This window comes from Arvicanthis niloticus, chromosome 24 (assembly GCF_011762505.2).
Source record: "Arvicanthis niloticus isolate mArvNil1 chromosome 24, mArvNil1.pat.X, whole genome shotgun sequence".
Classification (NCBI taxonomy): domain Eukaryota; kingdom Metazoa; phylum Chordata; class Mammalia; order Rodentia; family Muridae; genus Arvicanthis; species Arvicanthis niloticus.
Genome location: NC_133432.1, coordinates 4,665,301 through 4,806,223, shown reverse-complemented (window position 1 = coordinate 4,806,223; position 140,923 = coordinate 4,665,301). Strand labels below are relative to the sequence as shown.

General features: G+C 50.4%; 3 protein-coding genes and 1 long non-coding RNA gene across 6 annotated transcripts in view; 2 read left to right on the top strand and 2 right to left on the bottom strand.

The window, feature by feature from the left end:
* Svop (SV2 related protein) overlaps positions 1–50,720 on the top strand; it is a 64,359-nt gene extending 13,639 nt beyond the window's left edge. Inside the window, exons 2-16 of the mRNA XM_076922453.1 lie at positions 11,689–11,849; positions 12,200–12,285; positions 14,365–14,463; positions 17,471–17,542; positions 20,743–20,867; positions 29,346–29,409; positions 32,975–33,100; positions 33,695–33,823; positions 34,379–34,452; positions 37,189–37,265; positions 40,808–40,915; positions 43,667–43,778; positions 44,929–45,010; positions 46,487–46,576; positions 49,194–50,720. Coding sequence (XP_076778568.1) covers positions 11,689–11,849; positions 12,200–12,285; positions 14,365–14,463; positions 17,471–17,542; positions 20,743–20,867; positions 29,346–29,409; positions 32,975–33,100; positions 33,695–33,823; positions 34,379–34,452; positions 37,189–37,265; positions 40,808–40,915; positions 43,667–43,778; positions 44,929–45,010; positions 46,487–46,576; positions 49,194–49,400 — 1,612 coding nt within the window. The 3' untranslated portion in view covers positions 49,401–50,720. The remainder of the gene's footprint in view (positions 1–11,688; positions 11,850–12,199; positions 12,286–14,364; positions 14,464–17,470; positions 17,543–20,742; positions 20,868–29,345; positions 29,410–32,974; positions 33,101–33,694; positions 33,824–34,378; positions 34,453–37,188; positions 37,266–40,807; positions 40,916–43,666; positions 43,779–44,928; positions 45,011–46,486; positions 46,577–49,193) is intronic.
* A 2,226-nt stretch (positions 50,721–52,946) lies between these two features.
* Dao (D-amino acid oxidase) lies at positions 52,947–73,218 on the bottom strand. Its single transcript, XM_076922454.1, has 11 exons — positions 73,098–73,218; positions 67,362–67,561; positions 65,273–65,387; positions 63,787–63,863; positions 62,453–62,518; positions 60,484–60,538; positions 58,907–59,011; positions 58,019–58,101; positions 56,372–56,489; positions 54,505–54,603; positions 52,947–53,606 (listed from the first exon to the last, which is right to left on the bottom strand). The coding sequence occupies exons 2-11, from the start codon at positions 67,550–67,552 to the stop codon at positions 53,475–53,477; spliced, it is 1,041 nt and encodes a 346-aa protein (XP_076778569.1). The 5' UTR covers positions 67,553–67,561; positions 73,098–73,218; the 3' UTR covers positions 52,947–53,474.
* A 4,205-nt stretch (positions 73,219–77,423) lies between these two features.
* Positions 77,424–82,503, bottom strand: LOC143437583 (uncharacterized). Its single transcript, XR_013106976.1, has 3 exons — positions 81,948–82,503; positions 80,620–80,681; positions 77,424–77,863 (listed from the first exon to the last, which is right to left on the bottom strand). It is a non-coding gene; the product is annotated as an uncharacterized LOC143437583 (long non-coding RNA).
* A 135-nt stretch (positions 82,504–82,638) lies between these two features.
* On the top strand, positions 82,639–139,777 carry Ssh1 (slingshot protein phosphatase 1). Of its 3 annotated transcripts, XR_013106975.1 has the most exons (16): positions 82,639–82,787; positions 86,942–86,982; positions 106,738–106,841; positions 110,840–110,904; positions 111,325–111,446; positions 116,239–116,307; positions 116,982–117,047; positions 119,782–119,976; positions 120,390–120,483; positions 122,007–122,135; positions 124,113–124,159; positions 125,336–125,482; positions 126,897–127,097; positions 130,197–130,758; positions 133,272–137,880; positions 137,981–139,777. XR_013106975.1 is itself a non-coding variant. In XM_076922451.1 (15 exons), exons 1-15 carry the CDS (start codon positions 82,719–82,721, stop codon positions 134,487–134,489), a joined length of 3,129 nt encoding a protein of 1,042 aa, XP_076778566.1. In that variant the 5' UTR covers positions 82,639–82,718; the 3' UTR covers positions 134,490–139,777. The 3 variants fall into 3 exon arrangements, 2 of the variants coding, with proteins under 2 accessions (XP_076778566.1, XP_076778567.1); XM_076922451.1 differs by having other exon boundaries at positions 133,272–139,777; XM_076922452.1 differs by lacking the exons at positions 82,639–82,787; positions 86,942–86,982 and adding an exon at positions 103,772–104,091 and having other exon boundaries at positions 133,272–139,777.
* The last annotated feature ends 1,146 nt before the right edge of the window (positions 139,778–140,923 follow it).

Genomic DNA, 140,923 nt, shown 5'->3' with positions numbered 1-140,923 from the left:
CGTCTCTTGTCACCTCCCTATTCTGCCCGTCAGTGTGTGGAGCAACCCACCTGCTCCCCCACGATCTCCACTTCTGTAAGTAGAACACATCCCCTCAATGGGCCTCCTAACCTGTCCATCTCTAAATGAGAACACGCCTGTGGTGTTGCATATCTGTGCATGCGTGTGTGCACCAGAGACAACATGGCTCTTCTGCCTCAAGTATCTTCGCCTTTTCTTTAAGACGGAGTCTCTCATTGGCCAAGAACTTGCCAAGTAGGTTAGACTGCTTGTTGGGATTTGCCTGTCTCTGACTCCCGGGACCCGGGATTACAAGTGTGTGCCCCTACACCTGGCTTTGTAAAACGTCGGTTTAGGATCTCAAATGCAGGTCCCCCCTCCTATCCGCCGGGTATGCATTTCACTGAAGGCCACCTCTACTGTGAGCGCACAGTCCCCTTGTGAGAGAAGGGATTCCAGTGACCTCATTACCACGGGGTGGGGGGGGGGGGGAGGCGGGGTGAGAGCCATGTGAACTTTGTCCCACTCTGTAACCAGCACTGAGCACACCTAACACTCACTGAAAACACCGGTCTTTCCAAGACACTGTCTCCACAGTGGTATCTTCGGTCCCCATGACAACCCTGAGAGGTAGTAACTACCATCTCCATGTAAAGCCATGAAACCGACTCAGGGTGGTAAAGCGACCCGCCCAGGGTCACACAGCCCCTGGATGGCATGGTTAGGGAGAGTGAAAGCCAAGGCAGTCCATGGTGGCACTGAGGACTCTCTTCTGAGGTGGACCCCTCTCTCTGGGGGACCCTAAATGCTGCTCTGTAAAGATCACAAATTGATTAGAGCTTCATTATTTCCTCCTCTATTCAAGGAATGAGGGCCAGAGGCTCGGATGAGTGGATTGAAGGGATGGACTCTTTTTTCTTTCTTTCTTTCTTTTTTTTTTTGGTTTTTGGTTTTTTTGAGACAGGGTTTCTTTGTGTAGCTCTAGTTGTCCTGGAACTCACTCTGTAGACCAGGCTAGCCTCGAACTCAGAAATCCGCCTGTCTCTGCCTCCCAAGTGCTGGGATTAAAGGTGTGTGCCACCACCGCCCGGCAAGAGATGGACTCTTAATCGGGCACCTCCAGAGTCCACGGACCCTCACTTAAGGTTCCTCATAAAACAGATCACACAGCTGTTTCCGCAAGTTCTTCCCTTCTTAAGTAGCAAACTTAGACAAAACAAAAAACAAAAACAAAACCAGTCTCTGGCTATTTTGGTAAATTATTATATATATATGCTGTTTAAATGCCAAGAAATAGGAGTGGCGGGAGCCAACCTTGTCTTGACGCCCCATAACTCAGCACACGCTGCTTCTCTTTGATTTTCTTTTACATTCCCTTCCTCAGGAAAGCTTGGCTCGCACAGCTGATAAACATTTTTTTTTTTTTTGAGCCCGACAGATTTGAAATATAACCTGGCTGACTTCATCTAACTTAATATCTTAAGGCTTCTCTAGCCAGGAGGTGGTGGCACACGCCTTTGATCCCAGCACTTGAGAGGCAGAGACAGGCGGATTTCTGAGTTCAAGGCCAGCCTGGTCTACAGAGTGAGTTCCAGGACAGCCAGGGCTACACAGAGAAACCCTGTCTCAAAAAACAAAAACGAAAACAAAAAAAAAAAAAAAAAAAAACAAAAAAAGGCTTCTCTTTCATATCTGCCCAAAGACCATGAGCAAAGTCTCTTCTCCAAGGGAGCAACTGTGAGCAGAGCCTGCAGGGCGGGGTCATTCCCACCCGTGGGGCCTGCGCACACTCACATCAGTCCCACCAGTGCAGTGCTCCCATTTCACGGACAAGGTCATCATGAACACACACACAGCTTTGCCACGAGCATGCACCGCACAAAGCTGACCTGACTTGGCTCTCAGGAAGTTCACGGGACAGAAGCAATCTGACATCCCAGTTAAAAAATGGCAAAAACTCATGAAACTAAAGGGAAAACACATGGTTTTCTCCACTCAGGAGCTGCCGCTTCCTTCCACATCGGGGCAAACCTTGTTAAACTGCAAATGCTGATTCTGTAGGGTGGGGCCAAGACCTGACATTCTCTTTATAGGGGTGCTAGGGGCTTGAACCCATGACCCAGCTACCCCTAGGCAGGCGACAGGTCACTGAAGTGCAGCTCAACCTAGGTTCTGCAGGTGCCTAAGAGAGTCAGGAAGCCTGGCTCAGGAACACAGGGAAGAGTCTGCGTCTCAGGGATCAGGTCTCAGAGATTTGTTCTAACACGACCAACAAGAAAGCCCCACTGGCCAGTGCAGACCCGCTTGTGAGAAGGCGCAGGATACATGTCTACTGAAAGAAAGTGTGCTAAATGGGAGGGCGTGTCTATAGCAGGAAAATGTACATAAAAGTATTTTGGCATCTTGGAGGACCGAGTGGCAGTAAGTACTCTGGATAACAGGCGGCCAATACCACATCCTCCCCCAAAGCTTTGTGTCTCTCCTCATCTGACACTCTTTACCCATCAAACACTGGTCCTTGAGCTACAGGTGACACACACCTGTAGTGCCAGGCGACAGGAGCCTGAGGCGGGAGCACAGTGAGTTCAAAGCCAGCCTGAGCTATTTAATGAACCTTGCTCACAAAGACAAAACAAAAGAGCAAACAGAAAAACAAATGATAAAACCACCCTTTCTCATTCCGGTCCCTGCCAACCACTGCTCAACATTTGACCTCTGAAGTCGCCTGTCCTGGATCCCTTCATGAAAACAGAATCATGACGTGCTTGTCCTATGTCTAGCACATTCTCCTACTGTGATGCTTCTAAGATTGTTCTAAGGTGTATGGAGCAGGGGCGTGGTGGTAACGGCGGCAGGGGTGCACACCTTTAATCCCAGCACTCAGGAGGCAGAGGCCAGGTAGATCACTTAGTTTGAGGCCAGCCTGGTCTACAGAGTGAGTTGCAAGACATCCAAGGCTACACAGAGAAATCTTGTCTCAAAAAAACAAAAACAGCCGGGTGGTGGTGGCACACGCCTTTAATCCCAGCACTTGGGAGGCAGAGGCAGGCGGATTTCTGAGTTCGAGGCCAGCCTGGTCTTCAGAGTGAGTTCCAGGACAGCCAGGGCTACACAGAGAAACCCTGTCTCGAAAAAACATAAACAAAACAAAACAAAAACAAAAAAACAAACAAACAAAACAAAAAACCCAAACAAACAAAACCTAATATCCCATTGTATGAATGTGCTACAGTTTATCTATCCACTCCCAGCATGCACTTGGGTTGTTCTGCCTTTGACTAGTCTGTTTACCACGTGCATGTCTGGTGCCTAAGGAAGTGGTGAGCCTCCGTGTAAGTTCTGGGCATTGAACCCCGGTCCTTTGTAAGAACAAGTGCTCTTAACCACTGAGCCGACTCCGCAGCCCGTGACACATATTCTTAAGTGGACACCCACACATACATCAGCCCCTCCCCTCCTGGAGAACGTTTCCAATTTTAGACAAACACAAGGTACAGAGCCAACAGCATACTATCCCAGAAGAGACATGTCCGGGAGTAGAAATTCAGACGAAGGCCAAACTGAAACCTAGGCCAGTCACTTCCTGTGTGACATGGGGTGAGCTGCCAGCTCTGAGTGTGTCTCCCTCTGTGAAAAAGAAGGTTAAATAACTCACACAACCCTGGGTCTGACACATGACGAGCCTTGTCGGCCCACATCAGAGTTGTCATAGCAACCATTGTTTGCACATGTATGGATTCGTATGATGAACTGTCAACAGAATGACTCCATGCGGCTACAGTCCCCCAAAGTTTCACCCGTCAGTGTTGTCACTCACAGAGCTAGGGAGCCACTGACAGCCCTAAGGATAGGATGTGCAAAGAGTTATGACACCCCAAAATACAGATTCAGGGGTGGTCTGCTGATCTTCCCTTTATCTCTAAAATGAACTGATTAATAAGTGCATATGCACATTTATTTACAAGGTTCCTTTTCCCCTCCCTGAAGTGGTCAGCTGTAATTGTGAATTTGACATAACCTATAGTCACCAGGGAAAAGTCTTAATGACGGGTTGTCTACACTGGATTGGCATGTTTGTGGGGGACTGTCATGTTCATTAGTGTGTGAAGACCATGCCCACTGTGGGTGGTGCCATTCCCTAGGCAGGGGAACCTGAGCTGTGTTAAGAGAGGAGCAATGGAGCGTGCATGCATTTATCCCTGTGTGCTCCTGACTGTGGGTATGGTATGCACTAGCTGTCTGGAGTTCCTTCCTGGATACCCCCAAATCCTGGACCATAGCCTGAAACTGTGATCTGAAATAAACCCCCTTCTCTCCAAGAGATGCTTTTTGTCAGTTTTGCTTTTTTTTTTTTTTTTTTTTTTTTTTTTTTTTTTTTTTTTTTTATCACAGCAACAGAAATGAAACCGGACCTGCCTCTGACAAATTGCATTTTGATTTTCTGTGAATACTATAGCACATAACATACACACACGTGTGCACACATACACACACATGCACACATACACAGATGAACATGCGGGGTTGGGGGTGAATTTGCTTTGGTTTTGAGATGGGGGTCTCACTGTTCTATCCGGTTGCTCTGCTACTTCCTAAATGGCTGGTACTTCAGGTGCAGTCCTGCACCAGGCCAGCTATCAGCTTTGTGATGTGAGTCCCCTCCTCGGGCAGAGTGACTATGATTAGACAGGTCTTCCATTTCTCCTTCACCTTTGTAAAGCCAGAAGCACCCTTTGGGCTGGTGCGGTCGGTAAATATTTGTCAAATAAATGAACAGATGTTCTCCAGCCATGTCCACGTGGTGTAAGAGTTGAGAGTTTAGGTGGACTGTGTTTAGCATAATAAATATAACTCAAAATTTATTGTTTCAACTATTTTAAAGTGTAAAACTTAGTGCCATTCGAGGTCCCACAAAGCTTTGTCCTTGTCTCTCTTACCCTAAACAGAAGCCTGGTCCCCACTTAGAAGTCACTCCCTGTTGCTTGGCAACTGCCTGGCTCCTAGCAACCAGCAACCTGCCCTCCGTCTCTCTGGATAACCCCAGCTCTGGACACGGCATACATGTGCCAGATTCTCAAGTCCTCTTCGATTGGCTTCATCTCGGTGGGGAGATCCCGTGTGTTCCGTAACCTGTGTTAGTAACTGGAGGGCCTTCTTAGTTCACAGACATGGTGGACTGGAGCCTGTTCAGGCCAGCTGTCCAGGGGCACACTGGCTCCTAGACACTCAAGCCTTTTCAGAGCCTGTTGTATACCCACTACCCACTGGTGGCCTGAACTTGGCCACCCATCACCGTGTACTTGGTCCATGGGAACTGAGAAACGCTCCCAACAAGACAGGATGCATGAAAGCCACTTGTCAGTATGGTCCTCACTTCAAAGGCCTCTGTGGTCTGTATCAGCATCTTTCCCCAAGTTCTCCCACAAACACTCTCTCTGCTGTGTCCCCGTCGGATATCTGCTATCTAGTTGCATGGGGCACTCCAGCTCCAGACTGGTGGGACACTGGTCAGAGGCCTGTGTCCTTGGCCTCCTGGGTAGAGGATGAGCCAGAGACAACCTGCTCAACCATAGGGGAACTGGAAGTTCTTTGGCTCTGCGTCTCCCTGGCAACCCTGCTTCATGGTAAAGGGTTCTAGAAATGTCAGAAACACTTGTCGGATTCCAAGAAGCTCTCAAGAACTTCAAAATGAAAATTCTCAGTCCCCAGGGGAGACCTTTGGGCCTAGGCATTTATGTTGTAAACAGCTTGAGGTTTCTGGTGAGCCCTGTACCATGGTGACAGACTGGGGAGGTCACATAGGACTGAGCTGTGTGCCTCGATTCTGACTGTAGAGTGCATGGCTCTCTGTGTCTGGGTGGCCTGCCCCCCTAAAGCAGCTCAGCTCAGACCTCAGTACCTGTAGATGCTCAGGGTGATACTGACCGGGGGTCAAGTGACTCCAACCAAAGAAAGCCAGACTGGAAGCTCAGCTCCTTTAAACTGTGTGGCCCAGGGCAAGCCCCTCATCCCTCAGAGCTCCCTATTCACATCAGTAAACTAGAACCAAACTCATAGGTTGCTTCTCAAGACAACAGAAGTTGACTTTTCTAGAAATTAGGGTTATCAGAGGCTGGGGGTGGGGAGGAAATGGCTCACTCTGTAAAGTGCTTGCTGCAGCCCCCTATATCCTGTGCATCTTAATCCTAGCACCTGGAGGTGGAGTCTGGCAGACAAACACCAGAAAAGAAGGTAGAAGGGTAGGAGAGGTGGCTCGGTGGTTAGAGCACTGGCTTCTCTTCCAGAGTACCCAGGTTCAGTTCCCAGCACCCACATGGAGGCTCACAACCATCTGTAACTCCAGTTCCAGGAGCTCTGGTGCCCTCTTCTGGCCTCTACAGGTACTGCATGTATGTGACATACATGCAAGGGAAAACACCCACATATATAGAGTAAAAATAAATTAAGATCCCCAAAAGGCATTGAAAGCAATAATGTGAAAAACAATACAGAAAGATATCTGATGTGGCACTCTCATTTCTATATGCATGCACAAGCATGTGTACACATACATGAACGTGTGCCCATGACACACACATACATGTAAGCACACACATGTGTGCACACACACAGGTATGCACACACATGCACATGCATATACATGTGCACACATGTGCATAGAAACAGCACATGAGCACATGCACACACATGCACACACATGCATACATGTGCACACACATACACACATACATGTGCACACACACACACAATGCAGGAGCATGCACACACCAGCGAGGCCTTGTGCAGCTCCCGGCTTTCAGCAAGCTTTGATTTATCACTAGCTCTGTGACTTGGTGCTGAGTCAGGTGTGCTACTGACAACTCTTCACTTTTGTGCAATGCCTCAGAATCACCTCATTTGTAGGGGATGCACATCCCTCTCTTGGTCTAGCATCTGCCCAGCTGTTTCCAGTGCTGGTCGCTTAGAGAGTCCCTCCCATAAAGGACCACCCATGGTCAGAGCCCACCATCTAGCTTGGAAGTTATGGGCTTTGAACCTGAGGTGCCGTAGCCAAAGACTGATCCATGTATGGGTCCCCATGCTTCTGGGTGGGGACTGTCCATGCTGCAGTCTCCCTAGATACCCTGTGGAGTCTTTCTACCACTTCCCTCGATGTCTCCCAGTCCCCAGTTTGCAGCGGGTGTTCTCTGAAGGGCACTTTCTCAATAAATCACTGGCCCCAGAAATCTACTTTGCATATTTTCCAGAAATGAGAAAAATCCATCTCAGAATTCACAAGGAGACTCGGAAGACACCAGAACACAAAACACACAGATGCCCCAAGGGTCCTGATTATCAAAATTAGTTTGTAAAAATAATTTTAAAAAATAGTTGCTACAAAACTATGCAGGTCAAACCTGCATGACACTTGCCTCAACATACAGTTTGGCTTAGTACAAAGCCAGCAGAGGCCTGGAAATGGGTTATTTTCCACACAGCGTACAACTGCCTAACAAAGAAGGGGCAGAGAGGAACAGAGTCAACCCTAAGCTTACACCATCTGCAAAAATCAACTCAAGCTCATCAAAGACAAAACCCATAAACCTTTAGAAGAGGGGCTGGCAATATGGCTCAGAGGGTAAAGGTGCTTGCTGCCAAGCCTGATGACATGAGTTCAATCTTAGGGACTCACAAGGTGAAAAGACAGAAGTGACTCCTGCAAGTTGTCTTCTGACCTCCACAGGTATGCCGTGGTATGCATATTCGAACATGAGCACGCACACCTGTACACACACACATATGCACTTATGCATGCACGTGTACACATACTCATATATGCACACATACTCATGTGCACACTCATACACACACACACACACATGCACTCATGCATGCACATGTACACATACTCATATATGCACACATACGTGCACACTCATACACACACACACACACACACACACACACACGGACATAAAAGAAACAGAAGAAAACAGAAGATCACTTCATGACCTTGGGTCCAGTGGTGACTGTTCTGGACTCGACAAAGACACAAACAATAAAAGCAAAACCAGATGTTAGGCCACAACAACAAAAAAACTTCCTTGTGTCTAACGATCACATTTAGATAGCAAAGACCGGTTGTTGACTCCAGAACGAGGAAGAGCATCAGAAAGCACGTTGACAGGGAACTCAGAACCCCGTACACCAGAGGCTGAGGCAGCAGGCTGGTGAGTTTAAGGCCAGCACAGGCAACATGAGAGAACCTGAACAGATCATTTAAAGCACGTGCATAGACATCGTTCCAAAGTTGGCATCTGAGGCACCCTGGGAAGCTCAATGCCTGCAGATGAAGGCCTGAGAGGCAGCTCGGTGGGAAGGCTCCTGCCACAGTCCTGACGACCTGAGTTTGATGCCCGGGTCCTACGTGGTAGAAGGAGAGATAGGAGTCCTGGGATCTGTCCTCTGACCTCCAAGCGTGTGATGTGGAGTGTGCACGCCAGTGTCAGCGCACACACAGGTGCGATTTTAAATCTAAAAGTTATACTTAAAACTACAAATGAAAGCCCCAGCGAGCTGGCTGCTACAGCACACTCCGCAATCAAATGGGACCGAGCAATGACTGGCAAGTGCCCGCAGAAACAGGAACCCGTGGGAACATTAGGTGGCGTGCGAGTCGCTCTGGTGGTTCCTCAAGATTTTAAACATTTATCAGTTTTTAGCCCCAAAGAGGTAAAATCAAGGACTCAGAAATCTGTAAGGCCGTGTTTGTCACAGCTTTCTTCACAATGAACAAAAGATGGGAGCAGCCTAAGACTCTGTCACCCGGTAAACGGAAAAACTGCGGAAAAAACTGCGGTATGTCCATACAATGGAATATTATTCAGCCTTTACAAAGGAATGGGCTTGGAAGTGGTTCAGGCCAATAAACCTTAGCCATTCGGGAAGCTGAGGCAGGAGGATCACAAACTCAAGGATAGCCTTGGCTATCGAGTGAGTTTAGGGCTAGCCTGGGTATCTTAGTGAAACTGACAATTTCAAAAGTAAAAAGAGCGATAGGTATATCTCAGTGATCCAATATTTGCTTCTTATGCACAAGGCCCTAGATTCGATTCTAAGGACTGAAAAAAAGCAGGACTAACATCTTACTGGTTCACGTCCTCTCTTGGGCACCCAGCTTTGCAGAGACAGAGAATGACATCTGTTAGGTGTAGAAGCAATGGAGAGTTGGGGCTCGAGGGGACAGAGTTTGAGATGTAAAGATGAACCAGGTCCAGAGATGGGGGCATCGGCTGCAAGTACTCTTTATGTGCTGCTGTACGGGACACTTAACTGTACGGGTGGCCAGGACGGGCATCTTACACCATTGAAAATAAACAGAGTGGGGACGAGAATGTTCTGGAAAAGTTACCACAGCCCTCACGTTATGATGTAAACAGTCTCAGGGGTGGGGAGCAGTGACAGGCCCCCTTTCTCCGGGGTTAAAACTGAATATCAAGGCATGTGTGACCGAGGAAGAGTCGCCCGTGAATGGGGGGTGGGGGGGTAGTCTGCAGCATCAGCTGAACGACCCCCAGAGCTGGCGGTATCTCAAGATTCGGCCCTCGAGAAGTGTTGAGAGGAAAGGAGAAAGGGGATTTCTGCATATTTTATATGCTTGAAATAGTTCTGTGCAAAGAATTTTCTGCAAAGGTTTGGAGTCCATGGCAGACCCGGGGGGGTGGGGGGGTGGAGAGCCAGGCTTCTTGTGTGCCTGGACCAGGAGACTTTGAACCACACAGATCTGGGCTGGAACCCTGGTTCCCTGACTCTGGAGTTGTGTGTCCATGGGCATGTCACATGACATCAGGGCCTCACTGTTCCTGTCTGTAAAATGGTGATAACAACAACCTCACCAATTGGCCGTGCAAACTGAGCAGGCAGAAAATGCCAGCCAGGCTGCACAAAGCGCATGGTCCCACACCATCCACGGAGTGCCGGAGACAGAACTGTTAGCCTCAGGCTTCACACTCAGCCACCCCATGCTGCCCTTGTCCCCCCTTCCAAGCACAGCGTAGCTAAGGATGCAGATTCTGGCTATCCTCAGGTCCCTGTAATCCCGCATGTGTGTATTCAGAGGCTTCCCAGGTGGGACAACTTCCCTCCGCTTCTAAAAGAAAACAGTCCATGCCTGAGCTCCGTGCGCCTCAAGAGCTGAGAGTTCAAGACTTGAACGCCACAAGACCTTCAACTGGGAGAGCACTCACCTAGCGTGTGAGAGCCCCAGGTTAGAGTCTCAGCACAGACAGAGCATGCTGTCACATGCAAAGCATCCCAGAGCTCAGGAGGTAGAGGTTAGGAAATCTGAAGTTCAGAGTTATCCTCAGATGTATGACGAATTCGGGGCCAGCCTGGGCTACATGAGACTATATCAATAGCAATAATAATAATAACAATAAATCATCATCATGTTTGTTCTGAGCTTGCCCCCACCCTCTGCCTCTTTAAACCACAGGTCTGTTTGCTCTTCAGTTGCTCTCCTGGCCCCTCTGCTGTTTGTGATTTTTCAGTCTCAGGCGGGAGCCTCTCACTCTGCTCTCTCCCCCGGAGCTGGGAGGTAGAGCTCAGGACGGTTGGTGCTGTGACCTCTGACCTGGGCTAGCTGACAGCAGAGGCTGTAAGGAGACTCTGCTCTGCTCTGAGCTTCAGATGAAGAAACAGCGTCTCAGAGAAGCCACATCTCTCCACCCAGAGAGACAAGAGATAGCCTAGGCTGGACCAGGGGTGGTGAGGCACAGATGTGACGCACATAGAGGTGGGGGTGGGATCTGAAGTTCAAGTCCAGCCTGGGCTACATAGTGAGACCCTGTCTTTATAAGAACGGAGGGAGGAAGGGCGGGAGGGAGGAGGTGAGACAGGGACGATGGATAGTTTGAGGAGTGAGTGGCACAGCGTGGAGTTCTGTGGAGTCTCAAATGCCTTCATGGGCCAGACGAATGGGCAAAGTGGGGAGTGAGGAGAAGCCCAGGAACATGGAGACGAGAGCTGGAGGTAACTTCAGAGAAAAGGAGAGTAAGGTCAGGACACAGTTATGTCCCCTCCACAGTCGAGAGACCCGGGTACGTGGATTTTAGTGTGAATTCTCCCAGTTTAAAGTTTTGGGTCCCCTTAGATCAATGCTGAGGCCAAACACAGCGACTTCCCTGCAGCAGCCCCAGGTGTGACCCAGTCCTTACCCGTGTCACAGACAGGGGTTAAAGACCCAAACAAGTAGCCTCACACTGCCAAGACACACCTCCCGGTGACTCTCTGAGACACATAGGGCAGTTGACCCGAGAGGCTGGGTGACCTCGTCACAGTCTGTCTGTGTAAATACGCACTCTGACGACCCCGCCGCTAGGAAACGGCCAACCGATGCATTCTGGGAACCGTAAGGCAATGGGTGACCCTGTGTCACAACAGAACCCAGGCTTAGAACAAAGGCACAGCCGTGCCCGTGAGAATCCTGGCTCCCAGTTCTGCGCAGAGCCCAACTGTCCAACTGTCAACTGATCAGAACACCAACACCCCATCCCCCACCGACCAAATTCAACATAAATGCCAGGTCTACCTGCCCAGAGCTCCGGACGGTGAGAAAAGCCCATTACCTGCCTCAGGTGGGAAAGTCCTGCAGCCAGGCCATCGGGAGGACACCCCGGTCATCCTGATCACATTTGCTTCTGTCTCCAGGGTGGTGAAATTCCGCCGCACAGGAGAAAGCGCTCGGTCAGAGGACGATGCAGCTTCCGGGGAGCATGATGTCCAGATCGAGGGGGTCCGAGTGGGCCTAGAAGCCGTCGAGCTGGATGATGGAGCAGCTGTCCCCAAGGAGTTTGCCAATCCCACTGATGGTGAGAAAGCCCGGTGGCCCAGGCATAGATCGGCCTTGGTTTGCAGGCCTCTGGTGCTGGTCGGAGAAAGTTCTTGAGAAGGGGCGGTTGGGAAGGCTCAGAGTACCGGAAGGGGACACGCAAGTGGAGGCTGGAACTTCAGAAGGTCCAGTGACATCACAATCCGTGACAGTTGCATCAGTGAACACTTGGCTGAGAAGGGCAACAGCAATGCTGATGGGGATAGTGGTGAGGATGGTGAGGATGGTGGTAGTGGTGGTGGTGGTGATGATGATGAGTGTCATGGCCACACTATGACAAATACCAGATGTGCTATTGATCCCTCCTCTCCTTCCCCTTTTCCTCCCCAGACACTTTCATGGTGGAAGATGCGGTGGAAGCCATTGGGTTTGGAAGATTTCAATGGAAACTCTCCGTCCTCACCGGCTTGGCTTGGGTAAATAAATATCTGGGTGCAACACCTTGTGTACCCCCAAGGACACCCCTGCTGCTGAGATGGGTCCCACAGACACACGGGTAACACAGTTATTCCTCCACATCTAACTTCTGCCTGAATGCCAGTCAGCAAAGCTGATGTGTGGTGGTGGCCCAGGTGCATGCTGGGAAGAAAGGTAGACATAGCTGGCTGATCCCCCAGGAAACATCCCGCTATGGAAGTGGATTGGGGACTCATGGCTCCTGTGAGGTCAGGGCTTCAAGTGCAGATCCCCACCCAGGGAAACAGACACAGGAAACATTTGCCATCTGGGCCCAGCGTGTAATTCCACGTGTTTGTCTAGCTGTGTGCAAGGCCCTGGGCTCCACCCCCAGCATTGAAAAAAGTAAAATAAAATAATGTGTCCTGATCCAAGGTGTTCACCGCCCTTGCTAATGACCCCTCAGCCATGATCCGAAGCACACGGACCTTTAATCCAGCTTCAGCTGCTTCTCTGAGCGGGATGGGAGACGTGAGCTAAGCACGTGCTTCTCTAAAGGGACCACACTTTCGCCACCATTATTTTCACCAGGGAGAAGCAGACCTTCACTGGGTGCCAGGCTCCACAACCCGTGTGTGGAGCTGTTTCTAACTTCCCAGGATTCTGTCTAGGTATAAAGTAGTATCGAGGCATTTAGTAACTGGGGCTCTTTAATATGTGCTAATATATTCAGACATTGTGTTCGTAAGTGCCATTAAATATGCAGACAATTCGCCACGAACACATGACGAGCCATCCAAAGACAAAGGACCACGCCGTCCTGCCTCTGGGAAAAAAACGTGTGCTCAGGTTTTAGACACGCGATGCTCTCTCATTTCATTGGGGGGGGGGGGCACATCTACACTGTCTGTGTGCACTCGTGTGTGTATGTGTGCGCATTGTGTGTGTATGTGTGTGTTCATGTGGTGTGTGAATGTGTGTTTGCATGTGTGTATATGTACATGTGAGTGTGTACATGTTGTATATGCATGTGTGTGTATGTGTGTATGTGTGGACCAGTATGTGTGTGTGAATGTGAACGTGTATGTTGTATGTGAGCATGTGTGTATGAGTAGGTTATAGCTGTGTGTGTTTCTGTGTGTGTGTCTGCATATATGTATGTGCATGCATGTGTATGTGTATATATAAGTGTATGAATATGCGTGTGCTTGTGTGTACATGTGTATGTGAGTGTGCGTGTGTGGGGGTTTATGTATCTGCGTGTTTCTGTATGGATGTGTGTGTATGTGTGTTTGTGTATGCATGATTGCGTGTGTGTGTGTGTGTGTGTGTTCACTGTGGTGGACATGTGTGTGATGGTCAGAAGACAACTTGCAGGGACAGGAAGTGGTTCATTCCTTCTAACATGTGGTTACCCACTGAGCTAGCTCACTGACCCAAGGACTTGCATTTTTAAAATCATGAGCAAATAACACTGGTGGTAAATGTCTGTGATCCCAGTGTCTGGGAGGCAGAAACAAGAAGATTGCCTTTCCAGCCAGTCTGGGATACAATATGAGACCCTGTCTCACAAAACAAGCAACCAAACACATAAAGGGGCCAATGAGAGGGTACACACGTGTGTGCGTATATACACACACTCACACACACAAATAAATAAATAAGTAAACGTAATCTTTAAAAAATGAACAGAGAAGTGGCTCCGTGGTTAAGAGTACTGGTTGCTCATCTGGAGGACCCAGGTTCAAATCCCACAACTCCCAGCACCCACAACGTCCTGTAACTGCAATCCCAGGGATCCAACATGCTCTGACCTGAGCAGGCACTGCAGGCACTGCATGCACATGGTACGCAGACATACACGCAGACAAAACATCCATACACATAAGAGAAATAACTACAAAATTTACAACTAAAGTTTGAAAGCAAGCAGACACACGATGCAGGGAAACATACCCCGGCACATCAGCTGTCTCCTGGGTCCCTGTGCGAGAGCTCACTTGTTTCTGCCCCAGAGGATGTCTGGGCAGGTTCCAGCAGGAAGCAGCGGGGTCGGGGCGGGGTGCACAGCGGCCTGACACTCTCCCCTCCTCCCACAGATGGCCGACGCCATGGAGATGATGATTCTAAGCATCCTGGCCCCTCAGCTGCACTGCGAGTGGCGACTCCCCAGCTGGCAGGTGGCGCTGCTGACTTCGGTAGGTGGCCGGGCAACCCACAGATTTCCCGCGGTGTCCTGTGGGACTTTGCCCATCTCCTGCCCCAGGGATAAGCAGAAAAGAACCAAACTGCCCCAGTTGGCTTTCTACTGGTCTGATGCCCACCATGACATAATGCAACCCCGGGGAGGACAGGGCTTACTTCAGCTTACAATCACTGAAGGAAGTCAGGACAGGGACTCCGAGCAGGAACCTGGAGGCAGGACCTGAAGCAGAGGCCATGGAGGGGTGCCGCTTCTTGTCTTGTTCCTCACGTCACCCGGCAGTGGTTACCCACAGTGGGCCAGCATCTCCCACATTAGTCATCAGTCAAGAAAATGTACCACAAAGCCAGGCAGTGGTGGCGCATGCCTTTAATCTTAGCACTTGGGAGGCAGAGGTGTGCAGATCTCTGTGAGTTCAAGGCCAGCCTGGTCTACAGAGCTAATTCCAGGACAGCCAGAGCTACATAAAGAAAAACTCTCTTGAAACATCAACATAAATAATTGAAAGGAAAAAAGAAAAGAAACAAAGAAAAGGAAAGGAAGAAATGAACTAAGAAAGGAAGGAAGAAGAACCACAGGCTTGCCCACAGGTCAATCTGGTAGGGTCATTTTCTCAACTGAGATTCCCTCTCCGGAAATGACTGTAGCTTGTGTCAGGCTGGCATAAAACCTGCCAGCACAGTCGCCCTGGGTGGAAATGCTGGTGTCCGCTTCCCTTAGCCCTGCCCCCTTCCTCTGTGAGACCCCAGCAGGTTAGCAGCCAGCTCTACCCACCCAGTGCTTGAGCTCCTTGGTGACCTCAGAAAGTCTGGCTCTTACCAGCGCGTGTCACATGCACCGTACAAGCCTCACCTTTCCCATCTGCGGGCAGGAGGTGCCATCCTCCCCCAAGGAGTGTGACGTGAAGGCTGGAAACGTGGCCCCTAACGGGTAGTAGATGTTCAGTAAGTGGGAAGTGATGTGCTCTCTGGAGCAAGGCTGTGAAGGAGAGAGAGGCAGAACCCTCCATTTCGGGCTTTGATAATTCAGAGGGGATCGAAGGGCCCAGAGAGGGGGCAGCAGCCACTACCACAACAGCTAACGCTCCCTGAGCCCTTAATGTGCCGAGGGAGGGAGCCATGTTGGATAGAGCGCACACACATCTTAGCTACTTGTCTGCTATGGCTGTAACCCTGACAAGGAGCCACTTATGGGACACAGGGTTGATGTAGCTGATGGTCTGGAGAGATGCAGTCCAGCCTGCAGGAGAGCAGGCAGCTGGTCACACGGCATTCCCACAGGAAGCAGAGAGATGATTTCGGGTACCCGGGTCTCTCTCCTCTTTATTCAGTGTCACTTGCGTTAGGAAGCGTCTTCCTACTGCCATCAGCCCGGTGTACAAACCTTCACAGTCACGACCACAGGCTTATCTCCATGGCAGTTCTAGACCCATCTGGTTGGCAATCGGCACCAACCACCATGGCACAGCTTTATACGACTGGGCCCTTTAACCCTCATAACTGTGCTGGAATGGCTACTCACAGTGGGAAACTAAGCACAGAGAGGTTGAGCTACTCACTCCAGGCCACACAGCCCAGCTGTGACCAGGAGCAGTTGCTATAGAATGATAGAGCCCAGAACACAGCGAGTTCGCTCATTATCCAGTTTCAGCTGACTGTCCAGGAGCGTCATCTAAGGCAGAGAGAGCTTAAATGGCTGATTTGATCTATGAGGTTACAGCTCAGCGGGAGACTGAGACCCAGCAGCCTGAGTGAAAAATGACAGGGGAGGGGGGTCTGAGGAAATGGGAGACTCTCCACCCCCACACCCGCCGCCGCTCTCCCTGGGGAGTAGCACACAGCTGCCTTTTCCTACTGGTCTCTCTCATGAGGTTGTCAGCTCATAACCAAGACTCAGAAACCCCTTGCTGGGCCAGGTCCGGTGCAGAGGGGTTTGCACACATTGTTTCCTTGATCCTCTCTGTCCTGTGAGGACGGTTCTGCCGTTATGTGATTCCTCTCAGTTCTGTGGGGAAGGAAGCCGAGGGTGAGAGAAGTCAGTAAGAAGTCCTACACAGAAAGAAGGAGGAAGAGAGGGGAGGAGAAAGAGGAAGCTTGGCAGGAGAAGAGGAGGGGGGAGGAGGGAGAGGAGGGGGAGGAAGAAGGGGAGGAGAGGGAGGGGGAAGAGAAGGAGGAAGAGGAGGAGGAAGAGGGAGGAGGAGGAAGAGGAGGAGGGAGGGAGGAGGAGGAAGAAGAGGAGGTGGGATGGGGAAGAGGGGCAGAAAGAGGGAGGGGGAGGGGGAAGAAAAGGAGTTGGGGAGGATTATGATAGAGAAGTTATACACAGCGCTGCACTCTGGAAAACTGTGACCAGAGAGTTGCAAGTTCAAGACCAGCTAGCTGGGGCTCTACAGTCCAAGCCCATCACAAAATGAAAAGCAAATACTCACCTTTACTCCAGCACACAGGGGGCAGAGGCAGGTGGATCTCTGAGTCTGAGGATAGCCTGGTGAGTTCCCAGACAGCCAGAGCTATAAAGAGAGGCCTCGCTGTTTTAAAAAACAAACAGACAGACAGACAGACAAACACCCTCGTGGGTGCTGTAACTACCATCCCTGTAATTCTGCTCTAAGAAAGCTGTAGAACCCCAGGTCCTGAGCCATCATGTCCGTCACAATCCAGTCACCAACAGCAATGGAAGCCCTGTCATGTGACTTTCCTTAACTCAGCCTCAGCATCCTCAGCTGAGATATGGACATAAGAGTGGCACACCCCTCCCCGGTATGATTGTTGGAGATCTGTGGTGATCCCCATCTGTAATCCTAGCTCTCAGGAGGCTGAGGCAGGAGGATTGAGAGTTTGAAGCCAGCCCAGACTACACAAACAGGTGCTGTCTCAAAAAGAAAGGGATGTCAGCGCGTCGGCAGGTTTATCTGCTCTGTGGCACTCTGGGGGTGACGTCAGAGGTAGTCGCCGGTCCCTTCTGTCCCGTGCTGCTCACAGAAACCATGTGTCTGCCCACAGGTGGTCTTCATCGGCATGATGTCCAGTTCCACACTCTGGGGAAACATCTCGGATCAGTATGGCAGGAAAACGGTAAGTTTCCTCTTGTCAATTCGAGCACTGAGGTACAGCCACCATGGTGCAGTCCTGTAGAAAACAGAAAAGGCTGTCTTAGGGTTTTACTGCTGTGAACAGACACCATGACCAAGGCAACTCTTATAAGGACAACATTTAATTGGGCTGCCTTACAGGTTCAGAGGTTCAGTCCATTATCATCAAGGCAGGAACATGGCAGCATCCAGGCAGGCGTGGTGCAGGAGGAGCTGAGAGTTCTACATCTTCATCTGAAGGCTGCTAGTGGAAGACTGACTTCCAGACAGCTAGGAGGAGGGTCTCAATCCCATGCCCACAGTGACACACCTCCTCCAACAAGGTCACACTTCCTAATAGTGCCACTCCCTGGGCCAAGCATGTATAGACCATCACAAAGGCTATGAAATTTGGTCTCAATCTTATTTTAAATTTAGTGTTTGTGTGTACGTATGTGTTTGTGTGTGTATGTATGTATATATGTGTGTGTATGTATCTGTGTGTATGTGTGTGTATGTATGTATGTATGTATGTATGTGTGTGTATGTATGTATGTATCTGTGTATGTATGTGTGTGTATATATGTATATATATACATATGTATATATGTATATGTGTGTGTGTGTGTGTGTGTGTGTGCACACTCCTGTGCCACAGCGCATGTGTAGAGGTCAAAAGGTAATATCTTGGGAGTCCACTCTGGCAGGAACTTTTACCTGCTGAGCCGTCTCACCGACCCAAGAGTTTGTTTAGATTTTAAAAATTCACAGATGGGTTTTCAATAGTGACATTTACTAAATCTATGAATCATAACTCATTCTGCACCTCCTAGAAGACTGCTTCTCAATACAGGGGAGAGGTGCATCTGACAGACCAATTTGTCCCAAACTGAGGGAAGGTGATAATCTCCCCGGCATCTCACAGTTAGAAGCCAGGATTCCTGTCCAGATGCCACCGTGCATATGGCCCCTGTACCACAAAGAATAATTCTAACATATAAGTGGCGCTGAGAGATCTGGTCTGGAGACAAGATGGCGGCCTCCCAACCCTGCTGTCACTTGCAGTTAATTCCAAACCACCTTTCTCCACCACCTGAGACCACTAGTGCCCCGTCCAATTCCCACGTGCTCGGTTCATTTTGGCAAAGGAGAAAAAAGCATCTCTGTGGAAAGCATGGCCCAGAGCCAGGCTGCCTGGGGTCAGGTGCAGCTGCTGCTCCCTGTACAGAGTCCTTGACCCTTGGGTCCTCAGGCATCCGTGAGCCAGCTCTAACATGCCACAGAGCGATTTCAAAGAGAAGGGGCTTAAACACAAGGTCTTGGCATGGACAAATCACTTCATAAATGTCTATTATGTTCTTACAGCTGGCCTTTGCCCGTTCTCGGCGGCCATAGCGGCCAGCACCCCCACCCCGTGCCTGCCTCCCGAGAGCCCGCATCCTTCACCATGACCTTAGCTTCGGGCAGGCAGACTGATTTCTCCCCCCCAAAAAGCCAGGAGATCAGTCGCACGGAAATGAGTCTGTGTAGAGGGCTGGCCCTTAACGTGTTCTGCGGGCTCTGCTCCCAGGCGAGCTAAGCTTCACACCAAAAACATGCGGCTGGTGTGACCAGCTGGAAATTCTGGAGAGGTGTTTCCCCAATGGCAGGGCTTTGTCTTCCAAGATGGAGTTTCTATCTGAACACAGGAAGCTAGGAGCCGGCTGTGTTAGGAAGGCCCCTCCTCCACCCTCTCCCATTCCCCATCCCTCCCCCACATCCCCTACCCCACCCCCTGTTCATCCAGGGGCCTGGGCACACCCGGCAGCAGCAACCTACCATAGTGATCAACCAGAGAGTGGCTTCTTATCGTCCTGGTCTAGGGGTTGTTTTCCATGTCCACGTGGGTATCTGCGTGCAGTGAAACGCTTTGGTTCTAAGGAAGTTCCTATGGCCTGGGGGCTATTGTTAGTTATGGAAAGGTGAGAGAGAGAGACAGAGAGACAGAGAGACAGAGAGACAGAGAGAGAGAGAGAGAGAGAGAGAGAGAGAGAGAGAGAGAGACAGAGAGAGAGACAGAGAGAGAGAGACAGAGAGAGAGAGAGAGAGAGAGAGAGATGTATGTGTGTGTATGTGTGTGTGTGAATGTGTGCACGCACGTGTGTGTGTGTGTGTGTGTGTCCCTCTCCCCACCCCACATTCCCACCCTTGTGGAGCAAGGCAGCCTCCAGGAAGTTGATTTACCTCTCTGAGCCTGTTTCCCTGCAAAATAAAGGTGGCAAAGGAAAGACAAAGAGTAAAGAGTGACTTGGGGTCAGGGTTCAACCAGAAAATGTGTGTCGGGCTAGGTGAGCTGCGGCACAGCTCAGTGGGCAGAGCGCTTGTCCCACACAGAGCGGGCCAGCTTCTAGGTCAGCACTGGATAAAACTGGGCGTGGCTGGCGAGTGCTTGTAACCTAGCACATAGGAGGGAACAGGAGATTCGGCCGTTCAAGGGCACCCCTAGCACACAGTGAGACCAAGGCTGGCCTGGGCTACCTGAGACTGTCTCGAAAAGCAAAATGAAGCCTGTGTAACACGCACAGGTGTTTGCCGATCTCCTGGGATTGTAGTTACAGACAATTGAGTTTGCCATTTGAATGCTGAGAACTGAACCCAGGTCCACTAGAAGAACAGCCAGCACTTTTAACTGTAGAACCATCTCTCCAGCCCCGCTAGTAACTTTTTAATTTAAAAAGAAAAGGGTGTGTGGGTGTGTGTGGAAAGATGGTTCAGCATTTAAAAGCACTGACTGCTCTTCCAAAGGTCCTGAGTTCAAATCCCAGCAACCACATGGTGGCTCACAACCATCTGTAACGGGATCCAATGTCCTCTTATGGTGTCTCTGAAGACGGCAACGGTGTACTCACATACATGAAATAAATAAATCGTTTTTAAAAATGGCACCAGGCAGTGATGGTGCATGCCTTTAATCCCAGTACTCTGGAGGCAGAGGCCAGCCTGGTCTACAGAGTGAGTTGCAGAACAGCCAGAGCTATGCAAACCCTGTCTGCAAAACAATCAAACAAACAAACAAGCAAACAAGCGTGATGGCTGGGCTAGAACCCAGAGCAGGTGCCCCAGCCTGGGCTGCACCATCCTTCATTGGTAGCTCTCGCTGCCTGCAGACACGTGCTACCTGGAGGTGCTCAAGGCTCCTGTGATTTTGTGTCTCCTCCTCCACAGGGGCTGAAGATCAGCGTGCTCTGGACCCTGTACTACGGCATCCTCAGCGCCTTCGCGCCCGTGTATAGCTGGATCCTGGTGCTCCGAGGCCTGGTGGGCTTTGGGATTGGAGGGGTGCCCCAGTCGTAAGTAAATACCCAGCACTGGCATAGCTATCTTCTGCATGCACGGGTTCAGCAACGTCCGGATTTAAAAACACTCAGCAGAGAAGTGAGCATGTAGCCCCACCCCCCTGGTCATTAGTCAGTCAATAATACAGAAGAGCAGACACCTGGCTAGCACCTGTACCTCGCTCCTGTGCTATCAGTCATCCAGAGGTAATTTATAACACACGGAGGCGTGAGCATGGCTGTCTCTATCAAATGCTACATCACTTCGTAGGAGGGAGGCGAACAGCCTCAGGTTTAGGTACCAGTGCCTTGGAGATAAGGGGAAGATGGATGACTGTGTCCTCGCTGCCTTGGAGTGTGGGGATGGCTGTGCAGGGCTTCTAGAACCTGGAGCCACACAGGAGAGGGCACCACTAGCATCTGTATCCTTCAGATGACATCAGCACCAGCAGTGTCCAAAGGCCCTAAAAGAGAAGCCGGAACAAACCAGACCCAACTTCGATGGCATGTTGAACACACACACAGCATGACTACCGGCAGTTACTAAGTGGTAGCGGTTGATTGTGGGACTTTTGGCCAGATGTGGTGGCACACGCCTTTCATGCCAACACTTGGGAGGCAAAGGCAGATGGAGCTCTAAGAATATGAGGATACCCTGGTCTACATAGTAAGTGCTAGGCTAGCCAGAGCAACAGAATGAGATCCTGTCTCAAAAACAAAAACAAACAAACAAAAATCTTACTGGCTGGGCTTGAAAGGTACCTCAGTGGTTAAGAGCACTGACTGCTCTTCCAGAGATCCTGAGTTTAATTCCCAGCAACCACATGGTGGCTCACAACCATCTGTAATGGGATCTGATGCCCTCTTCTGGTGTGTCTGAAGACAGCAATAATATACTCATATACTAAATAAATAAATAAATAAATAAATATTTTTTAAAAAATCTTACGGAATTCTTGAATGGTCCCACTATGAAAGCCTTCTGTCTATGAGTCAAGACCTCTGGAAGGTGCTAACATCAAGTCCACAGGAATCTACCCCCACAGACTCTATGATGCTAACAAAGACCACTCCAGCTTCAACGCCTTCTCGACTTCTAGAACCATCTGTCCTTTTTAACGGGAATGTTGGTTTAAAACCATCTTCAGCACGCTTCATTCCTACAGAGCACATGTCCAAGCTGGAGCCTACCCATTGCTCAGAATATCAGTGCCGGGGTGGGGCAGCACGTGGTTATGTATAGACCATGAACTCCCTGCTGGGGCTGCTTCAGGGACAGTCTGGAGAGACAATCTAGGAAGGGCAGGTTTGCCCTGAGTCAATATGGTGGCACCACAGGACCTGCAGACCAGAAGGCCTGGATTTGGACCCTGATTCTGCGCTGTGATCTCAGACAAGACCCTGATCCGTTCTCCACATCAGTTTGGTTGGCGTCCACACCTCCTGGGTCCCTCAGAGTATTATGACCCCCACATGTGAAGAGCCCAGGACAATGCCTGGGAGAATACAGTTTCACACTATTCTGGAATTAAAAAAACCACTGGAGCTCTAAGCAGAGGCCATTAACAGAGACACAGCCATAAATCTGGGTTGGCAGCAGCTGGTAACCCGTGGCACAACTGTAGCCCAGCGCCCAGGATTCTCGCACATGAACCACTGGTCAAAGAGCAGCGCCCCCTGGTGGCTGGAGGAACCATAGCGGCTCCTCCTCTAGGGATGCTCAGGAATGCCACAGCCATGTGAGCTTCAGCTCACAAATCTCCCGGAAATGAGGCAGAGGTGAGCGGACGAAGCTCATAGCAAAGAAAAGATGCTGTCACACAAGCAGAAATGTTGACAAACTTCTGGATGCTGATGAGTAAATGAAGACTTATAAGTAACTAGAAGAAAGAAAGATTATACCCCAAACCGACTGCAGGGCGCCTCATGACTAAAGGGTTCTTCCCCAAAGGCTGGGAAACGTGTCATTCCCAGAGTCCCCGGTACAGGCGGGGAGGTGAGCACACCAGGCGTGGTGTGACAGAACTTGTCCTGGAGACCCAGCACACGTGTCTACGCACCCCAGACTGGGTGGGATCCCACTATGGACGAAAGTACAGCTATCACCTGAAGGAGACCTCTGCACGCCGGGGTTCCCTTTCGGGGTCCCTGATTAGGCAGGAAGCACACCAGAAAACCTGTTTTCACAAGAAACGTTAAAGTGGCTGCTCTCTGACTCAGACAGAAAAACAGCAGCAAATGACCTTGCGGGTGTACCTTTTAAGAGAAAAAGGGAGGGCTCTGTTAGAATGGGCTACGGTGCAGTGGGATGTTTTGATTGGGCATGTTGATTAGGTGAGCCAAAAGGGGCTTTTGATTGCCGACTTCAATACTTTGATAGCTGGACCTTGGTAGTCAGCCTCCAGAGGAGGAAGTGCCCAAATAAGGGAATAGACCGTCGGGGCTAGTTTAGGAATGTAATCTATTTTTGGCAAGACAGAGGGAATGGGGGAGAAGGGCGAGGCTTGCCCTAGCCATGTTCACCACGTTCAAGCTGGCCAGAGTCCCTTCATCACCCAACTCCAACTTGGTGAACCAATGAGTTTTACTGGGGTTACTTATAGGAATAGGGGTGAGGGGTTACTTACAGGTACAGAAATGACTCAAAGATAGTTGCATCATCAAGGCTACCCCAGGTAGGGTGACAGCTCACAAAGCTGGGAACCTGGGGCATACTGCACAACCTGCAGGCAGCTCAACAGGTTGGAAAGTGTCCTTTTCAGGTGCTCCGGTTGGCTTGAGCCTCTTCTGGGCAGTTCAGAGGGTCTCTGATTCTTCACTCCTCTGGGAGTAACTCAGATTTTACCATTTATTCCAGCAGGGAGCAGTCTAGTGAGTCCTGTAAGTTTCAGGGACTTCCTGAAGCTACACTGAGTTGTATACCTTCCTGCTTAAGCAGCTTCCCTGCAGCATGGAATGTTTCAATCTTCGAGGGAACTGTTACACAACACTCCACCGGTTCCTCCATCTCTTAAATTCTTTCTGCCTGGTCTTCTCCAGTGATCCCCGAGCCTTGGAAAGGAGTGACTATAGATGTCCACCTACGGCTAAGAAACAGGCCAGCATGCCATAGTAACAGTCACTTGATCTTGGGAGCTTTGCTATCGGTTGAGTTAAGGCAGGTAATAGTAAGGGTCTATGGGTGTAAACATACACATAGAAGGCAGTTGGACAGGCATATCACGTTCATCTAGAAAAACCAGGATCTATGGGTATAAACACATGTATAGAAGGCAGTTTGACAGGCACATCACGTTCATCTAGAAAAACCATAGAAGTTGTTTCCCCATTGGGTCCTATGACCTTCTCACCAATGGGTTTTTGTCCTGGATTACAGTGCCACATATGAACTCCCCTTGTGGAGCGGGCCTTAAATCCAACGGGAGGGTGGTTGGTCTTACCCATGACAGCTGAGCCACTACTGCACAAGCAGGCACGCTATGACCGGCATGTCAATATTTCAGCACGAAAGGCCCTAAGCAAGCAGGAATGTTGGTGACAATTCTCCACCCGCAGCCTGCCTTGCCCCTCTGGCACCATGAAAGGCGGCCAGCAGAGTGGGAGGTTCAGCTCACCCCAAGGTTAATTTCTGCATGAGCATGCGCGTGTGGTGTCTTCAGCAGTAAGGTCTTACTATCTAGTTCTTGCATACAGCCAACAGCAGTAGCAAGAACCTTTCCGGTTTGAGGGGCCTTAGGGGCTTCTCTGGTCCTCAGCTCACAGGGAGGTAGCCCACCATTAAGGTTGCCATTCAGTAATCTTACGGCTTTTGGAGTGTCCTTTTTCATCCTTGTAGGGTACCTTTTGGACTCGAACTTCATGGTTATCTTATAACAACCTTTCTTTCTTCTTTCAATTAACCGAGTCCCGGGGTAGCATCATAAGGTAGACAGAAGGAAGTGCCACTGTACCTGTTTGTCTCTTCTTTGGCTTTCCAAATCTGTGGAACACTCAGAAGTTACCATTACATCATCTACATAACAAACCTTTTCCAGAGTTTAGGCAGGACAAGGCAAAGTCCCACAAAGATGACCTGAATGTCTGTTGACTTCTATTCTCAGCAGGTGTCAACAGAGCCCATGCTCCAGCCCTTTGTATCCATATATCCACTGCTTCCTCCCGAGGTGCAGGTTGAGTACAAGGAGATGCTAATTAATTAGCTCACTGTAACCCTTGGTCATTCTCTCTGCGATACTATGTTTCCATATCCCCCCAGCTCTTCCACCAAGCCTCCCTACTCTTCTCTATGTCTGACTATCCAGTGAGCCTGACTTAATTTGCTCAGACCTATCCAGGGACAAGGGCGACAAGGCTCTGCTCTCTGAAGCTGCACCTGCTGGCTCAGTGGGTCAGGGAGGCCCTGGGTTGGCAATGTGGTTGTAGCTGGCTGAGTCTCCATCTACCATACCTGGTTGTCGGGGGAGTTTCTGGCTGGGCAAACCATCTCCACCACTAGCATAACCTTCTGATGGAAGTAAATATACCCTCCTTAGTCTAGGGAGATAATCACCCACCCTGGGCGGGGCTTGATCCTCTTCACCTGCACTGCCCAGTCACAGACATCTTCTGTGAATCGCTCCTCACACTGCAGAATCTTCCAGAAGTCTCAGCACACGATTTAACTTCCTGTCAGTTCTCTCCTTAGGAACTCCAACTGGACACAAATCTCATCACATGTGTCTTTGAGCAACCCAGACAGACTTCTTCCTCTGTTTTACCATTTAAACGAAGTCTCCGTTACGTTGTTCTCTCACCTTACGGACACTCAGTCTTTACATCCTGGTTCTAAATCACCAAGATCTGCCAAAGCCTTCCCTACTTTGGAACAATCTCGCCCCACCCTAGGGCTCAGCGAAGCCACCAGTGCTCCATACACACGTGCCTTAAAGTGATGTACGTCCCTCTCTCCTGTCCCTCAGCCAGTTAATGGCCACTGTGAGATTTAAAACATCGCCCAGCCCCTCCTCGATGGCTCTCTCACGTGTGTAACTAGATAGCTGTTTTATCTGTGAGGACGGGGGGAAAAACCCACAGGCAAATTACAGGAGAAATACGAAGCCCCAAGAGGGTCTCTGCTCCTAAGCACTTCGGATGTAGTCATTTCCATAAGCCTAATTATGTCATAATTAGACGGTGCTCTGATCTAGTGAGAAAGATGGCTCCCCTAAGTGCTTTATTGAGAGATATTCAGGTGACAAAATTTTTAGGTAGTTAGGTAATATTAAAAGTTTCCATTCATTTAGATTAACTTTACCCAGCCAAGTTCCTCAGAAAATCAGAACAATGGCATCTTGGGATACTGTTTTAAAATAAGTCAACAGCCAGAATGTAACGGTAACAGCTGTTCGGAGAACACGACGCCACAGGCAGGGTAGGTTATAAAGAAAGGAGGTTTACCACAGCTCACAGTCCAGGCTCAAGGCTGGGGTGTGCATCTGAAGTGGCTGCCTTAGTAACAGCCACGGAGCTGGCTCAGACCTAACCTGGCAAACCAACCAAGACTTAAAAGAGAATGTGTTGGCTCTCCTCCCTAACTCCAGCACTGAGGGGGTGGAGCCAAGGATGATCACTATGGGTGTGAGGCCAGTGTGAGCCACACAGTGAGTTCCAGGTGAGCGAGACTCTCCCCGGCCCCTCACCCCCAGATTCAACCTTGGGACTGACCCTAATGGTATCATCTAACCCTGATCACCCCCCCCCACACACACACACACCCCAACCCTGAGTCCCCACCCCTAGATACCAAAACTGGATCAAATTTAGTACTGCAGGATGGGAATGAAGTGTCACCATCTAAAACCCTGGGCCTGTAGTGCCAGGCACCCAAACCACGATGGGAAGACAGATCGAATCACTCTTCTCTGCCCCTGTCCCCCTTCATCTCTCCCTTTCCCATCACATCAATAACAATCAATGTTGAGAGTTACAGTGTCCACGGTATCCATTGCCAACAATGACCGCACCTGGCTGCTTGCCCATGGCACAGCTATGCTATGCGCCTTCAAGCGATATGTAGCCCAACTCTATCCCCATTTGTCTGGTTAGAAAACCCAGCCCCTGGGAGGCTTGATCAAAGTCAGGTGCTCATTAAGTCAAGGAGAGAGTCAGCGGTTGCGGGTCACAAACCACCCAGCACTCAGGGTTTAAGACAGTGACTTACTCAACTCTGTTGGGCAGTCAGGCGGTACTGCTGTGCCAGGGGCTTCCGAGAGTTTTCAGTCACCAGGTGCGTTAATGATCTGATGACCCTAAAAGACCCATCTGGCTTCACCCAGGCACAGCCAGCCGCCTGGGATCCGAGGCGGGAAGCCAGTGCCATAAAGTCTCCTGTAGCCTAAGCCTGCAGCCAGCTGTGCCAGGGATCACACCCAGGGCTGATCAAACCCATAGCCCTGAAACCGGGGAGGAGGATGCCAGAGGTGTGGAGCTGTCCCCTCCTGGCTGGTTTCTGTCCTTTTAAGGACTGGACGGAGAAGTCACAGCACGATGCTGAGTAATCACACTTCACGTCTGTGGAGAAGCATACAAAAGGGTTTGGTTTGGGGCTGGAGGGATGGCTCCGTGGTTACACGTGCTTACTGCTCTTGGAGAGAAACCAAGTTTAATTCTCAGCCCCTCTGTTGAATAACTAATGATGGATGGAGCTCTAGCTCCCTCTTCTGGTCAGCAAGGGCACTGCACACACAATAAAATTATTTTAAAATAATTTCAAAAATAATTCGATTTAGTAGCTTAGAAAATAGCCCAGTGGGAGAACAGTTGCCTAGCTTGAATATAGCTCTGAGCTCACTCTCTAGTATCAAAGGGAAAATTGGACTAAAAGATTTGGCCAGGCAGTGGTGGCACATGCCTTTAAACCCAGCACTTGAGAGGCAGGCGGGTTTCTGAGTTCGAGGCCAGCCTGGTCTACAGAGTGAGTTCCAGGACAGCCTGGTCTACAGAGTGAGTTCCAGGACAGCCAGGGCTACACAGAGAAACCTTGTCTTGAGAAACAAAAAAAAAGTTTTATGTATATATGTGTTTTGCTTGAGTGTGTGCGTGCGTGTGTGCATGTGCGTGTGCGTGTGTGTGTGCGCGTGCACGCGTGCAAACACACCTTGTGCATGCAGTACTTGTAGAGGTCAGAAGGGGATGTCCAATCCCCTAGAACTGGAGTTGCAGGTGGTTGCTTCGAGCTGCCATGTAGGTGCTGGGAATCTAACCCTGTTCCTCCAAGCTCTTAACCACTGAGGAATCTCCAGCCCCAAAATTTGGATTCTAATTTGTAAAAGGGAGTTAAACAACGTCCTAACTCTATCTTGTTACAAGTGACATTTTGGTTATAAAAGGCAAAGAAAAGAACAAAAATCTCACTAAAGCTTCAAGTATCTTCATGAGAATAAGCAGATTACAGGAGGCAGTGAAGGTCAATAGCTTCTTGTGTGCAGTAGGGGGCGCTGTGAGCATCATCAGAGCATCACTCAGGCAGAGAGGCAGGTGGAGAAAAAAAAAAAAAAAAAAAACCTGCAGGTCCAGGGTACCTTCCCGGTGACTTCCTACACAACCATGCTTATGGAGGTCAGAGGACCATTTGTGGGAGTCGCTTCTCTCCTTCTGCCAATGTGGAGTCGTAAGGACCAACAGGGACCAAACTCAGCTCACTGAGCCTGGCAGCAGGGACCTTTATCCACCGAGCTATCTCACCAGCCCCAGAGAAGCTTGCTTATAATTAGGATGTGATTACTAAATGTAAAAAGAAAGACAAATTTAAATTTAAAATGCCATTTGTCATCAACGCAGTAGAAATAGCCAGAGGCTACAGCTGGTGGGTAGAGGTTCTGTATTGGCCAATCTGACTATGTCCTGGCAAACTACCAGTGTCAGACACCAACTCCACCCATCAATGAATAGTAACATACCAGCAAGGGAGCAGGCTGGCTTGGCACATCCAGGATGCAACGGCTGGGAGCAACTTGATGTGATCCCCGTGGCTGTCCTCAGGGATGCACAGACAGACACCGGGAACTGAGGACAAGGGTGTCCCCCAGGACAAAAGGCCATATAAAACACAGCCATATCAACTTGCCAACACAGCTGCCCATAAACCCACAGCCAGAGTTTCTCCAGACTCCATGGTCACAGCCAACCTCAATGGAACCGTCGGAACCTGAGGGTGTTGGCTAAAAATGCAGGAGCCAGGGCCCCACCCTTCGAGAATCAGCTTCCCACCCTGGCAGAGCAAGATGGTGCATGCTGGCAACCTGGCTCCTGGGACGCAGAGACAGGAGGATAGTGAGTTTGAAGTCAGCCATGAGCTACAGTAAGAACCTGTTTGTTGAATTTCTGACTTTAGCCATGATACCAGGAAGTTCTGACTTAGGAATCCGTGGATCTTTATTGGAGGGAGGGAATTCAGAATCTGCCATCTTCCACCATCTTCCCACTCTCTTACCCCCTGTCTCTTCACTCGCCTAGGGTGACGCTGTATGCCGAGTTCCTTCCCATGAAGGCCAGAGCCAAGTGTATTTTGCTGATTGAGGTAAGGAGATGGTTATGGGCCCCCCAGGAATGCTGACTGACTGGCAAGCAGGTCCCAAATGTATGTAGCCACAGGATTGCAAAGGGGAGTTGAAGATAGAACAGACTCAATTGACAAATGCGCACATGGATATACAATATAAATGCGTTTACCTCCTTCCCTCTTTCTCCCCCACTTTCTCTTTTTTTTTTTTTTCCCTAATTTATCTATTTAATGCATGTGAGAACACTTGCTGTCTCCAGACACACCAGAAGAGGGTATCAGATCTCATTACAGATGGTTGTGAGCCACCCTGTGGTTGCTGGGAATTGAACTCAGGACCTCTGGAAGAGCAGTTAGTGCTCTTAACCACTGAGCCATCTCTCCAGCCCCTCCTAGGGGGGGCCTTAAACTTTCCATGATCCAGCAAGTGATGGTTCACACCTGTGATCTCCAAACTCAGGAGGCAGAGGCAGGAGGATCCCTGAAAGTCCCATGCCAGCCTAGTCTACATAGCAAGTTCCAGGCCAGTCAGAACCACGTAGCAAGACCCTGTCTCAAAAAAAAAAAAAAAAAAAAAAAAAAAAAAGTTCATACCTGGTTGAGTTGGATGACTAATGTTTGTCCTAACTGACCAACCTCGTTAACACACCCATCAGTAAACATTTTAGTGGTCACCCATGATGGTCAGCAAAAGAAATCCTTTAAGTAAAGAAGGGGGGTTTTTGGTTTAGGAAGGCACTGGGGACTGAAGTACCACAGACTGTGGCTTTAACATAGGCAGTGCTTGCAGATCGAGCCCAGCCAGGAATGACAGATTCAGTCTGGGGAGGACTTAGCAAAGTCACTACTATAAGGTCCCTGCTGAGCCTGGTGAACCAAGCGTCTCATCTGCCTTTCTGGGGAGGCTGAGGAGAGTGGTCATAACTTCCAGGCCTGCTGAGGCAACTGTCTTTGTTAGGGTCCACATTGCTGTGAACAGACGCCATGACCAAGGCAACTCTTATAAGGACAACATTTAATTGGGGCTGGCTTACAGGTTCAGAGGTTCAGTCCATTATCATCAAGGCAGGAACATGGCAGCATCCAGGCAGGCATGGTGCAGGAGGAGCTGAGAGTCCTACATCTTGAGCCTCAGGCAGTTGAAGAAGACTGTCCCAACAACAGGCAGAGCTTAAGCATGCATATATATATATATATATATATATATATATATATATATATATATATATATATCAAGGCCCACCCCCACGGTGACACACCTCCTCCAGCAGGGCCACACCCACTCCAACAAGGCCACACCTCCTACTAGCACCAGTCCCCATGGGCCAAGCATTCAAACACATGAGTCTATAGGGGCCAAACCTATTCAAAGCACCACAGCAACTTAGTGAGACCTGCTTCAGAATGAAAAGTGAGAAGAGGGGTTGGGGGCACAGCCCAGTTGCTAGAGTGCTTGACTCCAGTGTACAAGGCCCTGGCTTCAATCCCCAGAACCCATGTTATGTAAGGAGAGAACTGACTCCCCTAAAAAAATTTTCTAACTGGGATTCCCACCACCCTCTCAGCAAACAAAGAAATAATTGTGATTTAAAAACAATAACAACAATAAAGTTTCTCCATGAATATGTTACCAAGCCCAGTCCTGAAGGACCAGGAGAGACATAGAGCAGATCGGACAGATGGATGGTGGAGCCTCTGCAGAGAGCATCAGCTGGGCCAGCCTGTGACCACCCTGGAGAGGAGGAGCCGGGGGAGTGAATCACCCCTAGTTTCTCCTCCACCCTGGCTTCCCTCTCATCCCCTGAACTCTCTATTAGCAGTACACAGTGGGAAACCACAGGCAGGGAGCCTGGTCTGTATGAGGGGAGGGGGCTCCTTTTAAAAGTGGGAAAAGGAGAATGACTTGGGACATAAGGAGAGACGACCCCAAGGATGGACACTGAGCCCGTGTAAAAAAGACATGACCCGCCAGGCAGTGGTGGCACACGCCTTTAATCCCAGCACTTGGGAGGCAGAGGCAGGCGGATTTCTGAGTTTGAGGCCAGCCTGGTCTACAGAGTGAGTTCCAGGACAGCCAGGGCTACACAGAGAAACCCTGTCTCGAATCTCAAAAAACCAAAAAAAAAAAAAAAAAAAAAAAAAAAAGGATGGACACTGAGTCTGTGTAAGGAAGAGATGACCCCAAGGACAGATTCTGAGCCTGTGGAGGAAGGAAAGATGTCAGTAGACAAAAGTAGACAATATGTATGTAGTCACATGCAGCGACAATGGAAGTATAAGCATGGGCTCTCCACTCACGCCCAAGTTCCTGAAAATAATGACTCTGAGACTGCTTACATATGAATAAATGCCTAGGCCAAAAGCCTTGGATCGTCCCCTGACTGGCTCATGACTGAACCATCGCTCTGTTCTAAGTTCTGCCAGGTGATGGGCCACCTGGCCTCAGTTTCATACACCAGTCTTCCTGTGTTTCTGGGGGGGGGTGGGGGGAGGGAATCATCTGCACCTATTTCCCAGAATGCTCTCTGCCAGATGTCTCACCTTCTAATTCTGTCTCAGCTCATTGGCCAAAAACTTTCTTTATTGACAGGTGAAACTTCCATATACCGTACAAAAGATTTCCCTCTCCACGGAAGCCCTCCAGTGTCCATCAGTCCAGACAGGCATACAGAAGATGTGATATATCCATATATAATGGTAGCATCAAGCCTTCAAAAGGCAGGAAACATGACATGCTGTACCATTAGTGAGCCACCAGGACATTACGCTCGGTGAAGTAATTCAGACCTAAAAGATGAATGTCATGTGATTCTGCCACACAGGTGGTCAGAATAATCAAGATCAAAACGACAGGACAGGCATCTTTGAACATGCCTGTCATCCCAACACTTGGGAGGCTGAGGCCGGAGGACCTCAAGTTCAAATCTAGGCTGGGCCACATAGCCAGACCCCGTCTCGAAAGCTTTTTAAAAATGACAACGAGAAAAATAAACACGCCGGGCAGTGGTGGCGCACGCCTTTAATCCCAGCACTTGGGAGGCAGAGGCAGGCAGATTTCTGAGTTCGAGGCCAGCCTGGTCTACAGAGTGAGTTCCACGACAGCCAGGGCTACACAGAGAAACCCTGTCTCGGAAAACCAAAAAAAAAAAAAAAAAGAAAGAAAGAAAGAAAAATAAACACAGCGATTTCCAGGGAGTGATGGCCAGGCAGAGTGCTGACTATCGTGGAGACAGTTTCGTTTCACAGAACGACCTCCAGAGGTCCACGGCATAGACAGCCGTAGGACAGGCGGGACGTGTTCGGTACCAGTGCATACCTAGAATAGTTAGGGGAAAAATTGCAAATAATTCAAAGTCCCCTGAATGCCCCCTGCCATACCTGTATCACAGAACACTGAATCTTCCATCCGGCTTCAATGTGGTGTCTTGTGCGGTCCGGCCAGCACTGCGTGAGTTATTACGCAGCGTGGGAGGGGCCACAGCAGAAGGCGCCGATCTGATGTTCACTCCGGTCCACAGTACCCCACAGTCGGCGCTGTATGGACCACACTGCCCTGCTACTGACTCTCACTCTCCCGTGCCAGGTCTTCTGGGCCATCGGGACTGTGTTCGAGGTGCTTCTGGCTGTGTTCGTGATGCCCAGCCTGGGCTGGCGCTGGCTGCTGCTGCTCTCGGCCGCTCCACTGCTCGTCTTTGCTGTTTTGTGTTTCGTAAGTATGTTTATAGCCATCTCCTCGATGGTCCAGGCTTTGTATTTTTGGATTTTTTTTGTTTTGGTTTGGGGTTTTGGTTGGTTGGTTGGTTGGTTGGTTTTGTTTTTTTGGAGACAGGGTTTTTCTGTGTAGCCCTGGCTGTCCTGGGACTCACTCTGTAGACCAGGCTGGCTTCGAACTCATAGAGATCCACCTGCCTCTGCCTCCCGAGTGAGTACTGGGCTAAAGGCTTGCGCCACCACCCCATGGCTTATGGGGGATATTTTTTGATGGTGATTTTCATTTACTCCACCTGACCCCAGATCTCTAAAAGCAACTATGGTGGTAATGACAGTTTCATGCTTACATTGCCCCGTTTAACCCTGTAAACTCCTGAGCGAGGCATCAGAGTCACAGGGAAGCGAAGTCCTTGCACTGGGTCCTATAACCGTGTAACCTACAGAGGACCCAGCATTTGAAGCCAGGTCTCTGACTCCAGAGACCTATCTCTTAAAGACGCCCACACAGATGAGAGAAGGTGTCTGAGAGGAAGTGCTCTGTCCTATACTGATACTGACCTGCCACACCTGGGTCTCCTGTCCCCCACCCCAGTGGCTGCCAGAGAGTGCTAGGTACGATGTGCTGTCCGGGAACCAGGAAAAGGCAATTGCTACCTTAAAGCGGATCGCAACAGAAAATGGCGCCCCCATGCCTCTGGGAAAGCTCATTATCTCCAGACAGGTCAGTGTGTGTGTGTGTATGTGTGTGTATGAGTGTGTACACAAGTGTGTGCAAGTGTGTATGAGTGTGTCAGAGTCTGTGTGTGTCAGTATGTGTGGGTTGTTTGTGTATATGAGTGTGTGCATAAGTATCTGCAAGTGTGTATGAGTGTGTCAGAGTCAGTGCATGGGTGTGTCTGTGTGTGTGAGTGTATGAGTGTAGTGTGTGAGTGTGTGTCTATATATGTCTCTGTGTGTGTCTGTGTGTGTGTATAGCTGTGTGTCTGTATGTCTATGAATGTCTGTGTCGGTATCTGTATGTCTCTGTGTCTGTGTGTCTTGTGTGTTTCTCTGTGTGTATGTGTGTGTCTGAGTGTGTGTGTGTATGTGTCTATGTATCTGTATGTCTATGTCTGTGTATGTTTATGTCTGTATGTCTCTGTGAATGTGTATTTGTGTGTCTCTGTGTGTTACTTATGCAAGTGTGTGTTTGTGTGTGTGCGTACACCAGGCTCCAGTGGAGGTCCCTGTGCACTGGAGGCTAGCCAATAACCCATATGTCCTTGTCTTGAAACAGGAAGACCGAGGCAAAATGAGGGACCTTTTCACACCCCACTTTCGTTGGACAACTCTGCTGCTGTGGTTTATATGGTGAGAGCTGCTGGTTGGCCACTGTGAGCCCCTCCCACCGAGAGCCCCTCCCACTGTGAGCCCCTCCCACCGAGAGCCCCTCCCACTGCTCACTGTTAACCACTAGGGCTGCTCTCCCTGCACATGGTCAGGACTTGAGATTTACTTATTTATCTTGTGTGTTTGTGTGTATGTGTATGTAGCATGAATGTTTGGACATGTGTGTATGCATATGTGTACATGGGAGGGGCAAAGATGACATCAGGTCTCTGTCCCAGTCTCTCCCAACCTTACAAATCGAGGCAGGGTCTCTCACTTGAAGCTAGGCAGCTTGCTGTGGAGATCTGGTCTCCGCTTCTGGAATGTTGGAATTAGGCTGGCCACCATGTGTGCTGTCAGTACCACACAACTGGTCCATCTGATCTGTTCACTTCTTCATGTTTTGAACTTGACCTGAGCCACTCAGATAAGTAGCTTTTAAAGGAGACACTTCTATCTCTGGTTTTCGAGAAAATGCTTGCCTTGCTAGCCATCCCTAAGGATGCTCTCTAAGGTAGATACAGCAAAGATACAGGGAGGCTGCACAGAACCTGTGTACCAGAGAGACAGGGCACCTGGGGCTCCAAGGCAGTGAGCCTGAGTTGTGGCGAGCGAGGGCCTGGGAGTCTAGAAGAAACTTCCAAGGGGCCTTTCTACAGGAGGTCACTGTTTACTCCAGCCAAGGGCCTTCCTCTCTGCACCTGTTGCCTCGGCTACCACTGGTGGTACACAGCCCATCCTTGAAAACCAAGCTGTGGCCAACAGGACCATTCTTGGGATCCCCCAGTTGCAACACTGTTTAATTTTTCTTAAGTGACAGCCAAGGGTGGAGACTGGAAGGGAGACAGACACGGAAAGTGATTGTTTTTCTCTTTGCAGCAAGTCCAAAGTCCGATTTCAGCCTTTCTTCCTTCTCTCTCTCTACCCCCCCCCCTTCCTCCCATTCCCTCTCCCTCCCTCCTTCCCTCCCACTCCCACCAGATCTAGCCCGCAGCGTTGTGCTGAGTGGCTGGGAGGATTTGTGTTCTATTTTTAACCTGCATCTAAGCTTTCCTTTCACCTTTGAACAGAGGCATTGATTAGAAGAGAGGTGTTCCCAGCATGGTCAATTACAGGGAACAGGGCAGAAAGCCTTTGATAGCACAGAGGCAGGCTTGAGTTCCTAAGAGCTGAATCCATTCACCAAGCACTTATTAAACACCTGCTGTGTGTCCTGTACAAAGTGGCATCCGTACGGTTTTTAGAAAGGGGGCATTAGACGGAACTAAAATACCCTCCTTTAAGAACCTATAATTCAAAAGAAATTAAATAATTTTAAAAGAATCTGACTGATTTCAAATCCCAAAAGCTGTTTGTGAAAGGCTAATTTTAATCCTGTCTGTAAAACCAAGTTCTTACCTCAAAGAAAATACAGTTTATTCAGAAGCAAATATAATGAATCGCCTTGTAGAAATGGTTAAATAAAGAAATACAGTCACAAAAATAGGAAAGCCGTAAATCAAGGTATTTGCCAAGTCTCCATTCCCCAGTACGGTTACTGCAACCTGATGGCATTCTTAGCTTTTTTCCATCTATCTATCTATCTATCTATCTATCTATCTATCTATCTATCTATCTTCTACCTATCACATATCCATCTATAATTATCTATATCTATTTACCATCTACCATCCATCTATCATCTATCTATCATCTATCATCTGTCTGTCTGTCTGTCTAATCTACCTTCCTATCTACTTCCTGGTAGAAGCGAGTGGTCCCCTAAGTTAATACATTCCAGCGGTTTTCCTTGATGGTTGAGTAGGTCAGACACAGACGGTGGGCAAACGCGTGGCTCTCCAGATGGCCCAGGGCAATTCTGGCTTTTCATATCAATCCATCAGCCTTGTAAGTCTCAGCACAGTAGTTTGTTTGCTTCTGGCAATTCTGCTTTATGGTTCCCCAAGTTGAGCCGGTGCTGAGTGTTGGTTTACATCCCAGGGCACTAGGGGGCTCATTCCTCAGATCTGATCAAATGAGCTCACACAGGAGAGCAACTGTCAGGCGATTGTGCTGTGCCGCAGTTAGGCCACGGCAGAAGAACATACATGTTACTGCCATGAACCAAGCGAGGATTCCTCCTACCTTCTGTGTCTGACACTCACATGTAACATACTACAGCAATGTTGTGCTTGAAGTTACAGTGGCCAAGAACGCAGGCTGGGCTAACAAAATAGACGTAGAAGATGAAGGAAATGTTTTAGCTAATCAAAACAGCTCTGCTTTATTTAGTCAGGCTGACCGACCCCAAGAAGCTGCTGCTGGCGGCCATCACTGTTACTGCGAGGGAGACTCACCTCCCGCCTCTGGTTGTGTCTGAGTCCCTGCGTGGCTGTCTTATGGATATGCAGGATCTGTGCACCCTGAATTTAGATTCCATGCAGGAATGAAGATGTGACGCCACACTCTGAAGTTCAAAAAATCATGTTTAGTCCCCCGTGCCAGCCTAGAAGGCCCTGGGTGTGCCATTGGGAATGTCACCCTGCCTGTCTTGGTTCTTCCAAGAACGCAGAATCATGTCCCTCTGTTCTATCAGGATGCTACATAGCCCCTTCCTGCTCAAGGTCCCTGAGAGACAAGGCTCTAAGATCCTACAGAGACTGGGGAAGGAGTAGACCCTCCGGGGCTGGGAGGGGCCTTGACCTCCCTGACGTCTCTGTGCTCACTTGCCCTCTGCAGGTTCTCCAATGCCTTCTCTTATTATGGCTTGGTTCTGCTCACCACCGAACTCTTCCAGGCGGGAGATGTCTGCAGCAGTAAGTACCTCTTCCCTCCACCTTTACCCTAACCCCACCCCACCCCTGCAAGGTCATGCCATGAGTTCCAGGTTCCCAAGACTCTGGGCAACTCTGTGATGCCAGAGTTGGCATGTGCCCTGCTTGTTAGGGCCCCAGCTCTGAAGTTAGCAGAGAACCCACTCTCAAGAGCAAAGGGGGCGCCTCCATTTAGCATGAGTGAGGCCCTGGGTTCATTCCCCACCACAAAAATAACTAACTAAATAAAACACCAAATTTGTTTTGCTTTTAAGGCAGAGGCTGGCCTCAAACTCCTCAGGCTCCTGCCTGAGCCTCCTCAGTGCTGGGATTACAGGCATGGACGCCATGCTTAGGCAATGCTGGGTGACAGAAATGAACCACCAACATGCCTAGCTCCCCAATAGGCTTTTTATGTTTTTAGATAAGGCCTATGTAGCCCTGGCTAGCCCAGAACTCTCTAGGTAGACCAGGCTGGCTTCGAACACACAAAAGCTACCATACCCAGCCTTCTATTGGGCATTTTAAGAGCAGTTGTAGGACCAGGCAGTGGTGGTGCACACCATTAATCCCAGCACTTGGGAGGCAGAGGCAGGCGGATCTCTGTGAGTTTGAGGCCAGCCTGGTCTACAAAGTAAGTACCAAGACTGCCAAAGCTACACAGAGAAATGCTGTCTCAAAAATATACATACATACAGGAAGGAAGGAAGGAAGGAAGGAAGGAAGGAAGGAAGGAAGGAAGGAAGAGAGGGAGGGAGGGAGGAAGGAAGGAAGGGCGAGCAGTTGTAGAAGTGGAGAAATCTCATTCTACCAAATGGAATGCATTGTTTGCATAAACCTCCCAGGTTAGATTCAGTCTCCTATCCCTGGAGCCAGGCTGGAGCTCAGACAGGAGCCCAGTTCCCAGGAACATAACCAACAACTTCACACACAAGTGTGACAAGGAAGAGATCCTAGCTTAGACAGGTGGAGTATCCTGGAGCCCCTTCCAGGAGCTATGGCTTCTGGGTGGGCAGAAACTCAGCAGTTTGGAGCTTGTCTACAGAAGATCCCCAAACACTGGGCTATCTTAGCCTTGGGGTCTCCTGATTCAGTTTTCTTTCTGTCTTTCTTTCCGTCTGTCTGTCTTTCTTTCTTTCTCTTTTGTTTTTGTTTTTTTTTTCAAGACACAGTTTCTCTGTGTAGCCCTGGCTGTCCTGGAACTCACTCTGTAGACCAGGCTGGCCTCGAACTCAGAAATCCGCCAGCCTTTGCCTCCCAAGTGCTGGGATTAAAGGCGTGCGCCACCACCGCCCAGCCTGATTCAGTTTTCACTTACAGCTTTGAAGGCGAGTTACTGCACACAGCTAAAATAGCTTTTCCAAGCTCGCTTCCCTCAAAAGGTCCCGAAGCACCGTCCCGGTTCATGAGTGTGATCCCACGCAGTGGCTAATGTGCCCTTGGGCTGTGGGAATGCGCCAGCCGGAGCGGAGCTCCGCCCCTGCCCCACAGGGGAATTCCCCACTCAGGGTGGAACCCAGAGCTCCCCACCCCGGCATGCTAGAAAAGAGCTCTACCACCAGGCCACACTCCCCACCTGGGAACTTTGACACAGTGCGCGCCATTTAAACCCTCTCCAGACCAATTCACTCAGCTGAGTGAGGCCCACGCATTTAAGTCAGGTTTAAAAGCTCCCCAGAGAGTTGCATAAGGAGGCAGGAATCACCAGACAAACTGAAGAAATAAAAGATGCACAGTGTCCCTGTGTTCAGCCTTCCAGTCCGGTCTGTTTTGAAGGCGACACTGGATTCTGTTACTGGAGTCAGGCAGAAGATAAAGGGACCAAGTTTCTCTAGGGTTTCTCTATTTACCCTTTCGTGTAAAGCCTAAGGGCTCATGGACGGTCGTTTTATACACCGGGTGGCGGCAAGGGACCCCAGGGGTAAAGCATACACTTAGCAGACACGAGGCCTGGGTTCAATATCTCGCACAGCTCACTCATTCCCTCATGAAAGGGTCTTACTGGTATAAGAATTTGAAGAGGTATAGTATTGTCCATGCTAACTGGGGGTTAAGTGGCTAAGCGAAGCCCCGCAGAAGCACCCAGTTGCAGATCTGATTGGGGGTGGGTGTGTGGGGTAACTGACTGAGCAGAGGTGACAGCCGTGGACATTTGAGCCAATCACAGGCCCCACTGCACTGTTAGAAGGCAGAGGTTGGCTGGCTTTTTCTGTCAGGAAGGACACAGTAAATGTTTCCAGCTTCGAAGGGACTTTGAGGGCTATGCCATTCTAACGTAGCCTAGCAAGAAAGCCACCCGATACAAGAGATGCAAGTGTGTGTGTGTAACAGAGAGAGAATGTATGTGGTGTGTCGTGTACATGTGTGTGCATGCATGTAAATACTTTTTAATGCATCAGTTGTAGGAAACGTCCCCTTCACCCAGCTAAAGATTTCCTGGGGTAAACAGTGGGGGTCCAGTGACCGGGTGCTGTGGGGGGGGGTAGTAGCCAAGGAGCCCTTTTAAAAGGCCTGATGAAGCCTGGATCTTGCTAGTGCAGTTCGGTATTTCAGGATGATTCCATTGGACATGAAAATTAAGAACATAGGCAGGTACATCCCCCCAGGATGGGTATGGGGTCTCAAGAGACAGAATGCCACAGCCACACAGGCAGACTTCTGGATTCTTATGGATACACTTTAGCTGGGAGGATTATTCAGGAGTTGAAGTCCCGGAAGGGGAAGGATAAGAACCTTAGAACCAACAGGCAGTGGTGGCGCACGCCTTTAATCCCAGCACTTGGGAGGCACAGGCAGGCGGATTTCTGAGTTCGAGGCCAGCCTGGTCTACAGAGTGAGTTCCAGGATAGCCAGGACTACACAGAGAAACCCTGTCTCGAAAAAAACAAAAAACAAACAAACAAACAATATATATATATGTATATATATATATCTACACACACATATATATATATTATAAAAAAAAAAAAAAAAAGTCAGGACCCAGTCCCTACTCTCCCTGGAAGAGGCTTTAATATCTTCGCTGTCTTTCTGTGGGGTTTCCCCAGATACTTCATGGTGTGGTGGGAGCAGGGAATTTGGGGATGCTAATGACACAGAGGGCTCATTATCATGTGGCAGAAGTCAGCAGTCACCTTAGTGGGTCCTGCCTGTGTTCAAGGGGGTGGGGAGGTCTGAAGTCACACAGCCCTGAGATTGCATTAGCCACTAGGCAGTCTGCTTCTGCTCTCCGTGCTGACACAGCCCACCTCAAAATAGGAGAAAATGCATGAAAATTCACCAGTGGGCAGAAGCAGGGTTCAGAGAGGCCAAGCTAGTGCTCCATCTTCTGCTCGGGGCTCACCCCTCAGCCCGTCTGTTAACCCAGCTCTTTCTGTAGTGTCTCAGACCCAAACCCCAGCACAACAACTCCCAAGCCCTGGAGACTGGGGTCTTTTATGGTTGGGTACCCAGCCCACTGTTCACAGGCAAGACAGGATAGGATACAGGACACTGCAGTGCAGAACTGTGTGACCGAGCATCCCTGCATCTCTCCCCCACCCTAGTCTCCAGCCGGAAGAAGGCAGTGGAAGCCAAATGCAGCCTGGCCTGTGAGTACCTGAGCAAAGAAGATTACATGGACCTGCTGTGGACCACCCTGTCTGAGTTCCCAGGTGAGGCTGGGACAGAGAAACCTGCCATCTGGTCAGGATTCAAAATAAATACGTCCCCTTGCTATACATTAAACCGTGGAGGCCTGGGAATAGGACTCTGCCTGCAGGCTAACCTTAGGCTGGCTAGGGTCAAGCATTCTGTTGAAAGAGCAAGACTCCTGGGCTGTGGCAGCAAGCAGCAACATAGTTGCATAACGCAGTGTACAGGACCTTACTGCAGCTTGACATTGTAACAAGGATCATAATAATGCCAGGTCCCACTGCCCTAATTGTTGCCCCCCCCACTCTTTCTTGTTACTGTAACAAAATGCCTGAGGTTGGGGAGTTTACAAAGAAGTGGGGTTAGTGAGCAGTTCTGAAGCCAGCATGGGCTTGGCTCTGGCCAGTACCTCCTAGTGGACAGTAGCACATGGAGAGGGTCCATGGAAGAATAGACAAGAAGCCAGAGAGACAGGGGCTGTAGCCACCGTCCATCTTGACATCACTACACTGAGGCCAAGCTCCAGCACATGGTTCCTGGTGGTGCACCCTCAAACCATGTCCAGACCACGGTACCGAGGAACCTCAAGCTTAAGAAGCATAGGACTTTAGAACTGGCTGCCAGGTCTTCTGCCATTGCTCCAGAGGGGACAATGTTCTTGCTCTCGAAAACTGTTGTATAAACAATTCTGAAGTGGTAGCCTAGGACAAAAGAGCAGCTGAGGTGTTGTGTAGAGACGGAGCCACAGAGGACCCTCCCCAGTCACCAGATGCACTGGAAAATGCCACATATGTGGGAAGGGGGGCATCAAACTTCCAAACTTAAACACCCTCCCTCCCTCCCTCTCCCTCCTTTCTCCCTCCCTCTCCCTTCTCCCTCTCCTCCCTCTCCCTCCTTTCTCCTTCCCTCTCTTCCCTCTCCCTCCTTCCTCCCTCCCTCCCTCCCTCCCTCCCTCACTCCTCCATCCCTTCCCATCCAAGGACAATTTCAGATCCCATGCTGAACCAATGCTATTAAAAGGAACTAAAGGTAGCCCATCATCACCTTGGCTCCTCCCACTTCCCATTTTTCCAGTTACTCTATTCTGCTCAGCCAAGGCTGAGCAGTCTGCCGAGTCCTCCATACACCACCTTCCTTGCCTGGGTCGCCTCCACAGACAACACCTTGAGCTTACACCCTTGTCCCAGAGCCATGTAAGAGTTTGCCCGAGACACTGAACGTCCCAATTTCTGGCAGAGCTCAGAACTGTGCCCCACACTGACAGTCATTCTAAAACGGCTCCCTCGCTAACATCGGGAAGGGAGAGCACAGGCTTGCAGGTCGTAGCTTCCCATGACGTAACCACTCTGAAATGTCGACTCTTCTTTGTTTCTTGTTATGTTTGCTTTGTTCGGAGCACGTATCACCCTCCTAGGATAGATCCTGACACCCAATAAGCAATAATTAAATAAATGTGGACAAACAGGGCTCTGCTAACATTTTATTTATTTATTTTTGAGACAGGGTTTCTCTGTGCACCCTTGGCTGTCCTGGAACTCACCCTGTCGAGCAGGCTGGTCTCAAACTCACAGAGATCCCCCTGCCTCTGCCTCTCCAGCGCTGGGATTAAAGGCGTGCGCCACCACTGCCTGGCTCCTTTTACTTTTTTGAGACCTGGTCTCACTATGTAGCCTTGGCTACCCTGAAACTCACTATGTAGACCAGGCTAACCTCAAAGTCACAAAAGATCTTCCTGCCTCTACATCCTGAATGCTGGGATCAAAGGCAGCCAGTGGTATTTAATTTAGAAGACCTTTTGATGAATAATAGGTATATAAGTATATTCTCAAAATATGATTACGGTTATATAGTAATAATATACTAATTAAAAGCACTATGCTGTGCTGCCTCTATGGAAACAGGGTACACCATTTTACTGGTACCATGCATAGATAAAGAAAACGAGGCTCAGAGAAGACCAGCTCCAGGTTACAAGGCAACCTCAGTATTAACAAGACTTAGATCCAGCTAGGTGTGAGTTCCAGCCGGGGTGTTCTGTGCCTGGTTGCAGCGCCGCCACCTGTCTTAGTCAGGATTTGCATTCCTGCACAAACATCATGACCAAGAAGCAAGTTGGGGAGGGAAGGGTTTATTCAGCTCACACTTCCACATTGCTGTTCATCACCAAAGGAAGTCAGGACAGGAACTCACACAGGTCAGGAAGCAGAAGCTGATGCAGAGGCCATGGAGGGATGTTACTTACTGGCTTGCTTCCCCTGGCTTGCTCAGTTTGCTTTCTTATAGAACCCCAGGCTACCAGCCCAGGGATGACACCACCCACAATGAGCCCTCCTACCTTAATCACTAATTAAGAAAATGCCTTACAGCTGGATCTCATGGAGGCATTTCCTCAAGGGAGGCTCCTTTCTCTGTGATAACTCCAGCTTGTGTCAAGTTGGCACACAAAGCCAGCCAGTACACCACCCTTCAGGCTCCTGTCAGTGCCCGTATCTGTTGCCTCTTAACCCATGGCCTTTTCCCTTAGAGACCTGAAACAGTACACACTCATCTCCTGGTTGCTGTGAAGAGATCAGAGACCCGGAGGTGGCTTCTTCCCAGGTCCCCCATTTCACCGAATCCCACACAGATGCAGCAGGCACTGGTCTAGAGCCTGCTGTAATGCTTGTAATGGATTTGCTGGGCTGGTCCACTCCCAGGGGCAGAGATTGGCGCGGGGCGGGTCATTAGGAACCAGCTGAGAAGCCGCCTACCTTGTCTCACCCTCCCTGCAGGTGTCCTTGTGACTCTGTGGGTCATCGACCGCCTGGGCCGGAAGAAGACCATGGCTCTGTGCTTCGGTATCTTCTCCCTCTGCAGCCTCCTGCTGTTCATCTGCATTGGAAGGTGGGTGTCAGGGGGACCGCCCCCCTCAGCCCCTCCCCAGGACTAAGTTAAGTTCAGGCACCTCGTGATGGGCAACCCAGTCAGGCTCAAGATCAAAGCCTCTGCCAGGGCAGCAAGGGACCATGTGACTTTGTTATCTCTAAGAACCTCACGTTTCGAGTTACCGTTTAATTGGGGCTGGCTTACGGTTTCAGACGGTCAGTCTGTTGTTATCATCATGGTGGGAAACATGGCAGCCTACAGGCAGGTAGGCATAGCGCTGGAGAAGGAGCTGAGTGTTCTACATCTCACCTGGGGGCAGCAGGAAGAGGAAAGCAGGGCTGGGAGAGGGAGGGGCTTACTCGCACTTTTGAAACCTCTAAGCCCACCCCCAGTGACACACTTCCTCCAGCAAGGCCACACCTCCTAATCCTTCTCAAGCAGTGCCACGCCCTAATGACTAAGCACGTGAATATATGAGCCTGTGGGGGTCATTCTTATTCAAACTACCTTACAAGTGCTCATACAAGCTTTAAGCTCAGTATAAGAATTCCAGAGTATAACACAGTGGTTACAGAAAGTTGTGTTAAAGGTGATTTGTTTGATGGAAAGATACCTTGTTTCAAACAGACCCTATACTGAAGACTCGTTTCTCTACTTTTCCAACTCTTAAGAAAGAGCCCCTGAATATACCTGACCCCCGAGGGGCCCCAGACCAATCCCGACTGGGAGTCCGTGGGCCACTGGTGTGAGGAGAGATGAAACTTAGATGTGAAAGGTTGGTGTTATCAAGAGGATCAGTGACAGCCAAGGGTTGGGGATCTGGAGTGGCTTAAAAATGCCAAATATGGTCCTGCTAGAACCTAAAGCAGCACATGCTAAGCGCGCGCTCTCTCGCTGAGGCTCAGATGGGGACTTCAGTGGTCCAGACCACATTCCCCCACCAACTCTCGACCCAGCTGTGGACCGCAGGCATCCCCTGTCTGTCAGCGGGTGTGCCCGGATGGCCGATCCTTACTGGTAGAACTTGGGGGTGCGTCTGTGCAGGTGTGCTGGGCACTTGGCAGGAAGACCTCTGCAGACTCAGGTGTCAGTTCTTCCTGGGAAAGTGGGATGTGAAAGAATCAGACACAAAACAAACACCTTCCCCCTGCTGTTTTCTCCCCCCCAGAAATGTGCTAACCCTCTTACTGTTCATTGCAAGAGCGTTTATTTCTGGAGGCTTCCAAGCAGCCTATGTTTACACGCCTGAGGTAGGAGAGGTGCCTGAGAGTAGGGGGGGGGGTAGGGGCGAAGAGTAGGAGGTGGGTGTGGGGTGTGGGGCGTAGGGTATGGGGTGGGAGGCGTGGGGTGTGGGGGTACAGGCAGGGCATGGGGTGGGGGCGGGGCACGGGGTGGGGGCGGGGCACGGGGTGGGGGCGGGGCACGGGGTGGGGGCTGCGATGCTGTCTGCTTTGACTTTCAATGGTCCTTGGGTCTGGGCACCTGCAGCCCCTCATTTATTCCCACTTATTTTGCAATCATCATTTTTTTTCCCCTCTCATACAAGCTTAAGCTCAGTGTAAGAAAGAAACCCAGAGGTTGCCTAAGCGTGTAGAGAGAGCTAAAGTGAACGGGGTCGGGGCAGCTCACATCTTACCTTCCTGGAGACAACCTCTCGTTTGCGAGCTGAGAGCTGAGTGTGTAGTTCAGTGCTGAAGTGTTTGCCTTTCTCGCTCAATGCCCTGGATTTGATCCCCAGTACTGAAGAGGAAAAAAAAAAAAAAAACCTTTTATTTTTTTAAACAAAAGTTTTCTGAGCCTGGCTATACCTCAGGCTATCGGTGACCATGAAGAACTAATTAAAGTAGGTTTCTGTGTAGCCCTTGAGAACCCAGACTAGGCGCGGGAGAGATGGCTCACTGGTTACGAGCACACACAGAAGTTTGGTTCCCAGCACCCACTCTGGGTGGCTCACGATTGCCTGTAACTCTAGCTCCAGAGTCTCTGACGCCCTCTTCTGGCCACTAAGGGAATGTACGCACGCACGCTTGCGCTTCACAAAGTTGCTCAAAGCCGCACTCACACGGAAGTGCAGTGCGCCCTTCTGTGCCCTGCTTCCGTTAGCTGGGGACAAGCTAAGGGTGCATGTACTGTGGCCGCAGAAAGCACAGGTCACAGCACCTGCCGGAAAGAGGTCATCGCCGAGTTCGGCTTGGAGAGCCTTAAGTTCTCCAGCAGGAGAAAAAAACAAAAAAACAACAACAACAAAAAAAACAAAACAAAAAAAACAAAACAAAACAAAAACCACCAAAACCCCAGAACTGTAGTACTAATCACTTTATTCATTTTTTTATTGAGTACCAGCCATATCCTAGGCAACTACACACATCAGTAATGAAGAGTGTGTTGTGATACATGGTATCCATCCACCCCTACTGAACTGTTCATATAATTGGTTTGTTATTTTTTGTTTTGTTTTGTTATACTGGGGTAGAACCCAAGATCCAACCATGTCAGCCAGGCTCTCTGTACACGCCCCTCCCCCACCACTGTTAACCAGAAAAATCCAGTTGTGGAATACCTCCCAGCAGCGAAATGAGGTAAACGGGCTCCTGCCCACAGCTAACCTCACGCTCTCTGCCTTGGGGGAACCTCCTCCCGTCCTGCTCATGGGCGTTACCCCCATCAGTACTGGGTGGGAGTTTTTGTGTTTCCCGTGACCTATGGCTAACACCCTGACATTCCAGGTGTATCCCACGGCGACGAGGGCGCTGGGCCTGGGCACCTGCAGCGGCATGGCAAGAGTGGGCGCTCTCATTACTCCGTTCATAGCTCAGGCAAGTGATGCCCCAAATACAGATCCAGGTTGCAGCTGACCGAGACTATAGACCAGACGGCATGTCCCAGCCACCAACCCCAGGAAGGAAGAGTCAGATAAAAGGCCCAAGGCCCCTGGCAGCGGCTCAGACAAGCCTGGAATAAAATTCAGGTCTTCGAAGGGCGGTGGTGGCCCACGCCTTTAATCCCAGCACTTGGGAGGCAGAGGCAGGCGGATTTCTGAGTTCGAGGCCAGCCTGGTCTACAGAGTGAGTTCCAGGACAGCCAGGGCTATACAGAGAAACCCTATCTGGGGGTTGGGAGGGAATTCTTTCCTGCTCGAGGACTCCACACAGACTCTGCATACACTGGGTGGGGTGGCAGGGTCAGGCGGTCCCAGCTAGTTTGAGGATACTGAAGTGAGAGGAAGGCTTGAGGGCACTTAAGATAACTGTGAGCTATTGACCCAAAAAACAAACAAGACACCAGTTTGCAGTTGAGCAAGTGTCTGTCTTCCATTCTGAATCGGCTGATCCGGGTGAGTTACCAATTTGCTAACTCTGTGGGCACAAAGCATTCCTGTCCGTGTTTAGGGTCTAAACATCCAGCTTTTTCGACTTCATAGTTTTTAACAGAGTAGTCGTGTTATTAAACTTAATTGCCTCAAATATTTGGGCTGACAAGATGGCTCCTTGGCAGATGGAGACACTTACTGCCAGGCCTGATGACTTGGGTTTGATACCTGGCAACCCACATGGCAGAAGGAGGGATCAGGCTCTTGTAAATTGTCCTCGTGACTCCACACGTGTGGTGTGCATGCACATGCAAACACACAGAGACAGACAGACAGACAGACAGACAGACAGACAGACATGTACAGAGGAAGAGAGGGGAGGGGAGACTGAGAGGGAGGAAGGGAAGAAGAGTGAGGGAGAGAGATACACACAGACATACACGTACAGACAGAGAGAGACAGACATGTACAGAGGAAGAGAGGGGAGGGGAGAGGGAGGGGAAGGGAGAGAGAGAGACAGAGAGAGAGATTAGGACAACAAAGTTAGGTTTCTGGGGTGGGTATGAGAAGCGCATAGACTCAAAAGAGAGTCCCAGTGTCCGGTGTTCTTCAGGTTTTATTAATTCTGCAAACAGACAGGCTACACGGCACAGAGAGGGTCTGTGGCAAGAGGCTTCAGTCCAGCCAGATAAAGCTGGGTCTCCATGCTTCATGGTCCCCAGGGGAGGAGGTCCTGGGCTGTAAGGACGTAGGCTTAGTCAATATGAGCTCTATGTGTCTGCAGTTGGGTCGCCCGGATTCCCAGGTGGTGCAGGTTGGACTGTCTCTGAGAGCCAGGTGAAGCCTACAGGAGCTAAGAAACTCTTGCAGCAGCTGAATGTCGGCTGTTAGCTCTTTGTCCACAGGGGTGGGGGCGGGGAAGAACCTACAGAGGTGAGGAGCTGCGTCTCTAGGGTCTTCCCAATAGCACCTGAAGGGGCTGCATTCTAACAAGTCATTTGGTGACATTCACACACGATGACATTCATGATGCTGTGCACCCCCACTTTATGTACCTCCAAAGTGTTATTACTGTACCCCAAGTCCCTCTATGGGGACATTAGGGGTCCACCCCACCTGTAATAAACACCAGTCTGCTCCCTGCCTGCACGGATTTACCTGTTCTGGGTGGTTCAGCAAATTGGGGTGCTGCCATCTGTCTCTGCGTCATTGTCCCTTCTACATCATCTAATGTCCCCCGAGTTGTCACTGAGTTGTCACCGAAGGTCAAAGCCTGGATCCTGCAGATCCCAACAGGCTGTCCTTGGTGCACCGACCAAAAAGATGGAGAGAGGAGAAAAGCAGAGATGCATTCACCATGGACACGCTGGGAAGAGAAACCAATAAAGGGGTCCAGTGCCCCCCCCAGTCCATCATCGGGGTCCTGGTGTGAGATTTAGGTTTGCACAGAGGGAAGAAGGTTACACAGCTCAGCGCTGACAGGTGGTCTGTAAGTCCTTTGAACTCTGTCATCTCTTCCCAGAACACAGGCTCCTTCTTATCCAAACCAGGCTCCTCCCCTCCTCCTCCTTCTGGGACAAGACCCCTGGAACAATCCCAATTCCCAGTTTGGGGGGGGGAGGGGAGGCTGTTGCCTGAAAACAGTTTTATAGCCAAAGGGAGGGCAGCATGTGTCTCTTTAGAATGTCTTCACTGTATGCAGGTTCCTTGGGGACAGAGCGTCGAGCTCTGCCCTGTCTGTGGTCTGACATTTGTCATCAGACTGGGAGTTTGGCACAGGCTAGACCATAGCAATGTCTTTGGATTCTTGTTGGGTCGGTTTGGGTTTTTTTGTTTTTTGTTTTTTTGACACAGACTCTTACTATATGTTTGATAAAAACTTGGACTCAGGATCCTCTTGCCTCCTAGTGCCAGGGTGATGGGTACCCACTATGCCTGGCGGTGTGTAGAATCTTAAGTCTGACAGGCCTTACTCTGTAGCCCAGGCTGTCCTTGAACTCAAGCAATCCTTCCTACTCCAGCTTCTTAGAGCAAGGATTATGAAGTGCTCTAATTGCTATCAGCCTATGTCCTGCCCACGGCTCTGAGAAGCCATTCTTATCCCCCTGCATCTCCCTCCGCAGGTGATGCTGGAATCTTCCGTGTACCTGACCTTGGCCGTCTACAGTGGCTGCTGCCTCCTGGCTGCCGTGGCCTCCTGCTTTCTGCCCATCGAGACCAAAGGCCGAGCACTGCAAGAGTCCAGCCACCGGGAGTGGGGCCAGGAGATGGTTGGCAGAGGGACAAACAGCGCAGGTGTCCCCAGGTCGAACTCTGGCTCTCAGGAATAGTGACCCCTGGGAGTTGAGCTGGTCTTTGAGGCTTGGAGCCTAGAGAGCTGGCGGATCCCAGCTGGGTCACTGCCGACATCAAGAACTTTCCCGAGAGGGTGATGTGGACCGACAGGGTTTTGTGTCTTCACTGTGTTTGGCCATGTTCATCGAGGGTCACCCGCCCCAGGAAGATGGGGCGACATTCACTCCAGGGGGGTTCTCTGTGGTGGGGGAAGGTTTGTACATCACCGTGGATCTGCATGGGGAAGCTGCTAGTGTGGGGAGGGTCCCAGGGTGCTCAGAGCCAGCTGAGCAGATGTCACATTGCCACCCAGTCATATCCTTGGAAAGCCACTGCCCAAAGATCCCCATAGATACAGTCTCAGCCCAGACCCCTGTGACACCTGCCATTTTGTCCAGTATGTTTCTCCTGCACCCTGGCCCCAGGAATTCTTTGGAATTTAGGCAAGCTAGTGGCTGGCTGGAGCAGCTTTTCCGGAGCCCAAGACCTTCCGCTGTGGCTGGGCCCCTCTAGATGCCACTCCAGGGCCTGCAGGGTGGGATACTGGCTGCTGAATGTGCATCTGAATTTGAGCCAAGTAGCCCCCATTGGTCCCTTCTGGACCCTCTGTCTCTGACTGCAGAGGGTCCTGTTATATTTCTGGGGAGACCTAGGTACCCACCAGGCGGCAGACTCAGAAAGATGTTAACCTATTCCTTGACTTGGAAACTGGAGACTGAGGCCTGGCAGAGGGGAGACTTAATGTCCCAAACCAAAGCCAGAGTCACTCCTGAAGCAGTTAAAGCCTTTCTGGGCCCTCTCTTTTGGCTCCCCCATCAGCCCTACTAGAAGATGAGTCCCAGTCTACTCGGGCTCCCAGACTTGGCTGTGTGTAGGTGGTAGCATGGGCTGAGGGACCTCCAGGCAAAGCACCAAGTGCAGGCCCACGAAGTCTTGGGACCAGGAACCTGTTGCCCCTTCTGGGTCTGCCTCCGCCTTCTCTTATGCCCCTCTGTCAAGGGCAGTGCTGGCCCTACAGAGGCAGGTCCTGGGAGGATGTCCTGACACGAAGATCAGGAAAGCCCATGTCAGAGGGAGAGAGGAGCCCATTGTCTGGGCCTCAGGAGGAAGGTAGGTCTGGAGTCCACGTGTACTCCCGGATTCCGGAACACATGAGCCGCCTTCTGAGATTCAGGAAGGAAACACGCAGAGGGGAGGAAGGAGACCGCCAGGCCCCACTAGAGGCCGGAGGAAACCAGCCGCTGCCCAATGGACACATTGCAAGGAGGCCAAATGTGGGTCGTGCGTTCATCTCTTATTAAAACATTGGTGATGGACATTACGGGGTTTAAATCTGGTCACTGGTCACGGTGTACTAGTGACAGTTCACTTGAAAGTCGGCTCACTTGTTCCATCCAAGGAAGTATGCTGACTTCTCTAAGCACAAAGTCCTCTCTATGCGGTGCAGTGGCCCAGCCGGTGGGCAGCATCTGGGACCTTGAGTTCAGTGGAGATGACTCTGTTACTGGGATGAACATACAGTAGCCTCTTCTTCATGAGGACAATTTGGCGTCCACCCCCTACCTGTTCTGACAGCCACATTATTATTATTATTGATATTTGAGACAGACTTTTACAATGTAGCCTAGGCTAGCCCTTTTCTCTTCATCTTCCTGTCCTGTGTTGCTCCATTTTCTTTTTTCTTTTCTTTTTTTTAGATTTATTTATTTATTTCATGCATGTGAGTACACTGTCTCTGTCTTCAGACACACCAGAAGAGGATATCGGATCCCATTACAGATGGTTGTGAGCCACCATGTGGTTGCTGGGAATTGAACTCAGGACCTCTGGAAGAACAGTCAGTGCTCTAAACCGCTGAGCCATCTCTCCAGCCTCCAGCCACATTTTTCTTGAGTCTCAAGTTATTCCTGGGCAGTTCAGCTCTCCCAGGAACCGGCCTTCCCTTTGCCTTATCTGCTTCTCCTCCCCTCCTCCCCTTCCTCCTCCCCCTCCTCCCAGGAGATCCTTTTCACTTCTTCAACCTCAAACAACCCAGCTCTAGAAGGAAAGACTGAGGGCTGGTGTCCTGGGCGTGTTCCCCAGGGGTTACAAGATAGAAGGCTGTGATTTCTACCCAAGAGAGAAAGAGATGGACTCTCGAAGAGTTTCTAAGTTCAAAGTTCAGTACACACCTGTAATTCTCGTACTCATGGGGCAGAAGTAGGAGGGTCTGAAGCTCAAGGTTACCCTGGGAAATGTAGTGAGTTTGAGGCCAGTCTCATGAGACACCCTCAAAAATAAAACACACACACACATACACACTTGTATGTGCACAGAGAGACAGAGGGAGAAAAAGAGAGATGGAGACAGACACACACACACACATACACAGAGAAAGAGATTTAGGTATGATCCCATACACTAATTCCTGAGCAGAAGCAAAGGTAGAAAGTTTATGAGTTCAAGGCCAACCTCAGCTACATAGAAACCCTGACTCAAGACCCCTACACACACACGCACACACACACACACTTGTATGTGCATAGAAAAATGGAGAAAAAGAGATGTAGACAGGCACACACACATACTCAGATGCACACAGAGACACACAGAGAGAGAGAGACACACACACATGCACTCACATCTACAGAGAGAGAGAGAGAGAGAGAGAATATTTAGGCATGATTCCACACACTAATTCCTGAGCAGATGCAAAGGCAGAAAGTTAATGAGTTCAAGGCCAACCTACATAGCAACCCCGACTCAAGACCCCACCACACAGACATATACATACCTTAAATATACGGAATAAAGAGTTTTTTGGGTTTTTTTTTGGGGGGGGGGGGGTGAGACAGGGTTTCTCTGTGTAGCCCCAGCTGTCCTGGAAGTCACCCTGTAGACCAGGCTGGCCTCGAATTTAGAAATCCGCCTGCCTCTGCCTCCCAAGTGCTGGGATTAAAGGCGTGGGCCACCACTGCCCGGCCAGGTTTTTTTTTTTTAATCAGTATTTTTCAAGTGGCACAAGGACTACCACAAAGCTGCCTCACCTCAGAAACCCAGCAATGGGGCTGGGTCCTAACCTTAAGCAGCCTTGTTATAGACCCTCCCATTTACTGGTGGTAATGTCGTCTGTTTCTGAACGGTAAGCTGCCTTTGTGGGTAAGGTGCTTGCTGCCAAGCCGGATGACCTGGATTCTGGCCTGGATCCCACACGGTGAAAGGAGAAAGCTGCTGTCTATGGGTTGTCCTCTGACTTCAACACATCACGACCGTGGATGCTCACACTCACATACACAGACAAGATATGATACGTTAACAAGGGCTAAAAAGATTTTCACTGCACCCGAGGTGATAGGCTTCTTGGATTTCAGGCCTCAAGAGGACAGAGTTCCGCTCAGTGGTAGAGCGCTTAACCTAGCCTGCTCCAGAGCCTGAGTCATGCTCTCTCCCATTTTCCCCTCTTCTCACACATACAAGCTAAAGCAAGTCTCCTCAAGACCACAGTGGGTCCTGAAGTAGTGAGAACGAAGGAAGGCTTGTCTTAGGATCAATCCTGAAGAGCGTTCAGATATCCAATGTTTTAATAATGTTGACCCTGGAGCGCCAAGGAGGGAGTCCTCCTTTTCCTCTCCCTCCTCCTCCTCTTCCCATCCCTCCTCTCATCACTACAGATAGACATGAAGTGTGTTCTAAATCATTCGTCAAGAGTTCTAAGCAAAAGACTCGCGACCGCTCCTTATCAGACTGAGCGCGGACCCTGCCACCCAGTACAACCAGCTTTAGTACAGTCGTTCTGGCGTGAAAAGAATTGCATCATGGCCGTAGAGCTGCCTGTCTCACCCAGCCTTGGTTAGAACCGGGCAGCATCACTGCACTAGAAGGACTAGGCAGAGGCGGATGGATGACTGGAGGGAGCAGCATGATCCTTCAAACCTTCGCCAGCGGAAGCCAGGGGTGGAGCTGGGGAGGGACTGGGGGATGGGCGGGGAGGGGCTGGGGAGGGAGTGGGGAAAGGGGATCATCAAGGAGTGTATCAACTGGCTGAAGGGGTTGGGATGTCATCTTGGGGCAAGTGGTGGTCACTAGAGTCCTCAGAGGTGGGATGGAGGCGTCCTGGACAGCTTCTTTTCCTCTAGAATGTTCCCAAAGAGGTTGGCTGCCTCCATTGCGCAACCCCAGTGGATTGTGAGCCCGTAACCTCCGTGACCATAGTTGTGGATGACCTGGGAGAAGCAAGAGAGACGGTGGTCGCCAGGTGCCGGAGGGACCTCAGGAGGGGTCGGGAAAGCTTGGTTACACCGGAAGACCAGGAACCTTCTAAAGAGCCTTGAGTAAAGCAGGTGACCTGAGGTCCATCGATGACTTACTGGGCGGGCGGTGGGCGGGCAGTGGGCGGGGCCAGCCTGGGGCTGGCTTAAAGGAACTGTCTGAGGAGCTGTAGGATGAGACCCTACATTCTACTCTCTGCTTAAAAGGTGAGGGTGCTTCATCCATCAGCACAGGAAATGCAGGACCGCAAGACCTTGCGTCAGAGCGGCCCACTGCCACACCGCCACACACTCAGCTTGGTAGAGGTGAACACAGCCCCTCCACACATGCACACAATCATCTCTACATACCTGTACACACATACACGTTCACACACATGCCCTTCGTGCACCCCTATCTAAGAGGAGAAAGCTAACCTTGCTACAGGGGTCACTCGCACCCCTGGTGAGGGGACCCAGAGGAGCCCTCTCCAGAAGAATAACAACGTCTCTGAGGTCAAGTTCAAGTCCTACCAGTGCCCGGCCCCTCACCAGTGGTCTGGCTTACGCAGGTAACACCACCAATGGAGGTCCTGTTTTTTCCTCAGGACAGAGAAAGCTGTCCCTAGCCAAAGGGCTTCAGAGCAGACTCTAAAAGGTCATGAGTTTGTCCTGCCATCTGGTGTAAAGTACCACATCCCTCTACTCAGTCCTTTCCCATCTCAAGTCTCTGTGTCCCCATTTATGGGGGGTGGGGGGGAGGGAGGGGAAGTGGCCACCTCTGGCCCTGATCTCGGCTGATATGACTTTTCCCTGGGGAGCGGCCATTGTTACTGGAGCTGGGGTGGACACTGCTGCCCCTGACACAACACACCTCTGCACTTGAAGATCCAAAAGGAAGCCGTTCTCTTTCTAGCCGGACCTGAGGCCGGACTGGCCGGAAGCCAGTGAGTTCACCCACAATTCTTGCATTCTGGGGAAAAAAAAAAAAAGTGCCGTTGACTTATCAAGACCATGTCCTGGCTGACATTCTAGGCAGCCGTGAGTTAAGCTTTTAGAATCTCATCGCCGCTCGCTTGGCCAGTCACCACAGTATTAATCACAAGTTAGCAGTCACATACATCTCACAGTGTGAGCATGTGTGTGCGAGTGTGTGTGAGTGTGTATAAGTGTGTTTGTGTGTGAGTTGAGTGTATGTGAGTGTGCGTGTGAGTGTAAATGTGTGTGACTCTGCATGTGTGTGAATGTATGTAAGTATAAATATGTGTATGTGTGCAAGCGTATACGTATGTGTATTATGTGTGAGTGTGCGTATGTGTGGGTTTATGTGTGTCTAAGTGTATATGTGTGTGAGTGTGTAAGTATAAATGTGTGTATGTGTATAAATATGTGTATATGTATGTGTATTGTGTGTTAATGTGCATATGTGTGAGTTAGTGTATGTATGTGTATTGTGTGTGAGTGTGTGTATGTGTGGGTTTGTGTGAGCGTGTTTATGTGTGTGTGAGTGTGTGCATGCCTGTGAGTGTGCGTGTGCAGGTGTGGGTGCATGCATGCTACAGTATGCATATGAAGGTCAGAGGACAACCATGTATCAGTCCTCACCTTCCACCTTGTATGAGACAAGCTCTGTTCACTACTATGTGTGTTGGGCTGGCTGATGTGCAAGCCTGAGGAGTCCTGATCTCCACCTTCCACGGCACCATAGGCACACAAATGTGTGCCGCTGGATCTGTCTTTACACGAGTTCTGGGATCCGAACCCAGGTCCTAACTGCTATGCAGCAAGTACTCCCTGGGCCCTGTCCTTTACAGTCTCACACCGCATGCTAGTTCATCTAGGGCGATGACTGCTGTCAGTACCAGCTATGTCCTGGTGATACCACCATGTGACCATCACCAGCCCTGCAGTCTGTCACCACCAACCACAACCTCTCCCACCTCTCTTGTCACCATGACCTCGATCAGGAAGACGTGGAAATGGAGACATATATGCAAGTACACCTGCTCTCTGTGAAGACATGCTAAGAGGCCACCCTATGAGGGACATTCTCAGAAGGGTCAGTGAGGTGGCATTAGTGCACAGCAAGGACTTCCCAAGTACTGTCACAGGCTACAGTGAACTGTGTACTGTGAATTCTATACCCCAGTCTGTATACTGTATACAGTGTGATGGTTTGTACATGCTTGGCCCAGGGAGTGTCACTATTAGGAGGTGTGGCCTTGTTGGAGTGGGTGTGGCCTTGTTGGGGTGTGTGGCCTTGTTAGAGGAGGTGTGACCTTGTTAGAAGAGGTGTGTCACTGTGGACATGGTCTTAAGACCCTCCCCCTAGCTCCCTGAAAGCCAGTCTTCCACTAGCAGCCTTCAGATGGAGATGTAGAACTCTCAGTTCCTCCTGCACCATGCCTGCCTGGATGCTGCCATGCTCCTGCCTTGATGATGATGGACTGAACCTCTGAACCTGTAAGCCAGCCCCAATGAAATGTTGTCCTTCTAAGAGTTGTCTTGATCATGGTGTCTCTTTACAGCAGTAAAACCCTAAGACACTCAGTCTGTGTACTGTGTAGTCTATACCCCAGACTGCATTCTATATACTCAGTCTACATACTATACACTCCAGTCTGTGTACTGTGTGCCACATACCCCAGTCTCTCTTGGGTTAACTGGCCCACTTACCCCCATGGAGTTATCTTCTCATCAGGACCAAGCTGCCCTGGCTGAGAGCACCACCCACCCCTTACCTTCAGGGTGGGCTCCAGTTTACAGCAGCTCTTCCAGATGGCATTGTGGTCACGGGTGCTGTTTAACTCGCTCCAGTTTCCCAGCTGGAACACACCTCCGAGCGTAACTGTCTTGGAACTATATAAAAATAAAGAGGGCTAAGGAAAACAAGGTCCGGCAGGCAGAGGCATCTCTCCTCCCTCACTACCAGATCCTCAGTCACTCACTCCTGTTGGTACTGCCGTCCCACTAAACACACCCCACTGCCATCGTGGTCTTCATTACCCACACACACACACAGCCACCACCCCCAGCATCACCATCACCCCCAGCATCACCATCCTCAGCATCACCATCCTCAGCATCACCATCATCAGCATCACCATCAGCATCACCATCCCCAACATCACCATCAGCATCACCATCCCCAAAATCACCATCCTCAGCACCACCATCCTCAGCATCACCGTCCTCAGCATCACCATCCTCAGCATCACCATCCTCAGCATCATTATCCTCAGCATCACCATCCCTAGCATCACCATCCCCAACATCACCGTCCTCAGCATCACCATCCTCAGCATCACCATCCTCAGCATCACCATCCTCAGCATCAACATCCTCAGCATCACCATCCCCAGCATCACCATCCCCAACATCACCATCCTCAGCATCACCATCCCCAGCATCACCATCCCCAGCATCACCATCCCCAGCATCACTATCCCCAGCATCACCATCCCCAGCACCACTATCCTTAACATCACCATCCTCAGCACCACCATCCTCAGCATCACTATCCCCAGCATCACTATCCTTAACATCACCATCCTCAGCACCACCATCCTCAGCATCACCATCCCCAGCATCACTATCCCCAGCACCACTATCCTTAACATCACCATCCTCAGCACCACCATCCTCAGCATCACCATCCACAGCATCACCATCTCTATCAACACCTCATTACCACCAGCAATGTCACCCGCACCAACCCTGTCACCATCTCTGCCACCAAAGCAGCATTACCACGGCATTGTCATCTCTACCATGCCCATAAAATCACCACCAAGGCAGCCGGCACACCACCCATCATCGGCTCTGAAACCATCATCTCTGGCAGGCTAGACACACGACTGGTCTTCATCAACAGTGACTGCTGTCCCTACTTCCACCACCGTCAGTGAGTCGATCTCCTTGACTTTGCACTCAAACACACACACACACACACACACACACACACACACACACACACACACCCGTGCCTATCAACAGCCCCTTCAGGGCTATCCTTCCCCACCGACCCTTGCTACCTTACCGCAATGATGTCATTCAGCACTGATAGCCCGCCATCCCCTAACACTGCCTCCACCACCACCATTATGAGCAACAAACACCCGGTTGCTCTCCCGAGCCCTCTGCTGACATGCCAGCCACTCTGATGTCACTCGCTGCGTATCCAGGACCTTTGTCCTGGCCTTACTACCTCTGCTACCAGGAGGAATGTTTAAGGTAAGGTCTAATCAGGACTAAATCCCACCATCACAGAGATTTCATTGCCTAAGCTTAATTACAAAACTCTGAAATAAAAACACCAGCCGGGTGGATGGGGCGTCACGACGCATGAAGTCGTCCCTTCTATGTCCTTAGCTCAGTCAGAGTTTTACCCTGGGATGATGTACGGGGAGTTGTAGATGCCAAGGCTGGAGTCATGGGTGACGATGAAGTGCTTTATCCAAGGGGCCTCCACCTGTTAGTCAAGGCAGATGCATCTTGTCAGGGGGTGAGGTCATGGTCAGCGGTTTACCCTTGGCTTGCTCCCTCAATGCTCAGCCCTATAGTGACCCCCTGACCCAGGACTGCAGGAGGGTAACCTGACAGCTCCCCGTGCTCCCTGGAGTATCCCACACCCTCACCATATGTCCACAGAGAAACCTGAGCTCAAAAAGCAAACAGACACACAGGAACACACACTCCGCACACATACAAACACACACGTGCACACATTCATATATGCATATGGTCACACCCATCGGTGTACCCCCAAATAGCAGGTGTGTACACATACACCCCTGCGCAGCACAAGAGTCATGGGACAACGGTGACACCCACAGGCTGGCTCACCTGGGTTCTGACCCTCAGCTCAGTGTTTCCTGCTGTGCATCCTTGGATGTGTATTTGACATCTCTGTGCTTCAGGTAAGATGGCGTCATGATATGATAGGACTATCCCAACAGTTGTGCTACAGACTAAACTACGAAGTCAAAGAAGTTCCTAGGCGCTCACCTGGCCCTTATAAGCACTTCAGAAAGGTTCACTGGGGTTTTCTTATAACTCAGGACTGTGCTGTGGCGCCTACATGGGGACAAGGTCCCTACATACATTTTGCACAAAATTCCAGAACAGCGGGGCAGGGAGTAGGCTGGTCCTTATTTCTTCAGTAAGTCACTTCCTCAAAGTCTGTAGTCACTCCATCAGCATGACCCTGCGGCACCAGCTTTGGATTGGCGGGAGCAGACAGGGCAAGCTCTCCACAGACCACAGTGTCTCCTCACCTGGATGACCTGGCCCCGGCCTGGCTGCAGGGAGGCGTCTGCTTGCAGAGCCCCGGCCCACACCCCGGTGCAGTTGATAATCACATCCACGCCGCCTCTTGCCACCTGGCAGCAAGAACACGTCAGCGACAGGAAGGGGTGAGGACTCTGCAATGCCCTCTTCCCTCTGTCCTCCAGCCTCCCACATCACAGTTGTCTGCGCCCTGGGGACGTAGGGTGAGGTGTGCCCGTGTGGATCAGTGACCCTGGCTCCAAATCTCCGCACTGACTTTCAGTCAGTTTCTGACCACAGAAATGTCCTTTGTGCTCCTGAGACTCAGCTGCTCTCATTTGACAATAATCCTCCTCCTCCTCCTCTTCCTCTTCCACCTCTTCCTCCTCCTCTTCCTCCTCCTTCCCCCTCTTCCTTCCTCTCATCCTTCTCCTCCTCCTTTTCCCTCCTCTTCCTCCTCCTCCCCTTCCTCCTCTTTCTTCTTCTCTTCTTCCTCATCCCCTCTTCCTCTTCCCCCTCATTCCTCTTCCCCCTTCTCCTTCTCCTCTTTTTCTTCTTCTATTTTGTTTTTTGGACAGGGTTTCTCTGTGTAGCCCTCCATCCTGGAACTCACTCTGTAGACCGATCTGGCCTCAAACTCAGAAATCCACCTGCCTCTGCCTCCCAAGTGCTGGGATTAAAGGCGTGCACCGCCACCACCTTGCTGTCAATGATTTTCCAGCAAAGCTAATAATGTTCACAGGCTACTGGAGGACGCTGTGTGACCCTGAAGAGAGGTTGCTGGATAGAAGTACCGTGGCCATGAACTTTGCTGAAACTTTAAAGAAAAGTTCACATCAGGCCAAGATGGCACTACCCTCCATGAGACCCCCTTTTAGCCTCTCCTCTTACCTTCTCTCTGTCAGGACACTTGCCTCAACTCTGCCTGTGTACTTGTCAAGTAAGACACAGGAAGCACCCCCATGCTTCCAGCCCATCCTGGGTGACTCCCCCAAAGTCTTTATGAACATATACATTGCTAAGTGTGTACTGTTTTAGAGCCACAGAGGAGAACAGTCTCAGAATCAACCACAGACCCCAGGTGTCCATCAGGGCCAGACCCAACCCCAAGGAGCTCAGTACCAGCAGCTGGACACGCTGCACTTTCCCTGTGCCAAGCATTGTTCTTGGGACTAAAGGAAACCTCAGAGCTGAGCTGTAAGGTTGTAGTGGCCCCGAGCTCATCACTGTGTAGTGATGCTGTGCCTGGGGTCTGAGCTGAGTGCCTGGACACTGCAGAAATATCAGCCCATGCCACAGAAGCATGGAAGGGTCTGGACTAGGGAGTGGAGTAGAGCTGACTCCAGGATAAGGCGTCCCTGACTCTGAAACATGTCTGGGGGCAGATATAACCAGACTCCATTGTTCCCTGATTACCACCAATACCAAGGCAGACACCACCCTCAGAATGCCCAAGTCCTCCTGGGGTTAGAGACTAGGACAGGCCTACAGGGGCCATGAGAATCTAAGAAGGGGGTCTCCCACCCAGCATCAGGGAGCATCTTCCTTCCTCCCTCCTCTATTCCCTCAGACCCTCTCCACTCACCTCTTCGAGAGACTCCACCTTCCGATGGATGAATTTCACTCCCCTCTCAGTTAACCTGGGATGAGGAGACACATCAAAACCGCCCCGAATTCACTTCTCTGCCACATCCCTCCTAGAGGGCAGCACAGGGGACATTCCTGTGGATATTAGCTCCCCTCAATGCCCCTGTGCAGTCTTTCAGTTCATGAGCACCGGCTGGGCCACACTGGTCTGAAAAATACCCCTTTGAAAACAAGGTCCTCTCTGGTGGCCCCAGCCCAACACTGAGCTGAAGGTCATGGAGTGAGCTGTCCACAGAGAGATTGGGACACAAGACCTGTCTCTCATTACAGTCTGTTGTCACCATGTTAGCTTATATCAAAAAGAACAAACTTTAGGAGAGTGGGGGCGGGGAAGCAGAGCTGAGTCAATGCCATATGCACCTTTGTCAGAACATGACACCAGAGTGGGCCCAGGGGCATCCATTCCTGTCTTTCAATGTCCCAGAGTAGGGCTCTGTAGATGTGACTCAGTGGTGGCATATCTTCCCAGGGGATATGAGGCCCTGGGTTTGATCGTGGGCCTGAAAACCCATCAAAAGAACTAGAAAGTATAACAATTGGAAGAGTAACTATGTAATTTCATCATGATAAGACACCTGGTAAAAGGCTGGTCAGGGGTCCAGCGTCCCTAGGACAAAAGTAGTAACATCAGGGCAATGGTTTGTTGTGTTACAATTTCCTCCTGTTTGTAACATTGTCTCCTGGAAGGAGTGGGGACTCTCCTGAGATATACAAAGTAACAAACTTCACAGGTCTGGGAACACACAAGGTTCCCAAGTCCCCTCCCCAAGGTTATGTATGCATTGGCCAGCTGAGGGCAGAGACTTGCGCCAGCTGAGCTGCCCAGAGGAGACCCTCCAAGTTGTGCAGCTGTGTAGAGATGAGCAGGGAGCTCTGGGGTTGCAGCTCACACCTGCACTGGGATGGACTTTTTGATGCAACCGCCACTGAGCCATCTCCACTGCCATAACTGAGCCCTTACCCATACTCCTGTTACTAACTCAATAAATTCATTGGCTACCAAGCTGGACTTTGATGTAATCATCTCTTTAGTCCGTTGTGGGATCCCAAAGTGGAGTCACGTATGTGTCTTTCCAGGAGAGGTCTCACACAACACGGTTCTCGAGTTTGGTTGATAACTACACTCATCCAGAGAACATATTGACATAAAATTCTGGACCTACTAGACATGAGACTCTCCATTAATCCCTGCACCTGGGAAGCAGGGATAGCGGATCTCTGTGAGTTCTAGACCAACCAAGGCTATGTAGTCTCAAAAAGAAAAAGACAAAGAAAAAAAAAATCTGGACCCTTGCCCTGTGGGTTTTGATTCACTAAATGCAGACTAGGAACCTGAAAGCCATATTTTAAAGTCTTCCCAGACCACAAGAGTCTCCATTCATTTCGAGTTTTAACTTTTTTTTAATAAAATACAGGGAACATATAAAGTCTCCTTTAATATAAAAGCATGTGGTCCTCCAAGCTAATGTTCACCAATGCAGGACACTACAAGATCCATATTAAAACATCAACGGTAAGACAGGGACATCCATTCCTGCCTGCATCACTTAACGTTGTTCTAGGGACGCTGACAAGAGCAGTTAGAGAAGAAAAGGGAAAGGGAGAGAAACGTTTTAAAGAAAATTTAGGCAAACTATGTAAATAGCTCTAGAAGAGTATTTCAATCCCATTTAAACTACCGTATGAGCACGAAGCCTTGAGGGAAAGTTCAAAGAAGCATAACAACCGAAATCTGCAAAGTGGGATGACACACTCTGCGAGATGCAGAACCGTGGCTTCTGCACGGGTGGTGATCAGGACCAGGGACAGCTCCCACGCAGCACCCCAAGATCTTGGAGTTTGTCTACTACTCCTTCACAGCTTGGTCCCTGGGATGTTTCCTTCTCAGAGGAAGGTAAAGGTCTTACCTCTCAGTCAGCCATGGCAGGTAGCTCTTTCCCTCTAGAAGGAGGCTTGTGTTGAACCAGCCGTAGCTAGAGTGGGGAGTGGGGGGGTGGGGGGAAGGGTCAGAATCTGTTTGAAGATTGGCTTGGTATTATTCTGAGTCCCCAAAATGGATAGAGCTGAGCCACTAGGTGGCATTTGTGGGGTAACAGCAGCAAGAGTTCAGCTCAATTCAAGGTGACATTTCCTATCAAACTATTGTATCCTGGGATATGCAAGTAGAAGCTGGATGTGTGGTTTGGGGAATGAGGTCAGGTGAGAAGCACACAGGTTGAGCTTGGTCACACGGCTGTGTGGTCCTGGGAAGTCACTCAGGCTCTCTGAAGTTCCATTTCCTCATCTGAGAGAGTGGTTTGGCAATGTGGAGGGCTATGGTTTAAATGGGGAACGTCCTTCGGGGGTCACATGCACAGGCTTGGTTTCCGAGATGGCTGTGTGGAGAGCTAGTGGGATTAGAAGGTGAGACCTAGGGAATAATCCTTACGCCATCAGGTGCTTCCTTCAAAGGCCACTGTGGGACCCCATAGTTCCTTCTCATTGCTGGATTGTAATACGAGCAGCTGTGGTGAATACCTCAGGAGCTAAAGCAAGGCCTGTCTTCATAGGTAGCCTGTGTCTAGTGTGCAAAGCTGCTTGGTGTTTCATCCCAAAGCCCAGTGCACCTGGAACCCCAGGAAGGGGTTGGACATCAGAAGGACGGAGTGCCAGGGGCTCAAGGACAGAGATGGGATGGGAGATTGGGGTTCCCGTTTCTTGCTGCCTTCTAGACAGTTCTGTCTGAATTGTTAGCCCCAGTGTCTTTGCCCATGACAGGTGATAAAGTCTCAGACCCTGGTGGAAATGGCCAAGACCAGGTTGTAGCAATGCAGACCTGGCCTCCATGTTCTCCCAGCATCCCTCAGTCCCCACCTGTTACAGGGTATGGCTGGCACACCCTGTCCCATACCCTGAACTCTCAGCCCAGGGATCTGGCCTGCCCTTCCCTGTAAAATCCAACCATTTTGGTTACTTGTTCCTTCTATATCTTTCTCCTGGCTACAGCACCTGATCTCCCCTCTCTCTCTGTTTTCGCTTCCCCTCCCCCCTCTCCTCGCAGGGCCCAGCTCATTCTGGCCATGTCCACCCTGGACTCTTCCAGATGTCTCTGTCTGTGCTATTCTCTCCTTTGTCTAGCCAGTAAATTTTCTCCTCCACCACACCTAGGCGCAGTCATGGCGTTTCTTTTTTTTTTTTTCTTTTTTTTTTTTTTTCTTTTTTTTTTTTTTCTTTTTTTCCCCCCGCTTGACAGGAATCTTACCCATAATCAGGGAACATGTCCATCTCTCTGGGAGTCAGCTTCCGGAATCCCAGAACTGTGTTTTTCCAGAAAGGGTCCTGAGGAGGAAGCAGAGAAGGGCTCACAGGGGCATGTTGGGGACAGCCCTGGCCTTGTATTTTGATGCTAATTCCCCTTTCTCAGGAAGGGCTGCAGAGGAGGAGTGAATCAGTACACAGGTGACTTCTAGTGAACTTTCTGCCATCTTAATTTGTAAAATAGAGGCTAGAGCCAGTGATTGGGCAGTAGAAGTCGAGGTGGAGAAATAAAGGTTTGTGGGAAGAGGGAGAGAGGAAGACAGAGGAGGAGGAAGACAGAGGAGCAGGAGGTGAAAGGACAAGTGTGACTTGGAAAATCCGCAAGTGATAAGGGATCTCAGAGCTGGGGAATAGAGTGGTGTAGTGGTGAGTCTGCCCAATCTAGGCGTGCAGCTTATATTCATAATTATTGAGTTGTATTTTTCTTTGGCCAGTCTCATTTGGGCTGGAGATTTACAACAGGGGCAGGTGAACTGGATCATCGGAATAACAGAAAGAATGCAGCTTGTGGCAGACACTGGCTGCAGTCTTTGCTTCTCTGAGTCTGTTGTTTCACCTTCACAACCAGCCACTGGGGTGGATGCTGTGTGCAGCCTTACAGACAGGCCAAATGGCCTGAGAGAAGTCAAGTAATTTGTCTGAATCTCATGGCTGGGAGGGAGATCTGAGCTCACACAGTCAGGCTCAGGTCTGTTCCCTTCACTTATCCTAAGAGTAAGACAAGGAGTAGGGTAGAAACAGTGGTCTCAGTGGACCTGAGGCTGGGGAATAGCTCCGTAGTAAGACACTTGCCTCGGACACGCAAAGCCACGACCCTCAGCTCCAACAAGATAGATAGATAGATAGATAGATAGATAGATAGATAGATAGATAGATAATAGATAGATTATAGATGGTAGATAGATAGATGATAGATTAGACAGACAGACAGACAGACAGACAGACAGACAGACAGACAGACAAACTAATCTGGACCATAAGTCTGTGACCTCTGAGTACTCCTGCAGCTCAAGGCCCCAGCTCTGTCTAAGCCCTGTGAGGTCCAAATCCCCCATCCAAATGGCAGTGCCAGTGACATTGTCCTAAACAGAAGGACTTAGGCAGGGTAAACAGAAGGGTTGCTATGGGGAATGCCAGCCTAAAGGTGGCCTTCTGTTCTTCAGGAAAGCAGCACAGGGACCGCCCTTAGTACTCCAAGACCGTCTTTTAACTTTCCCTCATGGGTCAACCACCTTGGGCAAGGACACCTAGTTCCTGTCAGTCCAGACAATCTCTTCCTTCTGTCTCCCATTACCCTCCCAGGCCCGGTACAGATAGCCTTGGTGACTTGGTACCAGATAAGCCTTTCTCTCTACTCATGGAATGGTCTCGTTCTGTAGTTTCTCTGTACCATGGCTGATATGCCTCACGGTCGAGGATGCTTGGCTCACCGGAACTTCATCCTGGAAGAGGTTGTAGCCTGAGATTAGGGCCAGGCCCATTTTCTCAGCGTTGGGAGAATGGAGGTGGCTCAGCAGGTAGTCAAAAGTTTGCTGGTTCCACTCCCTGGAAGTGTAAGAGATGACACACTTGAGTCTCTTCTGCCAGTTACTATAAAACCTGAGTTGACATCAAGGAATTAAAGTCTTCTTAGCTCCCAGCCTTGTAAGACCTTATGTAAATGTGTACACACACACACACACACACACACACACACACACACACAATCTTTCTTACACAAAGACTCTCTGCTGTTCCTAAGGCGTTGATGATCTGCAGCTGAGACCCCCCCTCTTCTTCCTTCTTTGGTTTCCTTTTTTACCCACATGGCAGAGGCAGGCAGAGGGATCTCTGTGAGTCTGAGACCAGCCTGGTCTATATAGTGGGTTCCAGGACAGCTAAGGCTACTCAGAGAAGCCCTGTCTTGAGAAAATAAAAAAGAGTAAACAGGGCTGGTGAGGTGGCTCAGTGGTTAAGAGCACTGATTGCTCTTCCAGAGGTCCTGAGTTCAATTCCCAGCACCCACCTGGTGGTTCGCAACCATCTGCAATGGGATCTGATGCCCTCTTCTGGTGTGTGAGGATAGCTACAGTGTACTCATATACATTAAATAAATAAATAAATCTTTAAAAACTGTGTGCTTCCTCTTCTGAGTACAACTTGTTTTATTTTTGTTTGCTTGGGTTTTTTTTTTGTTTGTTTTTTTGAGACAGGGTTTCTCTGTGTAGCCATGGCTGTCCTGGAACTCACTCTGTAGACCAGGCTGGCCTCGAACTCAGAAATCCGCCTGCCTCTGCCTTCCAAGTGCTGGGATTAAAGGCGTGCGCCACCACTGCCTGGCTTCTGGGTACAACTTAATCACGATAAAGATAGCCTTGTCCGGATACTTCACCTGGTATGTTGGTCTCTTTCTTTGTTACTCCAAACTTATTCCTAACCAAAATGGCACCAGAGTTTTTTGGTCACTAAACACCCTGGGCAGAACTGCTCGGAATGCCAGTTTCTGTAGCACCATGGTGACACTGACGGGGGACACGTGCAACACTCAGACATCCACCGAGTTCACTTCCACAGTGGTCCAAACAGGTTCCCACACCTGGCTTCCCAGGCAGAAAACCAGAAAGAAAAAGCATCCCCATTGTGCACCCCTGAGGCCGGTGCCTGGAGTCTGGGCTCACACTGCAAAGGCCTTGACCTGGCCCCAACTACACAGGATGGGCGTGGTCACACATAGGTGGGAGATATGTGGGCAGGAAGTATGTCAGGAGGTATATGGCTGTTCTCTGGGTATCCCAGGTATGGACCTGGCCAGTGTCCACCATCCAGGCCAGTATTTGACAAAGCTTGCTTCAGATTTGGTTCAACAACTGTGGTAGTGGAACCAACAATGCCGGGGCTTTTGTAGAAACTGGGATAATAATTGTGTCTCTTTGGTGCCTAATTTTCTATTTTCTTCATTATTTTATCCATTATTCCTTCTACATTTACTTAAAAAAAAAATTACAGGGGGCTGCAGAGATGGCTCAGTGGTTAAGAGCACTGGCTGCACTTCCAGAGGTCCTGAGTTCAATTCCCAACACCCACCTGGTGGCTCACAACCATCTGTAATGGGATCTGATTCCTTCTTATGGTATGTAGGTGTACATACAAATAGGGTACTCATATACATAAAATAAATAAATAATTTAAAAAAATAGTCTATGTAGTCTTGGCTAGCCCAAAACTTGCCAGGTAGACCAGGTTAGTCTCCAACTTGCAGTGAATCTCCATGCCTCTGCTTCCTGAGTACTCGGATTACAGGTAGATGAACTTTCCTGACTGGCTAATTTATAATTTAGTCTTGTGATATAGCTCTAGATGACCTCAAGATGACCTCAAGCTTATAACCCAGCCCCTCTACCGGAAAGCTCTAGAACACAGGGCGGGCCAGCTCAAGGCTTCCGCTAGGGACTTGTCCTTAGTGCTGAAGACTGTGGCGAGAGGCTCCCTCTGCGTCTCAGCTCCACGGCCCCCAGACGACCACACGGAATCCTCACTCACACCTCCTGCGGGTTGCTGGGGTCGGAGAGATAAGGCTGCCAAAAGCCAGCGGCCACGTCGCTCGTGGTGAGGGGCGTGAAGCGATCCGCATAGACCTTCACGTGCAGTGGGTGTGTCGGGTGGTAACGCTCGTGAATGCAGAGGGCTGTGGACAGTCCGATGACTCCCGCTCCAATCACAGCCACGCGCATCACGCCGGCCTGCAAGAGGGAAGATGGAGGGGCCCCGTCATCGCCACCTTCACCGTGGGGTCAAGAGCCCGAGATGCTAGAACGAAAGAGGTAGTCACCTGATTCTTCTTAAAGGTCTATTTCATTTTTTATGTGTCTACATATGTGTATGCACATACGTGTGTGTGTGTGTGTGTGTGTGTGTGTGTGCACCTCAGTGCAAGACACAAGTGGAGGCAAGAAGAGGACATCTATAGCCCCCAGAGCTGGGGTTACAAATGGCTGGGAGCCCAGACCTGAACCTGGGTCCTCTGAAAGAGCAGACCACGCTCTTAACCTCTGAGCCGTCTTTCCGTCCTCAGCACTGAGGTGCACAGAGGCGAGTCACGAGCCTATCATCACTCAGTTGATAATCCTGGCATCTCCCTGGTTAGCCCTGCCACCGAGGTTGGTCCCAGCCACCGGAATTCAGGCTGGTCTGGTGGTCAGGAGTACTGGCTTCAAATAACAGCGCTCAACCCTGCTAGCTCTCAGCCCTGGGTAGCGTGCTCCTTGAGCTGCAGCTCAGACATGGCTCAGGGGTGGACAGCTGTGACACCAGTAGCCAAACAGCTCCAGTTCTACAGAGAGTCAACCTCAGCAAATGCCTACTGTGCTCCTGAGCCAGAACCACGGCTTCACATATCCTTACACCTAAGCCTCCGGTGTCCTCTTGAGGCCAGGGCTGCTGTTTTTAGTCCCATTTTACAGATGAGGAAACTGAGGCCCACGATGGAAAAGTGCCTCACACACATCTCCAGTAAGTATTGTGTTGGAATTTAACTCCAGTTCAAGTAAATTCTGCACATATTTACTGCACCCCTACTACGCGCCATGCTGCCAGCTAGCCAATGGGGCTTTGAGCATGTCTGATGCAGGGTTTGCCCTCAGAACTTGCTCTTCTGGCAGAAGAATAGGCCTGCCTTGGATTGCAGGGCTGGCTACACCTTCAGATGTTTTAGGCCTAGCTGCTTTCGACCTTGCTCTATTCAGAAAGCTCCTGCAAGGCAGAACAAGGGGACTGTGTGTGTCCGGAAGGGCCAGACTCTTGCCCCCTCTACACTCGGCGGGCCTCCCTCAGACCCCAGCTCCTGGCAACATGGGCCTGGGGCCCTGAACAGCGGATCATTCTCAATATGGCCTAGTTTTGCAAAGCAGGGGTGGCGGCAGGCCACAAAAGCTGGACTCCGCTGGGGTTTCAGACGCCAAACTGGTACGGAGTCCACAAGCAGAAGGTGGCAGCTTGAAGCCTGTGCTTGGGTGCTGGGGGTTTAGGGAACAGCCCCTCCCATCCCCCCTCCTTCCCCACCCCACCCCCACCCCGGAGACAAGACCACTTCATTAGTAAAACAGGAGTCGCTCCAGTCCCGTCAGCTGTCTTGAGGATTCAATGCCAAGCTCTGCAGTGGTTCCTGTTATGGTGCCTGGGAGACCTTCAGCACATGGTAACCAGTACCCAGTACAAGTACTCGGTACTGAGTACTCGGCACTCAGTACACAGCACACAGTATATACAGTACAAGTACTCCGTACACAGCACCCAGTACCACCCAGTACAAGTACTCAGTACACAGCACCCAGTACCACCCAGTACAAGTACTCAGTACACAGCACCCAGTACCACCCAGTACAAGTACTCAGTACACAGCACCCAGTACCACCCAGTACAAGTACTCAGTACACAGCACACAGTACCACCCAGTACAAGTACTCAGTACACAGCACACAGTACCACCCAGTACAAGTACTCAGTACACAGCACACAGTACCACCCAGTACAAGTACTCAGTACACAGCACACAGTACCACCCAGTACAAGTACTCAGTACACAGCACCCAGTACCACCCAGTACAAGTACTCAGTACACAGCACCCAGTACCACCCAGTACAAGTACTCAGTACACAGCACACAGTACCACCCAGTACAAGTACTCAGTACACAGGACGTAGCATCCAGTACAAGTACTCAGTACACAGCACACAGTACTACCCAGTACAAGTACTCAGTACACAGTACTTAGTACAGAGTACACAGTACTCAGTACAGAACACACCGAGTTCATAGCACACAGCACACAGTATAAAAGCTCATAGTGGGCTGGATTAGCAGGTCAGACATGCTCAGTTTAGTCTGCCCTTGACACACTGACTGTGTGAGCCTGCCCAAGTCACTGGACTTGTCTGGATAAGAGAGAGTAGCTCCCAGCCTATCCAGGGTTAGGGTGCTCCCTCCCGGGTTGGGCATTTTCAGTGTTTGAGCCCAGAGCGTTCAGGGAAGCCAGGGGAGCTGCCCTGTGTGAACTGAGCCTGTGTGCTGTCTGCACACGTGCAGGCTGACAAAGCTCCTTCTGCCGCAGCACCCTCTTGCCCATTGCTCCCCTCACCCCAGCCTGGGAAGGGCAGTGGATGCAGACACCAGCTCTTGAGGAAACTCTTGGGTGCTTGGGGGCTCAGACAAAAAAGCAGTTTACAGATGAGGCGCCGAGGCGCCCAGAGAGTCACGTCAGCTCCAGGTCGTGACAGGAGCTGAAGAGGGAACCTACATCTGCTCTCGCTGATGCTCCGTTCCCATGCTCACACCCCTGAGAAACCCGGGGAAGGACGGGGGGGGGGGGGGGGGGGGGGGGGGCGTCTAGATAGGGAAAGACATCTGTAATCCGAGAACTCAGGGCGCTGAGGCAGGAAGAAGCTACAAGTTCCAGGTCAGTCTGGGCCTCAAAAAGATAAAGGAAAAAGTGGGTGAAGGAGAAAGAAGGAGAGGGGGAGGAGGATCCACGAGGCAGGCCTGGTGGTGCACACTTGTGATCCTAGCCCACAAAAGGCTGAGGCAGGAGGATTGCCGTGCTCAAGGTCAGAGGTTACATAGTAACTTCCTGCCTCGAAAGTAAAAGAGGAAAAAAAAGTACAAAGAAGAAACTTTGGATCAAAGCTTGGCCAGTCGGAGGACAAACCCAGAGCGATTGGAAGTCTGGCTCTGATGATGGCTTCCGGAACCAGATGGAAGGGGCAGAGAGAGGCGAGTGCCAGGCGGGCCCCAGCTTTCCCCACTGTGCAGAACCTCAAGGAGGAACTAGACATCCCGGTGCAGCTAGGAAACCAAGGAAGTGCGAGATCGTTCCTGACCCATGGCTGTGAGGAAGGGTCATTTCCCAGGGGTGATGGAAAAGAGTTGTCTCTGTGAGGGGAGGGCGGCAACTGCATGGCTTCCAGCTCTGTGTGTGTGTCTGTATATGTCTATGTATCTGTATGTGTGTTTGTGTGTTCCTCTGTGTGTGGGTCTGTGTGTGTGTGTCTATGTGTCTGTGTGTGTCTATGTATCTGTGTGTGCACATGTGTGTCCCTTTGTGTGTGTGGGTCTGTGTGTGTATCTGTGTGTGTGTATGTCTATGTATCTGTATGTATGTGTCCCCCTGTGTGTGTGTGTCTCTGTGTGTGTATGTCTATGTATCTGTATGTGTGTGTGTGTCCCTCTGTGTGTGTGTCTGTGTGTGTATGTCTATGTATCTGTATGTGTGTGTGTATATATCTATGTATCTGTATGTGTGTGTATGTGTCCCTCTGTGTGTGTGTGTCTGTGTGTGTGTATGTCTATGTATCTGTATGTGTTCTTGTGTGTCCTTCCATGTGTCTGTGCATGTGTGCATGTATGTGTGAGTGTGAACTGTCAACACATAACCTATCAAGATCTTCATAACAACCCTGGAGGAGATGTACCCATTTTCAGTGGAGGCAACTGAGGCTGTGACCCAAGACAACCTGTTCGAGAAAAGCAGAGCCCAGGCTAGCCTGACTGTGGAACCATGTATTCAATTAGTCACATGATTTGAAAAACCCGAGGATGAGGCAGGAGAAAACAAATAGCCTATGTTTGGGAGTCCTGCTATTTCGAAGCCTAAGATGCACCGTTTGTGGGGACCATCAGTGGGACAGGACTGGAGGAAGAGGAAAGGCTCTGAGGCCTACATTTGACACTGACAAGAGTGGCAGCTGTTAAAGGACAGTATACAAGCATGTGATCCTCATCAGAAGCAGGAGCCAGACCATAGAAGCCATGTCTAGCCTCAGGTAAGATCGTTCACGTACGCACTAATGAACTTCTGGGCCTGTGCGTGCATAGCTCTATTATTAAGTCAACCATTTCCTTGTGGTTGCTGACAGTTTTATGTTAGTGGTGCAATTCTGCTTTATGGCCAGGGATTCTAATCAAGCATGCTTGGGGTGTGTATCCTGGAAGATGAACCATCGAAGTTACTGCATTCATCAGAGAGGGAGACAGACAGACAGACAGATGAGAGAGAGAGAGAGAGACAGAGACACAGAGAGAGAGAGAGACACAAAGAGAGACAGAGAGAATGAGAGAGACAGAGACTGACAGGGACAGAGACAAACAGAGAGAGAGAGATACAGAGAGACAGAGAGAGGATGAGACTATAAAGTCAATGTAAGCATGGGACAAGAGAGCCTATTTGGATCCTACCATCACTAAGACACGGAACGGAATGGAGACAATGCAACCCCTCCCCCTCACAACTCCTCTAGGAGACGCCTTCTCTATCTTCCTAAACCAGGGACAGAAGTTGAAGCCAAGGAAGCACAACTCGAGGCTGGTGTGGGACTCCAGATCTCACCCACTTCAACCCAAATGCACCTCACGGCAGCAGTCAGTCGGCACGGACTTTTCTCTTTGTCTCTCTGCTTATAACCTTTGTCCCTAGAAAGCAATCAGAGGAGGCAGCTTGTGCCTCTGTCATGTACACTTAATGGAGAACACGAAGGACTGGTGAAACCAAAAAGCCGTATTGGGGTACAGAGATGAACACGAGCCAGTTCTGCCTGGGCCACACACCATGTGGCTGTACCTTGTGCAGCTGATATTCCTAGTTTATCTTTAAATTGGGACAACAGTTCTGAGACATTGGTAATCCAGCCCCCTCCCCAGCGTAATGATAAAGATGGGTTAGGGAGAATTTATTAGGTCCAGCTGAGCGCCGGGCATTTTCTATCTGTCTGTCTTCTCAAATTCACCCTGTGAGTCAAGGTCTCACATCTAGACTTCAAGATGGCTCAGCTGGTAAAGGTGCCTGCCACCAAGCCTGACAAGCTGAGTTCTGCCCCAGAGACACCCCCCACCCCCATGGTAAAAGAAGAAAACTCAGTCCCAAAAGTGGCCCTTTGACCTCCACCTGCAGAGTGAGGCACCTATGAATTCCCACCACCCCCCCCATACCAAATCAATCAATCAATAGCATAATAAAAAACTTTGTTCAAAGATTCCGTGCTCCAGAGGGAGGTAACTGAGCCGTGGAGAGGTGGTGTTCCGATCCTTCAGGTCCCTTCTGACATGTACTCTGGGTAGGAGGGTGCAGTGTTATCTTTCAGGGGGACATTTTCCCAAGTCTGTCCTTTTTGGGTCACCAATCTCAGACACTGATGTTGAACCTGGATTGTTGACATGGAGAGGACCCTGGGGAAGACACTACGTTGTTTCTGTCCCCCGGTCCCACACTCAAATGTATTTTCACTTACCACTGGTACCCCGGGTCCGGAGAAAACTGTCCTGGGGATGGTGCAGGTTCTTGTCTCCAGAAGGAATGCTCCTGACTCTCTGGGCTGTGTTGACTTCAGCCCTCTGCCCACCAGCTAGGACTGGAACACAAGGTCAAAGTCTTCAGCAGTGGAGGGGGCACAGAGCAAGGGGTGGGGCTGGGCACTGTGCTTCTTGGGAGCGGGACTTAGTCTGGCCAAAGAACCTTATGTCTCCTCGCTCTAGTGAGCTGCCTGACTTTTCTGGCTGATCCCAAGCCCCTGTGGACAGGCCTGGGGGGGGAGGGAGGGGTTCATAGGCACAAGCCAGCTGGAGATGAGCCTCCCCCTACCCCCACAGCTTGCTGCACCCCAGCAGAGGGGAGGACTGTTCCCTGGGCCACCGTAGGCCAAAGGCACAGGACAGGGCCTTCCCGGCCAGCCAGCTAGCTCACTGCTGTTCTGGGATGCTGGACAGATGAGGCCGAGAAGGGCCGCCTGCCTGGGCTGTGTGGATGTGTGGCTCTCTGCTTCAGTATCCCAGAGACGAAAGCAGCAGGGTTCCAGGTCCTTCTTCTGCCAAGGCTAGACCTCCAACTGGGAGATGGTAAGACCAAAACACATCTGGCTGAACAGGTAAGGATACTGAGGCCCAGGGTGGGAGGGGAGCTGTGATGGTTCAGTCTCTAATCCAGCTTCTATTTTAGCAACATCCACCAAAGAGGAAGATGGTGAAGGAAGCATGTGTAACAGGGGAGAGAGCCGGGGGCCACACGCATGCTAGGCAGGCATTGTGCCTCTGACGTATGGCCTTAGCCTGTTCTTACATAACAATAACAGGCACCCAGGGCACAGCCCACTTTTCACTTCTTCCTCTCAGACCTTGCAATCCTAGCCAAGTTCCTCCTGACTGTGATGCACTCGGAGGTGGTTCACAAGAGCGAGCTGCTGCATTGTGTTCGTTCCTAAGTCCCGTCCTCCAGGGCTCTGTGCTTGGGTGATCGGAAGAGAGCAGTTCTGAGCACTTCAGCTGAACCTTTTAAGGTATTTGCTGTTCTTCACGACTATCACAGCAGAGCTGGGATCCAGTAACCTGAGAACCAAGTGTGTGCCTGCTGAAGACCCAGGGCTGGCTCAACGCTATTGCATATGCCCACTGGAAATTATGATACACCCAGTCAGAAAGCTTATATGAGAATGTCCTTAGTCCCAAACTAGACAGAGACAAAGTACAGCTCCATTTCCCTCTACATACGTCTGTCTGTAGCCAGGCGGTGGTGGCGCACGCCTTTAATCCCAGCACTTGGGAGGCAGAGGCAGGCAGATTTCTGAGTTCAAGGCCAGCCTGGTCTACAGAGTGAGTTCCAGGACAGCCAGGGCTACACAGAGAAACCCTGTCTCAAAAAACCAAAAAAAAAAAAAAAAAAAAAAAAAAAAAAAAAAAAAATTGTCTGTCTGTCTCTGTCTCTCTGTCTCTTTGTCTCTATCTCTCTGTTCCTTGGTGTCTCTCTTTGTCTCTATCTCTCTGGATCTCTGCCTCTGTCTCTCTTCCTCTCCCCACTTTCTTTCAGTGAGAAATTATCTCCCCAAGTCACTCAGAAGAGGCCCACACAGCCTTGAAATCAGAGCGATGGCAGCCAGAGTAGACAATCCCTCCACCCACTGCCTGGTTGATGAACAACACACACTCAGGCCAGGGCAGAACCTGAGAGAATTCTCAAGTCAAAAGCCAGGCAGTAAACAAGCCCTCTGCCTGGAGCCATGTCAGAGTCTCTCAGCAGCCAGACTGGCCTATGACTTGCTGCCAAGCTGAGGATGGCACTGAGGGTCTGGTCCTACTGCCTCTGCCTCCTACGAGCCAGAAGTACAGGTGTGCTGGACCATGCTGCTTGGTGAGAGCTGGGAAGGAGACGCCCCCACCCCCGTCTGTCTGTCTGTCTGTCTGTCTGTCTCTCTCTCTCTCTCTCTCTCTCTCTCTCTCTCTCCTTTTATTTGTTTGTTTTGAGACATGGTCTCATTAGTTAGTCCAGACAGACCTGGACTATATAGACATCCATCCTCCTGTCTCAGCCTTCCAAGCGCTGGAACTGCAGGAATGAACCATCCTGTCTGGCTTTCTTTCTTATTTTCTGATCCTTCAAACAGCTGTCCTGGACGTCTTTCTGTCATTCTCGTTTAAATGCTGCTCCAGGATCAACTTCTAAAAATGCAACCACTGGGGCTGGAAAGGCTTGGTGGTTAAGAGCAGCCGCTGCTCTTCCAGACAACCCAGGTTCAATTCCCAGCACCCACACGGCAGCTCACAACTTTCTGTAATGTCAGTTCCAGGGGATCCGACACCCTTGCCCAGACACACATGCAGGTAAAACACCAATGCATGTAAAATAAAAATAAATAAGTCATTAAAAAAGTAATAAAATAAAGGTTAAAAAATGCAACCACTGTGTGAAAGACGTGGTATATGAGAAATATGGTCACTCTGCCCTCCAGGAAGGCACTGGCTATTTAAAAACTTCAGGGGCATTCACCTCAGAATCCACCTGTACTTGTCCCACCACGACTATGAGGAGACTTTAGACCAGCCTCGCTGGCCCCGCCCTTGTCCTAGACCTGAACGTATTTTCGTATGCTCTTGGCCTTTGAGTTCATTTCTTCACATCATGCCTTCCCCCGTCCCTCATTGCTCCACCAAGGCAAGACAATTATTTTTCTTGCTGACTAGATAAAGCATTCTTTCTATCCCTATAGCCCTCTGTTGTAAATGTTATTTAGCTACTACCAAAGACTTAAATTCTGTTTGCTTTAGTTTTGAGACAAAGTATCATCATGTAGCCCAGGCTGGTCTTGAACTCACTGTGTAGCTGAGGCTAGCCGTGAACTCATAATCTTCCTACCTGAGATTTGAAATGTTAGGCATATGCCACCCCCAACAGCTATATCTATATGTTTTTATTTAAATTTACTTTTAGGTGGCAGAGTGGCTTAGACCTCTAATATAGCATTTGAAAGGCTAAGGCAGAAAGATGGTGTGCATTTGAGGCTATCCTGATCTGCATAGCTAGATCCACTCTCAAAAATTATTTTCAATTTGCTTTTATTTCTTTATAGTTTCTACTATTAATTGAATATATAAAAACCTCTCTGCAATGTCCTTCTACATGCCATATTATAAAGATTTATTTATTTATTTATTTATTTTTTGGTTTTTTGAGACAGGGTTTCTTTGTAGCCCTGGCTGTCCTGGAACTCACTCTGTAGACCAGGCTGGCCTTGAACTCAGAAATCTGCCTGCCTCTGCCTCCCAAGTGCTGAGATTAAAGGCATGTGCCACCACTGCCTGGCTAGATTTATTTATTTTATGCATATGAGTACACTGTTGCTGTCTTCAGAGACACCAGAAGAGGGCATAGATCCCATTACAGATGGTTGTGAGCCACCATGTGGTTGCTGGGAATTGAACTCAGGACCTATGGAAGAGTAGTCAGTGCTCTTAACCACTCCAGCCCATGCCATATTATGGATTACATAGATTTTCTTAAAATATATTATTGTTTTTTAATAGAAGGGCTTTGAACACACACAGGGACCCTACATGGATGGGTTATTATATGAAAATCTCAGTACGAGTTGTGGGAAACCCCTTTACAAGTTAGTCAAGGAGTCTACCATTGCTCTTGACTACCTACACACTTCAAAGACACAACACACTTCAAAGACAGGACGCAGAGCAGTGAGGTTGAAATTTACCTGAAAAACTTGCTCTCTGAAAACTTGTGGGTAATTCTCACAGTGCTGACAGGCGCCATGCAAGCCAGTGGCCAAGAAAAGACAGTGATGGTCCTGCACCCTACAGTGTTCACCTGCCAGGTGAAATCTGCTCACCAGGCAATAGTGGCACAGACGTTATAGAGGTGACCAACTGCCTTTGTCTTTGAAAGACTTTAGGCCTGATGTTGTAAACTTGGTCAAAAGTCCCTGGCTCAAGAGGTCACAAGTCACAGGTCATAGGTTACAGGTCATAGGGAGGAGCCTACTTTTGTTTTGCTAAATGACATGCAGTGAACTACCTTCCGAGTACTTATGCTTACATGCATTAGTGCTGCCTTCAACCTGGGCCAGAAAAGCTTCTTCATGTGATGGCCAACATTTAATTGCAGGGGCGACTACAAAGAGACTTCAAAGAGCTGAGACAGCTGAGCACTCATCTCTAAAGACAACTTCCCTCCCCACCCCTACTTACCCTACCCCTCTCCAATCCCCCCATCCCCATCCCACCCCACTCTCATCCTCCACCCCCACTCTTACCCCACCCCCACAGGCTGCAGGAGCATCCAGCATGAACTGTTGGGCCACCAACTCAAACCCCAACCGAACATCCATAAACTCAGTACTCACTCCTCCTCTGTAAGGTGACATGTCTACACTTATTTAATGCTGAACACTTCTCGTGTTGTCTCCACAGGGTGACATGCTCTGGGGACTAGGATATACATATTTTCACGGACTGTGATTCAGCCTTCCAGGGCTCTAGGAACTAGGGATTTCATTTCTGAACTAGTAGTTAAAGGAGAAATCACAAGCCCTTTGCTCCTAAAATGAGAAGCTATTGGAGTGGTCATACCGTCTCCTTCCTAAGCTGTCCTGTAGGCACGGCCACTGATGAATTCTGAAGCAGAGCCACAGGGCTTCACCGGTTCCTGGTACTGTAACCTTTGGCGAGCAGCTTAACCACTCTGTGAAGCGACTTCCTCATTCAGGAGATTCACTCCCTGTGACAAGAACCAATACTCCCTACCACACCAGATTGACAGCGCAGGCCTTCTGTCCCAATACTAACCCTGAGGCAGAGGCAGGCAAATCTCTAAGGCTAACCTGGTCTACACAGTGAGTTCCAGCACAGACAGGGCTACATACTGAGACCCAGTCCCAAAACAAAAACAAAAACAAAATGCAAAAAGCAAAAAACCCTACAAAGAACCAGAGTATACATGAAACAAGCCCCAAACATTATTGCCACCAAACCCAGCCAGATGCCAGGAAAGGCTTCCAGGAGGAAGTGGTGGGGTAGAAGGACCTGGAGTTTGTGGTGATGGTGAAATTCAGTGACATTACCTGCTATCAAATTTCATCTCATCTCTAACACATGTACCAAGCAACGCCTTATGTAATGCCTAGACAAGAACTGACAACTCAGTAACATGTGCAGTATGAACATGTGCAGGCATGTTTGCATGTGTGCAGGCATGTTTACATGTTTGTGCAGACATGTTTACACGTATGTTTGGGCATGTTTGCATGTGTGCAGGTATGTTTGCATGTATGTGTAGGTATGTTTGCACGTGTATGCTGGTATGTTCACATGTATGTGGAGACCAGAAGTCATAAGGTCCCCTCAACCACTTGTCACCTTGCTTTATGAGGCAGGACTCCTCACTGAATTCTGCCAAGCTGATGGTTGGCCAATGAACTCCGAGGATTCTCTTGTCTGTTCCCCAACCCTGAGTCTGGGTTTGCAGACACATGTTCCTACACCCTGCTATTGAGTAGGTGCTGAAAATTCAAACCCAGGTCCTCATGCTTGCATGGCAGGTACCTTACAGACTGAGCTATCTCTCAAGCCCCAACACTGCTTTTAGTAGCCATGAAGCTTGCTAGGTGTAGTGGTACATGCCTGTAATCACAGCACTTTGGCAGAAGAGGCAGAAATGTCATGAGTTTGAGGTTAGGCTGGGTTACTTAGTGACTGGAAGACAATTTTGCTTTTTAAACTTTGCTCAGGTCAAAGATGATTAAACACACACACACACACACACACACACACACACACACACACAGAAAATCATGGGTCTGGAGAGATGGCTCAGCGGTTAAGGGTTAAGAGCACTGGCTGCTCTTCCAGAGGTCCTGAGTTCAATTCCCAGCACCCGCATGGTGGCTCACAACCATCTGGAATGGGGTCTGATGCCCTCTTCTGGCACACAGGTGTACATGCAGATAGAGCTCTCATATACATAATAAATAAAATTTTAAAAAAAGAAAGAAAATCTATAGTTTAGATGGAGCCTTCAGAGTTACTCCTTTCAACTGCTGACCCTCTGGGTTCCTTGAAAGTTGCTTTGGCAGAGTAGTGGAGAGTGCTGGGGGAGAGATGTCAAGTCTTCTCTTCCTACTGTTTTACAGGTCTCCAGAACAAAGCCACATGCTGTGCCCAGTGAAGGGCTTAGGAGAAAACTTTGAGAGAATTCCTTCCTGCAGCCTCTCCCACTCCTGGAATGTCTCGATTTTCTTTAATAAATCTATGTTTCTTCTTCTTCTTTTTTAAAAAAGGGTTCAGTCTTTAATTTTTTTCTTATTTTCTGTGTATAGAAGCTTTGTTTGCATGCAGGAGGAGGCCAGGATAAAGGCACCAGAACTAGAGTGACAGATGGCTATAACTGTCATGTGGGTGCTGGGAATTGAAGCCAGTTCTCTGGAAGAGCAGCCAGTGCTTTTAACCACGGAGCCATCTCTCCAGCACCAAGATTCAAACTTTCAAATCAAATCAGAATCAAATCAATAACACACCTTGCTGAGCCTGGGGTGAGAGAGAGAGAGAAAAAATCACAACCTTGGTGTTGATCTTGTCTTTTTGTTCAAGTTTTGATGCTTGGGTCTGTGCAGATTTATATACTGAGTGTTGCTTTCCTAAAATGCTATCTCAGGGCCAGAGAGGTGGATGAGCCAATAAAAGTGCTTGTTGTTCCCACAGAGGAGCGAGCCCGGCAGCTGGCAACTGCCTGTTGCTGTGTCGCCCTCTTCTGACCTCCACGGGCATCTACATGTGCACGCCACTACACACACACACACACACACACACACACACACACACACACACACGAAAATAATAACAAATCACTATTTTGCCAGAATATGTCTTTAAATATTTGGCACTCTCCCACCCCCACCCCTGCCTCAGCCCAATCCCAGCCTGCTCCCTGAGCCCCTTTTTAGGATATTCTGGTTGAATGTCTGAGGTGCAGAGTGATTAATACAGAGGTGATGGCATGGCATGCAGCCAGATACTCTGTGTGTGTGTGTGTGTGTGTGTGTGTGTGTGTGTGTGTGTGTGTGCGCGCGCCTGCTTGTGTGTATAGCGGGGCAGGGCTCCGTTGTCCTGGAAAGGACGCCATCTGGTAGTAGGGAGGGCTCTGCGGAGGTGATGCCTAACTGTAGAACAGGAATCTTTCAGCTGGAGGAAGCCGTGAGAAGGGGCGGAGCTGGTTTGGGGAGGGGTTCTGTGGTAGGAGGTGTTAGCAAGGCCAGGGCAAAGAACAAGGATTTTAGCCCCATAGACAGCATGTTGTGTAGGGCCAGTGACGTGGCTGTAGGCAGAGGTGAAACCAAGAGCAATAGAACTGGCCCTTGCCATGGATTGAGGAGATACGAGAAAATTCCAGATCCACCTGTCTTAGTCAGGGTTACTGTTGCTGAGATGAGACACTATGCCCATAAGCAACTTGGGGAGGAAAGGGTTTATTTGACTCACAGTTCCACATCTGAGTCCATCACTGGAGGAAGTCAGGACAGGAACTCACACAGGGCAGGAACCTGGAGGCAGGAGCTGATGCAGAGGCCATGGAGGGGTGCTGCTTACTGGCTTGCTCCCCATGGCTTGCTCAGCCTGTTTTCTTACAGAACCCAGGACCTCCAGCCCAGAGGTAGAACCACTCACAATGGCTGGGCCCTCTCCTAAAAGTCACTAATTAAGAGACACCAGGGAGTCTCAGAATCCTGAGCCTGATGCTAACCGAGGGCTGAGAAGGACCTCTCCGCTCAAATGGATGACATCAACTTTACAACTTTAGAACTGACCCACAGAGATGTCCTGACCTCTGCAGCAAGCTGTGGCATGCACATGTTCATAAACACACACATACATACACACACATACACGTACTCACATATACACGCATACATGTGCACACACACATATATACATGTACATACACACATACATACATGCACATATATACACACATACACAAATACACATGCAAGTGCATGTGCGTGTGAACACACACGTACACAGCTTGGCATTCTGGGACACTCGTGGTCATCATCTATCAGCCAAAGAATAGCTCCAAACACAGGCGAGCCCTGCTGAGTGTTGCCATTCAAAAATTGTCTTACTTAGTACTGAAAGATTATGGACCAAGTTCACAGACAAAAAAAAAAAAAAAACAAAAAAACAAAAAAACAAACAAAACAAAAAACAAACAAACAAACAAACCCCAGCCCTCTGTTTTGACATAGTTGCATTCTGAAAATGCACAGGATACTTTGTGTCTACATAGCAGGCAGATACTGGGGCCACCCTCAGATCTTTAAACACTGGGACTGTTAGCACCTAACAGGTGGCTGTTAGATACAAGCAGCTGGAAACTTCCTTACTTCGCCGTGTGTCCCGCCACTGAAAACCCCCTTTGAGGGTTGGTTACATGGTTCAGGGAGTAAACAAAGGAGCCTGTCCACTAAGACTGGCGACCTGAACTTGATTCATGCATGTATTCATACGCGTATCACACAAACACACACATAATAATAATAAATAAAAATTTAAAAAGAAAGACAATCCCCTTTGAGGACGGAGACTGTTAATACCCTCAAGACCTGGAGGAGCCAGGGAGGAGCCAGGTTTCCTCTTGGACTCTGAGGATGTTGGAATGGGATTGGAGACCTATGATCTGCAAGGTTTGGGCACCACAAACACTACAGGGTAGGGGCGGGGGTTCTGGGAAAAAGAAGTTGCTATCAAGTTACCCAGTACCGCCTTGCTGGGGCCCCTCCACTCCTTACAGGTGCTGGGCACCTCACCCTGCACTCCCTCCATCCCAGGGCTCCGCAGGTCCACTGGCAACCTTCCCGAAGCCAATGCAAGGCGACCACACGTCCCCGCTGCCGACCCACAGTTCTCCCCCTCCGTGGGTTAATCCAGCTCACACAAATCCTGCCCCAAAGAGCAAGCACTCCTTCTTCGGGAAGCCTTTCCTCACCCCACCGGCTAGTCTGTGTTTCTAGACACCAGAAGGAATTCACAGATTAGATCAGCTCTTGGCGGGTGCCGGAGCTGGAATCCAGGACCTGGAGTCGGCGGGGAGCCCTGCTACTAGGCTACACCCCAATCCTATGCAAAGTAACTCTGCAAGCGGATTTTACGGTCCCGGGGGGCGGGGAGGCGCCTAATTGGCTTCTGGATCCTCGAGGCCCCGCACTTGGTATAGGCAGAGTAACTTTCCTGAACGAATAAACGAGCGCGTTTTATACAAAGTCTGCGCAGCTTCGCTCTGCTGGCTTTGCCTCCCGGGCCTCAGTTTCCCTACGTTGCTCGCGAGTCTGGCCGCGGAGGAGGGGCCCAGGCCGGGCGGCTGCAGCCTTCGCGGGGGCGCGCGCGAATGGACGTGACCGCGCGGCGGGGCCCGCCCCAGGCCGGCCACCGGCGCATGCGCATCACTGCCTGTACGCTGCGGGCCGGGCGGACACGGGAGGGGGGGCTGGACGCGGGAGGGAGGAGGGAGGGAGCGAGGGGCGGGCCCGGCGCGGCTGCCCGGCCGGCTGCTGGAGGCCCCGGGCCGGGCCCGCGCCGCGATGGCCCTGGTGACCCTTCAGCGCTCTCCCACGCCCAGCGCCGCGTCGTCCTCCGCAAGCAACAGCGAGGTGAGCCTGGCCGCGCCCTCCCGCAAGGTGTGAGGCGGAGGTGCGTCCGCCCTTGGGGTGCGGGCGTCCCGCGTCCCGGTGACTGAGCATGCGCCGGGCCGGGGTCGCTGGGGATGCTGCCAGTGCGCAGGGCACCGGGAAGGGCTCTGATCCGCCCTGGGCTGCGCGGTTCCCGGTTGCGCTCGGGGCCTGAGCTCGGGCTGCTGAGTCGGGGTAGATGGGGACCCCAAGCGCCTGGGTCCCCAGGGACGGCGAGCTCCAGGCTGTGCTACCCCAACCGGTCTCATCCCACCTCCTCTCCCCTGATGAGCCTAAGGCCTCCGAGTAAACCCCGGATGACCCAGCCGGCTGCAGGGGACGCCCCGCTGTGCTCGCCCAGCCCCGCAGGCCCAGGAAGTTGCCAGCTGGAATCTGGGCCCTCTCCCCGGGTTGTGTGTCTGCGTGAGACTCGGCTCAGCACCCCTGCGTGCCCGTGTTGGTGCGTTTGGGGCTCGGCTTGCCGGAACTGGCAGGCACATTTGCAGAGTGACTGTGAGGTTAAGCCTCCAGGGCCCTTTCTATCTGACACTCTTTCATGAGTTTTATCTGCAGGCAGAAGGTTCTGGTTGCCTCTTCTTTGCACACAATTAGGCAGGGCAACTGAGAACTTAGATTGTAGTAAGGACTCCCTTCCCACACAGCTCGGGTCTCCTACATCAGTTTACAAAGTGCATTTTATCCCTTTATCTTCTGTTCTTCCTACGAAACTACAGGAGCTGAGGGAAGAAGGGAGGGGCAGTACAGGCCTTTGCAGCAGAAATTCTCCTCCTTCCTTCCTTCAACTTGGAGCTCTAGCTGGCAATATCGACAAAGCTGGTCCCAAATTTAGGACTGGCCCCCTGCCCCTGCGACCCAGATGTTGTCATTTCAGAAGTACCTTCCACACCTGGCTCTCAGCCTGGATTTCTAGCCAACTTCTATACTGTTTTGGTAATTTAACACCTGGTCGCTTCCTGTTCCTGTATTAGACACATTTTTAGGCTTTTAATCCTTTTAAGTTGGGATGTAACTCACAGCCTGTGGCTTTACCTTTGGGAAGTCTGTGAGTCAGTGCTGTTAGACACAAGAGGCTGCCCGTCACCGCTCAGTCCAGCAGCCTTTCAGCGCCCCGCCCCCTCAGTTGCCAGCCTGTAGAGGTCTTCGCTTCACCCCCACCCCAGTCGGCCCCTAATCTACTCTACATTTGTCTACTCTGTAGTTTGTGTAACAGGAAACATGCCGCGTTGTCTCTGTCTGGCTTCTTCCTCTAAGCGTGCTGGTCTCAAGGTTTGTCCATGCTGTGTCTGATCCGTGGGTCCATTTATTCCTTTTTATAAGTGCATAATCCATTGTATGGGGGTAAAAAGTTTTTCAGGACATTGATGAGGACTTTTTAAAAATCATTTTATTATTATTATTATTATTATTATTATTATTATTATTATTATTATTTTAGTGCTAAGTGTTGAACCAGAACCTTGTGTATGCCCGCTACTACACACAGTGTCCACATTTTTAAAATTACATTAAGGTGTGTGTGCATGTGTTTGTCTGTCTGTCTGTCTGTCTGTTTATGGGCATGCGCAGGTGCCCACAGAGACTAGAAGAGGATGTTGGATCCTGTGAGGCTTACAGGGGCTTGTGAGCTGCAGGTTGTGAGTGCTAGCATCTGCTTTAAGGCCCTCTGGGAGAGCAGCGAGTGCTTTTAACTGCTGAGCTGTCTTCTGTAGCCCCTCTCCCAGCCTACATTTTAAATTATTATATGAAAAATTGGGGGGGGGGAGTTCGAGACAGGATTTCTCTGTGTAGCCCTGGCTGTCCTGGAACTCACTCTGTAGACCAGGCTGGCCTCGAACTCAGAAATCCATCTGCCTCTGCCTCCCAAGTGCTGGGATTAAAGGCGTGCACCACCACTGCCCGGCTGACAATTTTTTTTAAAACCAAGTTCCACTGACCAGTTAACAGAAGAAAGCGGAATTGTGAGGGGGCCCAGAGCCCACTTGACTTTTACATCCTAGGGATGTGGAAGATGGAGGCAGGGAATCTGCAGAACAGGCTGCATGGCCAGACTAGTGAAATTAAAAATAGGTGAGAGACCCTGACCCAATATGGAAGACACTGCCATCTCCAGCCTCCACATACATATACATATGCATGTGTACACATGTGAACACACACCACTCACACATACAAAAACACAAACCCTAAAATCCCAGATGGCTTTTCTTTAACTTGAGCATGTCAGCAGCCTTTGTCACCAGTCAGAACAGGCTGGGATGTTCCTAGGATGGCAGAGCTGCCCTCCAGATGTGCCCAGGTCAGAAGCAAGGCAGTGAGAGGCGACAGCAGGTGCTCTTTGAGCTGGGATACCAGGAACCAGATCGGCCGTGCCTCAGGCCCACCCTTCCTCCACTTGGCTTCCTCTCTCCGAGTCAGTGCTGCAGAGGGGCCTGGATTATTTCTTTGGGATGATGGTGTTTGCCATCTCTGCTTCTCTGGCATTCCTGACCTCATATCACCTTTCAGTGGAAAACCTCGGATGGTGACTCAGAAGTTAATGGTTGTGGATCCTGTGTCGCCTTTCCCCCAGTCTCTTATCCAAACGCCACCTCTCTCATGAGTCAGGGATGCAGCGGTTTCCCGATAGCTAGGTTAGCAGTGAAGCCCGGGAAACCAAGAGAAATCACAGCCTTTGGCCCCACAACAATCTTGTTCTCTTAATTTTGTCCCCCTCCGCCCCCCATACTTTCTGGATCTTTAATTATCTCTTGTTTGTTCTTTCCCTCCCCCCCCTTAACCTTATCTGAATTCCTTTGTGAGAACAAGAGGAGCTGAGAAATAGATACATAAGCCTTTTCCCGAGGTGTCTAGTGACATTGTTATGGACAGATGTGCAAGGTTTCTGTTCTTCATGGGCATAGGCCAGTCTCCTGACACGTTGGACCAGGGCTTCTCCGCCTCGATGCTGACCCTGACACTCGGAGGCAGAGCCTTCTCCTTCAGCAGCACCCTGGGCTCCGCCCACTAGATGCCAGTCGCACCCTCCAAAAATGCCCCAGTGGTCCTTGTTGAAGGAATCCTTACATGTGGTGATCACTGCAAGTTTGTTTCTGTCTGGTGCTGTGGCATGTGGGGCCTGTTCTGGTTTTCCCTTCTCCTTTACAGTCCAGGAGCAAACATGGTCCATCCCCCAGAGTGTGCATCTGTAAAGCTGTACATAGAATCTTCATATAAGGGGGGGCACCTTGGAATACTCATTCTGCTGCTCCTGGCCTCTGGCTGGATGGTCCCCAATCAGTCTTGTGTCTGTCCTGTCCATCACACTGCTCTGGAGTTTTCTTCCAAACAGGGGGTGCTTTAAAAATACATGCCAACTTCCCCTGAGCCACCTTGCGTTTTCTTCTCATTTTGTGGTTTTTTTTTTTTTTTTTTTTTCTCCCAGAAAGGGGGTGGGGGGGGGTGCGGAGTAGTGACGGGTTTAAGATGTATTTAGAATTCAATGCCTGGCTACCTTCCATGGCCAGAGTCTTGTCTGGAATGGCTTTTCCTTTCGGTTGGTTTTGCCCATGCCTCCTTGCTGTGTTATGTGGGTTGCTCTCAGAATTCCCAGCACAAACGGTCACACCCCCACCACCACCCCCCGACCCCCGCCTCAGCCTGTTTGGAAGCTGGGGTGACAGGTGTGTGGTCCTTCTTTGGGAATGGAGTTTTTAGATGGTATTCCTTGGGGTCACTAGTGGGCCTGGCTCAACAAAGAAAGATTTTCTTAAAACGTAATCCCGTTTCCCGGAAAAGCAAAACCAAAATAAGGCTCGGGTGTCAGTGTGTCTGGTCAAGGGCTGACAGAACATGTTGGGAAACAGTGCCTGTAGGGGCTCGGCTCAGGCGGCTGTCTTTAGACTGTGGTGGAAATGGGGATAAACATTAGGAAACCTGAAAACGTGGAGAGAGAGTGACTCAGAGGGACAGCCGCCAGCATCAGGTTGGCAAGGAGAGGCGAGGGGTGTGGCAAGAACAGGGCAGCAACCTCCTTCCTGGACGCCTTTATCTTTGCTGGGCACTGGGGGAGCCTGCTGTCAGGGCTGATAGTGGCAACTATGAGGTCACATTCTCTCTCTCTCTCTCTCTCTCTGTAGTTGGAGGCTGGCAGCGATGAAGAACGGAAGTTGAACCTCAGGTAAGCCCACTTGGCATTTGTTCTTAGGTCTGGGAAGCAGGCAAAGATGACTGTTTTGCGGTTGAAAAACACTGTTTTTACCCATGTCTTTTTTGTTCGTTTGTTTGTTTGTTTTCGTTTTTGTTTTTTGAGACAGGGTTTCTCTGTGTAGCTCTGGCTGTCCTGGAACTCACTCTGTAGGCCAGGCTGGTCTCGAACTCAGAAATCTACCTGCCTCTACCTCTCAAGTGCTGGGATTAAAGGCGTGCGCCACCACCGCCTGGCTTTACCCATGTCTTACTGGGAGCCCAGGATGGCACTTCATGTGCTCGTAGTCTCACCAGAAGGGAGTCGGATGACTATGAGATTTTTTGAGGCCATCCTGCTCTACAGAGCACGTTCCAGACCAGCCAAAGCTACACGGTGACATACTACCTACTGTATAGACTACTGGTTGTAGTACATACCTGTAATTCTAGGAGTTGATGAGGTAGGATCGCAGTGTTAGGACTACATCGTGGAACCCTTACTTTAAAAACAAACAACAAATATAAAACCTGGGATGTGGCATTTGCCCATCATGCACACGGCTTTGGGGCGATCCACAGCACCACACAGTAAATGAAAGAGTGAGTAAAACTCGTGCGTGCTTAGCTATTCACTGCTTTAGCGGGAGGAAGAGCTACGGATCACACACAGGGCCTCAGGCAGATGCTCTGCCGCTAGACACCAGCATCCTGTGACTGCCTTAATAGGGGACTCATTTGGAAAAGGAGGGGAATAACCGTCCTTTTCCTGTACCTTACTTCATTTTCTTTGTTGTTGTTGTTGTTGTTGTTACCTGTGATTGTGTGTGTGTGTGTGTGTGTGTGTGAGAGAGAGAGAGAGAGAGAGAGAGAGAGAGAGAGAGAGAGAGAGAGAGAGAACAGAGTTTGGAGCAATCATTCTTCTCCTCCCATATGGGTCGCATGCTTTGAACTCAGGTCCTCAGGCTTGGCAGCAAGGACCTGTGCCTGCTCAGCCCTCCATCAGCCCCTGAGGTTTTCTTGCAGAAGTTCTTGTCTGCGTTTAACAACCATCGTACTACGTAAGCCCTGTGTTTTTCATTCTGCTTTTGACAAGTTGCTACTTTTGAAGTCAGAACATCACTTCTTTTTACTTGTTTTTTTTTTTTTTGGGGGGGGGCTCATTTTTGTTCTGTTTTTCAAAATGAGGTCTCTTTCTGTGTAGCCCTGGTTGGCTTCGAACTCAGAGATCTATCTGCCCCTGCCTCCTGAGTGCTGGGATTAAAAGCATCGTGTATGATTGGGACTGACCTGTAGCTGAGACTTAGTCTGTTAAGTGTCTGAGTCTCTTAGACCGTTCTTAGGGCCTGGAGATGGTTCAGTAGTTAAGAGCACTGGCTGCTTTTGCAGAGGACCTGAGTTCAGTTCCCAGCACCAACGTGGCGGCTCACAATAACTTGTAACTCCAGTTCATACGATCTGATGCCTTCTTTTGGTCTTGGTCATCAGGCATGCATGGGTCCGTAGAGATAAGTGCAGGCAAAATTCCCAGAAACGTGAAATGATAATACTTTTTGTAAAATTCCTGTAAAATGCTGTCACACCAGTTACTATATTCACTCCAGGGACATCAAAGTCATCCGGACACTTTTTTTTTTTTTTTTTTCCCCAAAAATGCAGGCTTCCTTCTCTTGGCCCATCCGAAGTCTAGCTGTACGCCTAGATTGGGCAGATGCACCATTATACTAATTTATCCCCCAGCTATGAGACCCTTCCCTACTTGAGGTTTTTCCTGGCCAAGTGATCCCAACTCCATCATGGCTTCTTCCTCCTCTCCCGTCCGTCTCCAGAACCTCTTGTCCCACCTTTCCCTTCCACTGCCCAATCACAGGCTGGCTCTAGCCTTTACTGATTACTTAGAATGGGGAGGAAGTTCACATGAGATCACCTGAATATACCATCAGAATACAAACAGTACCAGGACAACCCCCCACACTGAGAGCTGTGCTGAGTTACTGTGCCCAGTGCTGTGCTGAGTTACTGTGCCCAGTGCTGTGCTGAGTTACTGTGCCAAGTGCTGTGCTGAGTTACTGTGCCCAGTGCTGTGCTGAGTTACTATGCCAAGTGCTGTGCTGAGTTACTGTGCCAAGTGCTGTGCTGAGTTACTATGCCCAGTGCTTTGCTGAGTTACTGTGCCAAGTGCTGTGCTGAGTTACTGTGCCAAGTGCTGTGCTGAGTTACTATGCCAAGTGCTGTGCTGAGTTACTGTGCCCAGTGCTGTGCTGAGTTACTGTGCCCAGTGCTTTGCTGAGTTACTGTGCCAAGTGCTGTGCTGAGTTACTATGCCAAGTGCTATGCTGAGTTACTGTGTCCAGTGCTGTGCTGAGTTACTGTGTCCAGTGCTGTGCTGAGTTACTGTGCCAAGTGCTATGCTGAGTTACTATGCCAAGTGCTATGCTGAGTTACTGTGTCCAGTGCTGTGCTGAGTTACTGTGCTCAGTAATGCTCTCCAGTGTTCTGCTTAAATTCTTGCAGAAGCTCTAGAAACATGTCTGGCTTGTCTTTGGACTTTGCACATTTGAGCGAAGGAAGGGAAGCCTTCGGCTCGGATCAGGGCACATGCTATTTGTGATGATGACGTGGGCGGTGGAGCCCTGACCTGCAGAAAGCAAAGGGATGACGATGGTGGTTAGCAGATCCTCGTGAATCCTGTTAGACTGCGTAAAGGGCAGATTGGCTCTTCCTGCCTCGCTTTGGGGCAGCTTATGGCTCAGGTTAAGGTTCCAGGGCCAGAGATACTGGCTCCTGGGGGCAGTAACGGGCTGCTGCTGCACAGCCTCTGTGTGTAGGAGGAGAGCCAGTGGAATCTGGGTGTTGGGTGCAGGCCCAGAACTGGGAGGGGAGCTTGATGAGGGTGGTGGGGCCCCCAGAGCCTCTGCAGTTTCCTGTGCCCTGCTCCTGCGACCCTTCCCTGGGCTCAGAATTCCTCCTACCCTCCATCCGTCCCTTCCTCTCTGGGCACTGGGCCAGGGAGAGCATTGGGCTAGCTTTGTCTCTAATTGCCCTTAATTAGCAGAATGCTTGAAGATGTTTGTAGCCAAGAACTTAGAGCCGCGATAAGAAACTATGTGTGTCTGCGGTCGCTTCTCACCAATAAAAGGGAAAGTTGCCTGGTTCGGCACTTTGGGGGTGCCTGACACAGGATGGGGGTTGGTGTCTCTGTACATTGACACCTCTCTGTTCCAGTGAAGTATTTGTGCTTGGTGGTGCAGGTGTGTCACCCCAGCTCTCTAGAGGCTGAAGTAAGATCTCTGAGGCCTACAGAGTTCAAGGCCAACCAGGGTTACATTGACAGACGTGTGTGTATGTGTGTGTGTGTGTGTGTGTGTGTGTGTGTGTATATGAAAGAGAGAGACAGAGAGAGAGAGAGAGAGAGAGAGAGAGAGAGAGGGAGAAGGAGAAGAGGGAGAAGAGGGAGAGAAAGTTCGAGTAGGCATTGTACCTCCAGGCTGGTAGCCTAGGATCCAGTCAGCCTGTCAGGTGAGTCAGTCCTGTTGGACCCACAGATAAAGAACCTGACTGAAGACCTAAGGTAGTTCCAGGGCCAGAACCTAGAACTTCCCTTTGAGTTCAGTCCCAGGAGCTCCTGTGATACCAGATCCATCCAGGCAGAGCTTTTCACAGTAGGATCCCAAAGCCACCGTGGCCACCACCGGGAAAACCCCAGGAGTGGGGTCCTGGGTTCTCATGGTCTAGGCCTGCAGCAGGGAGTTCTGGCTTCTGTTCTTCCTCCTAGCCTGCCTTTCAGGCTTCTTGACTCACCTTGACAGTTGAGCTCCCTGGTCAGGCAGAGGACACCATCCCGCTTTCTAACAAGGAAGTTCTGTGTCCAGGTCTGGCCTCTGGCTGCTGTTCTTAGCCACGGCTCATTTGCATTCTCAGATCTTCCTTCTCCAAGCCTCTCCTAGAAAAACAAAACAAACAAACGTGGCCAGGTGGTTTTTTTGGAGGCAGAAGCAGAAGGGAGAGATTTCCCTTTGCTTTGGGATTGGCCTTGAATGGTAAACAGCCTTTATTCCGTTTCTAAGGTAGAGGGAAAGACTGGGAAGCTGGTGGGGTGGGGTGGGAGTAGATGCTTCCTTAGCTGGTTTTTTTTTTTTCTGTCTTGATTACAGTTGGATTGTTGTAGCCTTGGGTTCTGCTTACTAGTGTCAACAGCTGTGGATTGAAGATTTAAATGCTACATTGTTGCTGGCATGTGTTTAAGGCTAAGGGTTGGCAAGGCCAGTAGCTTGCTTTCTTTCTTTTCTTTTTTTTTTTTTTTTTTTTTTTTTTTACCTGTCTTTCACTAGGCAATACAGGGTAGGGACTTTAACCCTTATTTAGGTAGTACTGCAGATTGCTACAAAGTGTGCACACCCTTGTGTTTGTTTTTGTGGGAGGGCTATCCCCCACCCCCTTTCCCTAGGCTACTGACAGACAGCTGTGCTGGTTTGTTCTCCAGGGTGGCCTAAGAGATTGAACTGGCTTACTGGTTGCAGCACTTTGCAGGACCTGGTTTTGTCTTCCTGGTCTCACCTGCCTTTTTATTCAGACCGTGGCTCTTGGGTGGTGCAGTCCACCCACACTGCTCCTGGACCCCATCCCGGGGTCACCTTTCAATGCTCTCCTCGTGGTCCTCTCTGCTTCTCTCTCCCAGTCCCTACATCTCTCTCTGCCTTTCTCCCCCTCCCCGCCCCCAGTACCGTGCATACTGTTTTTGGGTCCCGCAGATCAGCTCCTGCTCCTCTGAGCCATGTCTTTTTCAGTAGGCCGACTCACAGGTGGATTCCCTGGGTCCAGAAAAGGCAGGTAGCCCTCTTCTTTGTCTCTCTGTGATGAAGGCGGGTCACCTGCCCCTCGAGTGGCAGCTCTGTGGGTCTTTTGTCACACTGTTGCCTCTGGTGGTTCTTATTACTGATATGACTGGGTTCTTCTCCCACACACGGCATTTATATAGTTGAAGGGGCTAAGATGGAAGTCTGTCATCAGTTATAAACATGAGAGATCACGCTGCGGGTGATGAGTATATGGGGCCTGAGTTAGGTAAGTCTGTGCGTGGATCCCAGCCCTGCCACTCTACCAGGCTCTTTACCCTGAGGTCCTGGTCTTTGCCCCCCGCCCCCCGGGGGGTCATATGTGGACTGGAAAAAGCCTCCTGGGGCTGGTTAGTAGCCGGTGGAAATTTCCTTGTGTGGGGTCCAGTGTGTTGGTTGGTTATGTGTGAGCTTGATATCTTTCTCAAGTGTGATTTCTTGAGTGACTATATGTGTCCTAGCCTGAGAAGGTCACCAAAGGTGCCCTGACCAACGCAGCCTGCAGCCTGCATCTGGGAGATGCTGGGGCCTCAGGGGTCTGACTCTGACAGCTTCTCTGAAGACCTTCTAGAAAATGCCAGGCATATCTCACGCTCAGATAAAAGAGATGGACGCTGAGGAGAGGTCCTCAAGCCCATACTGACCCCCTGGTATTCTTTCTATGGCTGGCCGCTTCTGAATCGGTGGGGTTAAGACCATGGGAGTTGGTGAGTAGGTAGCCCTACTGGCAGTGCCTCCTGGATCCTGATCCTGGGAGCCTCTCAGGCTGGCGCGAGGCACGGGTAGTTGTGTGCCAGGTGGGACACTAGGGAGGTGACACAGCAGTGTCATCCCCAGAGTGTGGCTTAGGAATGGGGTTTCCTTCTTCAGTCTTGTGTTTCTGAGTCAGGTCCGAAAACACGTTCATTAAACCTTTTGTTTCATTCTTGTCTCCTGCCCAGTGGATTTCTGGGTCAGGGCAGTAGGCTTCGCCGTCTGGCTTTTTTGTTGTTGTTGGGTTTTTGTTTTTTTGTTTGTTTCAGAGTTAATCCTTGAACTCCGGCATCCCTTCTTTTTGCCATTTCTCCCACAGTCCTTTCCCTTGTGGTCATGACTTGGGGTCCCCTAGGGGATTCTACTCTTTATAGCTGCCGGAAGTGTGGCTGCCCTCTGTCCCTGCCCTACTGTGTCTCATTGGGCCAGCGTGCCCTGCTCTGCAGACTGCTTGCCACTTGACCTTTGAAAACTCCCGCTCGAGGTCTGCACAGGCACAGGTGTCCCTCTGCTTTGTTCAAGGGGTTTATTTCAGAGAGTTTTAGAGCCAAAAGATGACACACTGCCCAGTGAAGTCCTCTGAGGTGCTGATCAAGCCACTGTGTCTGTGCCTCATGGGGAGGAGATGGCATGGGCAGGAGTATAGGTCAGTCACCTGTCACCCAAGTGGCAGGCTGCTAGAAACATAACAACTGAAGCCGTATGCGTTTGTTGCTCAGTGGTACCAGTTTGTGGTTGCAAACAATCAGGCTTATCCAGCAGGGCCAGAGAGACTTGAAGGACTCTTCTTCCAGACCCTCATCTCGGTGTCTCGGCATGCCCTGGGTGTCCAGTGGAGTCTTACAGATCAGACTGTTCATCTTGTCAACTGTGATCTCAAGGTGACTCCATGCCTGGAAGGTCTGCATTTCCCGTCTGTAAGGTGCCATCACTGCAGATGTACCCGTTGTATTCAGCGTGTGTCTTTCAGCATGTGTCTTCTCACGGTACACCTGGGAGACCTAGGATCCAACTTGGGTCCTCAGGTTTGATAGCAAGCGCCATTACCCACTGAGCCATCTTGACAGCCCCGGGAGATTTTATTTTAAATTCCGAATTTCTTTTCAACATATATTAAACTTTTTAAATTTAGAGCAGCCTCCTGTGGTGGAGCCAGAGGAGGGCAGAGGTGCTGAGTTAGGTTGATTCTGCCACTGCTTAATTAAATTCATTGCTGCACTCCGTGAATTACACTTAAGTGGGGTTCAAGAGAGGTTTGACATTCCAGTCCTTAGACTTTCAAAGAATACCAGGGGACTCTTCTCATCCCACCCCACCCCCACCCCCCAAGCCCAGGAGCGTGCTCTCTCAGAGAGGTGCTCCTATAAGCTGTTTTTACTCAAGACTATCTTGGTTTTCATCCCCACCCCCACTCCCATGAGGCTGTGAAGCCGGTGACATTTCCTCCATCACAGTTCGTGGCTTATAGAGGCAGGAAGATGGGAAAGTCCAGGTTAGTCTGGGCTACACAGATGCTCTCACAAACTACAGAAATGTAGGGAGAAAGAACGGTCAGCAGGTACTGGGAGTTTAATCCTGGAGCCCATATGGTGGAAGGAGAGAACCAGTTGTCACAGGTTGTCCTCAGAGCTGTGTGTGCATGCTTTGACAATTACTTACACACACACACACACACACACACACACACACACACACACCCCAATAAATAAAAATACTTAAAAAGAAAGAGAGTTGTGAGAAAGTACCAAGAAGCCTAAGTTTTTGTGAAGGAGATATCTGCCATGCTGCCTCCGGCACTTCACCTCAAAGACAAGGTTAGGTCCTAGCTCCTAAAGTCAGCAGTCACCAGCCTCATCCCGTGAGGCAACCGTGGTAACTATTCCCGTAAAGGAACTGAATGCCAGTCTGTGTGTGTCTGTGCTGGGCTTCTTATCATCCTCTAGGTTTGTAACACCCTCGGGAGTCGGATTCCCACAGTGAACAAGGTCAGACATTTTTGATGTGTGGCTAGGTCAAGGTTATGACCCAATCTAGAGGGACCTGATCTGGCCCCTGGGGAATCGGACCCTGGGCTTCAATAGGAGGTCCTTGGCTGACACTCAGATGGGAGCAGAGCCGGCTGCACAGCCTCTTACAGCGGAAGGACTTGAACCTTAGAGCTCATCTTTGGTGTGTATGTGGTCCTGTGGACAGCGTTGGGAACCGGCAGCTCTGTGATGACCGGGCGGCCTAATGGATGCCCTCAAGCTTGGGGAGGAGGCGGCCAGGACTAGCGAAGGTAGGAAAGGAGCCATTCTTACAGGAGCCAGCCACAGGCTCTTATTCCCAGCAGGCTCAGTGTGAGATGCCTTCCACTACCGGTAGATGTGGCGACCCCTCTGGCTGGCTCAGTAGAACAATGGATACCACAGAAGCACACACGGTTGGCAGCAGATGGACTCTGTGGGCACCGTAGGGGCTCACAGTTGAGGTCTGCCCCACTCCCTTAACTTACCCGGGTGGCTGTGACCTTGGCCACCTACCTGCTCTCCTGACACTGAAGAAAAGCCCTCATCGTCCCCAGCTCTTGTGAAATTTCGAGGCAAACCTGGCGTTGTCCTGCCTTGGTACAAATGAACGATTATTATTGTCATCTGTAGAGTTACCAACAGCCGCTCAGGGCATTCCCTAGCTAAGCTCCCGGTGATCTCACCAGGGAAGACGTTCATAGCCAGGTGGAGCCTCTGAGGGGAACCCCTGGGCTAGACCATTTCCTCCTGAGTTCTGCTGACTCATGGGCCACGGGTCTGAGCTTGGAAACAACACTCTGGCTCACCTTGGTTTTACAGATTTTCTTCCTCTCTTTTCTGGTCTAGCTACTTAACTTTTTTTTTTTTTTTTTTTAAACTATTGTTACATTGTTTGTTTATTGCCTGTCTGTGTCTGCTCAGATGGGAGCACATGGTACAACTTGCGTGAAGCACTCAGCAGACGGTTTAAAGGAACTCTTGTCTTTTACCATGTGAATCCCAGGAATGGGACTCGGGTCACTGGGCTCAGCAACAGGTGTTCTTAACCCCTGAGCCGTTTTTTGAGTGAGATGGGTCAGTAGAGAAAGATGCTTGTAAATCTGACATCTAGGGTAAGTGTGAGTGTGTGTGTGAGTGTGTGTGAGTGTGTGTGTGTGTGTCTGTGTATGAGAGAGAGAGAGGACAAATTGAAGGAGTCCGTGCTCTCCTTCCACCATTGGGCCATTTGGGTTCCAGGTATCTATCTAACTCATGTCCCTCATGTCCTCCGACCTACACACACACACACACACACACACACACACACACACACACGTGGCCAAAATAAAACATTGAGAAGGTTAGGACTTGGAAAAGGGAGGAAATAAAAGTTGGAACCTTACCAGAGGAACTCGGGACATGGATAGTTACAAGAGTTTGGCCTCGAATCAGACTTCAAGTTGTCTGGTCCGCAGAGTGAGAGAAAAACATCCATTGTCTGACCGGTGTTATCTGTAAAACCAGCAACCAGAGCACCGGGTGTGAACCTTTGGTCCCAGGTACTCAGGAGTCTGAGACAGGAGTGTCACTTGAACTCACCAGTTCAAGACCGCCCCCTTCTCCCCGTAAACTTGGCAAGACCTGTGTCAAAACAAAAGCCCAGTCTGGTCTGGTTCTTGGAAGAGCTTTTCCTCACAAACACCTGCAGATACCCATAGGGAGACCCAGGAGGAGGGACGAGCAGGCAGGTTGCCTTAGGTGTGTGTCTTGAGTGCCAATGCTGCCTGCCCACCCTGCCAGTTCACCGGGGTAATCACCGTCTTGGGAAGTGAGCGCAGCAGTAGTTGGTGCCAAAGCTGCAGTCTCCACAGATGTCATGTATGGGGTGAGGAGATGCTTCCTGACGGGCTCCAGAACCCTGCCCCTCACAATGGGAGGCCCCGCTTGGGCAGGTCAGGCTCCCATTGGCCCAAAAATGTAGTCACAGAGCAGGAAAGTGATAAAATTAGTTCTTCAGTGGACCAGGAAAAAAGCCCCCTTAGACCAAGAAGCACCGGAAGAGCAGGGCGCCCTGGTCCAGCTTGTGTTCTGGAAAACATCAAGTGGGAAAGGGGAGCCCCAGGCAGGAGGCCACTGAATGACCCAAGCATTGGAAAGCAAAGTTGTGAAATATGCCAGTTAAAAACTGACAGTCTGTATGGTGTGCATGCCGGTAATCCCAGCTCTTAGGAGGTTGAGGCAGGAAGGTCAGGAGTTCAAGGCCAGCCTGTGCTGTATATCGAGATGATGTTTCAGAAAACAAAACAGCAACAGAAAGAATGGTCTGGTGGATGGACCAGGGTGTGGCACAGCGGTAGAACCACCTTGCTTCCGGCCGGTTCAATACCAGTGTGGGTGGGATGTGGAATCTAAGGCTTTCTTTTTGATTTCGAAATCATTTCGTGCTTATAGAAAAGTTATTTCAGTGCTATCCTTTATAGAAGAGAATCCAGCTTAGAATTGCTCACTGTACTTCACATGTGCTTTCTATCTGGAACATTCCACAGGCTTTGACTCTGATGGCCTGGACACTTTGTATCCATCATTTGTTTTTGTTGTTGTTGTTGCTTTGTTTGTTTGTGTGAGACACGGTCTCACTATGTAGCCCTGGCTAGCTTGGGACTCCCAGACATCCTCCTGCCTCCGCATCATGGACGATGGAATTAATGGTGTGCTTAGCTAAGACCATCATTTAGTAACAAGCCCTTTAAGTGAGTGTGTTAATAATTGCTTCTGACTAGATTTGTGCTACAGCATGTGAGAGAGACTGAGCCCTCGATCCATGGGTTGCTGGACATGCATGCAAACCCTGGTGGTGGTGTCACTTGGCTTCTTTACCACTAAGCATATCCTGGGGACGCTACTTTGAGATTATATTAACATCCTGCCCTAGCTAGGTACTTTCCAATTTAGTTGATTCCTTTATTTCCTTCATTAATGGTGATCACTGTTTTGCTGGCTCCAGGCTTGCTGTGTATTGAAGGGTGACCTTGAACTCTGATCACCTTGGTTCCCTCACCCAAGTGCCAGGATTAGAGCTGTGGTGTGCATCACCACACCTGACTTGTGCAGGGCAGAGAGCTTCATGATAGTTCAGCAAGTATTCTACCAAGTGAGCTACACCCCCAGCCTCTGATGGGTCGATTAAATATCTTTGTGGGGCTGTGTTTTTCCGTTTCATGTTTCAGACCTGTTACTTATTTGCTAACTGGGATCCTTGGATGTATCTTGGACACTTCGTCCAATTATCTGTTAAAAGATACGGGCGAGGCAACAATTCGCCACCAGTGGACTAGGGAACAAAGCTTGGGGCTTTGACCTTGGACAAGGGACGGGTACAGAACGCTGTGGGTCTCTGTTAGAGCAGCCGTGAAAAGCTTCCTTGAGAAGGCCTGATTTCAGATGTCAAGCACCATGTGTGGAGACAGGCACGGAGACCGTGAGTAGAGGCCTGGAGTAGACAGGCTTCCGAGGACCACAGAAGATGCCCTGTGGGATGCGGGACATAATAAATCACCTGACTCCGAAGTCAGGTGAGCGGATGGCACCGGGACTCATTGTGGCTACTGTAGGTAGGTGGCTGGAGATTTAGTTCTGGGTGGTGACACATGGTGGGAAGCTCTGGGGCTAAGGAAGAAGTCATCCGCAGTGATTAGGAGCCCTGTGGGTTCCGGGCCAGAGTGCTCCCCCCACCACTTTTGTTTTGTAGCAGGTTGAGTGGAGAGTGTGGTGCTGAGGGCCCAACTCAGAACTCACAGGAACTCAGCAGGCAGCCTGTCACTGTCTCCTTTTTCTTTGTGACTCTACAGCCCTTGCCGGAACTTAAGTAGACCAGGCTGGCCTCAAACTCATGAGACTGGCTAACTTAACTAAGCAGAAACAAGTCTTGCTCTTGTGAGCTTTCCGATAGTCTTAGCTCCCAGCTCCTGCCAGCTGGGTGTGAGGTAACGCTATGTGGCCAGCTCGGAGAAATGTCTCTGACTGTCTACAGTGCCTCTGGACATTCCTTCTCTCTGAGGGAAGCCCACGCCTCCAGCCAAACAATACCCAGCCCTGCAGCAAAAGACATTAACAACTGGCCCCTTGTGCCAGCATCTTTCTGCCCGCAACCCCTTTCCAGAGCACCAGGCCTCGTTGAGGATGCCCGTGTTCCTTCTCTCGGGGAGCGTTCTGAAGTATGACTTGAAGATGTGTCTTCTTACACCCTGAAGAAGGCATTTGGAACCAGGAACATTTTGCTTGGGGGCATAAGATATAAGAACTGTCTAGGGCAGCTAGGGTTCTCTGGGACATTGAGCTTCAGGAGGCTGCGGTGGAGAAACTGGGAAGAATTTTCCTCCACTTCGAAGCCTTTCCCTCTTCCGTCTCCAAATAGTCCCCGTCCTTCTCTGAGTCCTAAATTTCACTTTGCCAGGGCTGGGGCTGTGAGGCTCTCTAAACCAGGCTAGACCAGCTGCAGGTGGGGCGGCCCTGCCGGCCTGGGGATGAAGCAGGAAGGATGTCGACCTGGGAGGGTCTCCAGCCCTTCTGCTTCTGTTGGCTTTATAACCTGTAACAGCTCATTCTTCCCCCAGCATGGATCTTTTGTCAGAAGAATGGAATTGTAAGAATTGGGTGTAGCTGTGGAGAGGCGAGCACTCTTCACAGTCACTCTTGAGTGCCTGTAGGGACCGTGCATGCCGGTGCTGAGACCTTCTTGTGCTGACAGATGAATGGCTGCAACCACAGGCCAATCAAAGTTCTTAGCTTTTCTCTTTCTACAGTTTGAGTTCTTACAGTTAACTGGAGGTCTGAGAACCAGTTTATGCCAACCAGGCTCTTAGAAGCTAATCTGTAGGTGTGTGGGTACGGAGCAGTCAGTAACAGTTGGTTAATCTGGAGGGAACTGAAAGGCCTCCTCTTTGGGATATTGTCCACACCCATCTTCTGTTGTTTTTGAAACAAAATCAGAAAAGTTTGATTTATCAAATGAAGACTCGAGCACAGGCTGTGGTGAAAATGGCTAACTCAAAGAGTCAGAAAAAGCACCCAGCAGGCCTTCCTATTACACTGACCTCCCAGAAGGAAAAAGCCCCTGGTTCCCCCATGTCTTAAATCCCCCTTCAGCTCAAACGCCTTTGTCTTCCCAGGGTTTTCTTTTCTTTTTAAAGATATATTTGTAGCTTTCTTTTGTTATTTTTGTAGCTGTCTTCAGACACACCAGAAGAGAGCATCCAATCCCATTACAGATGGTTGTGAGCCACCATGCAGTTGCTGGGAATTGAATTCAGGACCTCGAGAAGAGCTCTTAACAGCTGAGCCACCTCTCCAGCCCTTTCCCAGGCTTTCTTATGCTCACTCTCGGTCAGCTGGTTGCTGGCTCTTGACCTATGGTTGACTTTATTCAGTCTTGTTTACAATATACAGAAAGGTATATGATGGGGCTGAGCCACACCACAATAAGAAACAGGTTCTTCCAGTTCACAATCTCAGGATTCACGCTGGGATCAGAGATCCTGCAACAATGTTCCCTGTAATGATAACTTTACAGCTCTGTAGCTTCTTTCTAGGATTATCTCCGGGTTCTCTCTTCTCCTGCCTCAGTCATCACTATATCCAAAGCTAAATACAATCAACGGTTAAATCAAACAGGGCGGTGGTGGCTCTCGCCCTTAACCCCAGCACTCAGGACAGACCTTTGAGGTTGAGGTTTGCCTGGTCTACATAGTGAGTTCCAGGATAGCCCAGGTTGTCATGGGAAAAGTATTGAGTGTGAGCCAGGTGTGGTAGCCCAAGCCTGGGATCTCAGTGTTTAGGAGGCAGGGGGACCGTAAGAGCCTGTTGAGGGGGAGCTGAGGGGGAGCGGGAGATCCTGTCTCAGAAGCTTAGAGTAGAGCCGGTGAGTGCAATCTGGGCAAAGGTGTTTGCCACCCACATGCTGGGAGGGGAGCGCTCACTTCAGCCAGCTGTCCTCTGACCGCCACACATGAGCTGTGATGGCACACACACACACAAAGTACACACATGCAATTGCAAAACAGTTTAAGAAGATACCTCGGCTTTAAGCAGTCCAGCCCATTGAACACCTGTTCTTTAGAGAGCCCTGTACTTTAAACTCTCTATACTGTGCCTTTTTTTGTGAGGTGACCTGTTTTTAAAAAAATCCTAAAATCATATATTTAACTAGCTTCCCGTTCCCTGTGGCTTGGTCTGCCTCGCAGTTCTGGGATGGGTAAGATGAGCCTCAGAAGGTCTCTGCCCTCTGGCGAACGTCTGGTCTGCCAGACGTTTTCTCAGCAGGGGACTTACCGAAGGTCCAGTCTGCTGTCACTGTGGTCAATCCCGTGTCATCTATGTCTGAGCTCCTTGAGCAGTCAAGAATGCTTGGGACTCTGAAGGTATTTGGCCAAAGATACGTGTGCACAGTTACCAGCTAAACTCTCTGTTCGGCTTCCAGGGAAGGTCACGTTATAGGCTGGCGTTGGGAGTGTGATGTGACTACCTTCATTGCACTTAAATCGGGCACATGGAAGCATTCTGTAGCCAAGCCTTCCTGCCTGGTGGTGTTTCTCTGAGCCATCCTTTGTGCTTGCTGCGCGGTTGTGAATTTAAATGCTTGGAAGAGGTACCGGGGCACGGGGCATGATCTGTATCCTGGGTTCTTGGTGACACTGTGCCAGGCCGCCAGAGCTGGTGTGTACAGAGGTGGCAGCCAGGCCCTAGTGTGGATTCTTCTGGAGAAGGAAGCCGCCAAGGGGTTGAGATGGGTGTGGGCCAGTGGGTGGGATTCAGTCCCAGCTGCGAGGCGTGTGAGCGTTCCTGGATGAGCAATGGTTTACACATCAACTGAGTAAGAACTCAGTGATTCACTTACTGCTCTAGTGAGGACTCTGCAGGATTGCTGGGATCTGGGAGAAGCTTCCGGACAAGACCTCCCAGGGGCTTCTGATCAGTGTTCCTTCTCCAGCAGCTGGCCCAAGTCACCACTTCTTCCCGAGTCACACCCATAATCTGTAAATTAAGGCTCTCAGCACCTCCAGCCCTTTGGGGTCAGAGACTTGTTTTGGCTTTGCAGCCTGGCCTGCTGAGACACCTTGTACCTCTTGAAGATCCTCACAGAAACAGGCATGGTTCTTCCCTTGTGCAGTGTCCCCAGCTGAGGGGACCACAATGTCACCAGGCACCTCGAGTGGCTATAAATGTGACTGAAACTGCTTTTGAAAATGCCTTTTTGACTAAGTATAAGCCGCCCACGACCCCGCTTGGTGGTATGGGTTGGGGTTTGAAAGAAAGCGATGCCCTGGGACATCCTCCCGTATGTGGTTTTGACACAGGATGGGGTCCTGGCACTGAGGTGTGCTGCTTGGTGGCCAGCTGCTTTTCCTCCTGGTTCCTGGTGTATACCCATTGCTTGTTCCCAAGCCTGCAGTAAAGCCCGTGGGAGTGTTCTGACTGGAGGGCCTTCAGCTGCTCTGCTTTCTCTGAATGGACCCCTTTCATCAGGAAATGCTGGGACAAGGGCCTTTTTAAGCCATAATATCAGGAGGAAGACAAGTGCCACAAGAGCCACTTGCTCTTTGGGTGGGACCATCGTCTGAGGAGGGACAACACTGCCGCCCTGGAAAGCCCCAGTGCCTCTGGCTGGACTGGCCTGTGCCGTGTGGACGGCTGGGTCTCTTCAGGGACCGCCTGTTTCGGCAGGGTTTCTACGGATGTGACAGCCGCTGTCATGGATCTTCTCTATCTCTCGGACTTCTGTGTCTTCCTTCGGCCAACCCGGTACCTCTGCTGTTCAGAGGTTTCCAGCCCACATTAGTACGTAAGCCACAGCGGACTTGTGCTCTCCCTGGACGCTCTAGTCTGTGTGAGAGCCGGGCCGTGGGGATTGAGGGTTGCATCTGTTTTGCCTACTTTTAGGAACTTTGATCTTGCAAGGTTTTTCCAGAGGGCAGCAGGCTGTGTCTGAGTGCTTACTTGTGCTTTGGCGATAAAAGCTTTGAGCAGGGCTGTGGGGAGGAGATGCGTCCTCTGTCTGGGACAGGCTTTCTGCAACCCTTAGGACTCTTTGGGATGGATGGTTGGTGGATTGGTATGCATCCTTGGCCTGGGTACTCAGAAATAGGTATGCACCATTACTGACGGGGATGTCACAGAGGGCTGGGCAGGGGGCAGGGAGGTGGGGCACAGCTGAGGCCACAGGCCACAGCTTGCTTTTGAGCTTCTTGGTAGGAGCTCAGAGTAGAAAACTAGGTGCTGCCTGTCCGTTTCAGACAGCACTTTTCAGCTATCTGTGGACACTGTTGGCTATGTACCAACAATGGCCCAGGCTGCACACAGCCTAGAAGTCAGGACTCAAAGTAAAAGTTCCTCCATTTTGTTTCTGTTGATACCTCACCTGACCGTGCTCCAAAGTCTCCTACCCGTCACACAACATCTCAAGTCTCAGGCTGAGGGTCATTTTGGCCGCCGGTGTTCTATTTCTCTGTATATTTCCAAGATACAGGGGACCTCGCTGACCTCAGAGCAGTGGGGTTCCCCACAGCATACATGCTGGCTGGTGACAGGAACTGAGGTGGTTCCAGGACACTAATGGTCACAATCAGGGTTTCTATTGCTGCAGTGAAACACTATGACCAAGAAGCAAGCCGAGGAGGAGAGGGTTTATTCAGTTTACACCTCCACCTCACTGTTCATCACCAAAGGAAATCAGGACAGGAACTCACACAGGGCAGGAACCTGGAGGCAGGAGCTGATGCAGAGACCATGGAGGGGTGCTGCTTACTGGCTTGCTCCCGGTGGCTTGCTCAGCTTGCTTTCTTATAGAACCCAGGACCACCAGCCCAGGGATGGCTCCACCCACAATGGGCCCTCCCACCCTTGATCATTAATTGAGAAAATGCCTTACAGCTGGATCTCATGGAGGCATTTCCTCAAGGGAGGCTCCTTTCTCTGTGATAGCTCCAGCTTGTGTCAAGTTGATACACAAAACCAGCCAGTACACTAATGAACCGAATGGGTGGGGGGGAGGCCCCTTCTCCCCTTCCTTATCTGACAGAGGAACAGCTTCAGAGAGGGTCACAGGGTGAGCCCCGCCCACTCACTATCAATGTTCCTTTTTTCCTAAGGGAAACCAAGGGGAATTTTTTGCTCTTGGTTTCCAAGGCAAAGGTCACACTGTTAATGTCTGGCAGTTTCCAGAACGCTCTGGTTTTTCTGGTCAGCCAGAGTTCTTTTTTTATTTTTTAAACTGTGAACAAAAGGGGTCAGTTCCTGCCTTGAGAATTACCCCTGGACTGCTTTGATCCACAGATGGCTGCTTTACGATCCCTGGGTCTCAACCCTCAGAGATCTGGATGGAGATCAGAATCCATCTGAAAGCTTTGTTAAAATTTTGAGTAGGGAAGGGTTGGGCCAGCTCTTACCTGCGCAGTGAGATATGTGAGATCCTCTTCTCTGGAGAGGCTGCAGAGGGATTCCTGTCGGTCCGTAATCCTGGCTTCCTCAGTGCAGGTGTGTGTGACTGCGTGGGGTGGGACGGACGGTGCAGCGTGCAGCGGGGAGGATCATGAGGAAGTGCTGTGTGGGTCTGTGCTGGCCGGGTGAAACAGGACCCATTGCCAGGTTCTCCTTGTTCAGAGGCCCTTCCTTGTTTGCGAGTCCAGCCCAGCTTTGTGCATTGAACAGTCTCTTTTTACCATGAGGCTTCCCAATTTCTTTTATGTTTTATTTTTTATTTTACATGCTTTGGTGTTTTGCCTGAATGTATATCTTTGTAATAGTGTCGGATCTCCTGGAACTGGAGTTTGGGAGATTTAGGAGCTGCTGTGTGATTGCCAGGAATTGAACTCCGGTCCTTTGGAAGAGCAGCAAGCAGCCAGCGCTCTTAACTACTGAGGCATCTCTCCACCCCCTTACCATGAGAACTTAGACAGGAGAAGTTCAGATCTTACTATGGTTCCACCATCAGAGAAGTTGTCTGAGAAGCTGCTACAGGGTCCTTTTTTTTTGGTTTTGGTTTGGTTTTTTTCGAGACAGGGTTTCTCTATGTCGCCCTGGCTGTCCTGGAACTCACTCTGTAGACCAGGCTGGCCTCGAACTCAGAAATCCGCCTGCCTCTGACTCCCAAGTGCTGGGATTAAAGGCGTGCGCCACCACTGCCCGGCTGCAGGGTCCTTTAATTCTAAATGGTCATGTTTGGTCACTGACATTGGGTTCATCCGCGACGAGTTTGCCTTTTCAAGCTGTATATGATATTATCCATCACTACAAGAATCAATCTTTTTTTTTTTTTTTTTTAATTCCAGGGTTTTTAAAAAGTACCATTTTCTTACCCATCACACAGCTTCTCAAGTCTCAGGCTGAGGGTCATATTGGCCACCGATGTTCTGCTATTTCCCTGTATATTTCCAAGACACAGGGGACCTAGCTGACCTCAGAGCGGTGGGGTTCCCCACAGCGTACATGCTGGCTTCCTCAGGAGAGCAGTGTCTTTTATAGCTCAGTAGTTTAACTAGGATCTCTCACAGAACCGGTAAAAGCTAACACGTGGGTCAGAGTGTGAGTTAGATGTTTCTCTGAAAATCAAAAATAGCCGTTTTGAAAAGTTGATATGTGTTGGAAAATCTGGAAACTGCTAAGAAGCTGAGAGAAGATGGTTCTAGGCGGTCATTATCCGCTCCAGAGCTATGCCCTGTGGGTCACTTCCCGGGTTTGTAGTAGGTTCTGAGTGCTTGGTCGTAGTTAAAAGCTTTGGCTTCTCTTCCCTAAGTCTGAATGTCTGTACAAGCTGGAGGGGTTTTTTAAGATGTTGATTTTTTTTTTTTAAGATATTATTTTTTAAAAATTTGATGTGTGTGGATGTTTCACCTGCATTTAGATTGCATGCCGTTGCCCTCAGAGGCCAGATCTGAAATTGGAGTTACAGATGGTCCTGAGCCTCCGTGTGGGAACTCAAAACTGAACCTGGGTCTTCTGGAAGAGCAGCCAGGGTTCTTAACCACTGAACCATCTCTCCAGCCCTGAAAGGGAAAAAAAATTTTTTTTAACCAAATTATAAGTAAAGAGTTGGAAGAATGATTGTTGTTTGGTTTTTGTGGTTGGTTGTTGTTTTGATCCTTCTCTGCCTCTGTGTGTGTGTGTGTGTGTCTGTCTGTCTGTCTCCCTATCTGCCTGCTTGCCTGTATGTGTGTCTGCCTATCGGTGTGTATCTGTCTGCCTCTGTGTGTGTCTTTCTGTCTGTCTGTCTGTCTCTTTGTCTGCCTGTCTGTGTGTGTATATCTGCCTGTCCCTGAGTGTGTATATGTGTGTGTCTGCCTACTGTATGTGTGTCTGTCTGCCTGTCTCTCTGTGTGTGTATCTGCCTATGTGTGAATGTTTGTCTGTCTGTCTGTCTGTCTGTCTTTGATCCTAGGGTCTTTTGTTAAATACATGCTTTACCACTGAGCTATCTATCCTCAGATCTCCTTCTTTTACTCTGTTTGCTCAGGCTACCCTGGAGAATGATGGGACTCATGGCCTGCCCTTCATTCTGACTTCTTAAGTCACGGGCTGAATATGAATGTGAATATTTTTTGTTAGTTAAAATAACTGAGGACAGAAACTCACCCTGCTGAGAAATTCTGTATGGGTGAGTTTGAGTTAGCTCACAGGAGTAGTGGACAGGGCATCCCGACCTACAGATGGTTATGGCTCCACCCTCAGCCCCCAGTCCCCAGGCGATGTTCCTAAGGATGTTGACGTCCTGGGAGGCCATCTGTGTGTGCCTTCGAGGGTCTGCACCGGGAAGCAATGACCGGGCTGCAAAGTGTCTGGGAGGCAGCAGGTGGGAGTGGAGGGTCAGAAGCAAAGACCAGCAAGTGCAAGTTCAGAGTGAGTCACACTGCCTTCTGCTGGGGTGGGGGTCTCTTGTGTTATACCAAGAGCCTTGGGTTGCTTATGCAGGAAGGAACTACTGGCCTGGGGCAGTGCACCTGAACTGGGTGGGGCATGGGGGCAGGGTGTAGCAGCATGAGTTCCTGAGTACTGCAGAAGCAGCTGGAAGCATTTAACCCTGTTGTGTGTCTGTTCGTCCCCCTTGCCTGTGGTCCGTCATTTGTTCTCCCTAAGTGTTCCCTCTTGCCAGTTGCTCTAACGGTGCTCTGGTTTTGTTCTCCACAGCTTGAGCGAGAGTTTTTTCATGGTGAAAGGAGCTGCCCTCTTCCTACAGCAGGGAAACAGCCCCCAGGGCCCGCGGAGTCTTCAGCACCCTCACAAGCATGCAGGTGACTATGGAAGCATTCATGGGACCTATTCTGTGCCACCGTGGGTGGGAAGCAATGCATCATGGGTTTGTAAGGAGTGGCATAGCTGTTGGGGTGCAAGACTCCCCTCGCGCTTTCTCTATCAATCAACTGAACATCTCAGCTTATGGTGCAGTTTGGACAAATGGCCCAGCTTTCACCTCCCAGGGTATCTGTATTCTTAGGAACACTGGCTGGGCTATAACTGTCTGTATTCTTAGGAACACTGGCTGAGCTATAGCTGTCCTCAGTCAGGACACTCTGTCCACTACTCCTGTGAGCAAATGCATCACAGATACGAGCTGTCCCTTTGAAGACAGCCTCCAGGTTCTTTGTACCTCACCTGAGCGTCAGTGTGGTGACATAACGGCCAAGTGCTCACCTGGCAGGGTATCTTTATCCTATAATGGCTACCTGTTGGAAAAGACCAAAGAGAGCTGAATAATTGATATAAATAATAATGTGGGTGTGTAAACAAATGGGTAAAAGTGCCTGTCAAGTACCAAGGCTGGTCTTCTCGACTGACTACCTGACTCCAGATATGAAGGCAGATTGAGAGTGGGACTCAGGAGGCGCTGTGCACAAAGGGTCGTCTGTAACATGTCCTGGCCCTTAGGGACCAGTTCCCACCTTCTCAGGGGAGGTGTTGGGGTCTGAATGTCCATGTGGTAGGGAGGCCCCTCTGCCTTTCAAAGGAGCCCAGGTGAGATTCGTGAAGCAACTACACATTTCCTCAGCCTGAGATAATTCCCCCCCACCCCACCCCCATGGCTTCTGCTCACCCAGCTTCATCTTAGGTCTATGTGCTGAGGTGCAGTGTCACACCTTGTAGTTCACGGCAGGCTCCATGCCTGTGTCTCCACATACCGATCCTGACAACCAAGATTTAGGCCTGTCGTCATGTAAGAAAGTCCTCGTCCCCCACAAGGAGACATTGTGTGTGTGAAAACAGTATTTGATCTGGAGCAGGCTGGTAGTCAGTCTGTGAGTCCAGCACTAGGGTGTGGGGTGGAAGCAGGAGCATCCTGTGTTCAAAGCCAGCCTAGGCTACATAGTATATATTTCAGGATACTGATGTTACTTAGTGAAACCATTCTGTTAACAAACAAACAAAAAACACCTTGCTTTGGACCCAGCCTGGCTTCTGTAAACCTGGCTCTGTGACTTCTGAACCTTGGTTTTCTAATATTAGCAGCAGGCATCCAATGCCTCAGATAATATGGAAATTAGTAATTATGTGTGTGGCCAGGCATGGTGGCTCACACCTGTAATCCCAGCCTGGTGAGTTCAAAGGCAGCCTGAGGCTACACTACAAGACCCTGCTTCAAAAGGCAAAGCAACAAAATTAAAACAAAAGTTGTCAAAGCTCCGTGGAGCACAGTTGATAAAGCACTCCCTTCAAGAGTAGGACCTGAGTTCAGATCCCAAGGGCTCACACAGAAAAGGCCAGGTGTGGCAGAGCACATCTGTAAGCCGATGGTGGAGACAGGCGGATCCTGAGTCCTGGCTGGTCAGCTAACCTAGCTCATGGTGTCCCAGGCCAGTGAGAGAGCCTGTCTCGTACAAAAGGTGAAAGTCCCTTGGTGAGCCAAGGTTGTCCTCTGGCCTCCACGGACGGGTACACACATGCACACATCACGTGCCAGCCTTTCTGGTGTGTAGTGTATGTGGCATCACGTGTACTAAAACTAAGCAGCTGTCAGTTCCACATTTGCTGGTGTCTGTGTGAAATGTATCCCTACTGTGAGTGAGTTTGGCCTGCAAATGCGAAGAAGCTACTTTGTATCGGACCCTGGAAAAGCTGGTCTGTGTTTCCCTTGAATGCACACAGCCAGGAAGGTGGTCACTGGCTGGCCTGAGATGACCCACAAAGAACTTCACTGTGTTCCCTTTTCCTGTTGCCTCCCTCGCCACAGTGGAGAGCCGCCAGAGGTTAATTCTGTGGGGTTAGGTCAGATACAGCCAGTCTAGTCAGTGAAGGGACCTCCCCACCCCCACCGCCTCCATGCCAGCCTCTGACCCCTGACCAGTGCGTGGATGTCAGGCTGGGATATGTGCAGGTTATGTGCAGGTCACCTCTCTCCTTTGGGCATTTATCAGGCATGGGGCTGGGGATTACTTTCATCTCTGACACTTGAGGTGGACGGTGAGAGGACCCAGGCAAACAGAGAACCATGTCTTCGTGGCTGTGTGGCCGCATGGCATTGGGGACACGTTAGGTCCTTAAGGCAGAGCAGGGAATTTCTAACGTGAGGTGCTATCTCCAGAGCAATCTGACAATGGCAGCAGCAGCGAGGGAGGCTGTGTTCTGTGGCTGTGTTTCATGGATCTTCTTCCTGAAGATGGATGGTGCTTTTTTTTTTTTTTTTTTAAAGATATATGAGTACACCAGAAGAGGGCATCAGATCTCATTACAGATGGTTGTGAGCCACCATGTGGTTGCTGGGATTTGAACTCAGGACCTCTGGAAGTGCAGTCAGTGCTCTTAACCACTGAGCCATCTCTCCAGCCCCAGGACCATGTGCTTTTGCAGCAGGCTCGGTAGTTGTGGTTTTCTGGGGCATCTGCTTCTGTGTGCAGTGCTGTCCTTGCAGAGTTCCCAGCATGTGTGTAGAAGGTGTTTCAGGGTTGGGTTGTTACTTTGTCTCAGATTTTTGCAGTGTTAGGTAAGTGCTGCAGGGAGGAGCCATACCTTCAGTAGGGGAATCAAAAGAAAAGAAAAAGGGTCATTGAGTTCCTTTGGGCGCTGCACACTGTTGAGAAGGGTAGTTCTACTAGGTTATTAGTCACACTTTTGTCCTGGTGGGCATCTTCACAGTGAGCCTTTCCTCAGGGGGCTCGCAGGCCCCAGGGTGTGGAAAGGCAGGACTGGGTTGGTATATCCTGCTTTATGTCAATACCATAAGAAATTCAAACCCCACCCTAAGAGGGTTGTGAGCTTGAAACCAGGCTGGGCTGATAAACTCTATCCCAAAAAAAAAGGGGAGTGGAACGGGTCTGGAGAGAGAGCTCAGTGGTTAAGAGAGCACATTGCTTTTGCAGAGGACCCAAATTCAGTTTTCAGTATCTTTGTTGGGCAACTCCAGTTCCAGGGGAACCAACGCCCTCTTCTGGACTCTGCAGGCAACTACATGTAAACGTATATAATATCCTCACCACATGCATGTACACTTTTTTTTTTTAAGTGTTAAAAAATTACTTTCTGGGGGTTGGAGAGATGGCTCAGTGGTTAAGAGCACCAACTGCTCTTCCAGAGGTCCTGAGTTCAGTTCCCAGCAACTGCATGGTGGCTCACAACCATCTGTAATGGGATCCGATGCCCTCTTCTGGTGTATCTGAAGACAGCGACAGTGTACTCATATATATAAAATAAATAAATCCTTTAAAAACAAATAACTTTCTGGCTGGGAATGGTGGTATGCACCCACAGTCCTAGACCCGTGGGAGGCTGAGGCAGGAGAATTGCTGCTTTAGATTACTGTCTTTTTATTTCTCATAGCAATGAATGAAGAAGAGAACACACCAGTAATTTCTTTCTTTTTTTTTTTTTTTTTTTTAATGAAAAGATAATAATAGATTGGTTTTTTCCTCAAATAGTTTTTGTGGACACTCGGCGCACAGCTGTTGTCTGTGGTCAGGTAGATTTCCCCCATCCCCCACAGATACTCCCCGGGTGCAGAAGTAACATCTGGCTTGTGTGGAAAACACCCAACCAAGAGTCTGAAGAGGACAAATGCACTTAGTCCTTTTCCTCACTGTTCAGCCCTTGGCACACGTCTCCCTGCAGCCACTGTAGTTTCTGCCTCCCCGCCTTGCCAAGGAATGTTTGCTCCTGGGGCCCACGTTTCCCATAGTCTTGGTTGAAAGCATCACTGTATCGCCCAGGCCATTGGATTCAGCCTTCCGAGGTGTGTTTTGGTTTGGTTTTTCTATGGAAGGAGGCGAGTAGGCACTTAAACCTCTCCTCATCGGCCCCTCAGGTGACCTGCCCCAGCACCTGCAAGTGATGATCAACCTTCTGCGCTGTGAAGACAGAATCAAGCTGGTGAGAGCGGAGGGCGTGGTGTGGGGGGCAGCAGGAACCTTCTCTGTCTGGATGCTTTTTCTCACACTGTTGACCAAAGCCAGGCTCTGGAGCGCTGCCCGGTGGTAGAGGCATCACTGGGATGTGTGACACCCTGGGTTCTATGCCTAGCTCCCCAAAGGGGCCAGAAGAGAGCTGTGTCAGGTCTCCGTGGCATCTCGGCTAAATGAGAATGTAGCCTGAACGTTCCACCAGAGCCCCGACTGCCCGCGGTTGGCTGTCCCCTTGGTGTCAGGCGGATCCACTCTCTGCTCCTTCTAACACGCACTTGGCCTCCGTTTCTTCCCTGATTTGAGGGTGGGGGTCAAGAACTAAAGCTGTTGGTCTTGGTTTGGGAGACGGAGGAAGGGAACAAACTAGTGAGGTGACCTGTGTTTGCAGGCCGTGCGCCTAGAGAGCGTCTGGAGCGACCGTGTCCGCTACATGGTTGTGGTGTACACCAGCGGGCGCCAGGACACCGAGGAGAATATCTTGCTGGGAGTTGACTTTTCCAGTAAGGAGAGGTGAGTCTCAGGGATGGTAGTTCCCGTCAGAGCGGATGGCTCACTGTTGGCCAAAGGTTTTCCTGGTGTCCTGCGGTGAGTCCCTACAGAAGAGGGGGTTGGGGGTGGGGAGGCACCAAGGCTCTGGAGATAGAGCATGTCTCCCCAGCCGATAGTTTCCTGCCACTGTGAGCCAGCTGGAGAATGCATAGCGCTCAGAGCATCTGAAGAGGAAGCATGTGACCGCTTTCTGTTGTCATTGCAAAATACTTGGGTAGTTTATAAAGGAAAGATGTTCATTTGGCCCTGCTGTGTCAGAGCTTGCAAAGCAAATTTGAGGCCTCCGTCTGGCCACGTGGATGACATCACAGTGCTGGGAGCATGTGCAGAAGAGGTCACGTGGCCGAACAGGAAGCCAGCTGCAGTGGGGGCCAGGCTTAGCCAGCATTCACCCCTTCTGAGAGTGGGACCTGGTACCATCTTCCACCAGGCCTTAGCTCATAAATATACCTCCTCCTCAAATGGTGCAGATTTAGGGACCCAGCTTCTAGACATGAACAGATTTGAGGGATCCCTCACAGTTGTGAAGGCCTCATCCTGTACAGGAATGTTTTCTGAAGTGTGTGATCCAGTGCTTCAGGAGTCAGCCAGGAGGACACCCCGCACCCTCAGCCACGGGTAGACAGCTCGTTGTAGGAGGATGTGTCTAATGTGCCATGAGGCACCTGCTCAGTGGTGAGCTTCTGTGGAGTGCCTGTTTTGGAAGTTTTGTTTGTTTTATTTTTTGTTTTGTTTTGTTTTTCCCAAGATAGGGTTTCTCTGTATAGCCCTGGTTGTCCTGGAAAACCCAGTCTATAGCCAGGGTGCACACAGAGATGTACCTGCCTCTGCCTCCCAAGTGCTGGCATTAAAGGTGTGAGACACCACCACCACTATCACCACCGCCATCACCACCGCTGGGCACAGCCGTTTGTTTTTGACAGGTCCTTGTGTGAAAGCTTTAAGACTTGCAGTCCCCAAGCCTGGAGGTCAAGTAAATTCCACTGTGACCCTACCATGGCATGATGGGAACCGGAAGTTGTGTGGGAAGTTGTTACAAACCCTAGCTCTCTCAGAGCAGACTCTCTGTTCTCTAGTCATGACCCTACTCATCAGTAAGCAGATGGGTTTTCCGAGGACCCCGAGTAGGAGGCCACAGGCTAGGCCCCGGGTCAGCAGAGATGCCACAGCACACGTTCAACTTAGCACAGAGGAGTGTGTCACCGCCAGGGAGGCAAGAGGCTTAGCAGTGATACGTCCCAGGTTCCTGTGATAGTACAAGCAGGTGGGTGGTGCCAAGGTGAGTTTTAAGGTCCAGTAGGCAGCACGATGAGGTCAGGGGTGCGCAGGGTGGCACTGCTTCAGGCGGAGTCAACAGCAAGAAGTCCGGGAGGTCACATGACCGCAGCTGGGTCTCCTTGTGATTAAGCTGCCGAGTCATAGGCTGGCAACCAAGGCTTGGATGATAGATTGAGTACAGCGTGGGGGATGATTCATTTGGTGACTCCTCTTCCCCTGCCCCCTGGCATCGTGAGAAAGTTGGCTGTGGCACCAGGAGGGGAGGAGCTCCGTCAGTGGCTTTGTGTGCTGGGGAATGGTCTGAGAGAACAGCTGGTGTACTCAGAAGGGCTGCTGACCTGAGGGAAGGAGGTGTGCTGTTGAGGCACCACCAGGAAGGGGCTCACAGAAGTGGGAGGGGCCATCACAGTGAAGCGCATGCGTGAGTGCTTACATACATAGTACATACGTATGTACGTGCGTGCGTGTGGATGTACGCATAACTTGTTATCCCCCTGCTTCGCCTTTTTGAGAATTATGCCTACGGGCACGTGCCTCCATGCCCAGGCCAAGGTGTTAATGTTTTACGTGTCACTTACAGTTTTTCAGATGCTGACCCAGCTCTGTAGGAATCTCCCAGGGACAGGAATTTTTCTCACCTCACAGAGATGGTTTGGGTAACCTATTCTAGTCCCGAACAGGGTGTGTGTATAGGGGGACTGTCTCCCGTAGCCTGTACCCTCTTCTAAGAAGCTTTTTAGGAGTCAAGTCTCCTCTGGTCACCGCTGTTGTGTTGCAGAGCAGAGCACGGTTCTGTCACTTGCTTCATCCTGGGCTGTGTCATGGAGTCCCCTTGCAGTGGTGGCTTGTGTAGATTCCAGCATCTCCCAAGATCAATCGTGCGCAGCCAGGGGAAGGAGGAACGGCTAGGATCCCAGGTGCTAATGTCCTGACCCTCCCCGGGGAGTTCTTGCTACTGAAACCTGGGGCTGCCACTGTGACGCTCTGTTCTGTGGCACAGGGGCAGAGTCCAAGAGTGGCTTCTTGTGACCGGAGGCAACAGTGCAGAACACCCTGTGTCTCTCCTGGTGTTTGCAGTTCTCCTGTGCGTTCCTTGATTGTTCACTTACTCCGGGACTTGTCCTGTGTGTACTAGTTAGCCGGCTCATGTCCCGGGAGTAGTTGTGTCCTCTGCTGGTGCAGTACAAGGTCATAGAAGGTCATTACACAAGTTCATTTGCACGCATTAAATGCTTCCCTCTGTATTCTATAGGCTTCCACCCTCGTTCCGCCCACTGATATGTCCTGCTCTTCCTCACCACCCCTCAGCCCCTTGAGCTGTGGTTCTCATGGTTCCCTCTCTCCTGTGGTCTTCTCGCCTCCGCTTTGAGTTCTGCACTCAGGCCAATGTCTCCCTATTGAGATCCTGAGCTAGAGCCACAGCCTGGCTACAAGGCCAGCCTCAGGGCAGTTGTAGGTTAGAGCAATGGCTGCTCATCCAGAGGCCCCAAGTTCAATTCCCAGTGCATGGCTTCTCACAACGTCCGGTGGGATCTGATGCCCTCTGCTGGTGTGCAGACAAAAACCCAACAACCACTGCCTCGGCAACAAAAGGAGTCTCAGTTTTCCTAAATTTTGGCCTTGAGATTTTGGGTTTAGGGGGGTTAGTAAGTGTTGACCCCCCCCCTCCAAATGTTCTCATGAGTTCCCAGGGAGAGAACATACTGGGACCATGTAGAAAGTCTGTGTTGAAGCTCTGGCGGCTCCAAGCTTCTCCTTAGGCCTTGGGGCTGATCCGAGGTTAAGTTTTGCATATGGTTCAGGTCCGCTCTGGGCACCGTGAGTGTGTATATCACCCCCTGCCCATCAGTTTGTTTGTTTGTTTGTTTGTTTTCAAATGTGTAAAGCTCTACCAAAGCTGGTTCTGCTCACGAGCCTGTGTCTCCTGCTCGCACCCCCAGGCTGGCCCAGGTTCAGTTGGCTTCTTTGTTCTTGACCACAGGGACTCACAACCTGCTCCCTTTCCCCACACTTGTTCCCACCTGCCCCTTCAGCATCACGTGTCACCCGTGAAGATGCAGTTTCCCTAACTCTACTCCGTGTGTGTGTGTGTGTGTGTGTGTGTGTGTGTGTCCGTGTGTCCCCAGGACCTGCCTCCTTCACTGTCTAACTTCATTATGAGTTCTCTGGGAATTCCAGAGCTACATGCCATCACATGGTAATGACAACCATGGAGATGGTCATGAATTCATGAAATTATTCTTTGTCACGGTCACAGGGTGTACTGAGCTCTAGTCCTCCAGAGACACCAGTCCACTAGCGTGCCAGTCACCAGCCTCTTCCAGGTTGCTGTGTCTAAAGGAAGTCAGCTGTGTGAGGCTCAACACACATCTCCATAAAGGAAGTAGAGCAAGCCCTTTACAGATGTGTAGGTCAGCAAGAAGGAGAGCAGGGAATCTGCCAGCCCAGAAGCTCAGTCCAGTTTCATCTGGAAGCCTTAAACCAGTGGTTCTCAACCTTCCTTATGCTACAGCCCTGTCATATACAGTCCTGTTATGATCCCCTAACCATAAAATGATTTTTCATTGCTACTTTGTAACTGTGATTTTGCTACTGTTAGGAACCGTGTCTTCCAATGGTCTTTTGAGGTCTGCACCCACAGGTTGAGAACCACCGCATTAAAACTTCCTTCCCCACGCATGCTGAAAGGCAGGATAGCACGAGGTATCTCTGGAGTAGGAGTCACCCTGGCACAGGAGGGAGTCACATTACCCCCCCTCCACCCTCCCCCACAACTACCCCAGCGCCCAGAGCCTGTAAACCACATGGCAAAGATAGAAGCTCGGAATTCCTGAGGGCTGTGGTGTTGCTCTGGCACAATTACTGCAGTTTCTCAAGAGCCAGTTCTTAAATGCCTCAAGAGTTTCATCACGATCTGAGGGACCCTCTGATAAGGCGCTGGCACAGTGGCGCCAGTGTATCGGGTCTTCTTAGGATGGGCAAAACAGAACCGGATTGAGCTAGTTTGTGAAGTGGCAGCAGCACAAAAGGTAGACCAGACAGACAGACAGACAGACAGACAGACAGACATCTGAGTGAGCGGTGGACCTGTAGGGACCTCCTGTCTCCTGTTACCCAGGACAGAAGTCTGGCATGGGCTGTCACTGACTACTTGCCTGTTCTCTGCAGTTGGATGTGGCACTCTACCAGGTCACCTCACTCTGGTGGGGGAAGGGGCACTGGGATTAGCTGCTGGTCCCCAGTACCTCAAGAGCTTCTGTAGTTGTGGAGTTACGGCCACCCCAGGTCTGTGTCCTCTAGAATCCAGCCGTGAATGGACAGTGCCCAGACAGACTGGGAGCCGCTCCCCACCACAGACCCCAAAGCTGGTGCCAGGCCAGCAGGTTGTAACCTGGACCTGCTAGAGAGGAGACTGAGGGAAGCCGGCATGCACAGGGGCAGATACTGACTCGAATGTCTTCTCTTCCCCACCCAGCAAAAGCTGCACCATCGGGATGGTTCTTCGACTCTGGAGCGACACCAAGATCCATCTGGATGGAGACGGGTATGGACGACCCTTTGCGAGGTTCTTTTCTGGGGGCTGGAGAGATGGCTCAGGAGTTCAGAGCATGGGCTGTTCTTGCAGAAGATGTGGGTTTGGTTCCTAGCACCCATAATGGCAGCTCACAACCTCCTTCTGCACCTCGGTTGGCCTCTGTGTGTGACAGGCAGACACTTGGTACACAGTCATGCATGCACAAAAAATACACATACACATAAGATAAACATTTTATATACTTATCATTTGCCTATATCCCAAAGCACCAACAGGGCCCACATCTTTGGATAATCTCGTGTGGTAGACTCATCACTTCAGTGGTGTCCCTGTCTGGTCACACCCATAGGAAAGCCATTCTTTGTATTCTTCAGGGATTTAGCTCTGGAAGTATCAAGGCAGGAGTGTCACACAGTCTGTTGCTATGGAATACTTGCTGTGTTGCTTACATACTCAGGATCCCTCCCTGGTGGGGGGAGGGGGGAGCACTGTGACCCAGAATACACAGGTGAGGGAGAATTACCACAGGGTAATTCACTCTCCAAGGATGCAGCTGGCAGATAGCTGGTCTGCTTTTGCTCTTGTTGGGGACAGCAGGAGGCATGCTGGTCCTGAGTCTGGGGAGGGACTGCACTCAGTCTGAAGTGAGTTCTCACTTGGCATCTCCTGTTTCCCATCCTCAGCGGGTTCAGTGTGAGCACGGCAGGCAGAATGCACATATTTAAGCCGGTGTCTGTCCAGGCCATGTGGTAAGTGTGTTTGGGTTGGGGGTGGGCGGGGCAGCTTTGAACTCATTAGAGGTGTTTGCTGCTTGACAGAATGAATAGAAAACCCGATTGTAGCTGGGCAGTGGTGGCACACACCTTTAATGCCAGCACTCGGGAGGCAGAGGCAGGTGGGTCTCTGTGAGTTCTAGCCCAGCCTGGTCTACATAGTGGTCTACATAGGACAGTCAGGGCTGCACAGAGAAACCGTTTCTCAAAAAAATAGAAAATTGGTATTTGGAAGCTAATTGTTCATGCGTGGGCGTGTGGGCGAGTGGGCACGTGGGCACCTGTTCAGACGCAAATCTTCCATAACATAACTAACCGCCTTAGCTGTTGGGAGGTGTTTGACTCTGGGTCATGCAGCTAACCCTCTCTCATCCGCTGACAGAACTTCTCATCATCCCAACAGGAAGTCCCTTCTTTATTCCATTGGTCCCAGAAGATTCTGTGCTTTCTGTTGCTGTGAACCCCCATTCTAGGAACCTCTGAGAGCATTCACCCTGCTGTTTGTCCTTCTGCATCTCGCTCTCGTAAGGTGATGCTCGGGCTCCCTCATGTTGAGCGCCAGACTTTTCATGGAGCCTTCTACCCTATTGGGTTTTTTATTGTTGTTGTTATTTAAGATTTATCTATTTTTATATAAGTACACTGTCACCCTCCGCAGACACACCAGAAGAGGGCATTGGATCCCATTACAGATGGTTGTGAGCCACCATGTGGTTGCTGGGAATTGAACTCAGGAGCTCTGGAAGAGCAGTCGGTGCTCTTAACCGCTGAGCCATCTCTCCAGCCCTACCCTGTCGTTTACCCCTGCGATGTTTGTTTCTTACTGTGGCTGCACAGGTCTCCAGCGACGCTCCAGTTTCTCCAGATCTCCGTCAACGTTATTCTTTGTCAATTAATTACCATCTCAGTGACTGTGAAGTTGTATGTCGAGCTGCAGCTTTTATTCTCAATTGTATGTGTCTGTGGGTGGGTGCTGCTCGGAGTGCAGGGTCCGGAGTGCAGGGTCCGTAGAGGCCGGAAGAGAGTGTAGGGCCTTCTAGGGTGTGAGCAGAAGACTCCCGTTCTTTGGGTAAACAGCACCTACTCTAACCCACTGAGGCCCCTCCAGCCCTCGGTGTCTTTTGTTACATTCTTCCAGTGACAAATAAGTTTTATATATGTGTGTCTTTGTTGGGAAATGTTCCATCTAAGTCTGTTACCCATTTAAAAAAAGGTATACCTGTTGACCTACTGATTGCCATCCTGGCATAAATTCACTTATTCCTTGTACCTGGCACACAGTAGGCACTCTCCTCAGCCTCAGTGGAGAAAGGCAAAGGGGTCGTGAGATAGATGCTAGTTGCCTCTTGGAGTTTAAAGCATCATGAAAGGAGGCGGTTACACACACATATGAACAAACTAGCATGTCATGCCAAGAAAGCTGGGCGGGTGTTCTCTTAGTAGTCAGGCCAGGGAACACCCGCTGAAGCGCCAGGATCCCAGGGAAGGGAAGGTTGCATGACCCTCTACTGTGGCTCAACTGTTGAAGCTTCCTGGACCAGCCTTTTCTTTGGGTGTGTCCAGCCTGGGGTCACATACTCATGGTAGGTGTAGCTCCACAGGTTTGTAGGCTCAATGTCGCACTGCAGTATCAAAAGGCTGTTCACTCCCGTGGGCTACCGGGTTCACGTACAAGGACAGAAGAGTTGGAATAAACGAGGAGAAACTTCGAGAAGCCCAAGATGAGTGTTTCCAAACGACTCCTCTTGTCCAGGGAGGAGAGAGTCCCAGAGAGTCCGCTCACAGGCCACCTGGCTAGTGCTGTGTCCCAACCCCTGTTACTCTAGGCTGTGCTCACTTCTGGGGCTTTCGAGGTGGGCGGGGCCCCGAGGTGGGCGGGGCTAAGGAAGACCGAGTCCTGGCCCGCAGGTGCCCCCAGCGGCTTTTCTCCTTAGCCAAGTTGTTACTATCGTTATTAATTATTATCGTTTGTAGTGGTGGTGGTTGGTTTTACCCACCCCCGCCTTTTTTTTCTAATTCTTAGGAACCAGAACTGAATTTAATAAACATTTGGCTCAGGTTTATTTCCTCCTGCCTAGATGGCGGGACAGGTAGAATTATGGTCAGTTGGGCTGCTTGCCGTGTCTGCAGGACAGCGCCATCCTTGGAGCGGTCGTCTCCCTTGGGGGCCTCATCCGCCTTTGCGGTTCCTCCTTCAGCAGTCCATGCTTTGAGGAATTCTCAGCCTTGAGTTTTTGTCAAAAGAAATAAAAGAGGCTGGCTAAATAAAGCCCCGCCCTCCCCATGATGCTTCACGCCGAGGGCCAGGTCAGCAGTGCATTCAGGAGCCTCTACTGTTCCTTAAAGACCTGTTCTGCCCTTAGATGCCTTCAGTACAGCCCTGCCTACAGACCTGAAGTCTTTGGAATTGGTTGCTGGAATGTGACCCAACCTGCTTGGAAGAGTTAGGGGCTATGGGATGGGGGACTGCTGCTGGCGTCTGTTTATTCCTTTGGAAACGGGGAAGGATATCCTCTCTGCTTAATTGATACAGCCTCTGGGAGTTGATAGTTGTATCTAGCTGCTGTGTGCCCCTCACATACCTTGCGAGCAGAGTCTCCAAGAGAGAGTCCTTTCTGAATTGCCTGTTCCACTGGGATGAAGTGAGCCCCCTTGCGCCCCGCCCCCGCCCCATCCTGAGTTCCTCTCTCCTGCATCCTCCCAACCCCAGGTCTGCCCTGCAAGTGCTTCACAAGGCCTGCGAAGTGGCTCGGAGACACAACTACTTCCCAGGGGGGGTGGCGCTCATCTGGGCCACCTACTATGAGAGCTGCATCAGCTCAGAGCAGAGCTGCATCAATGAATGGAACGCCATGCAGGACCTGGAGTCCACAAGGCCGGACTCCCCCGCGCTGTTTGTGGACAAGTACGTGCTGACGCTCCTCCCACTGATCCATGCGGCCCTCTCAGGGTCCTGCTTCCCTGCAGCCCCTTGACTGAGAACGCCTTCCCAGAATACATTTAACCTGAATCTCTGCCTGTGGGCCAGAGGTCCTCATCCTCCCTAACGCTGCCACCCTTCAATACAGTTCCTCACGCTGTGGTGACCCCCAGCCATACAATTATTTTTGTTTCTACTTCATAACTGTAGTTTCGTTACTGTTGTGAATCGTCACGTAAATATCTGTGTTTTCTGATGGTCCTAGGCGACCCCTGTAAAACGGACGTTTGACATGACCCTCCTAAAGAGGTTGTGACCCGCGGGTTGAGAACCACTGCTCTAAAGGTTTGTGTATGAATGTATAAGTGTGTAGCAGCTTCCTATACATTTCCTCCTAGGCCAACCGAGGGGGAAAGAACTGAGCGCCTCATTAAAGCCAAACTCCGAAGCATCATGATGAGCCAGGACCTTGAAAATGTGACCTCCAAGGAAGTAAGGCACCCTCCCCCTCACCTACCCCGCCTCCTACCATTCCCTTCCCCCTCCCCCTCCCTCTTTCCCCAACCCTCCCCCTCAGCCCATAGCAAGCACAAGGCCTTCGCAGCCGAGGCAGGCCCAGGATCTGTTGTTTTCTTGTGTGTATGTATTTATCCACCTTGGAGGCTCCCCCCACTGTGATCTGCAGTAGCACTAAGTCTGTGGAGGGCCCAGGTTTAGAGTTCGGTTTTAGTCTGATTCCAGAGACCATGGGCAGATCGCCTGCCCTCTCTGAGCCCTGGAACAGCTGTAGAAGATGCTTGGGGTCCTCCAAGGAACCTCAAGTCTTCAGTGTCCTTTGTGTGTCCCCTTGGCCCTGTGCTGTACAGGAGATGTAAATCTCAGGCTTCTCCCAATGCCTTTTAAGCTTCTCCTTGGTCAAGTTTTTCCTTTGTCCATTGCGATGATGATGGTGATGGTGATGATGATGGTGATGGTGATGGTGATGGTGATGATGATGATGATATAGTAAAAGATATTGTGGGAGCTGGAGAGATGGCTCCTCCTCAGGAACACTGGCTGCTCTCCAGATCATCTGAGTTCTGTACCCCGCATGGTAGCTCACAGTGCTAGGTAACACCCTCTCCAGGAGATCTGGCGCCCTCTTCTGGTCTCTGCAGGCACTGAAAGTACATGGTCCACAAACAAACAAACCAAGAGGCCGGTCATTGCACCAGGACAGAAGTTCTCTGACTTCAAGGCCATCTTTATCTACATACTGAGTTCCAGGACAGCCAGGGCTACATTGTGAGACCCTGTCTTATAAAACAAAAATCTTTTTTAAAAATTGTTTTAAGTTTTATATTTATTTATATACTTAACTAGGGCTGGGAGTGTGGCACATAACACTTGTGAAGTGCCCATTTATTTATTTGTTAGTTGTTAGTTTTTGGTATTTTTGAGTCGGGGGTCTTCAAATATAGCTCATACTGGCCTGGAACTAACCTTGCGACTCCCAGGCTGACCTCGAACTCAAACTCCTGCCTCAGCCTTAAGTCCTCGTCTTTCACTGGTTAGTACTTTAAAGAAAAAAAAAAATCACGCTGCGATCCTTTCTCCTGTGAGAAAGCGACTTTACCATCTCACTGCAATATATTTGGTACTTAATTGTAACCGTGTAACTGTTTTAAACCCGATAGAAAAAAAATTAGAAAAAAACAGATTTCTTTGTGGGGGACCATGGGCTTTCTCCGGTGGGTTTAAGTTGGAGGTGGAGTGAGCGAATGCCCACAGCCCACACAGATGTGCTACCTGTGTCTAAACACATTACCCTGGGCAAAAGAACGAGGACAAATTCACACTATTCACCAGTAATCAGTCACAGTTTCCACAGTGGCTTCACGCCTGTGTGGAGGTGGGCTCCTGTTTGAGCAGATCACTTCTAATAGGCTCCGCCCTATATCACTCTTGTCTGTCCCGCCCACAGATCTCCTCTAATAGGCTGTGCCCCACATCACTCTTGTCTGTCCCGCCCACAGATCCGAAATGAGCTGGAGAAGCAAATGAATTGCAACCTGAAAGAGTTCAAGGAATTCATTGATAACGAGATGCTTCTCATCTTGGGCCAGATGGACAAGCCCTCACTTATCTTCGATCATCTTTATCTTGTAAGAAGCCCAGCTCTGGTGGGACCTGCTTTGGGGACTTGGTTTGGGGACCATGTTCACAGACACATACAACCCAGATGAGGCTGTGTCTTAGCACCTACCAGAAACACAGGTAGCTGAGCCGTTCCCCTCTGAGCCCACTGAAGGGTGCGATGCACCCCACCCCCACCGTGTCTCCTGTGCTCGGTGTCTTCAGGCCGTAAATCTCCATAGAAGGCAATTGGTCAGTTTTCAAAGACAAACAGATTGCTAAAATTAGCTAGGAGATCATGAGGTCAGACCCAGCAAGACCAAGTTCCCGCTCCAGCACCTCACCTGCCCTGTGCCCCCACCCCCACGCTGCCGAGTCAGCTGTCTCGCCCCCGCAATGGAGTGATTACGATGACTAAGTGAGGTACACTCTGGAGCCGGCAAGTACGGGTTCTGAAGGCCTGGTTATATATATGTATACATGCACACATATGTATACATGCACACACACATATGTATGTGTGGGCTTTAAGTGGGTTTTGAGACAGAAGCTCACTGTGTAGCTCAGGTTAGCCCAGAGTTTGTGACCATCTGCCTCAGCCTCCTGAGCATTGAATATATATACAATGTTTGTTTACATGTGACTCTCCCTGTATGTACATGTCTCGTGCCTTATCCACTGAGATGTGAGCATCTGGGTTTAAATAACTTGAAAGACAGGGAGGGTGTCCTGGCTGGCCTCCCTGAGAACAATGAGAAGCCGCCTGCTTCCACTCTGCCCACTAGGTGGCGCTCACAGCCGAAGGCCTCTTCCAGGAGCTGCTGGAGTCTAGCGAGGCTTGGTGCCTGTGCCATTCTTTGCATGAGTGATGGTAAAAGAATCTTATGCTTGAGGTGGCCCCTGAGATGTGAAAATCCAGCTCATGGTGCTTGATGGTCAAAGCCTGAGCCCCAGAGGACCCGGGAGGCTCAGGAGAGGAAGTGGGCAGGCAGACTGAGCCGGGGCAGGACTGAGGCGGCTGCTGTTTGTGTTTCTCTTCCGCTCCTTGACTAGGAATGGAAGAAGTTACAGTGATACAGTGTATCAATGTATCCGGTCATACATGTTATAGACAGCTGGAAACAAACCATTTTAAAGGAGAGGAAAAAATATTCCCAACTCCCACAGGGAGGTTGTCACTCACAACATTGTGCTGTGTTAGTTTTTCCAGTGTTTGGTTTCCTGTAGGGCTAGGATTAGAACCCGGGCCCCAGCACTGGGTTTCTCTGATGTCTGGGTAGAAGGAGGAGACTGACCTGCTTCCCGGTAGATTTTGTCTCCCTCTTTTTTTTTTTTTTTTCCTTGAGTGTCACCTCCTTTGCACCATCATGATGATTATTCTATTTCTGGTTTGTTGTTTTAAGACAAGTTTTACTATGTACTCCTGGCTGGACTTAAGTTCATGGCAATCCTCCTGCCTCCGCCTCTAGTGTGATGGGACGGTTTATTTTGAAGTGCCCGCCATCAGGATCTGTTGTCATTTATGTTACTGGTTCCCATTGTTTTTCCCATAAATAGCCTTTAAATGCCTGTCCTGTGTTCCTAGGGGGCTGTGTGAGCCCTGGTTACCTCCTTGGGAGAGCTGTTTGTAACTCGGAATTACTGAGTAAGAGGGTGGGAACTTTTAAAAATAACGGCAAAATCCCTACCAGGAAAGGGACTGGGGGTCCCCTCTGTAATGAAGCGGTCCCAGGGGGCAGTGCCCATGGCAGACTAAGAAGACTGGAGGACATGAAGCAGGCTTCCACGAAGTAGGGACCAGCAAGGCTCCCTTTCCTCTCTGTCACCCTCAATGATGCCCACGGTTCTCAGGAACCTGCTTAGACTCCTTCCTCTCCCTCTCCTGGTTTTTCCATCCTTCTTTCTGCTCTGAGACTGAGGCCCTGTCAGGTTCCCTGTCTATGCCGAAAGTAGTTCTGAGACTGGAGTGTGAACACTCACAGGGCTTTGTATGATCTGTCCCCCAGGGCTCCGAGTGGAATGCATCCAATCTGGAGGAGCTGCAGGGCTCAGGGTGAGTCTGCTCCCCTCTTCCCCGTCTCTCCAGGCAGCATAGGTAGCCTCTGCCTTGGCCTGCCTCCGTCAGTGCCTCAGCCCGGTCTCTGCGGTCGGCTGGAAGGGCTCATATGCTTCAGAACACTATACACAGTAATCCGTGCTTCCTGGAGTCTTCCTGGAGTCTTAGGTGATTGTCCAGGACCAGCTTAGTCACACTGGGGGACAGAGGACAGCCTGGCCCTGGGCAGGCTCTGAGCTCCCACCCACAACCCCACTCCCCAGCAGAAGTGCTGGGAACCATAGCATGGACACACATCCCCGATGCCCTTTTATCGAGTCAGCAATCCCGAGAGCTGGGCCACTCCTGGTAATCCTTTGGTGCCTGGTGGGAACGATGTGACGGAGCTGTCATTGCTGGGCAGGACCTTGCCTGTCCCTGGGAAATTCTCAGCAGCGGGAGTGAACCTTTAAACCAAGCCCTTCGAGGAAGCGGTCACAAGATCACCGTTCTGTAGTCTCACAAGCTGGCCTTCTTGAACCTACTATAGTGGAAAACTGAGACGAAGCAGAGCTTAAAAGTACATCCTTAGAACTTCCAGTCAGAGGGATTCCCCGAGCAGAGTGTCTGTCCAGTGTGCGGTCAGACCTCAGGCTTTCGTCCTGCTGGGAAAAAATCCATGATTCAAGGAGCTCTCTTGAGGCATGTTATTTATGGTAAAACCTATTTGAGACCCTTTCCAGTTACCAAAGTTGTTTTGGTTTTCATGAAATGAGTGTACTGGTTAAGGGTGGAGGGCTGTGGAGGCTGGGTCAGCAGATGCTCTCAAACAGGACAAGCGTTACAGAAGGCACACTCTGCTTTTTAACTATTTTAAGAGCAGAGGTTTGGTTTTTGCTTTGCTTTGTTTTGTTTTTAAGACAGTGTCTCGTTCTATAACCCAAGCTGGTTTTGAACGTACGTACCATTAAGTAAAGGGTTTTTTGATATGACATGAGTTCTTTTTGAATAATACATTCTTGTCTTGTGAAGAAAACACACAAGGATGACCATTAAGCAAAAATAAAATAAGCCTCTCACCACAAACCCATGCCTTGTGGTGTGTATAGCCTTTGACTTTTCTCCACCAGGTTTTTGTTACATTGTTTTTCCTGTTCCTCATTCTGACTCTCTGGGCCGGTTGCTTCTTTTCAGCGTTGACTACATTTTAAATGTCACTAGAGAGATAGACAATTTTTTCCCTGGCTTGTTTGCATACCATAACATCCGAGTGTACGACGAGGAGACCACCGACCTTCTCGCCCACTGGAATGAAGCTTATCATTTCATAAACAAAGCGAAGTAAGTGTGTGGGAAGGTGGCCTGGGGGAGGGGCATTGTGCAGGAATGAGTGGCGAGCTGGATAAGGAAGCTTACCCCAATGTGAAGAAGGCAGACAGGATCCTAGGGCAGGTAGTCCTGGATACGGAAGAAGCCTAATGCCTGAAGACGTGGGACTGTCTGCTGGACCTTTGTTTTAGCTACAGAACACCAGACACCAAAGTGGGCAAGCATCAATCAGGCCTTCTCCACAGGGTGCCCTGGTGTTCTCTTCCACCTACCCTCCTGTGACACTGAATCCAGTGTTCATCATCAGTACAGATGCCAGCCAGGGTTCAGTACCCAGATGCCACAGGGGGAGCTCTCTCATGGAAAGGGCTGGTATATGCTGGTCTTCGAGCTCTTGGATAGTTCCCCAAGGAATGCAGGCTGTATCCTCTCCTGGGCCAGTTCCATGCTCCCGTGTGCCTAGAACAGGGCAGTCCCAAGATGGGGTCATCCCCTCTGTCCCTGGGCCCTGGGGCCCCTCCTTACAGTCCTTTGGAGCAGCTGTTGTATAGAAGTTCAAAGCAAAGACCCCCCACCATCCCCAACTCCCGGCTATGGAGAAAAGCCCTCTAACTTAGGAGCCTCCCAGTCAAAGCTACAATGTGTATCCTTACCAAAGCCTACTTTTTCTTGCTTTCCCAGATCGCAGACTCCTTGCCTGTGAGTTTAGAACTCAGGAAAGACTAGTGTTGGGGGGGTGGGGGGGTGGGGGGTTGTAAACCTGGTATAGGAAGCTGGAGCCTGCTAAGCCCCACCCTAGCTTCCCGGCTGCAGCCTCTGCCCACTTGGCATGCCTCCGCCTTCTCCAGCAAGGAGAGGGTCACTGTTCCTTGTGTATCTCGTAAATCAGCTGTGCCTGGGCCAGCACAGCCTTCCCACAAGCAGCAGATTGGCTCCCATCTTCCCCCTGGCTCCGTTCTCTCTTGGCCAGACTACTGTCATCCCCACGCTCCGTCCGGGCTCTCACTCTCTCCCCAGGGCACAGCATTTTCGCCTCACTGGCCCCGTTTCCCACAGTAGCCCAGTCAGGGCCTCCATCTGCTCTTGAAGCTGAGTGGTCTTGGGGAACTCCCTTTAACTGTCCAGGTGCTGCCCAGGAAGGGACTGTAGGTAGTAGCCTCACACGTGTCCCCGAGACGGGGGAGATTTCATTTTGAAACAGGCATTGGAAAGCTGGACCAGGCCATACAGATTTCATCTGTTCTCCCATTGTGTGCTAACTGATCTCACAGCAAAGATATTTCCTTTAGAAGGTGTGATCTGTTTCATGTAAACATTAGGACGACAGACAAGGCTTGGAGCCATGAGATAACAGGGCGGGGCGGGGGGGACTATTCATCCTTGCCCTCAGTCCCTAACCCCCAACTCCTCCTTCACCTCCCCGCAGAAGGAACCATTCCAAGTGCCTGGTCCATTGCAAGATGGGCGTCAGCCGATCTGCGTCCACCGTCATAGCGTACGCCATGAAGGAGTTCGGCTGGCCCCTGGAGAAAGCGTATAACTACGTGAAACAGAAGCGCAGTATCACGCGGCCCAACGCAGGCTTCATGAGGCAGCTGTCTGAGTATGAAGGCATCCTGGACGCGAGGTGAGCGAGCACCTAGACACAGGCTGGCAGACGAAGCCAGGCCTGGCAGGAGCTCCCACAGCTGGCAGCCGGCCTCCTGGGAGCTGGCTTATAAAAAACAACTATTGTTTGGGCTCTGACTAGTGGTTTCCAGGAGGGATCCGTTTTGATTTGGTTGGCACATGTAGTAAGCTTGTCTCGCTGGGCGAGGGAAGGTACTTAACTGCTCACCCAAGCATGTCCTGGTATGTGCTGTGGGGCTTGAGCGTATGTATCCATCTCCTAAGTACCTGCTTTATGCCATACTCAAGGCTGAAGAGGCCACTGGTCTGATACACCACAAATGAGCCCTCAATGTACCCCAAGCCCAGTTCCATCCTCTAAGCTAAGGATTTGACACCCAGGCCTCGGATGCCGGTGGCCCCTCGTGTGCCCGGAAGACTAGAAGTGATGGGGTCATGGGTTGTTTGTATTGATGGTGGTGTTATTCACAATAGCACACAGGCAGAAGACACCCACGAGTCCTTTGTTGGATGGGTGGATCGACAAGCGGGGAGAGCATATAGAAGTCTTCCTCTGGAGGAAGGCAGTTGGATGAAGGAGCTCCTGGTTAGATTGCCTGACCCAGAAGTTCAAGGCTGGCCTCTGCCATATATCAAGATCCCATGTCCTCACCCCATAAAAGGGCGAGTCTGACGTGTAGTACATTCTAAGCAAACTTTGGAGCTCTCAGGGGAAACTGTGTGGCCCCATGCTTGCATGAGGTCCCTAGAGATGGAGAATGTGATCTTGGTAGCCAGAGGCTAGAGAAGGGACAGTGAGAGAGTAGTGGGTGGTCTCCATTCTGCACCATGAACAGTTACGGTGGTGCAGTGTCGGGAATTGTCCTGCCAGGCTGCGTAGATAGAAGCGGTCAAGGTGGCGCACTTTACTGCAATTTAGAAACTGGCGTGGCCTTGTGAGGATGCACAGGCAATCACTACAGGTTCTTAGCAAGCTGACTTCCAGGAAGTTCACAGATGAGGCTGCTAAATCTGCTTCCCCACCCTCAAAGTAAAATTCAGCTTCTTGTTTTACGAGTGAGCTGACAGGTTGTCTCGTGTCACACAGTGACTTCAGGTATGCCAGGAGAGAGGCTGACACCCACATGTGTTGACTGCCACAAGAGAAAGCAATTGTTGCAGTGGCCCCTGTCAGGGAAGTAAGGGTTCCCTGGAGGTCCCACGCTGCTGGGACAGATGCCAGTATCTGAGGACTTACTTTCTCCCAGCTCCGTGTCTAGCCTACACAAGCGGCCACCTGGATTATTTCTGAATAGCATTGGAAGTAATCCAAAGGCGGAGTCCTTCCACCCCTTGGGCAAGTTTGGGGAAGTAGGGGTGCTCTTACCAGGTTAAACAGGCTGAGAGAACCCCCGGCAGCCAGCTCTGGACTGTTACACTGTTTCAGAGTGTCTGTCAGGTCTCAGGCAGAGGAGGTAAAGTAGGCATTGCTCTCCCTCAGCCTAGGGAACTAAAGTGAAGGTTGCCTGACGGGAAGTTCACCCGATGCCTTTGGCTCTGCAGCCTAACCGAGGGTCTCCTGCAGGCAGGCCCACAGCAGCAGGGTGTGAATCTGGATTGCAGTCAGTGGAGGAAGTCCATGGGGCACTGGGATACAGATGAGGCCCTGGGCTGAAGAGCAGTGGCACTTTTCAGCAGGCATGGTTGTGGTTGCTTCTCCTGTCTCAGCCTCCCTCACACCCCGTGGTGTTGGTTTTACTATGAAGCCCTCGGGAGGTGGAGGCAATCGTGGTGATTACCTGTCACTGTAAAGTTCTTTCTCTCTTCGTGGTTTATACCTTCAAACATGGTATAAAAGCAATACTAGCACTGCCCCTGACTCGACAGCCGCTGACGGTTGATGCTTCTGGGGGAAAGCTCTGGCATGGCCTCCACCCATGAATAATGGCAGCATAAGCCAGACTCAGTGGGTTAAAAGACACACAAATGGGGGTGGTGAGGCTGGGGTAAATATAATCAAGTATATGATATGAAATTCTCAACAATTAGTAAAAAATAAAAATTTTAAAGATTATTTATTTTATATATGTGAGTACACTGTAGCTATCTTCAGATACACCAGAAGAGAGCATCAGATCCCATTACAGATGGTTGTGAGCCACCGTGTGGTTGCTGGAATTGAACTCAGGACCTACCTCTGGAAGAGCGGTCAGTGCTCTTAACCGCTGAGTCATCTCTCCAGTCCTGGTGTGTGTGTGTGTGTGTGTGTGTGTGTGTGTGTGTGTGTGTGTGTGTGTGTGTGTGTGTGTGTGTATGTATGTATGTATGCATGCATGCATGCATGTGTATTTTGTTTTGTTTTGTTTTTAATTCCATAAGGCTGGGTGTGTAGCCCAGTGGTAGAATGCCTCCTGTCAAACAGAAGGCCATGGATTTTATCTCCACCTGAAAATAATGATTAAAATATCAGGAGAACTCATTCAAGTCAGGCATGAAATCCCAGCACTTGGAAGGGAAGATGTAGAAGAATCAAGAACTCAAGGCTAGCTTTGGCTACATAATAAGTTTGGGGCTAGCCTGAGAGTGCATAGACCTTGGTTCTTAAAAAGAAGAAAGAAAAAAGAGGAAATTATTTAAAACAGACCTGTAGTCTGTGCCTGAAACAAGTCCTTGGGAGAGTGTTCTGGGATCTTCAAGGGGATGGTCACGTTTGCCTCATTACCCTGGTGTGCAGAGGACTTGACATACACCTCCCACTTTGACCCCTGAGTTTTCTCACACTGTAGGTGTGAAAAGGTTGTTACTCTCACTGTTCGGTCTACACGGGAGTCAGAGCCCACAGTGGTGTGACTAGATTCACACAATCAGATGAGCGCAAACAGGAAAGTGGGGGGAGGGGCAGCCTCCCGTCAAAACTGCCTCTGCATCAGCCACATTGTTACTGCATGGTAAACAGTTCCGAAAGGATGCTCCTGAAAGGATGCTCCCATAGGCAGTGCTGACTCTCATCCCTGGTGAGTGAACAGAGGGAAGTCTACTTCCCAGCCCTGTCTGACTCCTACCTGCTAGGACCTGCTGGTGCTGCTCTCAGCTCACCTCCTGCCCTTTCTCCCCACAGCAAACAGCGGCATAACAAACTATGGCGCCAGCAGCCGGCAGATGACACCGACACCGCAGCAGAGCCCAGTGAGCTCTTGCCAGAGACCTTGGATGTTGCCCTGGACACTCGGCTGCCCTGTTTGGATGATACCACCCACCCTGGGCTCCCGAGAAGCCTGGCCCCAGGAGGACCCTCCCTCCCCTGTTGTTTCCGAAGACTCTCGGACCCCCTCCTCCTTCCCCACCGTGAGGATGTGGGCGACCTGGTCCACTTAGAGGACCTTGAGAGGGATGCTTTGTTAGCGGAGGAGGCGGAGGCTCAGCCAGCGGAGGTGCACAAGTTGGTTCAGCATCCCCCGGAAGGCCCCAGGCCGTGTGAGAAGGATGTGAAGAGGAGACTGGAGTTTGGGAGCCCCAAAGGCCGCAGTGGTTCCTTGCCTCAGGTGGAGGAGCTGGAGAAGGATGGCAGCCCAAGAGCAGGGAGGTGGAGGGATGGCTCCACCCAGCTTGATAGAAGTTCCCTTGACCAGGAAAACCTTAACAACAACAACAGCAAGAGGAGCTGTCCCGATGACTTTGAGGTAGGCTGGGGACCCTTGTGGGGAGCGGCGAGCCTGCTGTGCCACCTCTACCCGACCTGTAGCCCTCTCTGTACAGGTCCCACTTCAGCCCATAGAGTTCATTTCGGAGGGTGGGGGACTGCTATACCTGCCTATGTAGCGTGTGCCTGGCTAGTGCATACACCACGTATAAGTCACACCCATGGCTTGCAATACCCCCCTTATCTAAGGTGGGGCTCCCGAGTCATGTCATTATCCCAGATGACGCCGTTGATACGGGATGTTCCAGATTCATCTCACCGAACCCTCTATAGCCCTTGTGTCTCAGATGGCTTTGAAACAAATCCCAGAGGTGTCATCTCCTTCCTAAGTGGCCCCCTGTGACAGAATGACAGTGCGTATGGGTTAGCTTCACCAGGCGTCCCGTCTTCAGACTCTCAATACTGAGCTCTCTGTGTTCCCTGAAGCTTCCAACCTTGAGGGGTGACGTGCAGTGTGCCTTAGCTACAACCTTCAGGCTGCTCAGAAAGTCGCTGGTTCTGGGCCGTCTTCCTTGTTCCAGCATCTGGCAGTGTGACCTAGAAGCAGGGCTGTTCTTACAGAGGGCCAAGGGGTCTGCACTCTTGGGCTCTGCGCCTCGGGTACACCAAAGGCTTGGGGCCAGGAACTTCCGTGTACTCTGGCCATCCCTGCCACTCCACAGGCAGTGATGACACTCAGTGGGGACACCGAGGTAGAGCGTTGGTTTGTATTTAAAAAAAAAAAGACAAAAAAGACCCAGCCACCCCAGGCGGTCCACTTCTGGCCTCTAAGTAATAAAATATGCTCCAGACCAAAGAGGAACTGCGTGCCTCCCGCACTGCCCACCACTTCCCTCAGAGAGGACAGATGCCGCAAAACTCCTTTGTCTGGGACCGTCATGCAGTGGTTAGGCCAGTGGCCTGACTGTGAGTCACTGCATGGTGACTTGGGGAGGGCCTCAGCGGACTTGGCAGCAGAATGTAGCAGGACGAGACTCGGACATGTATAGCCATTCATGTGCCTAGCTCTCTTTATTAACTATGGTGTGTCAGGCTGGTGTGGGGTTCTGCTCTGTGTCTCTGAGCCCCATATGTATGGGGCAAAAGGAAGGCGAGCTTACTAGCAAGGGCACCAAAGAGGACAGAGCTTGACCCAGATGGGGTGGCACGTTACCCGTGGCCTGGTGGAGAGCAACTTGCTTGGTCCAGGCTGAGGAGCCGTGCTGAACAGAGGGCTCTGATCCTTGTGAGGGACAGTGGCTGCGTGTAGGAGGCCACGTGTACTGGTATGTCGGTGCGGCTGTGTGCCACGTCCTGGACACACAGGGAAGTGCAGGGGACTCTAGGCAGAGGCAGAGGTGACAGGCTAGGCTGGTGGGTAAGAACACAGCCTGGGAGCCCGAGTATGGAGTTGGCTACACAGAGTGATATTAACCTCTTGGAATTGTGGAAAGAGGTCACCAAGGCTGCACACGGAGCAAAATTATGAGAGACCCCCCCCCTCAACCTGGCATCTGCAAGGCTGCCTTTCCCGCCACCTGTGGGGTCTCACCGTCGGGCAACTGGAAGAGAGCTGGCTCCTCAGCCACCCTTACCCTTCTTACCTCCAATTACAGGGAGGTCAAAGAGAAGTCCTTGTCCTATTCTCCGAGGCCCCAGTGACCAAAGGCAAGTCCCTTGGGAGACAGCATAACGTGTAGTTAAGTATGTTGGAGTTTGTGTTGGAGGCAGTCCAAATACCATGTCTGCCTCCTCCCTCCATCGTGTCGACCATGGGTTCCTGGGAAGTTTCTTCTGATTCAGACTGCAGTTATCCCCGCAGCAAACTCCCTCTGCCCGGGAGAACCCTCTTTCTATGGTGTGGTCGGGATCAATTCTGTTCGGTTCTTTCTTGTTGTTTTAAATTCTAGTTGTTTTGTCTTTAAACCTTACGTTTAATGGCGTCTCTGCGTGTGGATATATATGCACGTGAATGCTAGTGGTCACGGAAGGCGGAGGCGGCGGAGATGCCCGGGAGCTGGAGTTTATGGGCAGTCGTGAGCTGTCTGGCATGGGTGCTGGGAACTGAACTCAGGTCCTGGAAGAGTAGGAAATGTTCTTAACCAGTGAGCTGGCTCTCCAGATCTATCAGTCTGTCCTGCTCGCCCGTGCCTGCACCCTGCTTTCCAGACCAGACCATGGCCAGGGAAGGGTCATCCTGGTGGGTGGTGGAAACAGACTGAGAAGCGGCATCCTGGGAGTCTCTGTCCCAGCCCTATGGCTTAAGGTTTGCCCAGGACACCACCGTTTTGGCTTGTGGAAAGTCAAGACTAACATCTCTTACACTGCGCTAACTTCTATTCATGATCCAATGTGTCCCCCAAAGGGTCTGTACTCATGAACAAATTAAATGAAAGCACTGCCCCTCCCCCACCACAGTGCCAGCCAGCCATCCTCCCCTCCCCCGCCACGGCCACCCTCTTTGTGCTTTTTGTCTTGGGATCACACTGCCTCACTGTGCTCTGTCTGTTGCAGCGTGATGCCGTGTTTGGAATCCTCAGCAAAGTGAAACCTCCTTACACATCCTGTGCCGACTGCATGTACCCCGCAGCTGGCGCCACTCCTGAGGCCTTCATGGAGCGGCATGAAGACCCCAGCTCCTCTGCCATCTGCACCCAGCCAACCTTCCTCCCCCACGTCACATCTTCCCCAGTGGCCCATGCGAGCAGCAGGTCCCGAGCTCCAGAGAGGCCGGTCTCCAGTCCAGCCAACACCTCTCCGTTCCTACTACCAGCAGGCTCCAAGAAGCCAGATGTCAGTGGCTCTGGAGCCGGAGCTGCCCCGGAACCACCAGCAAGCCTTCTAGAGCCTTCCAGAGAGACCTCAAAGGCTCTTTCAAAATCTCTCCTGTTGAAGAATTCTCACTGTGATAAGAGTGCAGCCAATACAGAGGCGGCGAGGGAAGAACCGTCAAGCAAGAAAGATCCGAAGCCGGCCAAGGACCTGAGGCTTCTGTTCAGTAATGAAGTGGAGAAGCCGACCCCCAATAGCTACCTGATGCAGCATCAGGAATCCATTATTCAGCTGCAGAAGGCAGGCCTGGTCCGAAAGCACACCAAAGAGCTGGAGAGGTTGAAGAGCCTGCCTTCAGACTCACCGTCTACCTGCAGGGACAGCGCCACCAGCAGGCTGGAGGCCAGCATCCCCGAGGAGGGCCAGGAGCCTGCACACCCAACCCTGTGCAGCCAAGCCGGGTCCGAAGAGAAGCCCGTAGGAGGGACCTTGCAGAAAAGCCCGACGTCTACCCTCCTCCGCCTAGATCACACCAGTAACTTCTCGAGAGACTTCCTGAAGACCGTGTGCTACACCCCCACCTCCTCCTCCATCAGCTCCAACCTGACCCGGAGCTCCAGCAGCGACAGCATCCACAGTGTCCGAGGGAAGCCAGGGCTGGTGAAACAGCGGGCCCAGGAGATCGAGACTCGGCTCCGCCTGGCCGGCCTCACCGTGTCGTCCCCACTGAAACGGTCCCATTCCCTCGCCAAGCTGGGAAGTCTCAACTTCTCCACGGAGGACCTGTCCAGTGAAGCTGACACGTCCACCATCGCCGACTCGCAGGATGCCAAGTGCGCTCTCTCTTCCTTCTTGTCCGAACCCCAGGCTGCACCAAGGGACCCCGCTGCAACCTCCAAACCATCAGGGAAATCTGCCCCAGAAAACTTGAAAAGCCCATCGAGGGTAAACAAAAGCTGACTAGCTTTCAGCTCTGTGAGGTTTTTATAATGTCCTGACCTACTCTCACGTCTTGATTTGTGTTAACAACTTCAGTCTTCTGAGCTTTCCCCACTGAGAGCCTGTGAGAGGGGACACAGGTGGGGGGGCCTGGGCAACCTGGAGACTGTCAGCCAGGAGTTCCATTCAGATGTGTGCACACAGGCTGGGGCAGTGTCTCGGTTGTTAAGAGTGTGTGTCTGACATGCACCAAGCCCTGGGTTTGATCCCCAGCAGCCCATAAACCCGGGCATGGTTGTGCACACCGAAATCCCAACACTGGAGGTGCACGCACAAGGATTAGAAGTTCGGAGTCATCCTCCGCTACATGGTGAGTGCCAGGCCAGCCTGGTGAAGAGGAAAAAAAAAAACGTGCGCGTCCATACAAATTCCTCAGTTTGCAACATGTAAAGAGCCACAGTGGTAAGGTCACTGCAGCCTGCGGTCCCCGTCATTCCGGTCCTCGAGGGAGACTCCTCAGAGGACAACACAAGGCCTACCTCTCTGCTCACTGTGCATTTTGTTTATAAAGTAATAATGACCAAGGCTCGTTCTGAGGAACAACGCTGTGTCCAGAAGGGATTTTCCAAAAGAACTGGGGGTGGAGGTGGGGGATTGGGTTTGGTTTTGGTTTTGGTTTTGAGAGGGGGGTTGCAGAAGTGTCAAGACTTTGAACTTGACATCCCAAGAACAGCCAGGTGATATCATCAGAGGAAGGCACTTAGTGGCAGTGACCTATGTAAAACTCCATCCTGGTGCCCACGGTCTCGGGTACGGGTTCTCAGCTGCTGGCCTCAAGCTCATGTCACCGAGTCACAGAGGCACTTCTGAGCCTCACCTGCTGCTAACAGGGATTGGGATGACCTAATCCGGAGGTGGTGGGTCTGGGGTGTGGATCATCCCTCTGAGACACTGTAACCCCCAGACTCGTTAGGCGCCTTCTCCACATTTGCTGAGAGGAAGGGCAGGTCAGCAACGGGTTACTTTCTTACAGGCCCCTCCCCAGGAGCCACTCTGAGAGGAGCGAGTGTGTTGAAAAGCTACAAGGATGTTTACAGGTGTCTCTTCCTATGGGGAAAATACAACACTGCTTCCTTGTCCCCAGCTCCCCCACGCTGTAATTATGGGGCCCAGTGTGAGTGCAGGTTAGCTCAGTGAAGCAGGATGCTTGGGCTCTGGGTTCAAATACCAAGCCTCACCTGATGCCCGTCATGAAAAGGGTTTTGAAGAGAGACAAGCAGAGAGGCAGACAGCAGAAAGCCTTGACTCGGTGTTTGGCCGACGGTGGCCCATAGCCCTGCGAGATTACCATGGGCTCTGTTCATGTTTTGGGGTTTGGGTTTGGTTTTGGTTTTCTGAGACAGATTTTCTCTGTAGATCAGGCTGGCCTCAAACTCAGAGATTTGCCTGCCTCTACCTCCTTAGTGCTGGGATTAACAATGTCTGTCTGTCTGTCTGTCTGTCTGTCTGTCTTTTTTCTTCTTTTCTTTCTTTCTTTCTTCTTTTCTTTCTTTCTTCTTTTCTTTCTTCCTTTCTTCTTTAATTTCTTTCTTTCTTTCTTTCTTTCTTTCTTTCTTCTTTCTTTCTTTCTTTCTTTCTTTCTTTCTTTTTTAAATTTGAGACAAGGTCTCACTAGGTAGCCTCTGCTGTCTTGGAACTTTCTCTGTAGACCAGATAGCCCTCAAACTCAACAGAGATCCATCTGCCTCAGCCTCTCGAGGGTTTGGTTTTTGTTTGTTTTGTTTTTGAGGTAGACTCTCATCCTGTAGTTCAAGCTGGCTTCAAACTCACAGCAGTCCTTCTGCCTCAGCCTCCCAAATGCTGAGACTACAGGTGCAATCCCATCATGCCCCAGGCTTGCTTGTTCCATTATTAAGGGTAAATGGCTCTGGGAGTTGTTCCACGGGCTTGTGGTCTGCACTTAGGAGGCTGAGGCAGGTCCGTCATGAGTTAAAGGCCAGTCTGGGCCACAAAGCGAGATTCTACCTCAGAAATAGTATGGAACCTTGCCAGAGATGGTGTTCCGTGCTTCAGATGTCTGCTGTGGGCCCTGTAGAAAGCTTGCTAACTGATTTCTGCGATGTCCCAGGGCTGCTTGCAACACTGCAGGAGGACGGGACGATTTGAAGGCTGTCTTTGCTCCTTGGATATCACAGACCAAATCCTTCCATCCTACACTGCAAACTTGCCAGCCTGCCCCTTTACCTCATGGGCGGATGGAGTCCTTGTGACCACAGCTCCGTCCTGCGGTTGGCTGGGTCAGCCAGACAGTTCGGTGAGACCACAAGTCTTCAAGGATACGGCGTGTTGTGGAAGCACACGGAAGGGGGTCCTCCCACACTGGTTAGAACGAACAGGGTCTCAAAACGGCCATCCTGGCGAACGCCCCGAGCTTCTCCAGGATCCAGGCCAGTTCTCTTTTCATTCTTATGGGGTCTCAGAACTTTTCTCCCTGGTGATCATCCACTTATTCCTGAAACCCTGTGGTTTTTTCCCACTCTCCCCTCAGCCAACAAAAGCAAAAAAAAAAAAAAAAAAAAAAAAAAAAGGCCAAGTTTAATATACATCGCCAAGTTCAATTTCACACAGTGGGTCAATTTTTGTGTCAAAATAATTCCTTAGATTTGGTAATGATAGGCTTCCGCTGTGTTTTTTAATCCCATCTGTAAGAGCAATGGGATTTTGAAAACTTTTCATTTTGAAAACTGTAATTTGTCCCGTTCTATTGAAAGAGTCAGGACAGGAGGAGAATGAATTCCAGCAGGTCTTGGGCTCCAGGCAGACACCTGTCGTAGAAGCACTGGTGGAGCAGCCAGCGGCACAAACAGGAAGCAGGTCACCGTCCTCAGACCAGAATCCCTGGCCTGTGTGACAGTGTCCTTTCTTCCTGGAGGGTTGGCTCTATCTGCAAACACAGTGAATTGGCATTTAACCAGAAAGCTTCTGTGAAACTGTCCCGCTAAGCCAAGGCAGTGACAACTCCCATATTGTCTCAGGAAAAATTTGTTCCCGCTAAGCTTGGTGGCACACACTTGTGGTGCACAGATGGGTGGATCACCGAGTCCAGGGCTATGTAAATCCTGACACTCCCCCCCCCCCAAAAAAAAAAAAAAAAAACAAAAAAACAATATTAACTTTGCAAACTGCTCCATGCCTGGCTAATTTAGCCTTGTGTATAGTCTTAGCAAGCAGAGGTACCAGGGATTTATGCAGCGGGAGCCACCAGTTCTGATGACTACCAGTTTCACTGAATGTCCTTGCTGAATGAAGAACTTTCTGCTCAGCCTGATGGCCCGGGAACTTTACCTAGCCTCCCAAAAGCTGAACCATGTGGCGGCCTTGCCATTCATCAACTCAGAAGGCTTCCTGAAGTGTAAGGGCAATGATACTGGGCAGAGGGGGCGGCGGGAGGGAGTGGGGGGAGTCCAAATGCCTGATCTTAGTGTGAACTAAGAGCAAGGTGTCTTTCTCAGATTCCCCCACTCCTTGTTCTCAGTCTGCAAGTCCTCCCAACCACACACACACAGCTCATCCCTGTGGCTCGGCCATGCTGGTCTCTCACGGGTACCCAGAGAGCTGCGCGGCTCTGCTTCCCTCGATCAGCAGCTTGCTCTAGCTGAAGATCCAGCCCAGCATCCTCTGCCCTAGAAAAGCCCAGAGGATGGAACCAAGTTTGGAGAGATCAGATGTTGACAGCCACCCTGTACTTTTGTGCGCCCTTCTCAGGGACCACCCCGGAAGGCTTGCGAATCTCCTGGTCTTCCGGAACCATTTCTCCTTGTGATCACAAGATCACAAGAGACATCACACATCACCCCCTAAAGGAGTTACTGTCTACCTGCTGGCGGTTATTGGTGTGAGAATTCATTTCCAACCCAAATGGGTTGGCTGACACTTGGGGGGGGGGGTGGCTCTTGAGACACGTACAACCCCTTCAGGGTAACCAGAGTACCTAGGACCACTTGCCTGACCCTAGCTGTGCAATCCAGAAGAGTCAGAGAGACCCCCCACTCTTCCCCACATTGGCTCCAGTGTCACTGCTGGTGAGGGAGACTCTCGGTCCCACCCACCCTAGAGGCTAGGTTCCTGCTGACCATAAGACCAGACGAAGGTCATTGGTGTCCCCTATCCAAAGCCCCTTGTTTTTGCTACTGTGGAGGTGTGATTGAGAGTCCAGTGTGCATGGAGATAATGTACATAAGTATATGTGCATATACCTTGTGTGTGCATTATACATATACATACATAGAAGTGAATCCTGCTCGAGCAGACCTGGTGTGTGCTGTTCCTCTCCACACACTGTGTCCCCCAGCTTTTCAGGGAAGTCACCCTGGACCCATCTGCAGGGACGCCACCAGGGGCTATCTGGAGAAGGGTGACCACCTCAGTTCCCTTTTGCAGTAGATACCACAGCCCCTCCTCTGGTCCCTGTTTTAGACACAGCCTCTGCCACCCTGGCCATTGGCCTTGTTGCATGAGAAGACAGCTGCTTCCCCCTCTACCCTGTAATTATTCTTTGACAATTGAGTGCCTTAATAATCGTTTACAAATACTGTGTATTTATGCGCAACCGTTCAACTCTCATCTTTCATGGCTGGTCCTGGTGGTTAAGACGTGAGTGATTTCCTCCCCACCACCATCCATCCGCTTGTGTTAATCTGCTATGCAGTTGACACTGTGGACCCTGACTACCCCACAGAGCCTGCTAGAAATGCCCCACAGCCATGCCTGCATCAGCACATACCACACCCTGAGGTAGCCAGTGAAGTGATTTGGTTTGCCAGGCAGCCAAGGGATGATGCAGGCCCAGCTCTCCCTGAACCACAGCCCAAGACCTCCCCTGAACCCCTCAAGGTAGCCCTCTAGATTATAGAGGCTTGCCACCACCTACCCACCCTTCATACCCCATCCTCCTCCTCTGCCTGTGTCCTGAGCTCCCTTATGAGTCAGGGGTACAGTGTACCTCAGAGGAGCCTCTCCAGACTGCATCCTTCACCTTTCAAAGGCCGCCGGCGTGCCGGGTTCCCTCATCACATTACAACTTTGATGGGTTTTTTTGTTTGTTTGTTTGGGTTTTTTTTGGTATTGTTTTTCTCATTTTTAAAATATATATATATATTTAAAAGGCAGTATCTTTTGTACTGTGAATTTTCAGTAGAAGAGGCATAGTGCACTTTTGTTTTTTACTTCTGTTGGTGTGTACTGTATATATATATATATATAGTCTGCGTGCTTCTCGTGATGAGAATAAACACTTTCTTTATAATGTCCTGTGAGTGCCTGTCTGTACTGGGTTCTGCCTCTAGTGCTTGCTAAGACGTCCAGTGTGCTATTCCCTTGTCATTACTGTGAGCACCTTTGTTTTTTAGATTTTTTTTTGTACCTATGAAGTTCAAGGCTCTTCTCAACAGTTGCAGGAGTTAGACCCAGAGAAGCAACGCTGGCGCCACCCCAGAGTTCTCCTTTCCAGTGCCGTTGCCTGTGGCCGGGATTGGACAAATAGAAAGCAAGCTGGCCCTAGTGGTGCCCACCTTTAATCCCAGCACTTGAGAGGCAGGGGCAGGCAGATGTCTCAGCCCAAAGCCAACCTGGTCTACAACAGTGACTTCCAGGCCAGCCAAGGCTACAGAGTGATATCCTGTATCAAAAGAAACACACCCCCCACATCCCCAAAAAACCTAAAAGTATAAAGCGTCTTGAGTCCTTAGCTTATAATTGCAGAGGTCTCTGCACTGGGCTGTGTGCGTTGCTTGCTTCCAGGGTCCATGGCAAGACAATCTGCCATAAAGGAAAACCACTGAAAACAGGAGCTGCCGGGAGGGACCAGAATGGACCCCAGTATCCACCTGAAGGATACGATCCCAGTGATCCAGAGCTCTTCCGTTAGACCTCTTAAAGTTAACATCAGCTGTGACACTACTCACCGAGTGGCCATTGAGACACAGTTTAAGGTCCCAAACGCAATACCTGGTCACTGAAGAAGTCAGGCTGCCATGTCTTAAAAATGTCTAGCCCTAGCTGTGCAGTCCAGAAGAGCCAGGGAGACTCCCTCTCTTCCCCACGTTGGCTGCAACGTCACTGCTGGTGAGGGAGTCTCTTGGTCCCACCCTTCCAACCTAAAGAGTAGGTATGCCAAACACTCTGGACCTACTGTGTGCACCGGGAGGATCCATAGTCCAACACTCAGATGCTAAAAGTTCTTCAACAAGTCATTCTTAATTTGTCACTCAACTGGGCACACAAGAGACCGATGGATGTAGGTGTATTACCTCACCACAGTGAAGCTGACACGTAAACAGCCCTGGACCAACCTTTGTGGAAGCCAAAACTAACTGGGAATAATTTAATGTGAAAGCTAAGGGAAAGGTTAACCAGGCACAGTGATGCTTGCCCACAACCCCAGGACCTGGAGTTGG

What these genes read in the sequence shown, in the direction of transcription:
- Dao (XM_076922454.1), bottom strand. Translation starts at nt 67,552, where the DNA reads ATGCGCGTGGCTGTGATTGGAGCGGGAGTCATCGGACTGTCCACAGCC. An exon ending in GCCGGGGCCAGGTCATCCAG is followed by an intron (nt 58,102 to 58,906) that starts GTGAGGAGACAC and finishes CTTGACTAACAG; the next exon opens with GTGGAGGCCCCTTGGATAAA. An exon ending in TTGGATCTTCAAGTGCAGAG is followed by an intron (nt 53,607 to 54,504) that starts GTGTGTTGTGTC and finishes TGCTTCTCCCAG; the next exon opens with GTCATCCACAACTATGGTCA.
- Ssh1 (XM_076922451.1), top strand. Translation starts at nt 82,719, where the DNA reads ATGGCCCTGGTGACCCTTCAGCGCTCTCCCACGCCCAGCGCCGCGTCG. An exon ending in GAGGAGCTGCAGGGCTCAGG is followed by an intron (nt 124,160 to 125,335) that starts GTGAGTCTGCTC and finishes GCTTCTTTTCAG; the next exon opens with CGTTGACTACATTTTAAATG. An exon ending in CATTTCATAAACAAAGCGAA is followed by an intron (nt 125,483 to 126,896) that starts GTAAGTGTGTGG and finishes ACCTCCCCGCAG; the next exon opens with AAGGAACCATTCCAAGTGCC.